The sequence below is a fragment of the Callospermophilus lateralis genome, unplaced genomic scaffold, assembly GCF_048772815.1.
Source record: "Callospermophilus lateralis isolate mCalLat2 unplaced genomic scaffold, mCalLat2.hap1 Scaffold_43, whole genome shotgun sequence".
NCBI classification, from domain to species: Eukaryota; Metazoa; Chordata; class Mammalia; order Rodentia; family Sciuridae; genus Callospermophilus; species Callospermophilus lateralis.
The window spans coordinates 5,349,700-5,493,878 of record NW_027514380.1 but is presented as its reverse complement, the minus strand read 5'-3'; the positions used below and the strand labels follow the sequence as shown (position 1 = coordinate 5,493,878).

Sequence of the window (144,179 nt, the reverse complement as noted above, 5' to 3'; positions counted from 1 at the left end):
TGAGTTTCACAAATGAATGGAAGACTTGGGATATGGCTTAGGGTAGAGCATATCCTGGATTAGATAGGAATATTATCAATCAATCAATCAATCAATAAAATAAAATAAAATAAAAACTGATTTTAATTCAGTGTTTGCAGTCCCTCCTTTAGAAAGACATGGTATCTAAGTGGAATAATGGAGAATAATCCTTGTTCTTCTTTAACTGTATTTTTCAATCTTTACAAAATGGTCATATGTAAAACTTTGAACATTTTAAATATTACATATGTAACAAAAAATGCTAAAAAATGTATTAAGTAATAAATTCATAAAAATTTAATCTACAGTCACCTTGAAAATTTCTTCCTGATTTATTAGATAAACTGAGAATTAATTTTCTTATTCTTAATGATAACAGAGGGCTGGGGTTGTTTTTCAGTGTTAGAGAATTTTTCTAACATGGTTGAGGCACTGTTTTTGATACTCAGCACCACATATAAATAAATAAATAAAATAAAGGTCTATCAACAATTAATAATAATATTTTTTAAATGATAACAGAATAAGTTTCAAGGGCAGATATGCAAAGTACTTAAAAATATTGAAATTGTGAATTCAATTACAAAACCTGAGGGCAAATTCAGAAAATATTCTTATTTCATAAACTGAATTTTACAGAAAGTCTGTAGAAGAATAACTTGGTGCATATGAAGTGTGTTGTGCATACAAAAGAAAAAACATACATGCAGGTTTCCACTGAAGTTTCACAGCATTGGGGGAACATTGAACCAACAAACAAAGACTGAATCCAGAATGTAGCTTGTTTTGGCAAAAAAAAAAGTGTTTCTGTTGTTGTTTTCTTTTGCCATGCTGAAATTTGTCCTCAGGCTTCATATATGCTATACACGTACTCTACCACTGAGCCTCACCCCCTTACCTTGAAAATATAGTTTTATTGGAATGCTATCAGGCATTCAATTATTATATGTGGCAGAACATATAATAATTTTTAGGCTATGACCACAGAGAACTTCTGGTCCACAAACCCTAAAGTCTTCATGATGTGGTCCTCTAAAAAATATTTTGCAAATTCCCTTGGTATTAATTTTAATATCACCAAATATTTTGACTTGTTGGTGTAACAGGGATCCCTATGTGCAATTTAACAGCAGCATTCAGGTTGATTTGAGAGTCAAATATTTGAGCATTTATCCAATGGTTATGAAAATTAAAATCTAATTATAAACTGAAGAAAAAATCTATAGTACTACTACTGACATACACCATTTAAAAATCAAAGATATCACGAATAGCCCAGAAATGCTCAGGAACCATCCCAGATTAAAAGAAGAAGAAGAGGAAGAAGAAGAATAAGAATAAGAATAAGAATAAGAATAAGAAGAAGAAGAAGAAGAAGAAGAAGAAGAAGGAGGAGGAGGAGGAGGAGGAGGAGGAGGAGAAACAAGACCAGTGGACAAAGTGAATAATTGATATTAAAATTTCTCAAAATTGGATTTAATTTTGTTCAAAAACAATTGTTAAAATAACTGTCAAATTTTGAATAAGATTTGTAGAGTAGATATTCACAATATAGTTTACATATTTTCAACATTGCACCATAGTTACAGAGATAATTTCTCATTTTTAGACAATGTGAGGTTGTTTTATTTACAAATAAAAAGACATTGTGTGCAACTTGCAAATGGATCAGAGATACAAAACTGTTATGTACCTAGACTTATCTAGAAATGAAGAAAAATATTTGGGGAATGTTTTTTATGAATTCCTTTAACTACGGTCTTAAATCTTCTAGAAATCTGAGATTATCAAAAAAGAATATTTCTGAAAGAAAAATAAATTTTTAAAATATTAACAAGTAACAGCAAACACAATAAAATAAACCATGAATCTGTATAGGTATAATAAATTAACAAATTTAGTGGTGAATCATACACATTTATATTTAGATTAATATTTATAGTCTCAAACTATCTTCATGCAAATAATAATTACAAAGTAAAATTCTGCAAGTACCACAATAATTACCAATATTAACATCAGCAGTAATGAGGATATTATAGGTCACATGATGTGATTCAAAGTGAAAATCATAGAATTGATTTCTCTGGTACTCTTGCCAAAAACATATAATCTAGATCCAATCATAAAGAAACCAGAGAATCCATTTTAAGCCCTTTCTACAACCTTTCCCGGTGAAAAATTCAAGGTCATGAAGGTTAAGAAAAGACTAATGAATATTTAAATCTGAAGGCATCTATAAAATAAAACAATTAATTTTATTTCATGTCTCTGAATAATTTTTTTTATGAAGAACAATATTAGGCTACTAGAAATACATGAAAATAATCTGAGGATTAAGTGGTTGAAGGCATTATGATAGAATGTACAAGTGTTGATTTGAGAAACAGCATTTGCTTAATGTATTTTTTGTTTTTGCTTTTTCTCTTTATACAATCTTGGAAAATAGTAGTGAAGTTGCGGGTTCTAATGCAAAGTACATTTTTCCACTGAAGCATTTTAAAATGAATTGCTAACATATGCCATCTTTCATGATAGGTTTAGTATTTTCTACAAGTCAGAACATGCTATATAACAATATAACCTTCATAATGAAACTGATATAATTAACAACTATGCTGTTACTTGTTAATATTTGAAAAATATATTCATAATGAATGAATGTTGAATTGTAGTTATCTAGCATGTTCTGACTTGTATAAAATACTAAAATTATCATAAATGATAGCATATGTTAGCAATTCAATTTAAATTGTTTCAGCAGACAAAAGTACTTTATATTACAACCTGTAAAGTTACTATTATTTCTCAAGATTATATAAAAAAAGAGAAAAGGAAAAAAATAAAGACAAAACACTAAGCAAATATTCTTATTAGAAAAATTATTAAGTCGGTGCCTCAAATTAAAATTATAAAAATTAGAGATGGCAGTATAATAATTGCAATACATTAATCCATTAGTGAATATAGTAACCAGCATGCAAAAATAATGTTGCCTAATTCTATGGACCCATATTCAGTGATATAATTTAAATAATCCATCATTAATATGATATTTAGATCTACCAAATTAGTGTTGACTTGGTTGCTGAATTGAGCTTAAATGCTAACATTTAGATAGTCTGAAAACACATCTCAATAAAAACTGGTTTGCACTTGCACTTCAAATTTTCTTACACATATAAATAATTTTCATATTTAGATAATTTCATCATATGTATGTTACACACATCCATTACAATAAAGTTTTTACATCGTACATTTCATAAATAATTTTAATATTATATTAACAGTCTAAAAAACACAATAATAGCTTTCATATTTTTTTTCTTAAAATCTCTGTATATCCTTATGATGTTTCCAAAAGTAGATCTTGTCTTGTCTTATTAATGATTCCTAAGGCAGAAGCTCCCATGGTCTTGATTCAAATTCTGCAGCAAATGAAGAGAAAAAGAATTATATTTTTTCTTAAAGATTTTATAAGTATAAATCAGTGAAGAAGTTTAGAATTTTTCATTGTTCATAAGAAGAAAAATAGATATGTCTACAATACAAAATCACTATGAAATGAAGTATGCCCATATTTTCATACACAGTTGTCATTATGACTGAGTATCAGCGCTTTGGGTTTTCCACCCCTTATGCATAAATTTGACAACCATATGCTTGGGTATTCTGGCAAGCACTGGGATGACAACATGGAGATGATAATGGACACCTCTCAACAGTTATATACCATAGCTTTAAAAGCAGATAATCAGGCAATTTCCATACAGAGTCATTGGCATTGTGAAAAGGATAAAGCAGGATAATACTGGAACACTTAGAAGGGACTTCTGTCCCAAATTTATGTCAGTGTTTGAAGTCCCTCAGTGGAAGTGAAACATGAGTTAACACCTGAAGTAAAAAGAGAAATTGTGACAGAAAGGGAAAAGGTGCATGCAGACACTGAAATGAGAAAGAACACTTGTGGAATCACAGTGGTCCAGTGTCACTAGAATCTAGAGCAAAGTGACAGTAAAGAAAATGAGATGAGATAGGCTGAGTAACCTGATGAAAATCAAGTTAATTTGGATATTTTAATTTTTTGCTAAGAAATTTCATACTTTTCTGGAGGCAAATGCAAACTAATAACAGAGTCATGACAGGGTATTTTAAATGTGTGACTGTTACTAAGTCAGTCTGGGCTTTGGCCATAAACCATAGAAAAAGGGTGATGCTATTTTTTCCCCACAAAAGAATGTCAGTGTATAGGCTGACAGTTTCATAGTGGGGAAGAAGTGGGAAAAAAGCAGTTTCACACTTAAGTTCTTTAATTTGTTGATTTTCAGAATTGGGAAAAATACATAGCTCTTTAATTGTAATTGATTTTAGAAGTTACGACCAGCAGTTTTTAAGCATTTGGCTCAGTATAGATGTGAACTTGATGAGAAATGTGGAAAATACTTCCAACTCTTATATAAATATCACCATGTAGAGTGTTCTTTGTATAAAACTCTTCTCTTACTAATTCCCCTAATAGGGTCTAAAATATATTACTGAACATAGTAAGTATGTTGTAGTGATAACAATAAGGTGGTTTCTAATGCCTTTACACATTTGATATGAAAACAAATGATACTGACTGAAAGAATTCCCATTCCTGACTTTATGTTCTATTTTTAAAGAAAATTATTTTAAACAAAAATTTTTACTGGTGCATTTAACTATATATGATAGAGGAATTAATTATGACATATTCACAGATGCACATAAAATAAATTGATCATTCTTTCTCTCTAGTATTTTTTCCTCTCCTTCTCCCTTAACCATTGAAGGCATTCTGCGATGATTACGGAGACATATCTTTGTATCGTGATGAGAGAGTTTAAAAAACACTCTTCTATTCAGGCTACCATGATATGGAAAACTAATGTTCCACAAGTAAATGTAGAACTATTACCTTAAGTTTTAAATAAACTAGCTTATGCACAAGTAAAAAAGAAACATCACTTTCTCTCAGAAATACTTTGGAAAAAGTGTTGTCCCCCAAATACCCTTTGCATTGTGTCTACATTCATACACAATTTATCATTGTTTTGTAAATGATAAATTATCTCACTTTTTCTGGTAAAAACTAATAAGAACAACTTATACTTGCATCATACACAACAACTAACTTTCATTCTTTTTTTGTACATAGTCTTCCAATTTCATGACTCTGAAGCACTTCAAACCCGATTCTCTCATTTTTTCAGAAAGATATTTATGTAAGCTAGAAACTCAAAAAATATATATCAGCTATTAAATTAAATTGTAATTTATGTATTATAATTATATCTTTCTGTCACAACTATTTAACTTCAGCATTGTTTTATAAAGCTTAGATTTGTTCTCCTGTGATTTTTTAGGTCAAAATTCCAAATAAAAGAATAAGGTTGAGGCCACATTTAACATTGATATTCATGGCTTTACTATGTGTTAAGATGTTAATCAAAACACCATTGAAGCAGGGTGTGATTGCTCATGCCTTAAATCACAGAGGCTTAAGAGGCTGACAGGACAGTCTTGAGTTCAAAGCTAGCCTCAGCAACCGTGAGGCCTAAGCAACTCAGTGAGAACCTGTCTCTGAGTAAAACATGAATAGGTTTGGGGATGTGGCTCCGTGGTAAAGTGCCCCTGAGTACAATCCCTGGTACAAAGAAAGAAACAACCCCCCCAAAAAAAACCATGGAATCTCTAAACCAAGGTACAATGAAAGCAAGATGGTATCTTTTATTTGTTCATTTTCAAGCAGATATTTCATTATTGTAATAATACCCATGATAAAAAAAAATTGCCAAATATTATAGAAATATCTTCAAATGGGTTCAAAATAGCTGAACATTGTTTTTTCTTATCAGCTCTTAAAAAAAAATTGCTCATCATTTTTGGACTAATATTTGACTCGCTCAAATGAAGTCTTAGTATGAAGGAAATCACCTGGTTGTACTGACGGGCTCCTGTTACACAATGAAACTCTAACCTAACCTAACCTTAACCCTAACCCAACCCAAGTCAGGGAGTTGGGGACACCACTCAGTATGGAATAGTGAAATGAATCTGATCAAATATTTTTGTGAATCCATATGAAAATATGACTGTGAACTTCAAAATCTACAAATAATTATAAGATCAGTAGAGCAGAAGAAAGAGAACACAGGGAGGAAGAAGGGGAGAAAAAGTGGAAGTACTGGTCACTGAATTAGAACACATTATATTTCATGCTTGTTTAATTATGTCAAAATTAGCCTCAATATTATTTATGTCTAAATGCACTTTCAAAATTTTCACCAAATAAAAGAATAATTTAAATTTTCCATAAGAGTAAGTGGAGGGATTGTTGCTCAGTGGTAGAGTACTTGCCTACGCATATGAGGCACTGGGTTCAATCCTCAGCACCACATAAAATAAAGAAAATAAAAGTATTGTTCCTCTATAACTAAATAAAATATTTAAAACAGACAGTAGGTAGAAATTCTCCGTATGTGGGCACAACACTGAAAAGAATCAGAACAGAGACAGTGCATGCAATTGTGGGTTTGTTATTTCTCTAAAGAAGTGTACATATTTCTAGGTGGCTTCAAACTTCCAATTAAAGCAATGTTGGTGGAAGAGGGACAGAAATCAGTGATGTATGAATTTGCAAGTAACAATGCTGCCTTCTTGAAAGAATCGTCTTGGAAGATTCTTGAGGATGCCATTAGAAACATTGGTATTTTAATGATAAAGCATTTATTACCATCATATGTATATTCAACCTATTACCTGGAAAAATTAAGCATTTGACCCTGAGACAATTCAGAGCAACAGCCACTGGTACAGAACAAGATAGGTGAGTGGGTGATCAAGATAGATTAAAGCTGCTGCCTAGATAGTTGGCCCATGAATTTGTTACCAGGGCTTAAGGAGACTGCCCATTCATTCTGTCATTCACAGGCCCCAACACTAATCATCAGAATATTTTTAACCACTTTGCAGGTTATACTTCACATCATCACAAGTATGACAATGTAGAGAGGAAAAACTATATAGAACATTTTGTCTATAGATACCATGTAAGGATAATATTAAAAAATTAAAATAAAAATCAGTTAATCTGTCAGGTGTCAGAATGTGCCCAGAGTGTAGTAATAGCAACACTGGACACTTAAGGTTGAAGTTACAATATTTCAAAAATTGTGAAACTTGTTCATGTTGCCATGTAGAAGCAGTTTGTCACAATATAACTATGTGAATCACAAAACTTCAAAAATACTTAACTAAAAGTCTAATAAAACAGATTACATACACTGGAATGCCAAGGAAACAAAGCTTGATAGTTTATCTTCAGAGGTAAAATGCAAAGGTGGGTGAAAGATCAACTTTCTGGACTAATATTTCAAGAGTACCTTCATTTCCTAGCATTACTTCCACAAATTATAGGGTCTAGTTAGCTTTTGCATGCTACCAATCTCATCAATCTGTCTCAAAGTTATACAGTAGACACAAATTAAGGAGACTAAGTTGCTCTTTCAGTATAGATTTTGACATACTTGTAGAATTTGGATTGTTCTATATGGAAATGCCTATATTCTTTCAGTTGCATTTCTTAGAATTTTCAGTTCAGATTCCAGATGCCTAATTCCGAGTTCCATCTGACTTCTTATTGAAGTAAAATTAGGATTTCTGAACTGCTCTGAAATTTCCGGAGCTGATCCTTGTGTCTAAAGAAAATAAAAAGAATATATTTTAAAAATAATTAGAAACAAAATAATTATTATGTAGTTATTTTATTTAGTTCTGAGTCAAAAATTCAGAAAGCAATTTTAAATGTGTAGGAAAAAAATATTAGACTGTAAACTTCTGTCATCAGTATCAATTAAATTAAATATGAACCAATATTAATTGAGCTCTTCTTCTCCCCCTTTCCCTCCTCATGCCTGCCCTCCTCCTCCTTCTTTCTACTGTGAATGGAACCCAGGGCATTGCACAGGCTAGACTATCTATCTACCATTAATCTGTGATCAAAGTAATGAATCATTCTCATGTTAGCACTCAGATCATCCAACAATTTAAAGAATAATAGAATCAATTCAAAATATGAAAGTTGAAAAATTTAACATAACAATTCAAAAGTATGTTATATTTCTGCATCACATTTTTTTCTTCTCATAGTCTTATTTATGCCCACTATTATCAAATATCCAACAGTTATCTGATGAAAATTATTACTCAGATCAAATTAGATGAAAGAATGATGTAAATTGAGGTATTTGAAAGGGATTCAAATGTCTTCCTTCTCTTACAAATCTACACAACATCTTTCCTCAAGAGATATAGAATACACCTATAGTGTATGTATGTATGTATATATATATATATATATATATATATCCAAAATGCAGTTTACAATGAAATGAATGAAAGCAAATTGCAGATAAATAAGATAGACAGTAAAATAAAAAATACTTGTTTTTGCTTTTCCTCTAAATCCCATTTTGCTTGATGTTCAATGTCACATTCCCACAATACTCCTTGGCCTCATTCTACTCGAGTGCTCCGTGTGTGCCTTGGAAAGTTTACTACATTTACTTCCAACTTCTTTTGATTCCTTCCTATTTTTTTCAAATGTATCTTGTATACTTTTTATAAAAAACAAGTTCTGCATAAAACATTCATAGATTGTTCTCAAACGTAAATGCTTTGAAGATGCATTGTTCATCTTTGTAGTAAGATCATCCATCTGCATGAATAAAAGAAAAATGAAAAAGCACAATATGAAAATAAGATACTGAAAATATTCGACACAAACTCAAACAACAAGTTTTACATAAATTCAATTGCAACAAAACATAATCTATACCAGCATTATGAAGAGTAGATTCAGTTCCTATAATAAGGTATATTAGCTTTTCAGTTGGTAAGGATTACAGATCTATAAATACCTATTTTGGCTACATAATAAATGTTGAGGAAATCTATATAGAAGATGATTTTTCCCATACTGAAATCACTATTGGATTAAGTGAATTTAATTTTATATTTGGTCACTGAAATATAGTTAGAATAAAAGTCTTAACAGGCCAATCTACTATAAAAAATATTGGTTGATTTCAAATAGTAATTTTGTTAAAACAACTATTAGGCATTAATATTTTCCATTCATTCTAGAATAGGTGTGGATATCAGATATCACTCTCACCTTGGGAGAATTTATATCTCAACAAGATAATCACCATGCAAAAACTGTTGGTTACAGAAAAGTCAGAGAAAGTTCATGAAAAATAACATATATATATATCATATTGATCTCTGCATATACATGATCAAGAGAATAAAAACAGACAAGTCAGAAAATACAGCATGAATAAGACAGAGATATGGTACAATTGGCACAATTCATGAAGACCACAAAGAGACAGGTTAATAAAAGCATGTCCAAATCTTAACTTGTAACTAGATGCCCCCAGCCATGTAGTACTGGGGTTGTCAAGAGGTGGAAGCATTTTATGGTTTAGCAAATGATAATTGGCTAAGTGACAAAGTCATAAAACAAAGTTTTACTAGACAACAGAAAGAAATAAAATAGTAATTCTCGCTACAAAACAGAGGATCCCTGAAAACAGTATTCTAAATCAATGAAATTGTTAAAAAACAAAAGACCTACTGTTGTATAAATTCACTTGTATGAAATATTCATTACAGATTAATTTTAGAGTTAGAAGTATAAGCCAACTTCCAAACAAGGTTTCCAAAAAGCAAAAGTTAATGTCAAGAATCAGCAAATGGTGGCTGGTATTTCAGTGGTAGAGTGCTTCCTTAGCATGTGTGCTGTTCTTGGTTTGATCCTCAGCACCACACCTGAACAAATAAAGATAATGTGTCCATCTGCAACTAAAAATATTTTTTAAAGCATCAATATGGGGCTGGGGCTGGGGCTGTAGCTCAGTGGTAGAGCGCTTGCCTTCCATGTGTGAGGCATTGAGTTTGATGCTCACCACCACATAAAAATAAAGATATTGTTTTTTTATAAAACGATCAATAAATTAGTATTAAACTAAAAAACTTTTTCACAGCAAAGGAAATCATCAAGAATTATAAACAGAGAGCCTTCAAAATGTTAGAAAATCTTTGTCATGTGCACCTCAGAATATTAATCACCAGGATGAACAAATAATTCAAATTATTTAACACCAAAAGAACACCAACCAATAATCCAATCAATAAATGGGCAAAGGAACTCAAAAGGCACTTCCCAGAAGAACATATGCAAATGGTCAGAAAATATATGAAAAAAAATTCAATATCTCTAGCAATTATAGAAATGCAAATGCCATTCTGAGATTCCATCTCACTCACTCGGGTCAGAATGGGAACTGAAAAGAATAAAATAATGATAAATGTTGGTGGCAGTGTGGGGAAAATGTTCACTTACTCATTGCTGATGGGACTGCAAATTGGTGCAATCACTCTGGAAAGCAGTATGGAGAGTCCTCAGAAATCTTGGAATATAACCACCATTTGACCCACTTATCCCACTCCTTGGTTTACACACAAAATCCTTAAAATCATCATACTACAGTGACACAGCCACAACAATGTCTAAAGTGGCTCAAATCACAATATTGAAGCTATGAAACCAACAGAGGTACCCTTCAATAGATGAACAGATTAAAAAAAAATGTGTCATGTACACACAATGGGATATTAATCAGGTGTGAGAAAGAATGAAATTATGGCATTTTCCAGTAAATGGATGGAATTAGAGATTATCATCCTAAGTGAAATAAGCCAATCCCACAAATCCAAAGGCTGGAAGTTCTCTTTCATAAGTGGATGCTAACACACAGTAAGGAATGGGGGAGGAAAGAATAGAAGTTCATTGAATTAGACAAAAGTAACGGGAGTAAAAATGGAAACAAAAGACAGTAGAATAAATCTGACACAACTTTCCTATGTTCACATGTGAATACATGACAGGTGTAACTCCACATTATTTACAAATATAAAAATGTCAAGTTATAATCTATGAAATTAAATATTCAAATACAGTCTACTGTCATATACATCTAAAAAGAACAATGGAATATTACTCAGCACTAAAAAAATAAGATCATGGAATTTGCAGGGAAATGAATGGCATTAGAGCAGATTATGCTAAGTGAAGTTAGCCAATCCCCAGAAAAACAAATTCCGAATGTCATCTCTGATATAAGGGGGTGACTCAAAATGGGGAAGAGAGAAAGAGCATGGGAAGAAGGTTACCTCTACAGAGGGAATTTGGGTGGGAGGGAAAAGGAGGGAGAAAGGGAATTTCATGGATGGTGGAAGGAGACCTTCATTGTTATACAAAATACATTTATGAAGATGTGAGAAAAAAATAATAGTGTTACCTTAGATTAGGTAGAGAGAAGTGATGAGAAGGGAGGGGAAGGATGGGGAGATAGAAAGGATAGTAGAATAAAATGGACATTATTATTACCATGTATATATGTGAATGCATGACCAATGTGATTCTGCAACCTGTATACTCAGAAAAATGAGATATTGTATCCCATGTGATTCAAATGAATAATATGTCAAGGTCATTTTACTGTCATGTGTAACAAATTAAAACAAATTTAAAAATCACATAAAAATAAAATAGAGGCTTGCCTAAAGCTAAATATATATATAAACAAATAAAAAGTACTATTTTTTTTAAATTTGTAAATTACTAAAATAATATATTGGTAGTTTTCTAGGACTTTGGATGTGTAGGAATTAGAAAACTGACAGCTAAGAGGTTCCAGGCTTCTTTTCAAGAACATGAAAATTTTCTAAATTTGACTGTGTAAATGGTTACATAACTTGGTTAATGTACTAAGAGACACTGAATTTTACATGCTATATGGGTGAATTAGATGTTAGGTGCATTACATAAATCATAAAAATGCCTTTTAAGAGATGTACTGAAAAAGAACTAAGCTAACATTATTCATTGTCTACTTTGGATACCAGTCCAGATATAATACAAATATTTATTTGCTTCATAATGTATCTAAAATAAAAGAAAAAAATAAAGAAATAGCCTAAGTTTTTCAATAATTAAACTAAAACCTAAAACATATCTGTATTTTGAGAAAAGCATAAAAAAAGGTTTGCACACATTTTTAAAGTCAATTAGAAATTACTTGCAGATTTTGAATAGATGCACAAAAATGAAATTAAAACAACAAAGTTTCTTGAAACATTCTATTAAATACTACCTCTAATTTAGTTTTCCTTGTTGTACCATGTCAGTAAAGACAGCACTAAAAGCTGCTGGGTTATTAAAAAAAAAGGCTCTGTTTTCCTCAGACTGGATATTTTAATGAAAGATGCTGGTTTTGTAAGAGAAAAATTCTAAAAGAAAATTATAAGTGTAAGAAATAAGTGCAGTATAAATATCCCCAGATATAATAAAATCAATTATAATGAAAATATAAAGAAAGCTGCTCATTGAAATTAGTATCCCAGAATAATTTTTATTACTTAAGCAGGTGTTGATTTACAAATGACATGTTCAATTTTCTACATACTTGACTTGTCATTTGTCTTAGTTTCTTCATTAAATCCTGTCTTTATATTTTAAATTTACGTGAAAATGTGCTAAATCTTCTAGAGACGCCTCTGATACACGTTGTAGTTTCAGGGTACCAGCTAACTGTTTTTCAAGATATCTCACCACTACCTGATATTTCTGTCAATGATTTTGCTACTCAGCTCACTTTAAAAATTTATTATTATTATTATTATTATTATTATTATTATTATTATTATTATTATATAATGATGTTTACTCTAAAAAAATCACTACATAAAACAGTAAGCTGATGTTTATTTCTGAATTCCCTTAAGAAAATAGAAGATTGTGTACTCCTGCATAGTCACTATCACATTCCTTACACAACAGGGTGAGCCCTGTATCTCTACATACTGCCCTTGATAAAGTTGCAATGTTTAACAAACTACTGAATTCTAAAACAAAAATGCTTACACAGGTCTCATTGGTAGTGGTAAATTCTACAAAGGTTATTATCCCTCTCTTATTAGAGACTCAAATTAATACCCCACATCCTCACATCTTAAAAGTTTTGCTAAAATAATTCCAATATATTTTCACAAAGAATAAAGGAGATACTAGTAACCTGGTCTCCACCTCACTGCCTGTCCACATGTCCTGGAATTCTCACTGGTCCTCACACCACTACTGCTTTACATAAACACTGCCACCCTCATTAGTCTCGATATGGGGGTTCAGTGCCAAATTAATGAATTTCAGATGGCTACAATTATCTTTGTACTTAAAGTCACTATATAATAGGAATTGGGCCATGAAATGAAGAAAACTGTTAGCAAATTATCATGAATATATGCATCAAATTACAGATGAAATAAACTGTGGTTTTGCTGCAATTCATTACATTAGTCCCAATTTATGATAATGACAAATAGATGCTTTTAAAGAGGTGGACAAGACATGAATGAAAACAAAAAATATCAGAACAGTTATTTTCAGATTTATGTTAAACTTAAATGAGTAAAAATAAATTTACCAACTAGAAATATACAAAAATATACTGAACAAACTCTATTACAAAATACAGAATCTACATTTCAGTTCATCTGGAAAATCTGGAATGAACTGTTAAAGTAATTATTTTATTTGAGTCTAAGTATGAGCATTTCCATTATTTGTTTCATTGTGATCTTCAAGAATAGAAATGAGAAGACACTAAAATTGTTATTCAGTGATGGGATGTAGCTCATTGGTAGAACATGTGTTTAGCATGTGCAAACTTTGGGTTTAATTAATAGCACCAAAATTAGATATTGTTTCAGCATTATTGAGACCATATTACTAATGTCAGCATATAAACCTACAAAAACATCTGTAACTCAGCCTCTTAAATCTTTCTAAGAAAAAAATTCTTAAATTGAAGGGTGTGTCAGGCCCAAGTTTTAAAAATTTCCTCCTTTTTAAATATTAAAATCTATTTTAACTAAGTCTTTTGTGTTTAGTTGGCACATGAGTACCTATAGTTATTTTAAAATATGTTCACAGTGTGTAAGAATCAGAGCAGGGAAATTGGATTACTTAGCTCTTCAAACACAGATTGGTTGTCCTGCAAATGAGGTCTAAGTTATCTTTGCTGGACAACAGGTTGTAGTTCTGTGTTGATACAGAAACACATTCATAATACCTACATTTTTATATCCATCAAGATTCAACATTTAGCCATAAGCAGATATCACTTTGAGTATTCCTTTGAAGACTCTTTTTACAGATATTTTGCTTGATACTTACTTCTTCTGCTTTCTCTTTTGCATATTGATCCAGTTGTTCTTTTAAATGATTAGTTTCATTGATTAATTCCAAATATTTGTTTTCCAGCATGAGACAATATCTGTCATTCTGAGCTTAAAGTTTTTTATAACATCATAAAATTGTGTTTGGACATTAATAATTCCACCTATTTTATTTTCACCTTTGTTCTGATAGTCAAGCAATTGGTCTTCATGCAATGTAGTTTCTCTTTGTAGTTTAGATACCTTCTCTTTAGAAGCCTCCTGATTTCTGAGGTGTTCATTCCTTTATCTTTGTTCATTTTGATACCTGTGTTCCATCTCCTTAAGTTGGCACTGTCTTTGTTTTAGGTGTCTGTTTACCTGATCTGTAACAAAAGTCATTACTCTTGTCTGATGCAGCTCATTTTCTACATCACTTGTTTTTACTTCAGACTTTGGAACCTGTTGGGAAGAAATCTCACTACTAACGTTTAGGTTAGATACATCAATATTCTTTTTTTTCCTGTGAACTAAAGATTATCTCTGCCTCTATGGAAAGCAAGTTCTAGATTTCTTTTTGGTGTTGGACTGTCACCTTGATGGTGTGGAGCAGGACCAGGTGTGGGAGGGTGAGATTTGACTTCTGTTTCTGGTCTTTCTGTGCTTTGTTTTTCACTCTCCAGTGTGAAATTTTGCAATGTACTCTCAACTTTCCAAATACCCAACTGTTAATTGTCCTGGAATATTTCCATAAGTGTTTCCTCATTCAATTTTTGTGTCCATGGAAGGCAGGTATTCTTTTCTCTTAAAATTTTAGTATTCTCAAAGCACTTCTTTTCCTGGTTCTGATATTTTACTGTGTCAATTCCCAGTCTCTTCAGAGAGACCTCATCCTTCTTCTTGTGATATTTATGCAATAGCTTGTTCTCTGTCCCATCACTAGTATAAGCCAACATAAAACCAAGGATACATTTAGCTAGCACTCAATAAAATTATGTTTCATAATTTTCATTAAAATTAAAGAAAAACCTGTATATTTATATGGTGAAATGGCTTCAATAAATAGATACCCACTGAGGAAAAATTAGATGTAAACTTCTGAGCTTATAAAAATATAAATTCCCAAGAGTTCAAAAGTTAGTTCAAGAAAATGGATCTATAAGAGTAAAAGAAAATTACAACTTAAAAAATGTAAGAACTGCCAGGTTCAGGGGCTCATGCTTGTAATACCAGTGTCTCAGGAGACTGATTCAGGAGTATCACAAGTTCAAAGCCAGTCTTCAGCAATTCAGTGAGACCCTGACTCATTCATATATAAATAAATAAATAAATGGCTGGGGATGCATCTCAGTGGTTGAGCACCCTGGTTCAGTTCCTGGTTATAAAAAAAATTAAGGATTGAAAAAATCTGCATTATACCAGAATGAATGAATAGATTAAGTGATTAGTTAGTTTACCAATGTAAAAAAAATTAACCTTGCAGAACAGAAGTGACAGAGAAAAAACCACACATATAGTTATCTAATAATAGACAAGCACACTATAAAATATGCATTAGAGAAAGAATAGGTTCCTTAACCAATTATGTTGGGAAAACTGAAAATCGATATGTCATAGGAGAAATTTAACCCCTATTTGTCAAAAACAAAGTGGATCAAGGACCTAGACATTAGATAAAAGACCCTAGACCTATCACAATACTAGACAGGCCCAGGGCTCCATCTTGTCAGTGTAGGAACTGAATTCCTCAAAAATACCCTTAAAGCACAAGAAGTAAAATAAAGAATCAATTAATGGGGTGGTATCTTTATAGCAAAGGAAACCATCAAGAATATGAGTAGACAGCCTATAGAATGGGAGAAAATATTTGTCACTGACATGTCAGATAGAGCATTAATCTCCAGAATACATAAACAACTTGAAAAATAACTCACACACACAAAAATAACTCAATCAATAAATCAACAAAAAACTGAGCAAGCACTTCAAAGAAAAATATGTACAAAAGTTAACAAGTATATGAAAAAAATGTTGAACATCTTTAGCAATTAGAAAAATGAAAGTTAAAACTACACTGAGATATAATGAATGCAAGTATCAATAAATGTTGGTGAGAATGTGGGGAAAAGATTCACTCATACATCACACCAAGCAATTTTTCTGGACCGCAGTATATAGATTTCTCACAAAACCTGAAATGGAACGACCCTTTGACCCAGTTATTCTGCTCCTCAGAGTATACTCCAATGATACTATAGTTACACAGCCACATAAATATTTATAGAAGCTCTTCACAAAAGTTAAGCTGTGGAACCAACCTAGGTGCCTTTCAACACATGGATGGATAAAGAAAATGTGTCATATATACACAATGGATTCAGCCATGAAGAATGAAATTATGGCATTTGCTGGTAAATGAATGGAACTGGACACTGTCATGCCAAGTGAAATAATCTAGTCCTCCAAATCCAAAGTCTGAATATTCTCCTTAACATGTGGTTGCTAACACACATAAGGGTGGAGGAAAAAAAATAGAAGTTTGTTGGTTAGACAAAAGTGAATAAAGGGTTGAGAGGGGAGGGGAATATAGTAGAATGAATCTTACATTACATTATTATGTTCACATATGAATACATGACCAGAAAAAAACTCTACATAGAAGAAGTTATATGCTATGTATGTGTAATACACAAAAAGAACTCTATTGTAATGTATACCTAAAAACAATAAATAAAAATTAGAATTCACTATTTCTCATGTTGATCCATTTTAGGATCATATGATCTACCTTTTAAACAGTTAAAAATTCCAAATATTTTATTATGTACGTATCTGTTGGGATGGCTTCAGTTACAAATAGAAGAACATTAATCTTTAAGAAGAATAAGTTTACAAGCTGACACCTCATATATTCAACCAGACCATAGTAAGAACCTTAGCTCTACATCTACTGAGACATACAAAAGTTCTCCAAGGTCTTTTCCTAAAAATATTTCTAGCATATTCTGTTTTCTAACATTTTGTAGATGGGAATGAGAATTGCATCTACTGATAAATGATAAATGTAGAAACAGCATTAAACACATGATTAAACACATCAGGCAAATTGCATGATTTTCCTCCAAGTCTTTTGCATCTGCTTCTAGTGCTCATCCACAAAGCAAGTTATTTCTGTTCTATGAATGGATAAACATCAAAGAAGGCCTGTGTTTCAAAATATCAATGAAAAATAATTTAAAATGTATAAGGCTCTACTCAGAAAATCCTGAGATTTCTACTCAGTAGCATTTGTTCCATCACAGTGAAGATTGAAAAATGAGTCCATATAAAATAAGGGAAATAAACAGATCTTATGTATTAGAAACAAATACTTACCAGTAATTTATTTCTAAGAACATATTATGGTATGCCACTGTTTCCAAAGGTGTTTTGTACTGAAGTAGTAGATTACTTGTAGCAAAGGGTTTGTTTCTTTTCTCAAAAGTGAGAAAACGATTTACAAAACCAGGGTATTTGCTGGTCCCACTTTTCCTCCTTACTTAACAGTGGGAGTAGTAATGCACATTAATAGAACAAGAGAGCAAAGTCACTTCCCCATACTAGAAGATCTAATATTAGAAGCAAGGGTTTTGAGATCATAGAAAAATCATCTATTCCTGTGGAAAATATTAAAAGTCTTTTCTCTTTATAAGGCTACTCTGAAAGTCTTCATGGGACTGCTGTGGAGAAATACAGTTGAATTAAGAACATTACATAACTCAATGGGAAAAAATGTACTCCTCACCTCCAAAATATGTACATTATGGTTATAAATATATGGATTTAAAACCCTCTATACTTTCCAATGATTAATAGATTTACTGTTTAACTATGTTACACACACACACACACACACACACAAACACACACACACACACACACAAACACACACACACACACACACACACACACACACACACTCACTCATTTGAAAACAGAAGAAAATAATTCAGGAAGCATTTCCATTCATCACATGTCTATCTCTTTTTGTTTGCAAAGATGTGTTACTGAAATTTCATATTGTAAATTCTGGCATTATGGTCTCATGGAAATTTTCTGTAGGTTTCATTTTATTCTGCTAATATCTACACATTTATTTCAGAAAAGTTATGGTTGTATATCAGCAGGTGACAGAAGTCTAAAAGCTTAATTTAAGAGTGGGACCTTCAAGATTAAAAAATACTTCTAAATGGTAGATTTAATCTTTAAGAGTAAATGTCTTACATTTCAATTGCACAAATGACAGATAAATTTGGGTGAGTGAAAACATTTCCTAAATGCAGACAGAAATGTAATTGTGAAACACTTTAAAAAAATGTTTTAACTAGTTGCATAGCTATTTATTTTTTAAGATAAAACACCTAAATTTGTATTTATGTCAGTGATTAAACTAAACTTCTTCATTCAAAAACAAATGCTGAATAACTACCAGATGCTAAGTTTTGCTGTAATTAGTTTTGTCATAAATATCATCATTTAATTTTAGAGTCAGATAACATTGTGGGTTTTTTTTCCTGGTTTGTCAGATCTTTTTTATTTTTATTTTTTATTGCCAAATAATGAACATTGTGTTTTAAATCAAAATAATAGTTCACAGCCCACATACCCATGCTTTGAAAACAGCAGACTGCATATAAATGGAGGTCTACAAGTCTGTGTTTTTTGACATTGAGGGAGATATCTGAAGTGTGTCAAAGTACACACACATGATGACTGCATGTTGGTGAAATTGCCAAAAAGCACATTCCTCAGACCACATTGCCATCATTTAGTGAAAAATGGCCACATACAATAAGTTAAAGGGATTTTATAAATAAGTTAAATGAAATAGAGTAAAAATTTGAAACTTTATTGAACGTGTATTTACCTGATTAAAATGATTTCTTGCAGTCTCCAATTCTGTATCTATTGTACAAACAGAGATTTCAGCTTGCTTTCTCACTTGATCCTCTTTGTTATATTCTGTTTCTTTTTCTTTTAATGGGTTCTTATTTTTTTCATGTAACATATCATCATTTTTTCCTCTTCACCTCATCTTCTTTTAAGGTATATCTGAAGTTAATATGGATGCCTTTTAATTGATTTTTCCCTAAAACAAAAGTTGTCTTTTTATGTTCTGGCTCTTTGTATGCTGATTTAGTATGTTAATAAAAATTCTATATTCTCTGAAGCTTTTCTAATTTAACATTTTTAATTTCTCCTTTAATGTTGTGTAAAATATACATAATTGAAAGTCAATAATAAATGATTGTTTTGTTATTTGATAAGTTTCTGTTACTAGCAAATATTTTAGATACCACAGAAAAAGGAATTTAGAAATGATTTGGTAAATTGACAAGTTTAAGGTAATTTTTTGCACAATCATAGATCCTCCCCAGTTAAAAAAATAATTTCATGTCAAATAAATTTTAAAGACTTATTGTTTATATACAAACTTATGAATTCAGTAGTAATATCATTTATCTTTGTAAAATATATCAGGTATACCTACAACTGGCATACAGTGTAACAGCATATTCAGAAATTTTTTTTCAATATATTTCTTTTGGGGCTGTGGCTGTAGCACAGTGATAGAGTGTTTGCTTATCATGGGTAAGGTGCTGGGTTCGATTTTTAGCACCACATGTAAATAAAATAAAGATATATAAAAAATGTATCTTTTGTATTACTATAACCACGAACTGGGATAAATAATCTAATACCTGTTATTATACTTTTTATGTTTCTTTTATGGTAACACTCTCAGCTTACATTTTTGATTATTATGAAATTTTCAAAAACCTCAAAATCCACTTTTGAACAAGATGGGACCTATTATTTAATTCAATAATGAAGAATAATATTCTTCAACAGATGAATGGATAAAAAAATATGATGTGTGTGTGTGTGCACGCACACACATACACATAATGGAATAGAAGCCATAAAACAATAAATGTATGTAAACATATAGTCTACTGTCATGTATACCTCAAAAACATAAAAAGCATATGTCCTTTCAATATAGAAATATGAACAAATTTATGAATGAGAATGCATTTGAAAACAAAAATCTGTTTTCATTTTGTTTTTTTAATGAATGTTAATATTAGAAGTGTAGCCGAGGGTAGAGCTCAGCACTAGCACATCACACTAGTAACACAAAACCCTGAGTCTGATCCCAAAAATCAGTCTAAAAACTATAAATGTATAATAACATGTTGCAGGGCAGTGAAAAATGCAACATTGGTGGAATACAAACTTTCTTGAGAGCAATTAATAAATCCTGAAATTTTTTTAAAGTTTCCCAACTGTAACCAAATAACTCTATATTGAATTTTTTTTAAGAGTAAACAGAAATGCAGAAAGTTATTTTTTTTTTCTTTTCTTCTCACCCTCATCTTTGGTATCAGGGATTGAACCACAGAAGCTAAATCACTTAGCTACATCCCAAGGCATTTTTTCATTTTTTAATTTGGAGACAGGGTCTCACTAACTTGCTTAGAGCATTGCTGCTACATTGATGAGGATTATTTTGAACTTTTTATCCTCCTATCTTTGCCACCCAAGTTGCTAGAATTATAGGCAAATGCCATGGTATCTGAGTAGGAAATGATTTTTTTTATAAATAATATTTCTTGAAACATTAATTGTAATAAAAAGTTAAAAATATAAACAAATAACAATCCCAAATAATGGTTGTTAAACAAATAGATTACTAGCAGATGGGGATCCATAGAGCCATTATAATTGTTATGGAGAAAAATATGAACTTAGTTTTTAGAAGTAATCACATTTAATAATATGCTATCATATTTGTAAGAATTTTAAAATTTATTCAAGTTTTGTCCCTTGCAAAGTGCTAACAGATGAGTCAGTAGTTAAAAAAATTCTCCTTCTTATTTTACTGGATTGAAGGAAAAGATTCCACCCCTTCTTTCAATCTAGGATATAATACCTCAAATTGTGGAGTTGTTGTTTCATTCTATATTTTCTTGCTTAAACTCTGATAACCTCATTTTTAGCTCACGAATCTCATTTTCCAGTTGTTCATTTTTTTTAACACGTAGTGAATACTGTGTGCAGTGACTTTTTTTGCTTTTTATTATTCTTTGAAGTGATAGAACTGTTTTCTGGGTTTTTGACAGGCTAACAGAATCTGTCAGAAAAAAGAAGATAGAAATAAAATATGTTACTAATTTAAATATATGAATGCCGTATATTTCACATGCATTATTTATACACTAAAGCAATGAGTGCATAAAACATGTGGCACAATATGCTGAACTCTGAACATATAGCAGATGAGATTAAACCGCTATTGTTCTTTAGCTTAAAGTCTAATGAAGAAGACAGACACAAAAAAAGACCATTATAATTTAAGATAGATGATATTAGAAAAGAGGTTTGTGATCTAATACATAAATCTGGTCTATAAAAAAGATTCCCTGAGGAAAATGAACATACACTGAGAAATGAACAGCAAGCAGGTAGAATGTGAAGAACATTATTCTTTCCAACATAAAAATTCAAGTTTTCCAACTCCCCTGTGGTCTATGCTTGTCTTCTACAGAATCTAAGAGGGATACTCCCAATATAACCTGCTGCTAGACTTTGGTCTTAAGAGAGACAACTTTCTTGCTTTTTCTTTATTCCCTGTTTACTAGGTTCATTTCTCCCAGTATTAGAAAATATCAGCACTCATGTTATAAATCAATATTCTATCCAAAGCACTCTGTAGAATATGTTGTTCTTACCATGGACATGTTCATCTTTTTTCTCTTTTGCTTTATGATGTTTCTCTCCAGATGAGTGAGAAACGCACATCTGTTGGTGATCTTCAGAAAATACCTGCAAAATAAAGGACCCCAATGAGCTCCATGAAGACTTCACTATCACTCTTTTAGACATCACCCAAGTTTTGTCTTGAAAGCAGCTAACTAACATGTATATAACTACAGACTGAGCTGTCATACTTTCCATAGGGTGTCTTAGCATTGTGCTCCCGGTGAAGCTAAACACTTATCTTCCAATGGCTTGTGATTTGGTAAAAGCCAGGTGGATGTCATAGAAAAGGCATTTCTTGACAACATGCTAACAAAGGAGTACAGACCCCAAAGGACGGGAGGGATGATATTCATTGTAACTCATCCAACTTTGCATTCACCATCAAATGTGAGAAGGCTTTCAAGTCTTATTTTAAAGAATTTTGAGGAGTATGTTTCATATTAAATAGTATTACACTTTTTAAACAATGAAACAACAAAGTTTTTGTTTGAAAATATGAGACTTAGGTGTTCATTTGGGGATTTGACACTGGGATATGGCTACTGCCCAGGATACACCCCAAAGGGAAAGTTGTAAACCCAAGTACCTACATATGCCAGCCAAGTAAAATAAATCTAGATGTGTGCTAAATCTCACACCAGGAATGTTGGCAATGTGAGAAAAAAGATGAGACAGCATCTCTAAAATCCTTCATTCCCCCATTAATGCACACAAATACATTTATTTAATATACTAAGACATTTTGATAAAATTATTCAACATATTGACTGAATTTTCTGCAAGAATGAAAAACAAAATAAAGAGGTCACCAGAGAAAAAATTGTTTAATACATGTAAGAAGACAGAAATTGTGTCAACATACTTTATAAACAACCAGAGATATAAAAAATTGTGTGTATATCTTTAATAAGAATTATAATGCATTCTGCTGTCATTTATTTTTTAAAAAATCAATACAAAATAAACAAAAAATAATGAATAAACATTAACCAGGATGTAATATATATATATTTCAACTTGTAGCCAATAACTACTGATTTTCACTAGAATTTTGAGCCTTTGACAACATCACCCTTTCACATGAATGCAGTCAGTGTCCATTTTCATTCATAACCCAGGTGGTTATTTGTCAGTCTCAAATTTAGTCTCAACTTTTTATTTTTGAAAGTGTTTATGCAAGTGGAAGCACAAGCAACATTTAGAATTGTTTTGCCTCCATTATATAGTGAATTTAGCTATAAGTTGTAAGGACTACTAATGCTATTTTCAGATTCTAACCACTTCAGAGTGGTTTTAGATATAATGAGTAATATATAATGCCTGGATTCCAAAAGACTAATTAAAATGTGTTTTCATTTGGCCTCCTTTACTTTCTTCAAGAAAGAAAAACAAGAGAAAACAGGAAGAAATGCTTTATATGTTGACATACCTGAGACTGGGTACATTGAGCAGCATCAAAACTTTTCTGATCTTCCTCTGAAGTCATGTCAAAATGGGTCTCTGCTGATAAATGAATACTTTTACTCACATTCCTTAGAACTGCATTAGAAAGAGTGAACATCAATCCAAAGAGAAAAGGGTAATTGTAACACCAAAACAACTTAATATTCCCAAATATGATTTCCGATTAAGTTTAATATTTGGAGAAAAATTACTGGTTTTAACTTTCCATGGTTTTTCTTTTTTTTCTTTTTCTTTCTTTGTGTATACACCTTGGCAGTGGACCCACAAACTTATGCATTCTTGTCAAATACTCTACCACTTAGTTCTATCCCATGGCCAATTTAATTGGCAACTGGAGTCCTCTGACTGGGCTGAATACAGCCATCCTTAAAGGCTTGGATTTCCAAGTAGTTGTGAATAAAGATGTGCCCATTTGCACCCAACAAACATTGATTTCTCAGGGAGTATTTTTTCTTGATCCAAATGCTTAACACACATCTTATAGTGACATGATAGGATACAAGGTTTAGTGCAAACCATATTGCCAAGATTTGTCTACTCAAGATCAATGAAATTTGCTCAGAAACAAGCTTGAAAATCCACATGAAAAGAAGGGCTGTTTCTGGGAAAATATTGGTATAGAGTAAGCTGCATTCTAAGCTGCACTATTTCATGGAGACCAAAGAGTTGGTGAAGAGCTTCTCAGCAAAGTGAGTGAAAGAGGGATTTTATTCAAATACCTAAAAATTCTGAACACTGAAAATGTCCAGAGATTCAGTAATCTGTGTACCATAAACAAAAAAGCCTACAACCTGCATGCAAATATCAGCACAGATCTGCCTCAGACAAAGGGGGAGAGAGAAGAGGAAGTTGCATTCTATGATGTACCATGATGTGCCCTGCTAAGGAGAAACCTCAGGTTAAAAATATTGCTTAAACTGATCTGACCAAATGGTGCACTATGCACTGGTGCTTAAAAAGCATGCTCTTCTCTCAATGGGTGATGGGAGTGCTGAAGCTGTAGCCATCCTCGGAAAGAGTGCAAAAGTGGTTTCTTTGATTCAGTTCTTCTGAACAACACACACACACACACACACACAACACACACACACACACACACACATGAGGATCCTGGAAGTGCCTATGAAGGGTCCTAGGTTGTGCCTGATAGAAGGTAGAAAAAACTACTGCAGGCTAGACTATACCTGTGAGACTCTAGTGAGAAGAGCAAAGGCGAAACTATGTGTGTGGAAGCTAATGTGACCAGCTGAAGTTTCAGAGAAAATGACCTAAGAAGGCAGAGAAAATGTGCTCCCAAGGATGGTGTTTTTTCTGGCTACTCACCCCTCAAAGAAACAGGTGAGAGGTGAGTAGCCAGAGAGTAGGAGATGGTGAGAACATGAAATGCTGTAGGCCCACACAGAGAAAAGTATGAAATAGGTCAGGATTTGTCTCAGAAAAAAGAGATAGGTGAGGCCTAATGCCAGAAGACAGTTGAGGCAGAGGAAAGGTATAAAGATACAGAATGAGGCTTGGCTCATGTCAGGAAATATTTCTAAAAAATTTCACAAGGTTGACCTTTCACATTCTAAAGAGATGCTTATGGTGACATTTGCATGGTAGCTAGTTCATTACAAAGTTTGGAAATAGGGAGTATGTAACAGTATGATATGGAGGGGAAACAATTCAGAATTGAGGTGATATTTCCAGAAACACAGATGAGAGGTCATTTTCTGTGACTACTGATGATATTGTGAGGAAAATCCTCCCACCTATTTGGGAAAACCACCTTACACGTGGGAACACTGGAAGCATTTCAAGTGTTTTGACATTGTGTTCTCTGGAGTGTTGTAATGCAAAACTTACCCAATTTGACTGTCTTTTTTTTGCCTTGCCTAATCCTTTCCATGGAAGGGCCTCTTTTATTGTGATGGGATCAGTGCTCTTAGAAAGAAGATAGTACATAAAATGAAGATAGTATTTTTCATTGACTACAAAGTTAATAATTTAGAATAAATATAGAAATTTAATTACCTTTATGAAATCATATGAACCCCTAGAGGCTGAAAAACAAAAGGGGTATATACTTAAGCAAAGATGAAGAGGACAAAACGACACATACAGCAGAGATGCCTTCGCATACAGTTGAGGTCCATGGTTCAGCTGTGCTAAAAATTATGTATCTCCTGGGTTTCTGTGCTAGCTGGTGTGCCTGAAAACAATCATGTGACTAAAATCTGCCAAAGGAATTTTGTGAATAGGTTTTTTGAGACATGCTGTTCATTTCACAAACCTGAGATTATTTGTCCAATGACCATAAATAAAACAGACAAGGGAACATACACCAATGCAAAGATACAGATTACAGATTGTTGGAGAATCCAACAATCCTCTAGTGGAGAAGCAAAGAAGGTCCCTAAGAGATTCAATGGGAAAGGTAAAGTTAAAAAAAAAAAAAGCCATAGAACCTGTCTTACTGAAATACTATTAAAAAGATTTAATCTTTATAATTTTAAGTATGTATATATTTACTGCATTTTTCCTTTCATTTTTGTTTAGTAAGGCCAAAGCTGTGGTCAGATTCCAGGGAAATGTTAGGTTCATTTCTCAACAAAGATATCTGAAGGAGTGAGCTGAAATACATACTTTGACATAGAAAGCTATGACACCAACTGTTTGTTTCTTATATTTAGGTGGAATGCTGGTTCCTCTTGTGCATTCTCTATTTCTGTATTCTCTGGTTTAAATGGATTAGATTTTCATGATTCCCTAGTGTGAGAACAGATAGTTTCCACATCTAAGAAATAAGGTTTGATTGGTTTAAACTTTTGAGACATAAAAATTTAAAGGAAAATTTGAAATGGAAGAGCACAGCTTTATCTGATAAAAATAATATATTATTACACACATAAACACACACATATATGACAAATATTTTCAGTATTCAAAGACTAAACCCTATAAAGATTTCTGTTTACAAATGAATTTGTTTGAGTGTGACTTGCCAGTGTTTTAAGTGTATTCATAAAAGGCCAGGACTATCAAAAATTTATAATTAGCTTTTGAAGGATGAGGATGTAGCTCAGTATTGAAGTTAATTTTTAGAATGCCCACAGTCAAAATTTTATTTTCAGGCAAATAGGAAAGAAATACAGATGGTAAGTGAAATAAATTTCCTGCCTTTTGAAGCATTTTAATACTGAACTAAATGCAAAATCACATTATTTCCAGTGAATGGAATTTCACAATGAGAAAGTTTCCTAAATTTTGTCCAAATATTCAATTTTATATGTTATTTATATTCAATATGTAGAGGAAGGTAATGGGAAAATTCTATTATCTGAATTGTTAAAATGTCCTCAAAACTGTATGGACCTGTATTTCAACGCTTTGTTTAGTTCCATCAAGTTGCCCATAATGTGGACATACTATTAAACACTTATTTAAGGCATTGTATTTCATAATGCTAAACACTATGCATTTTATTCTTTTGCATAATTTTTCAAATATGGGGACCTAATTCACTTTTCAGAACATAGATTCATGGCCATATATTAAGCTACATGCAGTTTTATTTGCAATGTTTCTAGTATTGTTTTCAATATGCATACATTCTTTTAAATATCTCGTCTTGATGCCACTGAAAATATTTTTTCTGGCCTTTCTCTATTTACAACCTTTTTGCAAGCAGATATTAGATTTCCAAATGTCTTATAAAATGTGTTCCTTCTGATTGGGAAGCGAGCAGTATGAGGAACCTGAGCTATTCACTTTCTGCTGAGTAAGGGAAACCAGTCTTCTTTCTTGATTTGCTATTTCTAGCAGGAGGTAAAACTAAGCAGTAAAAACCTCCAACTTAAAATTGCATTTTAGAAATGCTTTATTTTAGCAATATTCTAATGATGCAGTTCTTTAAACAACACAGATAAGAACAGGTCAATCCCAGAGACATTTAGTACCATGTTTTCCATATCCACGTTAACTCTGGGCTTTTATTATTCCAGGGCCAGGGAATGTGGGTTTCTTTGTTTCTGTTGCTATGCTTGAAGATTAGTGAAAGGGACTAGGGGATGAACTACTTTCTAAAAACAAGCCGTTAAGAATAGCATGTTTATGGCTCGTTAAATGGTGCTGATGAAGTTTAAACCATCCTGGAAATAAGGGACCTTGGACTGTGGTTATTAATTCAAGGAGTAGGGATAGGGGGTCACATCTGATTAAACACTAGCACCTTTTACATATTAACAAGGTGAACAAGGCATTTCTCATTGATGAGGAAAAATCAGTTCACATATATTTCTCAGGACTTTCCAGGAACACAAACTCAGACAGCTTGTTGCGCTACACATTCCAGCCTCCCTTGGAAGCCGGTTCCTGCATTTTCTGCCTTTAGATTGGAACCCCAAAGCAGAATTGGGATGTGGATTAAAGCATATGGATTTGAATGCAATAAGTGTCTTTCTCCCTGCCTCAACCTCAGAGTGACATATTATAAGAGCCACACTGAAAGTGGATGCAACATTTTATCCTCTACATTTCTGTTTGAGTAATTTTTTTTAAAAGAAAGTCACCAAACTGTACTTTGTGATACAGTTGACTTCAAAGAAGTACTTGAATGGAGCTTTGTTTACCTTTAAATTTTCAGAGGTTAGTCAACTAACTGCTTCAGAGTCATCAGTTAAAAAATTAATGATGTGGGGTTGGGATTGTGCCTCAGCAGTAGAGTGCTTGCTTAGCCTGGGCCAGCTCTGAGTTTGATCCTCAGCATCACATAAAATAAAGGCATTTTGTTGTGTCCATCAACACCTAAACACACCCACAAACAAAAACAACACAAAACAAAACAACTAATGCTGTTCAAGTCAACAACAGTAATATAATGGGACTGATGGTGCTGTTTCTGATGCTGACATGGCCTTCAGTGTGGGACACACTATGACTGCTGGGTGCAGATGTCCTGTTTTCCCCATACCCTAGGATAACTTGTTTCTCCTCCACTTTTCTCTGCTTTCCTGTGGAACGTTCTTTTGTACAATGCCCTACAGCTTAATAATTTACTCTTAACTAGGAATGTCATTTGCATATTATATTTTTCTCCTTTCTCACCTGATGATAAAAGTAGTGAAATTTGCAGCCAAGGTGAGCATAAATCTCAGACTAAAAGCATTTGGTAAAATATAGGTGCAAATCAATTATGTAGTTTCCATTTTGGTGTTTCTTAAGTAAACAGAAAAGGAAAAAATTATTAACAAAATACTTGTCTAGAAAACTGGGGACTAGCCCATTGGTTTGCTATTCAATCAGGTCATCCTTCTACATCCTATGCCCAAGATATTACATATTGATTTAGTGTTTAAGAACAGATCTCCATTTTTCCCCAAATTTGATTCTCATTACTACTATAATATTCATGTAGTCATTTCAATATTTCCTCATTTATTATATAAAAATTTGTTGGACACTGACTGCTTTAGGAAACTGTGTCTGCTATAGAGTGTGAGGGATGAATCTAAAATTCTTCATTTGCTTTATCAAAGTTCTATGAGAAGTTATAAAATTACACAAAACAAGAGAAGGACATGGATAGTGAGAGAGGAGCTAGGGAAAGTATTAGTCAACTTTTCATTATTGTGACAAAAAATCTGAAATAATCAACCTCAAAGAAGAAAAGCTATTTTGGCTCACAGGTTCAGAGGTTTCACTCCATGGTCACTTGACCCTATTGCTTTGGGACTCTGGCAGAACACTGCAAAATAGCAGGGAGTGTGTGGTGGCACAAGGCTATTTAACTCATGGTGGCTTGGGAGCAAAGAGAGAAAGGACAGCACTGAGGTTGCAATATCTCCTTCAATAAACCATCCCAAATAATCTAACTTCTTGTCACTAAACTGTATCTCTAAAAGGTTCTATGACTTCCTAACAGTGCCAGCTGAGGACGAAGCCTCTTAACATTTAGGCCTTTGGACAATATTCCAGATGCAAACTATAGCCAGTGCTCATGGCAACACAAAATATGAGAGCAGTAATTGAGAGGTCCCTTAGTGTGGGGATAGAAGGTATTAAATTGTGGGACACAGTGAGTTGTTTCCTTTTTGGGAATCTCACACACAATGAGTGGTTTCAGAACATGAGGCTTACCCAAAGTGCTCCATCCCAGGGTGAATCCCTGTGTTAGCTTGGCTGCATTTCCTCTTCCTGGTGACCTCTCATTCATATCCCTGTTTTCATTTGGTTTTATAACTCTGCCACTGCTTTCCATATTTTCTGGAAGCATTTAACAGATGTTACTATCAAGATCTTTTCCTTCGTGCCATCATTATTTCTTTCCTTCCTTCCTTGTGTCTCTTGGACTTACCAAGGTGTTCTCTCCTGAAGTTTCTGAGATGCCTGATATTTAGAGTTTTTCTTGCTCCCATGAAAATAGCCTTTTCCTTCTCCCAATAGTTTGGAAATGGATTCAGGTTCACTGGTTTCAAAGTAGAACATGGTCTTTGATGGAGTCTTTCCATTAGCTTGATGATCTTCAAGAGGAGATATTATTCTAGCTTCTTGGGTTAAAAATTGGTTCCAGAAAGACTAAGTTGTGAGCCTTATCCCTGAAAGGACTGCAGTTGTCATGATATGTATATGCACTCTTAAGTTCAGCATGCAGGAGCTGTTGGCCACAGGAATCTCCTACTATAAAAAAATGCCAGTATAATAATGAGCACGATTTCTAAAACAGTCACAGTGCATCGTTTAATAGTAGTGGATCTGCCTTGTCTTGTTTTTATTAGTAACAAAAATAATGATTCAAACACGGAATTTTGCATTTTTATTTTGACAGTAATTTAATACAATGTTGTTTTTAACTAAACTGATAGTTATTTTCTTCTCAATTTGTATTTACACTGCTGTTTGTACTGCAAATAACATCCAAATTATTTTTTTTTGCAGATAAATACTCTTAGATGCAGATTCCCTTTTCAGTTTCATTTCTTTAAATTCCACTAGCAATGCTATTCATTATTCCTTTTACCATTGTATATTTTCAGGCAGGGTCTCCTGGCTTGGCATGTGCTTCTCCTACCTCCAAGGCCCTTCTACCATTTCCAAACCAAGGATGAGGTCGTGAGGGTGGCAGTGCTGTCTAGTTTCTCTCTGACTGCCTCTCTGGCAGCTCTACTGTCTAATTTCAGCACTCCCTGAAGACTTGTCTCCAAGCTTGTATTTCATTCTAAAATATTCTCTATTTAATTTGTCATCCACTTTCATAAGGTTTTAATAGCATTAATGTATTGTCTGAGAACTTCAAATTCACATTCTCTGTGGTGCTGGTCTTTGAAAACCCGCCATTTCAAGCCTGCCCACTATTCCTTTAGCTAGTTTGATCATCTTTTCCATCTCTTCTGCTTCTTTTCTGCCTTCTCCTTTGACATTCAGGGTTCCTGTGCAGTGTCATTCTCTAGTAATCCTGTATCAACACATTCTTTTCCCATCAGTTGTATTGAACTGGCTCCATTATGTTTATTAATGTTTATGTTTATGTTTATTAATGTTCTTATTCTTTGAAAAACGCCAGGAAGGAAGGAATCAGCATTGAATGAATTGCTGGGAATGTGGGATTGGTAGATGCAGAGGTGGTGAGTGCCCAGTAGTTTGTGATTCTATCATTCTTATATTGGCACATCCTCTGTGTTTCAAGCCAGGTGTTAAGAATAAAATGAATGCCTATAATCCCAGTGGCTCAAGCGTAAGGCAGGAGGATAATAAATTTACAGCTGCCTCAGCAACTTGGCACAGCCCTGTCTGAAAATAAAATATAAAGGGGGCTGGAGATGTGGCTCACTTGTTAAATACACCTAGGTTCAATCCCTAATACAAAAGAAAAAAAGAAGAAAGAATAGATAAATGAGTGAAATGTGTAATTGACTGCTTTTAAATTTTAAGTTATTGACTGTTACAGAGAAAAAATAGGTGTTATATAATAGTGTCCATATATGTTAATATTTGTAAGCCAGTTGCTGTTATTTCATAAAAATAAGAAATGTGTATTTGAAAAGTTTGGTTGTCAGGTTGGGGTCCCCGCCTCATTCTTTTTGTTAAAGTATTGCTGAAGTTTGAGCATAGTTATGTGTGGAACAAGGTGCACAATATCTTTGCTGGATTGTGAGTAACTCAGCAGCAGAGAATATGCTCCACCAATTTGAAGCGTTGAATTCAATACCCAGCAACTACAGAAAAGGGGAAATAAACAACAGCAACAGTAAGAGTGAACAATTTGTAACATTCAAATAAATACCAAGGGTCAATTTTGACATCTACAATTCTAATAATCACAAAATGAGAAGTGATGCTGTCATAAATTAAAGCAGCAACAACAAACAACCGTGAATTAGATTTAACATTAATGTAAACACTAATGTCAGCTGCAATACCCACGGTACTAATAACTGCAAAAACATGAATGGTGGGAGCAAAAAATTACATTATCTAAATAGTTTTAAAATATGGCAAAAATACAGTTTATTTAAGAAGGAAGAAAATAGAAAAGGAAGGCAAAAAAAGTTAAAATATTCCAAAAGTTAAAAAGATAAAGAAGAAGAGAGGTAAAAAGTGAATGCCATAATGAAGTGGTGGTGGTGGGGGGGAGGGAAGAGTTTAAAATGAAACAAAATACTCTGACAGATTGATAGAAAACAAGAGAATTTAACTATTAGAGGGAGAAGCTAAAAAATTAACCAAAAATCAGAATAAAAGAAAAAACCCTGAAAAACCCAGAAACCTTCAAAAAACAAAACAAAATAGTAAAAGGACAATAAAAAGAGAAAAATGATAAGAAAGGCAAAAATCTCTTTACATATGCAATGTGTGAATCAATCAAAATATACAATTAAAACAAAAAGTTATTAATGAAAACTGAAATAATTGTTTCTATTGACATGGCTAAAAGTGTGGACCAGGACTAATATCTACTATTTATGTCACACTGTCCTTCTTTCCATTTTTGTCTTGAGATCTGTACCCCTTAGAGAGAAAAAGGGCTGTGGGTGATTCAACCCTTACTCTTGTGTTGCTCAAGAGACTGCTAGCTGGATTGACATAGGTTCCAAGTTGGTTTAAATGGCTCTTAGCTTCTCTACTCATCTGGAGTGGAAAGTATTGTCTCCTAGAGTTTGGTTGGCACAGACTAGTGCCTTCTTTATTAACATCTTCTGTTGTGATGTTGGTTAAATGAGAAGCATTTGAAAATTGTCAGACCATCAATGCACATATATACATATGACATTCACAAGTCTGCACTTTTTGGCTCTTTTCAGAATATCACCCCTCAGTAGCATCCTGTGTTCATGTCACCCTGCATAAACCTGGCTCCCTGGATCTCTGGCAATGGTTCACCTTTACCCAATTGGAGACACATCTGGGGACAGGAGGGCTGGAGGGAAAAGAGGCCAGGGTGCTCATTCCCTGATCTCTGTGGTATTCCTTGGAGACAGCCCTGGCAGAGACTGAGTTCTGAGCCCATGGCTGAAGTGGCAGCAGTTCTTCCATGACAGCATCAGGCCAAGGTCCAGGAACATGTCTCTCTATGTCACATACACCTGGATGTGCGGCCACCTTCCACGTGTTCCTGGTCCATCAATGAACTCCTAATCTTTATCCACATTTGTTGATAATCAGTTTCAATGTGTATTTATTTCTGAGTTCTTTGACCTTTCCTTTACTCTACCTGCCTCATTTTTTATGCAAATACTACACTGTTTTGTTACTATGGCTCTCAGGTATAATTTGAATTCAGATATTGTGGTGCATCTAATATTGCTCTTATTGCTCAAAATTGCTATAGTTATTCTTGGTCTTTATTGCTTACATATGAATTTTAGATTTTTTGTTTCTAGTTCTATGAAGAATGTCATTGGTATTTTGTTGGAGATTGCAGTGGATTGTAGATTGCTTTGGGTGGAATGGCCATTTTAACAATACTGATTCTCGAGATTCATGAACATAATAGGTGTTTTTAACTTCTAGTGTGTTATTCAATCTCTTTCCTCAGTATTTTGAAATTTGCATTGTTGAAACTTTTTTTTAAAGAGAGAGAGAGTGAGAGAGAGAGAGAATGTTTTAATATTTTTTTTTTTTTTTTTTTTTTTTTTTTTTTTTTTTTTTTTTTTAGTTTTGGGAGGACACAACTTCTTTATTTGTATGTGGTGTAAAGGGTGAAACCCATCGCCATGTGCATGCCAGGAGAGTGCGCAACCGCTTGAGCCACATCCCCAGCCCCAGAAACTTTTCACATTCTTATATTTATTCCTCAGTATTTCAGATGCTTCCTATTTTCCTTCTCCTTCTCCTTCTTTTACTCTTCCCTTTTTTCTCCTCCTTATTGTTTTTGAATGAGATTGTTTTCCTGATTTCTTTCTCAGATAATTTATTATTTTTACATACAAAAGTGACTGATTTTTAAATGCCTGCAAAAATTGAACCTTACTTCATTGAATTTATCAGTTTTACATTTGATGGTTTCCCCCCATATTTCTAGGAATTCAATCATTTCATCAACAAACAGGGCTAATTTGATTTGCTGCTTTCTCTTATTCCTGATCTTATACGAAGCGCTTTAAGCTTTTCTCAGTTTAGCATAATATACAGCCTTCACTGTATTGAGGCATGATCCCAGTTTGTGTAATTTATTAAGGGTTTTCATCATAAAGAGATGTTGAATTTTATCAGAGGATTTGTTTCATCAATTGAGATAATCATGTGATTTTTATCTTTGATTTTACATAGTACTGTATTACATTTATTTATTTGTGTTAGTTGATCCATTCCTGCATCATTGGAATGAAACAAACTTGGTTATGGCATATACTATCTTTTTAATGCACTATTAAATTAAATCTGAAACTACTTTATCAAAGATTTTTATATCTACATTTATCAGAGATATTGGTCTGTAGCTTTCTTGTTCTGTTGTGTCCTTTATAGGTTTTGTTAGCAAGGTAAAACTGGCTTCATAGAATGAGTTTGAAAGCTTTCTTTCCCTGTTTTATGAAGTAGTTTTTGTAGCATTGGTGTTAGTTCTTTAAAAAATTGGTAAAATTTAGCAATGATTCCATCTTATCCTACAATCATTCTTTCTTCTTCTTCTTCTTCTTCTTCTTCTTCTTCTTCTTCTTCTTCTTCTTCTTCTTCTTCTTCTTCTTCTTCTTAACAAAAAATTTTATTACTGCTTCAATCTTAATACCAGTCATTAATTTATTTGGGTAATTTATATCCTCTTGGTTCCATTTTGGCAAGTCATATGTATCCAGAAATTTTTCCATTTCTTCTAGGTTTTCTAATTTATTAGGCATAGTACCACCCCCCCACCCCCCAACCCCCCAAAAAGAAAAACCCTTCATACTGATCCTTTGAATTTCACTGTACCTGTTGTTAAGACTCATTTTTGGGGGGTCTAATTTTTTATTTTGGCCATCTTTCTTTTTGTCAGTTTGGTTAAGGGTTTGTCAATATTATCATTTCAGCCAACCATTTCATTGAGACTTTCTATTATTCTCTTAGTCTCTAATTCATTTTTTACTTTTCTGATCTTTACTGATTTTTTTCTTCCATGGATTTTGGGTTTGCTTTGTTCTTCTTTTTGTAATATTTTGTAATATTATGATTAATCATGATGTTATTTTTAAAATTTTTTTATATAGGCATTCATTCCTATAAACATGCATTTTAGTACTATATTTTCCTTTTCTGGTAGTTGTGGTTCCATATCTTTTGATACAAGGGATTTTAAAATTTCCCTTCTGATTTCTTCTATGACCCACTGTCACTTAGTAGTGTGTTTCTCAATCTTCATGTGTTTGTGTAATTTCTACATTATTTCTAGTTTCTTTTCATTGTGATCAGATAAAATACAAAAAAAAAATTGCATTAAAAAAAATTGGTACGACTTGCTCCATGGCCTAATGTATGGTCTATTTTGGAAAATATTTTTTGTATATGCTGAAGAAAATAATGTATATTTTGCAATTGTTGCATGGAATATTTTGTAGATGTTTGTTAAATCTATTCAATCTATAGCACAATGTAATTCTAATGTTTCTTTGCTGATTTTTAAAAAATCTGGGATGATGTATTTATTGTGGCCTATTTTTTTTTATTTCTCTCTAATTATGTTGGTTTTAAAAATTGGTTGCTCCAAACATTGCTTATGTATTTATAGTAATTATGCCTTTGTGATGAATTGTTCATTTGATCATTACATAGGGATCTTTTTTCTCTTCTAATTTTGTTTTAAAGTCTGTTTTGTCAATTATAAATGTAGCCACTCCCTTTTTTGCTTTAGGATTCCCTTTGTTTGGAATATCATTTTCCACTCTTTCACTCTTTGTGTGTGTATATCTTTGTACATGAGGTAAGTTTCTTATAGACAAAATATTGTTAGGTCTTATTTTTTAATACATCTGGCAAATCTGTATCTTTTATATGAAAAATTAAAAACATATACATTCAGGATGATTATGAAAAGTGTATATTTTTTTCTGTAATTTTGTTATTTTTTCTTCTGGTGGTTTTGACTAGTCTTTGTTTTTTTTTTTTCCTCCTAGAAGTTTGATTTTCTGTTATATTGATAATGTAAGATACTTTACTATTTATCATTTGCATGTCAACTCCTCTAGTGGGATTTAATTTTTTATATTTACTAATTATTTTATCTTTCTCTTCTTGGTATATTTTTCCCTTTTGTATTATCTTGGCTTTTCATTACTTTGACAAAATATCTGAGAAAATCTCTCATTTTGTTTCTTGGTTACAGAGGTATTATTCTGTGTTTGGCGAGCTCCATTTCTTTGTGTCTAAGGTAGAGGCAGAACATCATGGAAGAGGTGCTTGGCAGAAAAAATCTGCTCACCTCCAGGCAGCTGGGAAGCAGAGAGAGTGACATTAAGGGGATGGTGATAAGATATAATCCCCAAGGACCCACCCCCAAAGACGCACTCCCTTCAACTAGATTCTGCTTCTTACAGTTTCTACCACCTCCCAGTAGTTCATTCATATTATGAAGCCATCAATGGATGAATCCACTTATTAAGTCAAAGTCCTCTTGATTCAATTATTTTCTAACAGTGCCACCTCTAAATACTACTGCATTGAAGATCAAGTCATCAGAGTATGCACTTTTTAGGAGACATTCTGGATCCAAACCATAATGAGTGTCTTCAGTGATGCTGGTCTAGTGGTCATGCCTTTATTTATTCTTAATTCAAGGTCCTTACCTTTCCTTTTTTCTTAAAGACTAACATTACTAGACATATCAGTCTTTTATGGCATTCCACCCCTTACCCAGACTACATTTTTCTTTGCAAAGATCACCAGTCAGAATGGATTATAGTTAATCATCAAAAGAACTTTATTACCTTAATTATTCCTTTAATAGACGTATTGCCAAATCAAGTCACATTCTGAAGTATTGGTGGTTGAGACCACATATGAATTTGGAGGCACATAACTCAACTATAATAGGTAGGTATGGGAAGTTTGGTTTTCTATAGTAAGCATCAGGGACCTTAGTGTCACCATAGTGTTTGTAGCAGGGATGCTCATAGGGCCTGTGAATGAAGGTGGGGTGGCATGACTGCAGAAACTCTGCCTTTGTTTCTCCAGCAAGGTACAATAAGTGACTTCATGCATGAGTCAGTAAAGAGCCAAAGGAAAACCACGGTCTCTGAGACTTGTCAAGTAATTGGTTGATTGACAAAAATGAATTATATTATTAGTAGTCAGACATAATGTGGATTTAAACCCAAAGTGGATGTGCAGAATAGTATGAATTTTCAGTCCACGTGATATAACTTAGAAGACAGAACTAGTGTGATGTCACTCGTTGAAAGTGAAATACTGAATGAATTCATCCTTGTGTCCAACCTGATGTCTACAGTGATATTGAGAGAGTAATCAATATTTTAAATATGTAACCAGTTTAAAAACATGGCTAGAAGCTTAATTACACATCAATTCCCTTCTCTTTACATTAGGCCATCCCTATGAATATCAGTCATCCCAAAAGGATTTGTTGAAGCCACAATGTGTCTTGTCAACACTGTGAATAAAATAGGGTAATTTTGCATTTTCCTATCAGTTGGCCAAAACAGAATCCAAGGTTAGCCTTGGTCCAGGTCTATGAAAAATGAGAGAAGCAAGAATGATGCGATAGGTTTCTTTGAAGTAAAATGTGCTGTCCTCAATTCTGAGATTTTGCCCTTCTTAAAATTTGCATTAAGTTTTACTTAGTTTTAAGAAATTGAAGTCATAAAATCAGTTTGAAGTTTTTAAAATATATTTTTATTAGTTGTTGATGCATCTTTATTTTATTTATTTATATGCAGTGCTGAGAATCAAACCCAGTGTCTCACATATGCCAGGCAAGTGTGGTACCACTGAGCCCCAGCCCCAGCCCTGAGTTTGAAGTTTGAACTTTTCATTTTATTTTAAATATTTTTACATCTTTATTTTAAATATTTTTACATCAAAACAACAACAACAAAATACATCCTACCTTGATTTGGAAATATCAAGTGTTTTCTTTACTTAGAACCCTCAAAAATGTATAAAGTTTAACATTATTCTTCTAATGCAGCATCTCCTGGGCCCCAGGTCAGCTGCAGGAGCTGTGCAGTCAATCACAGGCAGCTTGGGTGAGAAAGAAAGTGTTGGAACCTGTGTGTGCATATCAGGCATAAGGGGTGTCCTTGTCTTCCTTGTTGTTAGTGAGAAGCTAGTAGGGCACCTCCCTGGCCTGTCCCACTCCAGATCTCTGTGGATCCTGGGGTTGGCAGTGAAGAGAAACATTTTCCATGCAGAAGGTCTGAAGGGTGGTCTCTGTCAATTACTCCTCTAAGCACAGTGTGATGAAACAATCTGTGGGTATCCCTCTGCAGGACTTGTAGATGATATTTTCTAGTTATAATTTAAAAGCCCATAATGGCCCTTTGGCTTAAAAACATTCCTGCCCAAAACCTATAGACTATGATGGGAACCAGCTTCATCTGCGAATTGACTAGTGAAACCTATGATAAACTAGTCACAACTGCAAGAAATGAGGACTGTTGAAATGCATTTATTATCCTGCCAGTGGCAAAGAACTTGCCCTAAGGGGCATAGCAGAGTCATTAGAAGCAGAGGCTTTTGTTAGTTGTATTAAATACTGAGCAGACCTTTTGTAATGTGCTGTGGGTTATATAATATATACTGTTAAAAACCTGTTTAAAAAACATATATTTTTAGTTGTAGATGGACACAATATCTTTATCTTATTTATTTTTATGTGATGCTGAGGATCGATCCAATTGCCTCACACATGTGAGGCAAGCACTCTATCATTGAGCTATCACCCCAGCCCCTGCCCTGTTAACCTTCTTTATCTGCAGTCCTCATCAATGGATTCAACTAACCTCAAATCAAAAATATTAACAGAGAAAAATTTGTCTGTATTGAACACATAAAGACTTTTTTCTCCTTGCTATTTTTTCTTTTAACAATACTGTATAACAACTATTTAGCTGTGCTCCTAGCCCATGAGAGACATGAGGGGGTAGAGCACAAGGCCTCCCAGAACACACTGGGAACACTCCTTATGTGCACTGTGACTGTGACACTTGGGCTTTGGAACATCCTGATTTGGGGTTACTTGAGGCAATAATTGAAACTAAATTCTGACCTCTGCCCTTTTTCTCAGGTGGTATGCTCAGGGTGCACTGAAATATACCTGGAAGAGGGGGCCTGTCACTGATTCACTGATAGTGATCAAGGGGCTGAGGTGACAATGATGGTCCACTGGGATCACTAAGCAGACACAGTTTCCATCATTTTGCATGAATTAAGTAAATTACCATGTCCTTGGAATTTAGGTGTGGAAATAAGAGGCTTGCCCTGAATCACACAGTGGGTGTTGGGGGAGGTGCTCAAACCTGCCAGGATGGCCTCTTCTCCAGAATCACTATGAATTTATGCACCATTTGGGAGTGTGGCCAGGACTCCTTATCTTAAAAATATGCTCAGGGCACTCTTGGCAGGGTCTACCATTTCCCTTCTTACTCTAAGTGCAAAATAACACTTATTCCTCTTTGCTCACCCAAGGAGCAGCTTCTGGGTCAGGTAGCTGTCAGTTGTTCTCCACCTTCCATAGGATAATCCAGAATTCCCTGTGGAAAGGACAAGCCTCCTGGTTGTGGAGGCACGTACACTCTAAAGTTGAGAAATGCCTGATTTTCTATTTAGCAAAGCATAAGAAATCTCTAGTTGTTCTTGTGAACAAAGTATTAATGAACAAAGATAAGTAGACAATTCAAGAGCACTTTTGATCACTTTAACATCTTAACATGAAGAACCCCTCATGCAAAGGGGGACTCTGAGAGGCCTTACTCTTGTCTTTGTGCAATGTTGAATGTGTCATACACATGCAGGGATGTGCCAGCACTGCAGATATCTTGAGTGCATCTGATGACAGAGAACAGAAGAAAGAAACTGATGTTTCACTGGTATGTGGGATGGAAATATCTTTTCTGGTAAAGAAAAAAGAAATATTTTTCAAGAAACCTGAAATCTATGGCACCACTAAAAGAGAAGGGAGAGTGCAGGGCAGATAATTTTTTAGTAAGAAAATATGCCTTACATCTGCATAATTTGGATTATGAATATTTTTGGTTAGAGAACCTGAGCACATAATACATTATTGGAAGAGAATTCTAAGAAAATCATCTTCATTACACATAAAAGTTTAGTAATGAGTTACTAATATTATTTCAGTGAATATTTTGTTGAAATATTTAATAAAATGGAAACAAGAGTTGAATCCCATTGACATTATTAAGTATACATTAATGAAGCGGGTTAAGATATATTTATATTGACTGCATTTTCCCATTATAATTTTTTTTTTATATTTTAATAAGGTTAACAAGATAAAGACATCAGAACTTTCAACTTGCTCACACTCATGGTCACTACCACGACTCAGTCAGTCATGGAAATTTAATATTATTTTGATTAATGACCATAACAACTTTATTTAGGTTACAGTGGGCCACGATGTGGTGATGGGCTTAGAGAAGGCAGTGGAACAGGAGATGGCATTGGTATAGGAGAAGGCAATCAATATCTTAATAATATTTAGTTATTCTAGTCATTTTATAATCAAATAACTTCCCTTTCATTTAGATCTTTTTTGATTTATTCCATCACAATTTTAAAGTTGTCCTCATATATATCCCTGCTCCTCCACCAGTGGTTGCCTGCCCCTACTGCCCCCACTCTCTGCAGGAAAGAGTTCCTGTCACATGCCTTCCTCTACACACACTTAGCTCACTGGATATCATCTGCCCCAAAACAAATGGGGACATGCTGCACTTGCAATTACCAGCTTCCTTGAATCCCTATCCCCTATCCCAGAAGTGTCATATGTCATTGTCATGAAAAGACATGAGGCTGGTGGGGTTGGCAATTCACTTTCTGAGTAGACCAGGGTGGAGGCATCTACTGCACCAAAGGGCATGCTGAGACTGTACCATGAGCAAAGCCATGGGGAGAGCATGTGAGGGTATATTCACTAATCCTCATCTGGGGACACATCCTAGGCACTCACAGCATATGAGAGTTGCTGGCCCAAGAGACCAGGAATGAGCTTGGCACATGGTCTCTGCCCACCAATGCCAGATGACCGGCCCACATTTCCTCCTTCAGGATGCTACCCCAGGAATGAAATATGGTCCCTGGTTCTGACCTGAGAATGTTCCATTGGGCTTCACCAGGGTGGGACCCAAGCCACACCTATGGGAGGTGTAGAGGGAACCAAGTTCAGTAAGTGCCTGCTGGGGGATCCTGTTCATGTTCACAGCACTCCTGGGAACTAGGCTTAGCATCCCCATCCTAAGAAGAAAAAATAAGGCTCTTAAAGTTTTTCAAAGGCTGCTTCAGTCTTAAAGTTCTCCAACAGTAGGGGACAAATCCTGCTCTGGTCTGCCAGTATGTGACATCTGGGTCAAGTACAGTGCTTAAGGCAGCCTGTCTTTGAGCCATTCCAGGGCTGCTCTGCATCTCTATGCCACCGCTAAGCCACCCTTGTCCCTGGACCCATCCCCTCCTTCCCTCCTGCTCTGTTATGTACTACTGCCCTGCCCTCCTCCTTGCCCTGAAGATGCTATCTCCCTTGATTCCCACAGAGCTGCCTGCACAGCTGTCTCTCCTTAGCACTGTCCTGTCCCCTGTCAGTCCCCTCTCTTGAACACCACTCATTTTGGCAGGTGACTGAGGAATGAATGAAAGGTCTGAGGTAGCAGAATACAGAGTCATGCCCAGAGATCATGGCAGTGGTAGAGGAAGAAGTGAGGCTCAGCCCCACTGGACCCAGCAGGTACTTCCCTCTTCCCCTTCCCTGCTAGAGGCTGAATCCAGATCCAAATGATGCTTCAGCTTGATTGGCTCTTTCTCCCTTCCAGCAGGAAGGGTCCTCCATGACATTTACTCATATAGTTAATTGATACCCAAGTAATTTTTCATGAAGACCTCATTATATGCCAAGTAGACACCCTAAGCCATTTATGTCTGTGCCTCAGAAACAAGATCAGCAAGTTAAAAATGGGCTCTTAGTCACACTGTTCCTTGCTGGCATTGAAAGGGAATTTCTGGGAGATGGGACAGAGCACTATTGGGAAGAGATGGTGTCTTCCTAAGGCCTTGGGGTGAATAAAACTTTATGAGTCCCTGGAGCTTCTACACTTCTACAGAAGGCCCCAGCTTCAGTTTCCCCACCTGGTGTTTTCCCTCTGACAACAGTGCCTTGAATTTCCACTGAGAAACCCCATTTTCATATGTGGGTGGAGGCTGACTTTGCCCCTGGCTCTGGCCACCCTGAGCCACAGTGACATGCTCAGGGAAAGACCTGTTACAGGCTGGGCCAGCGAAGGTGCACTACCTGGGGTTTCTCCTGAACCATTAAGCTAGAAGACTCCATGCATGGGGTCACTAGATACAGGAGTGAGGAAATCTGGGTCTGCTTCTGAGCCCCAACATGGCAGGGCTGATGGAGAGCCAGGAGGCAGCCAGGCCGTGCAGTGTCGGCTCACCTTGGACCCAGTATTGCTTCAGGTGGTTTCTTTCACAATGACCTGTAAGTTCTGATTACACACAAGGCAACCTGGCTAGTACACCTGCATGCTCTTGCTCCAGGATTTGCCCACTTGAGAGGCTGTGAGGAGTCCCTGGGGAGGATGACAGCTAGTCAAAATCCAGGCCTAGAGCATGGTATGCTTGAGGATGGTTACAATCCTCCCTCAGGGGTCTGCTGCTCATGCTGGGAACATGGACAGAAGAAACTAACAGAAGCTGATAAGCAGTGAAGCTGGAGGAGGGTCCCCAGCACCTTGCAACCAAGGCAGACAGCCCAGGCCAGTGGTGCCATTGTTTGGATCTTGAGTGTCCCTGCGAGACCCATGTATTAGGCTTGGTCCCCAGACCAAGGCCCTATCCAGAAGTGGTGGAACATGTAGAAGGTGGGTCTAGTGGGCAATATTAGATTGCTAGGGGTGTGCTCTCCTGGTTTCTTTCTGTTTTCTTTTTGGCTGCGATGAAGTGAGCAGGTTTATTCCTGCCATGATGTGCTGCCCTGCCACAGGTCCAAAAGTATTAGGAACAGGTGACAATGAACTGAAACCTCTGGAAACATGAACAGTTCCTCTATTTAAGGTGATTATCTCAAGTATTTTATCACAATAACAGAAAGCTGGATAGCAGAGTGGGCACAACCCACATAATACTGTGGGGCCAGAGGAGAATCCAGCAGGTCCTCAAGGCAGATAGGCTTCAACATGGTGACATTCATCAAGGCAGTTCATATCCAGACTGTTGACAGTCACCTGAAGTCTTATGCAAGTTACAACAAAAAAATAATAATAATAAAGGCTTCACTCCTAGGTTTCCAGCTGGAAGATCAGGACTGGCTCTGAGGCAGGCGCAGGTTGGGCTGGTTCTTTTACCTCTCAGTATTAAACAAGGGAATTGTCTGTATGGTATGTGGGAAGGAGGGGATGCCAACCAGAAGCAGATAGAAGAACTTCCCAGGCTGGAGTGAAGGGAATTCCTTGATGGTAAATTGTTTGCTGGTGTGAAGATGACCATGACAGATGCATGCCTGAGGAAGAATGGCTCCATGTTGCTTATCTTTTGCTGTGTAACAAGTTATCCCAGAACAAATATTTACTATCACACAGTTTCTGGGGGACAGGAATCTGGAAGGAGAATGGTGGAGGATTCTGGCTGTAGGTGACATGAATTTGCTTGAAGCCAAGAGGACAGCCTGGGCACCATCTTCCCAAGTCTGGGGGCTGGAGGAACACTTCCAAAATGGTGTCCTTGCATGGCTACTGGCAGGAGGCTTGCACTCCTAGCCAAGTGGGCCATTCACAGAGTGGATTATAATGGGGCAGGGGACCTCCCTCAAAGCAAATGCCAAAAGGAGAAGGCAGAGAGGAAGAGAAAAAGGGGGATAGACAGAAAGGGAGAGGTAGAAAAAGACAGAAAGAAGGAAAGAGAAAGAGGGAGAGAAAAACAGGAATAAAAAGAAATGGAGAGAGAGAGAGAGAGAGAGAGAGAGAGAGAGAGAGTGCAAAGCAGAGAGGAATATAAAAGGAGGGCAGAGAGGGAGAGAGAGAGTGGGAGAAATGGAAACAGGCAGAGAGTGAAAGAGGTGATAAAGAGAAGTGGGGAGGGGAGACCACATCCAAGACAAGAGGCACCGTGTTTTCTCTAACCTAAACTGAATCCAGGGAGAGAGAAATGGCTTCTGCCATATTCTGTTTGTCATACAGACCCATCCTGTGCCATGCAGCACTACAAGGACACCAGTTCCAGGAGGGCAGATCACTGGGCCATCTTGGAGGCCAGCTGCCACAGGCTCTAGGAAAAATTAAGCACGTATATGGCCTGATGTTTTCAGTACCAAAAAGAGATTCATATTTCATTTCATTCCATGGTAGGGTTTGGGGATAAGTAATGGGCACTTGGAAAATACCCTTCTCCTAAATGAGGTAATTATTAAGTCCAAAAAAATCAAGAGATTGTACAGAGATGCAATTACAACACATTATTCAGTGGTAACCAGTGTATGCAAAGAAACATCTTGTACTCACTGAACCCTTATTAATGAGAATGGGAGGAAGCAGGATCAGTGTGCTCTGTGTGCACACATGTGTGCATATGTGCATCTGGGCTCCATTAGAGAACTTTGATTCCCCACAGTGGGATGTAAATGGGTAATTTCTAAGTCTGAAAAGAAAAGGAAAGAGCAGCAGTAACAGTGCTATTCATAAGTTAACACCGAAAGAACCAGACTAAATATCAGGAGGATGGAAAAAGCGGGGGGCCATGCAAGAGGCTCTGGGTTCCATCCCAAGCCCCACAGAACTATCTGATCATCTAGACTGTGCACATTTATGGCTTTGTTTAGGGAAGCACAAACACACACACACACACACACACACACACAAAATTTAAATCACCAAAATCAAAACCCAAAGCAACCAAGCTGCCTCTTCCTGGGGCTGGGACCCCAGTGTCCTCCTATTCCTCCTCCTCCCCCTCCATAGGGCCCTAGGTCTTTCCGCTCTTTTCTGGCTGTGACCTTGTGCATCTGGCCTGCCAACACCTCTGGTTGCCCTCTGCAGGGCCTCACCACTTTTTTGCACTGGCCACTGGTGTCAGAGGCTGAGGGTCTTGGTTGCCTGGCTGGGGTGAAGCAGAGCATGCTGCCACTCACTGGCATGCCACTGCAGCCACCTCTGCTGTCAATAGTAATTGGCAAAACTGTACAAGTGGCTTGGCCAGGGGAGTGCAATGGGGACCACTGGGCTGCTTGGGATGCTGATGGGGCAGGAGGGACAGGCCCATGAGCCCCCACCCTACGCAGGACCCTAGTGTCACCCCAAGTTCCTCACCTCTCTGAGGGACCAGAGACTGGGCTGCCTTGGGCAAGAGAGGGCTGTCTGCAGCTTGGGAACTGTGACTTGAGGGAAGGGTGCAGACACCCCCTCTTTCCCCAAAATGCATAGCTTATTCTGGAGACACTGGAGTAGCTCTGCTGGGAAACAGGTCTTGGGCCATATTTTTCTGGAGTTCCCACCAATCCGGGAGTCCATATCACTCTCCTCCCACTTTGGGACCTCTCCTATATTGCCTGCCAGTCATGAGCCACAACAATGCAGCAGGATGAGCCTGGACCTCTGAAAGCAGCCACCTGTGGGCAGCTTAAGTCTCTCCTGATGATCACCTTTCCTGCACTGGTACACATGACTTGGGGTGCCCCAGGGTCCTGCAAATGTTCTTGAGAGCAGATGTAAGACTAGAGGAGACAGAACTTGGGAATGTGCTGGCTGATTCTGAGCCAGATGCTGGAAACACCCTACGTACCCAACAGCTTGGTAATGCCCTCCCACCTCCCACAGAAAGTCCTCCTCAGGCACAGACTTTCAGATATCAGGGTGTGAGTGACAGGAATGCCTAGAACTTCAGTGTTGACATGTTGATATGAAGACCAGGGTCCTAGGATCCTCCCCAAATGAGTAACTCTGCCTGGCTTTACCGGAGACTTCCTTCAACTCTCTTTTGAGGACTCCCAGCACAGATAGTCTGTCCTTCCAACTAGTGTTGCCTGTGCCTTCTGCCATCTGTAGAAAGTTCAGCAAGGTTACCTTTCACCAGAGTGAAAGAAGGCTTGTGGGTTGCAGGTGAAGTTTGGGACAGACCCAGATGTGACTCAGTACCAAGTGTGACTCTCGCTTCAAGAAGCCCCCCTGATCCTGGTTCAGATGGGTTTAGCTTAGCCCTGGGGCCTTGTGACTCATGGGCAGGCGCAGCTAATACCCAGATGGCTCCTTCTACAGTTAGTGGGGAAGTAGGTAAATGGGTGGTGGGTGTCTGACAGGCAGCAGCCAAGCGTGGCAGGAGCACTTGCAACTGGCACTGTCAGTGCAGTAGCATCTATGACCAGGGGCCCACTAGAGCAGCAGGAGGGAGACCCAACACCAAAATCATCTCTCGCAATATCTAGGAGGACTGAGAGGCCAGTGGGCCCAGGAAGAGAATGACGAGCCTGCAGCACCCTCACCCATTACAGCATGTGGCTTTTCCTTGAAGTGTGGGTTCAGGACTTGGTGGGCTCTTCAACAACTCAAGGTATATACATGATCTTGCCTATTTTTGGTGGTCAAATTACTTTTCAGGTGGCTGAACCCTCACCTGTAAGAATGGGGAGCCACTCTCTGGTAAGCTGAGAAGAGGACAGAGGCCTACCCAGCAGGTCTGGGATAGCACAACCCAGAGTTTTCTCAAGATGAGTGCCTCAGAAAATCTCTTATATTTTTTTTTCTCATTATGCCACTGAGAAAGAATGGAAGAGGAAAGGCCCCTTAGGGCTGAAGACACACTCAAATTTGATAGCACATGTGCATAAGACTCCAGCAACATCCTGGATGGGGAGAGAGCAAAGCTTTTGCTTGTGGATGCTCATAAGGCCACTCATCCATCCACATCTGCCACAGAAGCCTGGTCGTGGTGGTATGCAGACTGCTGATGCCACCTGGAGGGCATTCTGCATGCCAGCAACCAGGCCAAGGCAGGACAGAGGCCCACTCCTTTAATAGTGTGTGTAGCCAGTTTCCTAGATGGCTGCCAGTAACCTCTATCAGTAACCTCATCAGACTGCTGATTCACTGACCCTTGAGCACCAATTTAGGTGCTGGGTACCTGGCATAGCCACACTCTGTAGTTTCTGATGCCAACATAAGCCTTCCTCAGAACTCACCCCTAGTGTTCCTGAAAGGGCCTCTGGCTGAGGGCTGCTCCTTCTGGGCTCCTGACTGGGGACTTGTGGAGTACTATGCCATTAGATCTGACATCAAATTATTCTCCAGACTACCTGGTACCCAGATGCAGGAGGTTTGAGTGAGAGAGAAACTGAGTGTTGGGCTCAGTGGCTTCTGAGGCACAGGCAGGAAATCTCAGGTAGAATTTCTGGAAACTCTGCATCCTCCTGTCTACCCTCCTCCCTCCAGGGCCCAATATGTTCACACCAGGTTACTCAGCAAGAGGCTCATGGACATGCCCTCATTCCAGGGCCATCTTATCCTCAAACTACTGCTGTGTGACCCCAGCAGAGCTAACAAGTGGTGAGAATTAGAGGAGCATGTGCTGAACTCCACCTGGCATAAGAGCTCTGGGATCCAGAACCTGTAGCAGCATCGGATTAGGCACTTGGCTGCTTCCAGTCTCATCTTGTGGCCCATGGAGATGTATAGAGACTTGTTGCTGTGGCTATGGCTCTTCAGGGACTACAGCATGGAAAGGAAGTCAGAGACAGAAACATATTCTCCTAGGTCCCAGCCAGCCACAGGGACTAGAGGCTCTGATGAGGTCCTTGGTTGTAACAGGGAGTTCTTGGACTCCCAGCCCTTAGGCTCCTTCCTGGTGCCTGTCCTCAGGCAGGGTGGGTGAGTGCTGGCATCAGAGGGTCTAAGGAGCATGTGTGCGAGTACATGCACTGCCTCTAACCTGTCAGAGTAGGGTGAAGGCCCCAGCCAGTCATCATTCCCAGGACAGTTCCAGAACCTCCTGTCAGAGGATGCATCTTCCTCAGCCTGCAGGAGCTGAATCTGGAAATTGGGGAGAAAACTTGCAAAACTCATCTTTTCTTGGTGAAGGACTGAGTCAACCTCTTCCTCTTTAAAACCCAGTAAAAAGCCAGGAAAGGGAAGGGACCTATCCTGGATGATACTGTACCCATGGAAAGTCTTCTGCTCAGACAGCGCTGAGTGTGGCAAAGGACTCCATCTGACCTGAGAAAAGGGTCTTTGAGATGGGCAGCAGCTCACCTGGGACCATAGAACTGGTACGTAGAGGAGTGGCCAGGGCACACAGGGCCACCCTGGCAGAAGGCTGTGAACAGGACTCAGCTACTAGCTTCCTTCTGCTTCCTCTCTACTTGGAATTTGGACATGTGTGGGTCACCTCCACACTTTCCTCTGGAGAGGAGAGGATGGGCCCAATGTGGGTCACATTGGCCTGCATAGACCCTCAGGTCCTCCACTGATATTTATGGAGTGAGTGCTTCACATAGGCACCTGAGTTAGAGGAAAGAACAGATGGGGTCTTTACTCTCAGAATGTGCTGTCCAATAGAAGAGCCAAAGTGTTAATGTCACCTCACCAGTGCATGCTGCAGGGACACAGGAGAGAGATGCCAGGGTGTGAAAGGGTTTGGATCCTGTCACAGGAAGGAGAAGTGGTCCAGAGCCCAGGCTCCCCTGACTTCATGGGTGAGGTTGAGGCAGACCCAGCAGCCTAATTAGCATGGTCAAAACACTTCATCATGTTCTTCCTTTACTTTTATGGCAACTTCCTTCTTCCCCTCCAATTTGCTGCTGCCCTTGGGCCTCTGCAAATATTCCTATGGCCTGGGTGCCCATGTCCAGGAGCAGCCTGCCTAGAATCCAGGTCAGCATAAATTTACCCCTTGGCTTTGGGTCCATGGGGTTGAAGGGCACTAGCCAGGATGACCATCAACATCAGCACCCTCCTGGGCCAAGGTGCCTGCATCTGCAGGAAATGGTACTCCTGTCTGATTATGGACACTGGACAGAATGTCTAACTCAGGGATGGTGGTAACGGTGGAGATCTCTGAGATCAGGCCCTGTGACTTTTTACAGTGGCCAGGTTGGCACTGGACCATGGTCCTGGAGATGGGCTAGTGTAGATGCTGTGGAAAAGAGGAAGGATGGTAGTGAAGGTGGCGTGAAGGGGGGCAGTCACTCTTCTCTGGGTGGGGTATCTGTCCTGTGGTCTCACTGCCAATACTGAAAACAAGTTCAGAAAGGAGCCTCAAAGGCCAGATGGCAACAGATGATCTTGCAGGGTCAGATATGCGTTCTTCTGGTCTTTCCCAGTGCCCATTCTGACCTTATCTTTTGGGAGCAAGATTACCTCAGAGGTAGAACATCCCATTTTTATCCATGAACAGGACCTACAGAGCCATAGGGAATCACAGTTAGGTAAGCTGCTTCCTGCCTCCATTTTCTCTGCCCTATTGCTCAGTTCATGGCCAACAACTAACCTCCTCTCTCTGCCCCACCCATGGCTCCCTTTCTGGGTGCAAGATAACCTTCCCTGAAAATGGTAATAGGGGTTGAATGCAACATCATTTTGTAACAGAGGTTCACTTGATGTTTGACTATATCACTTGGTGCTTTGAAACTTTTATATTTTTTCTTTTCCCTAAACTTCTTTTTCTTGACATTTATTCTCCTTGATCTCTCCTCCCTAATTTATTTTTCTCTGCATCACCACTTTAGAAACCCACTCTTCCCCATGATGGGCAGAATCACTGGCTCTGGGACAGGAGTCTCCTGTGTTTCTCCTTTGCAAGCCAAGCAATAAAAACTTTTCCTTTTCCCCAAGACCTTGTATTTATTATTGGATTGACATTGAGGATGAGGACTGAGCTTCCAGTTACAATTTCAAAGCTTCCAACCTGGGACTTGGTGTGTATGAGGACACCCAACCACCCTTTCCCGAAGCTCTTCTATGGGTGGTGGCTAGCCTCACCCCTGTTTGCCCCTTGCACTTCTAGGCCTCCTTGTAAGTCAACTCTGACTCCTCCACTACCTGCATGGGCTGCTGAAGGCTCAAAGACAAGACCCAAGAAGGCACTAGCATGAAGGCAGCATCCTGTGGACTCTGGGAGGGGCGGGGGAAACCAGGTCTCTTGGAAGCTGTAAAAGTGAGGTGTCAACACTGGCTTTATAAATAGACCTCCAAATATCTATAAAGGTGGAAAAATAGAAAAAAAATAGGGGTTTACCAGGAACAGGGGACACTGAACTTGGAGACACTGAGGTAGGAGGGAAATGCACACTTGTATGGAGCTTAGGGGACAGCAGATGAACTGACTGAAGGCCCTTGTACATGCTGCCAGGAGGTGTGAAGGACAGAGGGCCCAGATGACCCAGGCTTTCTGGAATGTCTGACAACTACCCAGAGTGCTTTTAAAGTTTAGCTCTCTTTCTTAGGGCTTCTCTGGCAAAGAGACTGTTTTCAAACCCAAAAGACCCTACTCCAAAGTGGAAGAGGGTGGCTGGTTATAACCTGTAAAGCATATAGGTAAACCTCTGCCTAGAGCACATGAGGACGGGACTTTTAACTCTTTTTTCATTAGTCTTACTGGCCTGAGCTACTTTGCAGCCTGATCTGTTTCATTCCCCACCAGGGGGCACCATGACATCTGTATTATGCTCCACTTATGTCATGGGCATGGGAAATGAGAAGGAGGCTTTCATTTCTTGCTCACTGGTGTTTGGAGCTTGTGTGGAGAAATTCTAATTAACAGCCACCATGACCCTATGGGGACACAGGGTGCCCCTGGAGTCCCTGTGGAAAGGCATCTGTAGGTTTTAGCAGTCTAGCCTGCTTGGGTTCACTAAGAATTAGTTTCACTTGTCTACCATTAGAGTGGACCCTCCCCACTCTGGGTTATTTGCAGGTAAGTTCCTTACCATATTACTGATTAAATGGCCAAGAGATAAATCCCACCCCCCTAGGCTAACACAGAACAGTCAGTTCTCTTAGATGTGTTCCGTTGCTAATCCAGTCTCAAAAGAGAAGTAGAAATTTTGATTTAGTAGTGATCACCAACAGATTCAGAGGATTCAATAACAAAAATGGGGGTTGAGATAGAGGGTTCTAGAAAAGATATGTGTAGTAGGACCCTTGGACTTCCACCCTCCAGAACTGAGAGCACTAAATCTCTGTTGTTTATAAGGCACCTTCTTTGAGGCATTCTGATATAGCAGCCCAAATGAACTAAGACAAGGGTGCAGGGGGCCACTCCTGGGTTTGTGGGGTGAGAGGGCTTACTAGAAAAAGCATGTCTAAACTGGGTCCTAAGAGAAAAGTAAGACCTGGCCAGGCACAGCATGATATGTGAGGGAGTCAAAGTCGACCTGAGTGGGCTGTGGGTGTGGCGAGTAGGATGTGGGAAGGATGGTAGTTGTGGGAGTCCAATCTATAGGGTCATAAGCAGAGAACAGATCGCAAAGGGTCTTCAAGCTACTGTCAATAAGTGTGAACTTGAATTGCCTTTAGGGCACAACAAAAAACTTTGTTCTTTATAAATTACTTTGTCTATGGTATTCAGTAATAGCAACAGAAAATGGACTAAGATAATCATGCACACTAAAATTATGAAATGGAAGTCATCAAATGCAGTCATAGAAGTTTGAAGATAAACTTTGACAAAGGAAGGGAGAAAGTTCTCTGAATCAGCTAAAGTGGTTACATGAAATTGTAGAAACTGTTAACATGGTTAAAATTAATAATTTTTACATTTAGGAAATTTTTCACTTTTCAAATTTTGTACATAAAGTAATAATTTATTAATACCTCCTAAACTTTGTTACTTTAAATTTGAACATCTAGATTTATAGAAAATGAAATGGCATTGTGTCTATATTTTCCTAGTACGTCTTGCCATGACGTTGTTCCCTGCTGCCTGGAATTCATCTCAAACATCCCACTATGCCTCATGTCATTCACATTTCATGGGATTCCTCTGTCACTCAGCAAGTTTTCTCCTCCATGCTGGGTCCACTTGAAGTTTGGCTTTGATCATCAGTTTGGCTTGTATTTTGTCTCCCCGTGCATAGCTTTGCCATTAGCTTCACATTCACCCTAGAGTGAAGATCATTCATTCCTTCTTGCTATCTCCACGGTGAGTGCAGTGTGTGGCACACATGGATTCACATAACATTGTTCCATAATGGAAGTAGCATGATGCAGGTGTGTTAGTCAGATGTTCCTAACTGGAAAATTCTGAAAGAGGTTCGTTCGCTGGCTCAGCTGGCTCAGCTGCCTCTGGGGTGTGTGAGGCGTGGAGCCCCCAGGCTGGTGAGGACTGCGACAGGATGCGCTGGTGGCCTTGGAGGGTCCCAGCGGGCGTGCGCGGTGAGGAGGGTCGGCTGCTGCCGCCATGTCCAAGGTAGTGTTCCAGGCTGGGCCTCGGGTGGCGGCAGCCTGCGGGAAGGAGAAGCGCTCCCTTAGAAAGTGGCTGTTCTGGAGCAGCCGGTGGGAGGCGGCGGCAGCCGCCTCTCCTCGCCCTCTTCAGCGCCCCTCTTCGCCCTCTTCCGCTTGATAGGGTGAGCAGCTTCCGAGCAGCGTCCTCAAGACGCTGTCCTCGCTCTTGCACCTTTGCTCCGAGGGCGCCGCGGGACAGTGGCGGCCTCCGCAGCAGCTGCTTCCCGCCCAGGGGCCCAATTGCGCCCATGCCGCTGCCCTGCCCGCCTGGCCCGCCTGGCCCGCCTGCGCCCAGAGCCTGTGCCGGGAGTGGGGGGCTCCGCAACCACCCAACACCTGCTCTGAACACCGCTGCAGCGCCTCAGACACACCCAGTTCTTCCCGAGCACCTGCGCTGGGCCAGTACCCGGGAGGGCAGCCGGAGCCCTCCCTGACCCAAGCAGCCCTCAGGATGCGGCACAAAGTAGCCAGGGCGAGGTCACCGAGCAGCTGGCGCACTGGGACCCTCTGGATCCTAGAGTACACCCCTTAACACAGTTGCAATTTCAAGAGTACTGTGTCAAAGAATGCACTTCAGGATGGGGGAATCCCAGCGTGATACCCAGGAGTCTCTGCTGTGGCTTTTGTACCTCGTTCATAAAGAACTCAATCCTGCTGGAAAGCGGGGGGGGGGGGGGGGGGGGGGGGGGCAGCCTCCTCTGAAGCCTCCATCAGAGAATGATGTCATGCCCATGGGACCATCTTCTCCTGTGTGTACCACTTTTGTACAAGAACTTTTTCAAGCCTAGTACAGATCTTTTTTGACATATCCCCATTATCAGAAACAGAGCAACACTTTGGATCCTTTCCTCTGCATTTCTTTGCCAATTCCTCTAAGCCACACAAGACCTATTTCACTGTAGTGTACCAAGGGGAATGTCCTCATTGCATGAGGATTGCTGTGGCTGTACCACTGTTTGGGACCGTTTCCAGACTTCAGGAAGCAATATCTATGGAAACAAAGATCCTCACTGATCAGATTGTGTTGACAGAAATTTACTATGATGGATTCCTCTTTTCCTTATGTGTTACAGATGACCTGGAGACAGTCAATGAAAGTGAAGGCATTTTTGCTTTAAGAGTCCAGAAATATTTCTGCCTGAAGGAATTCTCAGTCAAAGAAGAATTCACCTAAACAACAATCTCAATTACTTGAAGTTTGGCTTGGATCATCAGAGAATGTTTTCCTCTACACAAACAGCAGCAAAGCAGGGGGAATTGGACCTGCCCACCACCAGAGCAGGCAGTGACAAGATTGTCATGCTGGTGTGTAACTGAGCCTGCACTGGGCAGCAGGGAAGGAGATTTGGACTACCTTTTATGCTGCACTTAGAGAAGACGATAGCATGGGACCTTCTGCAGAAGAAAATTTTGGAGAAGTTGAAGTATTTCCTGAGGCCTACTGTTTGCATTCAAGTGTGTTCGTTCAGTTTGCATGTGGTCAGTTTTGTGGGAATTACATACTTGCTGCACCAGGAGAAACAGCCCCTGTGCCACCCAACAGTAGAAAGGGCATTAAAATCTTGTGGACCAGGTGGCACTGCTCATGAGAAGTTAGTGGTAGGATGGGACAAGGAGACAAAAGTTTCTTATTTGTACACACTGAAGATGATTATATACCAGATGCAGAAAGTGTCTGCCTGCAGAAGGAGGGGCATCATCAACCTCAGACCTGCACTTTTTCCCAGTGTTTCCAACTGTAAGCCAAAGAGGAACGATTGGCCCCAGATGATGCCTGGTGTTGCCCATACTGCAAGCAGCTGCAGAAGGGGAGCATCACGCGGAGCCTGTGCACTCTGCCTGATGTGCTATACACCTCAAGAGATTTCGACAGGAAGGTGACAGGAATGTGAAACTTCAGAACATGATAAAGTTCCCCTTGACTGGCCTGGACATGACTCTTCATGTGGTCAAGAGAAGCCAGAGCAGCTGGAGTTTGCTATCCCATTGGTCCCCATGGAGGAAGCCCTATGGACTCAGGAGGGACCCTTAGGACTACATCTATTACCTGTATGCTTTGTGCAATCACCATGCAAGGGGGGCACTACCCAGCGTACTGGAGGAACTCCATGGCTGGCCTCTGATATTGCTTTAATGACAGTGATGTGCAGCAGCTGTCGGAGGACGAAGTGTGCCCGCAGACAGCCTATATAATCTTCTACCAAAGGTAGATAGCCATCCCGTCATGGTGGGCTAACAGCTCAGTAGCCAGCTTCACAAGTTCTTCCCTGTTCCAGCACTGGGTGAGCTAGCTTCCAGGGAGCAAGCAAGCCAGTGTGACTTCAGCGGCCTCCTCCAGATGAACCTCCCTGGCCTCACTCTTTGATTCCATTGAAATTACCAGGGAAAGGAGTGAAGATGATGGTGGCTTTTCAACGCGGCCATTTGTGAGGAGTGTCCAGAGCCACAGCTTGTCTTCCAGATCATCTGTGACCAGCCCCTTGACTGTTAATGAAAATTGCATGAGAACTTTTTGGTCCCAGTCTGTGAAGCTGCAGATGTGCTCCATTTCTCCTTCCCACCTCTCAGGGTGAAGCCAGATTTAAAGATAGGTAGTCAGTGTAGTTAGGTAAATCAGGTCTAATATTGAGTAAAATTGAAAATGAAGACCATGTAGAGAATGAAGCCTAGGAAAGCAGAGCAGCACTTGGGAAATTGAATTGTTAATGTTCTCAAGGCCCAGAGCCCATCCCAAGGAAATGTGAATGAAGCAGCTCCCAGCAAACAGGGAGATGCTAATACAAAAGTCCTTCCTGGTCAGATTACTCCTTTGGCCGACCTACTCCCCACCCTTTGGGCCTTCCCACCTAAATTCCATCACTGAATGATAAGAGAACAAAGGACAGGAATGCTGACAGAATTGCGGGAAAGCTGAATGAAGACCTTAGTTATAAAAGAGGGAAGACACCCCCCACCCCCACGCCCCCCCTCGTCCACGGATTCCACCTCTTGGGTCCCCTTCTTCCTCTGGGAGAAGTCTTTTCTGCTGTCCTTATTTAAGCTTCTACTTTCCACTCTAAACTTGCCTCAGCGTGCTTCTCTGGTGTTATACTTCAGCATTGGGGAAGCAAGGACTCATCACCAGTAATCAGCGGTAACAAGGGGACTCTCCAGTTCACAGCTTTGCCACCACCTTAGAGAAGATCCGGGAAGCAGTGGATGAAGCCATCCTGGGGAACTTTGTGAGACCCTGTCTCAAAGTAAAAATAGAAAAGACTTGGGGGCTTATCTCAGAGGTAGGACACTTTCTTAGCACATGTGAGGCCCCAACTCAATTCTCAGAACTGAAAAAATAAAATAGATAGACATAAAACTCTGATCTCATAATCCCATGCTTGATCCTGAGATGAGTGTGGCTGTCAGTGATCCCTTAATGTGACAAGAAGGACCTTCTACTGTCACCATATCTCTGGGTCTTCTGTTACAAAGCTTAAAATAGTCTATCCTGTTATCTCCATAAATCATCAATGTCCCTGAATCTCAAAAATTTTTGCCATACTGTGTAGTTTTAATTTGGGTAAATTGAGAATAATGTGGACAACCAGTCATCTTCAGTCTCACCTGGCAACTCACTCATTTGGTTATGTTTTGGGAGTAACATAGACTCTTTTATGTAACAATAGGAAGAACTTACTGTGTTTGCAGTCATTCCTTTTGTCTACAAAGTCCTAGCCACATAAGGATTTTACCTAGTCCACAGGGTAATTCAAAAGTTATAGATCCTACTTTTCCCCCTTTGGACATATGATGCAATGGGGGAACTACTCATCAGATTATGAAAAATCCTCTTTGTTTTTAAAGTTTTTAAAATCTGTTTTTTTTTAAAGAGAGAGAGAGGGAGAGAGAGAGAGAGAGAGAGAGAGAGAGAGAGAGAATTTTAATATTTATTTTTTAGTTATTGGCAGGCACAACATCTTTGTTTGTATGTGGTGCTGAGGATTGAATCCGGGCTGCACGCATGCCAGGCGAGCGCGCTACCGCTTGAGCCACATCCCCAGCCCTAAAATCTGTTTTACCTGTTTTTAAAAAAGCAATTACACATTTGTAGCAATATGACATCTTAACAAATGTATACAAGGTGTAACAATAGGATCATAAAGTCTACTCTGAGTATACAACTCTGTCCTTTGCCACACCTGGGCATGGAGAGGCAGTAAGACCTTGTCATCTGGACCCTTGTGGTGGCTTCAGGAGGTACAGGGAAGCATTCCCTGCTGCACCCAGATGACTTCAGAGCCAGCAATCTCTGGCTCCACTCATTTGCCTCCCTTTCTCTGCTTCCCGCATCATGCTGAGAGCACCCAGACTTCACCTAGAAACCACCCTTTCCCTTGTGTTGGTGCTTCACTCCCATGGCCTCTCACCATGTCCTCTACACACAGATCCCACTGCACATCTTGTTTCCTTTTTCCCACAGACTGTAATAAATATCATCAAGCCTCCATTGGGTGACCCAAAAGGATTCCTGCAGCAGCATATCTGGAGAGACTTGGAGCAGTTAACAAAGAAACTGTGAAAGAGTGCCAACGAGACCACCCATGTGGTCCACCTTGTGCTGCACTGCATTCTCAAATAGCAGCACCCATTCCCTGGCCTGAGTAAGCAAGGAATTAGGGCTGGGCATGACTGCCAAAAGGCCAGGCTCCCTTAGCTCCTGGTGAATGGCACGAGACGAGTTAAAGTGAGCGCTCTGCTCTCCTTATGGGAGCTGGAGGGGCTGCTGTGCTCTTCCACACACCACCTGCCTGGGTGGGGACTGCAGCGCTGATACATGGTGCTTGTGCATGCTGCATTAACCTTGTGCCCTGGGAGCACATGGCTCCCCAGGAGGTGACATGTTGTCCTACTTCTGCTTTCCAGAGATGTCACACTTGTACCCTGACCTAATATGTGTATGTCCAAAAATTGTTACATAAACAAAGGAGGCTACAAAACAATGTCTGCGGAGCTAACTCTTCTTCCCTAAACATTTAAATCCATGCCAAAAGCAAAGGTCTGTGAGGGGACTCTGAGTGGCATTAGGAGGGATTTTTGTTTCTTTTTGCTTACCTGCAAAAATCTTTTAAAACAACCATTGTAGAACAACATTATTTAAAAGCATACAGATAATAGAAGTAGCAATAAAATGTCTGTTACCACCATGAGAGAATCTGTTCCCCTTCAGGTGTGTCTTCATCAGAAAACAGCATTAGCATATACTTCCCATCTTAAAACTGATTTTGCTGAACGTCTCTTGTTCTAGTGTGGTTTCAACAACTCCTGGACCCAGGAGCTCTAAACTGCTGCCAGATCCCCAGAACCACCTCTGCCCACAGGCTTAGGGGCAGCAGTGAGGTGGCTCTGGGTAGTTTTTAGCATCTCTGTGCCCCTTGGCTTTTTAGTTCATGTCCTGTCCTTAGCCATTTGTTTAAGAATACCTTCAAGACCACAGCAGTGGGCTGGAGGGTTATCAGTGACTAAAGTATCTTCACAAGGTCAGGAGACTGGTGTTGGAAGTATCTGGTTAACTTAGGAACATATCACCCCAAAAGAAGGACTATATCTATTAACATTATTCAGTGTTTACTTTATAGATACTGCTGTTTGTTGTGTAACAGAAACTTTTTGATTTTCTTTGTAGGGCATTTAAATTTCAATGCAAGATTGTCAACCATAGGACAGAGAAACAATTAGGGAAAACATTTCAAAGCTCTTCTTCTACCTGAACTGGAGGTAAGTGGTGAGTGGTGGCTGCTCCTTATATCTCTGTCCAGGAGAGTGTTCCCTTCATCTCTGAGAACTATTGGCCCACTGTCCTCAAGAGGGATGTCAGAGACCTCATCTGGAGAAACCCCTCCTTCTGGTATCCTCAGGTGTCTCTCTTGTACTGGTTATAAGTCAGGCCAAGATTATCAGGAGTTCTCACAGGGCAGGTGGGAGCTTGCTCTACACTGCTTTTTACAGTGGGATATGAAAGTAAGAGGCAGAAACTCTCCAGAAATACAACAGCAATCTCTCTGGATTCATTATTGCTCTGCTGAGAACATCACAAAGCTGACTATGCACAGAATGACAGGGAAGTAAAGAAGCGAAATGCAGTGAAATAAATACCCTTGAGTCTTGCTCTATTTGGGGAGGCAAAAAACCTATGAACAAGAAACCCCCCAATTACAGTGACAAATAGCAAAAGCAAGAATCCTGTGTGTGCAGGTAGATTCCTAAGGAGCCATCACGGGGCCATGAGTTGCCCAGTTGTTTGTGGCAATGTCTCACTTGCAAAATGCTGTATTGTTTCTTTATCCAGCATCTAGATAAGACCATTCTGACTGTGAGCATGCTCATTAGCCAGGATGAGCACATCAGTTCCATCCATTTGGTGACAATCTTATATGGTGACCCAGCAAGCTTCTTGCCCCAACTGCCCCAGAAAAATGTGGTTCATTGCTCAAAGATTTGGAGCTTCAGGAAAAAGATCACAGTTGAGTACCTCCAGCACATTGTGAAGCAGAAGAACAACAAGTAGATTGTTCCTATGCTCTGGGAATTCCTGCAGGAGGTGTGTCTGCTTCATGGGCTGTCCCCTTTTCCTAGTAGACTTCCCCTGAGGAGGACTGAGAGGCTTTGTGTCTGGGTTCAAAATCATCATTCTTAGAGGCAGAACCCTAACTAGCCCCATCAGCACTGTGATTCTGAATGGAAAGCCTGTAGTGTGTGTCTCAGGAACAGCACAGAGGTCTTAAGACACATATGCTGAAGTCATAGGTATAACATGCACAGGAGTGAGGTTAGTTGTGATCTATAAGGAACTTGAAGGCCAGGACAGATCACACTGGCCACTCAGCTGTGATGCCTTATCTTCATCCCCAGAAGCTGAGCAGGTAGTCACCAGCAAGTGCCTGCTGAACAGTCAATAATGCAAACGAAAACCAAACCTAGAGCCCTCCCTGTGCCCTGCAGGAAGGAAGCAGTGTGCTTTGTGATGGGGTGGCAGGATGTGGAGTCACAACACCCAGGCCCAGAAAGCGTCTCCAGCTTTTACCCACTTTAGCTCTCCTGGGCCAGATTAGAGGTTCTCACCACCTCCCTCATGGACTATTACCACAGCTGACAGGAAGAAAAATAATTTGGAAATGTCTAGTGCTCACACTAGAAAGAACATCATGTTAGTGTTATGATCTCTTATCAATACATGGTTTCATTTGACTGAGGATTCTTTATCCTGGCTCTTCAGAACAAAACCCCAAATCACACCCGCTACCACTGCAATAGGCCTGAGTCTTTCATTTAAGCAGCCTCACACCCAACAGTGGACACAAGAGTAAATTTTGAAAAATTTTTCCCCAAATTATTTATTTTTATTAACTCATTAGTTGTACATATAATGGGAATTTGTGTGAAATTTCCATGTATACTTATCTGGCTTGTTTTACTTAACATAACATTCTCTAGTTTTATCTGTTTCGCTTAAAATTTCAGGAGTTAATTTATCTTATATAATTTATCATATTCTATTTTGTATATAAACCACATCTTCTTTACTCATTCATCTGCTGATGAGCTTCTAGGCTGATTCCCTGTCTTATTGTGAAGGGTGCCACATAAACATGGGCCTGCAGTACCTCCTTGATATGCTGATTTCCTTTGGAGTGGGGGTAGTTAGATCACATGGTAGATCTTTTTTAGTTTGAGAAACCTCCATACTATTCTCCATTGTAAGGAATTAATTTCCATTTCTACCAAAAATATATTAGATTTCCTTTTTTCCTTCATCTTTACTATTTTATATTTGGGTTCATCTATTTTTGGTTGTGGGGGACTAGTGACAATTAAACACTTCTTGGGGTTTCTAGCAACCAATACTCTACTACTGAGCTACAGCCCCTATCCCCTACTTTTTTTAAAGACAAGGTCTCACTAAGTTGCCTAGACTAGCCTACAACTTGCTGAGGCTGGCCTTGAACTTGTGATCTTCCTGCCTAAGGCTCCTGAGTAGCTGCGATTACACATCTATGTTATTATTATTTTTTTTTAATAAGAGTCATTCTAACTGTAGGGACATGAAATCTCATTATAGTTTTGATTTGCATTTCCTTGATGGCTATTGACATTGAGCATTTTTTTCATATGTTTGATAACCACTTATATTTCTTTTTTTGAAAAGTATCTATTCAGATCATTTGCTCATATTTAAATTGAAATACTTTGATTTTTTTATTGTTAATTTTTTTGAGTTATATATTCTGGGTATTTACCTGCTGACAGGTGAAGAGTTGGCAGCTATTTCTCCCAATCTGTAGGATTTCCCTTCGCTCTGTTGGTTGTTTTCTTTGCTATGCAGAAACTTTTTAATTTGATATAATCCCATTTGTCATTTTGCTCTTACTTCCTTTGGTTTGGGGTCTTATCCAGAAAATTGTTGCCTGAGTCAATATCTTGGAGTGTTTTCCCCATTTTTCTGCTGATAGCTTCAGAAGTCAAGACTCACATCTGGGTCTTTGGTCATTTAGATTTGATTCATGTGTAAAATGAGATATGGGGCCTAGCTCAGTCCTTGAGGCAACTTTTCATTGGAAGAGGGCTAGGACTTGGTCCTCCTCATCCAAATTCCTCATGTGCAGGGCATGAAGATATATGGAGATAGCTCCACTTGAGGAAAGGATGAGATTACCCCTTTCCCATTTGCAAGCTTCAGGGTATAATCATGTAAAACAACCCACTAATCAAATTAAACTACATAGAAAGTCCCCAGCCTGCCCTAAGTCTATACAACCCATATTGTTTCTCAGTTAAATAGAGGAAATGTTACTGAGCTCTCTTTTCTTTTCCAGGAGGCAGAACTGAGACTGGTGTAATCCTGCCTGAGATTTTGGCCCTGCAAAGGGATCTAGTGAAACAATTCCAGAATATTCCATAAGATGAATACTGTTCCATCAGGAGTTTTATTAGCAGTCACAGTTCAGGTATGGCTGCTATCTGCTCCAACAAAAGATCAGGACCATCCATGTTTGGTGGTTCAAAAGAATCATTCAGGCTGGGGCATGAGGGTGGGGCTCAGGTCCTAAGGTAGAACCTGAGGCAAAGAATGCCAAATCCCAGAGACATGACATGAGACACTGCTGTGGTTGGAAAGCACTCCTCATCTCCAGCTTCTTATGCAGCCTCAAACTTGAAACTCAGGCATGCTCCTGAATGTGGGAAGGTGCAGGGTCATGTTCTCGGGAGCACACCTTTTGGTTTTACCCTGGTCAAGGTAGTGGTGGGCAATGTTTTCATGGGGATCTTACCAAGTGTTTTGTTCAACAAATGGGCTAAGGTAGCTATTCCCAACAGGATCATCATTTTCCTGTCCACATGGAATGTGCTGAGGTGATTACTGGAGACCAATGATAAGTAATCTCCTCCACATGACTTTTCCAGCACCCTGCTAATAAAACTGTGTGTATGACTGTGCAACCTGTTGCTGGAGGTGCTACATGAACCAACCACAAAAGTTACCATCTGTCATCTTGAATCTATAAATATGGAATCATAAAGGAGATGAGAGCACTGGAAACATAACAGCCAGGGCCATGTTCTGTGAAGATGGCTGCCCTTGGCTGCTCTCCTCCTTGCCTTCCTCCAGGGTATGACCCAAATGCCTGGTGCAACATCCCTCTTCTTAGGAATGACCTTGTCTTCTAAAGATGAAATCAAGTTACCTAAAGGCTACTTCAACTCTGACTTGGATCTGGACACAGATTTTGAGGTCATGCTTTCCCAGTGTCAGGGCCTGGGTCTCTGCTCAACTTCATTATTCAGCTACTTAATGAATCTACACAATGAAATCATTCACACGGTGGAGAAGTTCTCCAAGGAAAACAATGGGTACTGCATGAACCTAGAACCCCTGCCACCAAGCTGGGCTGCAGAATCCAACCAGCAATAGCTCCTGTCCTCCAAACCCTCTTTCAGCCTTTCTCAACAAAGCTCCATGTTTACAAATGGTTTTCACTTACTCACACTATGAGGGTAGAAGCAGGGCATATGCCTAAAAGCCCTAAGCCCCACATACCTTCCCTGGACAACAACAACTGTATATTATGTCCCTCAGCTATTCCGTGGATGCCTCAGAGGTCACTGACTTGAATGTTGTCAGTTACAAAGTGGAGCAGGACTTGACTCCACTGATTCTCTCCAACTGCCAGTATCAATTGGAGCAAGGCAGGGAGACCTTACACGAATTTGACCATGAGAAGATCAAGCAGCAGATCAGTAGCTGCTTCCTCCAGGGCAAGCCCTGGCTGCCCCTCAAGGTAGGATGGGCTCTCAGCTAAGGATTTGCTTATGTCAGTTATGATCAACCCTTATGAGTTTCAGGGGAAACAGAAGTGACACCAGGGTATTGTCTGTGATATCTCCTCCCTACTGGTGATCTGTAGTCACTTCACGTTCTGTAGGCTGGGAGGTGTCCCAGCTCTCTTCCACATCACCATCACAATCTGCACCTGTTCCCCAGAGTAGCCTCAAGTCTCAGTGAACTGAGTTTCCACAACCAAGAAAACCTTTCACTGATGCTGTCCCTTCAGTTGCATATGCAGTTCATTCCCAGGAACCACCATACAGACCTTCTCCATTCCCTAATCTTCTAACAGTCATGGCCATGGCTTCAGTACAGGGAATACAGCTTTCAGTCCAGCTGCCCAGTGCCAGCAGCACCACTTCATCTTATTTTCCTGTCAGAATGCCAGGATGTAGGAAGCATCTGTGCAGGCACCCCTGGAAAGGAGAAGTCAGGAACCCCCACCCTCAGCCAGTCCACAGCATGCAGACAGTGTTATATGCCCTCTACCACACTCCTCCCTCTGGCATAGAGGCCCTGTAACCTGGCCCCAGCCTGACCTTCCAGCTGTCTACATCTCCTTCCTTCCTTATTGCATCAAAATCTTTGACCTGCATTCTGACTCCCTGAGCACAACGTCACTTCTACACTGTTCCTTCCCATGGCTTCACTCATCATTCCAGGTCCAATCAGGTGTTATACTCAGATGTATTTTTTTTCCTCATTGCCCACAATCAGACTGTCAGTTGTTTCAGTGCAAAATCATTTTTAATTCGTCCTGAGAGTGTCTACCTTGTGCAGAGTCTCTGCTCAGTGTTGCTGGATAGATCACAAATATGCATATTCCATTCCTTCTCCTTCAGTTCTCTTCTGCTTTTGTGGTCCTCAGATACACTATTCTACAGGTCATTATCTGCAAGGCCACTGTAGCCAGGCTGGATTTCTTGTGTTACTGTGTCCAAAGAGTGGGGGTGGAAAAGAGTCATCAGGAGAAAACAAAGCTATATGCCTTTCCCAGGAATAAACTGTCTGGCTTGGTACTTCCACTGAGTCACTGGAAAGAATATATATACATATATCTGTCTTCAGATGAAAGCCTCCACTATGGTTTTAATTTCAAAAATTTTTTTTTTCTTTCCCACCTTAGAGAATACCCATGCTGATATGCAGACATGACAGGAACTTTGAACATCTCTTTATGGACATAAAGAACAAATTTCGCAGGTGATCATGATAAACCCTCACTTGCAGGATGGTTCCATCCACATACATAAGGACAGTCCAGTCCCATTCTGGTGTCTCCTGTGAGCACCAGGCTTTCTGGATCCCTAAGGAATTTAGGGAGCCCAGAGCTCAGAGAGGAAAGTGGGTTGGCTGATCACCAAACTTTCTTGATCAGAACAGACCAACTCCTTGGGGGTTGTTTTCTTATTGATGATATCATGACTAGGTACCAAGATCCAGCAGCAGATCAGCAACTGCTTCAGTTTCTTGTAATCCAATGATGAGATGCTGCAAATGGAAAAGTTCTTCTTTTTGTTGGATCCTCTTTTTAGATCCTCAATGTGGTGTAGGGCATCACAGGGTGAGGCAGAATGTACCAGTTCAGGTTTCTCTGCCTCTTTTTTGTTAAAAGCAGATTCCCATTTGTTACAGTTCTACTCCTATTACCTAATTTAATCTAATTACCTCCCAAATCCCATACAAGGGTTAAATTTCTATCTTTTCAATAACTCACAATGGGGATTAAATTTCAACATGAATTTTGGTGAGACATATGAGCCATAACCATGACTCTACAAATTATTTCCCTATACATTATAAAAACATAACTAAAATCTTCATTAAATAGTGCTACTAGGGCTCAAGTTAATGCCTGGGGTAATGTTTCAAAATCTGAAAGTTCGAAACAGGATTTGAATGTAATAAAATAACAGGAAGAAGTTCACCAATCTACTATCACATGTTCTTCTGTAGATTTAGGAAAATATCTGATATGAACTAATAACAGAGCTTCTGGGCAGAGGCATATGGGGTGAAACATGTTCCTCCAAGGTGAATCCACTGTTACAAACTGCTGTGACATCTATACAGTTTATATTTATTCACATGGAAGAAATGCTATTAAATAATAAAACTTTTGAATGATGTAGGCCTTTGGGGCACTTGTGTAAGAGGCAACTCCCTGATGTTAATGGGAAGCACATAATTCCAAGCTGCAGATAATTGGCTGCAGAAGAAAGAAAATCATGAAACCTTATAAGTTACATGAAGCTCATGGAATTTAGCTTTGAATGAGGGAGGGATGATGGCAATTTTTAAAATAGCATGGCACGTCCAGATTTCTGTTTCAGAGAGATCATTATGACAACAGTGTTGTAGGGGAGGAAAGACTTCAGGTTTTATATCCTGATTGGGACCTGATTTGTGTTTAGGTCAGAAGATGGGACCTATCAGCAGTGTCAGTTTGGGGAGAGAGAACACAATTTCAAAAATATTAAACTTGTCATTCAACAAATAGTTTGTGAATATTTAATAGGAGCAAACAACCATCCTGTGCCTTAAGAGGAAAAATCCAAAGCACTTGGGGCTTGAATGGGTGTATTTGTTGAGGAGAGTTCATAGCAATCTGCTAGCAGGAGGGAAGAAAGGGGGAAGCTTCTTTTGCCTCTGCAGCTTTACAAAGCCAATTCAAGAATATGGATTTTGAATTTGGTCACAAATGAAGAGTCAATTTTGAGAGGCAGACATAGAAGAAAAAGGATGAAACTGGCCCAGAAAACAAAATTGTCTAAGGCCTGGGTGCTCCTGGTCAGAGCCTGTGAAGTCCGCTTATCTAACTCAGAACTGGTGTCCACTGGTGGTAATGGAAGATTCAGTTTATGTCAAGGAATATGCTGGGAAAACCTTTACAAACAAGATAAATCCTTTGAGTTTTATTAAAAATGAGATGAAGAATATGTACTATAGGGAGAATCTAGTCTTATGATTCTACCAAAGAATTTTAATAATTAATTGATTTATTTTTAATGAGAGCATGGATTACTAAAAACATCCATATCTACATTGCCTAATGCTTTCAAATTTCAATCTTAATGGTGACTATATATTTCTTTATTCCTACGATTATATATTCCACCATCCCCCTGTTGAAAATATATTTAATCCTAGCACTCACTTTGTACTTTGCCCGATCTCCTAACATCTATTTTGATATCTATTTTCCTATGTAGTTTCCCAAGTCCATTCTTGTGACTGACTCTTGCTGTGTGCTGATATTCACATTCACTCTCTAACAGAAACCTTACTGTAAAAGGACTATTTGTCCAAATCCTAAATTCACTCTTTATCCTAAACCTACCCTGCAATCCTAACTACTATCTCTATTTCAATGAATGTTCTCTTCTACATTCAATAATCTGAGGTAACAGATCCTATGCCTTGGTATACTGGTTTATATGATATATCTGTGCAGAACTTAACTAAAAACTATGTATTCATATCAAGGGCTCAATGCCTTTCTGTGCTTCAGATCTTACCTAGTTTTCTGTTTTTGTACTTACATTTCACCTATACAGTCTGATAAAGATCCCAGTTTCTCAATGCCAGTATTCTCATCCAGCAGAATGACTCCTAGTCCAAATTGAACATGATATTAACCCTAAGCATACTCTGTTTCCTCAATCTAATTTCTTGTAAGAGCAAGTACAGAGTTGATCTTGCAATACAGGTATGTAGGGGATCCTTCACCTGTTGAGAACCTCAAAGGTAGATGTAGAAATGATCCTTGGAGAAGATGTAGGCAGCTATGTAGGACCTGAGAGGCCTGAAGTTATCTTCCATGGCAAACAACCCGGTCAGGATGAAGGGATGTATCTGAATCAGCCTCTCTATTCTCAATGAAGACAATATGGACCAAACCAGGCCTGTGGGGATAGCTAATGCTGGGCGCTTATGGTATGAATACCTTTATAACTTGTGAAAACATCACAGGAGGATGGGGCAGCCTCCATCTCAAGGGACTCTTGAAAACCACTGTTAAAACAAAGTGGTTTCCAAGGCAGTGACCTCATTTATTTTCTTGAATGAATTGACCTCATTTCACTTTCTTGGTGATGGAACTCTCTTCTTGGGATCCAGGTAGTGAGGCACCCAGAGCCAGTCCCAGTCCTTGTGGGCTCACTTGTTTGGATTTACCAATGTCAGAGTCATTCTTTCTTGGCACCTACTGATGTGGGGATGGCCAAATACCAGGAAAGCTCTGAAGAGGGGCCTTTCCTGAGAAGGAAGGTACTGGCTCATTGCTGGCTCCTGACAGCTTCACAGAGTTGGCCAAGGAGACCAGAGCTGATACAAGACAGGCCACTCTTTGGGAACATAATGTCACCCACTAGTCAGAGAACACTTTGGATAGATGCAGACTAACTCCAGAGTGGTGTATGTGTGTCTTTGTGGTTGTGTGTTTGAATTTGTGATTTTGTCTCATGTTCTGAGAATATGGAGAAAATACAGTTTGTTTGGTTTGGAGTGGACTGTTTACTAATGAGTCCTTTTGCTAAAGGTGAGTGTTTCTATGTCAATGGATCTCACTGTGTGTGTGGTCAAAGACAATAAAAAAAATGCATCATTGGATGTTCCTGTCTAATGGAAAGCTTCCCAGCACTCCTCCTGGTGAATATATGAATGTATTGCTGTTTGCCTTGCAGATAAGCAACACCTACTATGTTCCTAAGTTTCTATATTCTTCCTGAATTTTGGCCACTCTCCAGAAGGGGCTGTGGTTTTGTGTCCAAGATATGTACCATCTCCAAACTCTGTGACATATTTATATACTGGATTGCTGAATGGAATGCCAAGCATCTCATAAAACTCAGAAATCATTGTGACTGGTAAGGCTCTCAGTGGAGAAACCCTGCTTGGCTACATAGCAACCCAAGTAGCATGATCAGGAGCTGTCAGTGCGATAGTGTTCATCATGTGGAAACATCTGTCCCCAGGCTTTTTTCTTACCTATTGATCTGTTCCCCTGAATGTCAGGAAGGTCTTTGCCTCAGGCCACTGCTTTATGAAGCCTTAAGAAAATAATTTCAAAATGGAAATTAAGGGACTTCCCCTGTGGCTCCTTGGTAAGGTGCTCTGTAAGGGGATGTGTCTGAATCAGCCTCTTGCCCATGTTTTAGGCTGTGGCTTAGATTCTGAGCATCCCATAAAACTAAATAAAAATGCCATGTGTCCATCAATAATTAAAATGACAAAATTAAAAGAGTAATTTTGGATGAAGTCTCTCACTTTCCTCTGGTAAGACTCCTGACTTCCTTGAAGTGAGAACAGGGATCCTTTGGGTCAAATAGGTTGTTCCAAGCCCTGCAGTAGCTTGCATAGAGGTGGTTGGTTTTTTCTATGACTCTAGTACACATAAAGAATCTACCCCCAGCAGTCAGTAGGCATCTAATTTGAGAAGCAAAGCAGTATTACCTGCAGGCTCATTTTATCTATCCTGGTTCTCGAGAGGGGTGTCTAGGTCACCATGGCTTTAGGCAAATGAGGGGCATGGGAGCTTACTTTGGACACCATCTAGGACTGCTTTCCATATGGAAACCTCCAGCCAGAATGTTATGATGATTGACTATATGAAAGAAGATGAGGGACTTGTGAGAGCATTTTTGTTGAAATTGTTATCATTTGTGTGGTGGTTGGAAGAGATGACTGGGCCAACCTCAGCTTGATGTCTGGTGTGATTCCCATTAGAGATTGAGTTCTGGAACTGACCTTAGAGAAGTATTGCCATGAATTGTGTTGGGATTTGAGGAGGCCAAGCATGAGATGTGCCCTTGGAAACTGAGATTTAGGCCCAGGGTGGCTTTCCTCCACAGCACTGGGAATCACATGATTTAATTGTGAAAGACTTGTCAGCCATAGTTGTGAACCAAAACACACAGGGACCTCACATTATAGACCCCAACGTGCCTGGCTTCATGTAAACTTTTGGCTGCTTTTTGGGAAGACTTGCCTTTGTGACTTCTTCAGAGCTTTCATTGATAGGAGATTAATCACCACTTACTGTTTTCTAAATGAATCAAAACCTACAGTGCCACCTACTTTATCCTTGAATGATGGCTAGACCAATATCATGAAACTTTTGAAATTCTCATGACCAGGAAGCACTGGGGAATCTTTGAATGTCCTGTTGCTCATCATGACTGAGCCAGACAGTCCCTTATTTAACTGGAATTCATGAAAATGGTGTAGAACAAAGATGCCAGTGAGTTGGAGCCTGCTGGGAACTGGTCCTGGAGCAATGGAGTGCAGCTGTGTGATAAAACATCTGTGGTGGGGACATGTGGATCTGCCATTGGCTTCCAAATGACATTTGACTCACATGGGGAAGACAGCAAACATTTATATGTAAAGGCATCTTGTTGTGGGGAGAGGTTTCAGGGCAATTCCCTGAATCAGTTTTTTCCCTGAAGTGGGAAAGATGTATGGGATAGCAGCCCAGTTGGTGTTTTCTCCTATAGACACTGACTCACCACATTTGACAGAACTCCCTCCAGCACTGTGTCCCAGTTTTTTGTAGAGACAAATGAGTCAAGGCACTGAAGATAGCAGGAAACAGTTTTATTTGGCTTCAGCCAGGTTCAGAGGGCACAGCTTTTGTTGTAATCAATCAATCCTCTGAACCCCATGTTCAGAGAGTTTCAGAGTATTATACCTAGTCTGTAAGGGAAGGGGCTCAGAAGTTCACATAAAAGCAACATTTTCTTTCACTGTTCTGGGCAAATTAACCCTTCAATGACAACACCTGAGAAGGTGAGAGCTTCTTCATTTCTTTCTTCCTCCCCTTGCCAGCTGTTACCTTGGAGCCAATTTGTAACTTATCTTAAAAATGTAGACATCCCTGTGAAGGCCAGTTCAAGGCCAGAGGCCTTGTTTGCACATTTCTTCAAAGTACTCTACTGGATACATTTGGGAAAAACTAGTAAGGGGTTGTCCAGCATCCAGAGTGCTGGTATCTTCTCAGCCAGTTGTCAAGTAAACAGGGTGACACAAAAATAGGAAGTTATCTACATTGAACTCTTTTGCAGAGACACTTTGGCTGACAGTCCCCAATTCAGCCATGGTTAAGAGGGCTTTTCTTTGGAGAAAGGGGGTGTCACTACATTGGGTCCTTTTTTTTCCTTCAGGGAGAAGCTTTTCTGCTGTCATTTAATAAAGCTTCAACTCTCCACTCTAAACTTGCCCTGGCATGCTTCTCTGGTGTTATACTTCAGCATTCAGGGAAGCAAGGCCTCATTACCAGTAAACAGTGGTAACAATAACAGTCAGAGGACAGAGATAATACCAAAAATATAGTTGACATTTAGAATTGAACATAAAAATAATCTTTAGTGATAAGAATTCCTTAATTTGGTACTTTAAAAATAATAACAACCTATTGCCAGGGGGAAAATTTGTGACATATGCAGTCAAGGGGAGAAACAAAGAATGTCCATGTGTTTCTACCCCTTTCAATTCTTTATTCATTCAAATTACTCAATACAACTTTACAGGTTCTTAATGAAGAAAACAACAATTCTTAATAATAGGCACTGCAATGGAGAGAATCAAATAACAGCAAGCAATTCTAGATTAAATAATTCACAGAAAACAATTTTAGATTAATTTTGAGCATTACGAAACATGATAGGCTAGTGACATGACATTTCCTCTTTATGCCAAGTTCAAAAGTCTCAAGCCTTAGGCTTTATGACCTGCAGATCCACATTCACTCAGACAGCAGTGATCAGGTACTGAACCAAAACAGGCTTTTTCTGGTATGGAGTGGATGACCAGTTGAGGAGAGGGTCAGAGGGAGAAGTTGCAGCTCTCACAAAGTCTAGACTAGGTGGTAAAGTTTGAGAACAGTGAGGATCAAAGAGAGAATCAGGAGAATGATGGCAAGTTATGAGATGTCAGTGCAGGTTCTCATCAGCCTCTCCAGCTTGAGTGCATACTTGTTTAGGCTGGCTGAATCCCTGTTTATTAGCTCTATTATTAAACTGAATTTTGTTTTTTTTTACCACCCCTGGCAATTCTTATCAGGTGCCACCAGATTTCTCCTTGATATTTTTTACCCTGGGGTCAGAAACATCTGGTCTGGTGGTCTCCATCTTGATATTCTCACCTTTCACTCTTATCAGGAGAGAAAAGCCTGCCAGAGGCTTTACTCAGTTTATCAGGGTGAGGGGAAGTAATTTGTCTGAGGCCATATTAGAGAGCTCTGTGGGTGTGCCTAGTGATTAATGACCTCTAATAATGGAGTGAGAAACTGATGTGACTCCATTTATGAGAAATCAGCCTCTATCTCAGAGCAAAGACTGTCCAAAGGGGGGAGTTACCCTTGTCCTTGGAAAAACCCAGAGTGCTCCTAGGCACATACCCAACCTGCTGAGTTGTGTCTGTAAATAACTGGATTGATCTTCCATGCTAGGTGACCCTGACTCAGTTACACTAGGTTAGGACCCATAGTCACCCCATAGCAACCACAATCAGTGTGAGACAGGGAAAATACCTGAAATGCCAGGTGACCTTCCCAGTAGTTTGGTGATTGGTAAAATGATTAGGCAACCCTGCAAGTTTATTATATTCACTCTTGCAACCCCTCATAGCCTAAACCAATCAGTTCAAATGTATCCACCACTTGAACTAACAAATCACCCTTACCTGACTTGTTCCTGCCAATGAATGTGCTATTCAATATTAAGAGTTGTTTTTTTTTTTACTTTCCTGTGATGTGAAATGATTGGCTGTGTGATGTTGTGATGCATACAGTATCCCCCAAAATCTCATTAATCCTCACTGAACTAAGGGTCGGGACTCACTCTTGGGACCTCTGCATCTGAAATTGTTGTGAGACCAGGGTTGAGGTTACAATCAACACTGTTGTGTGATTGCATCAGTTTTGGATCCTGGAGGTTTATTGGGGTCCCATGAATCTGGCATTACAGGAGTTGCTTAGGCTCAGACCTAAGGCCATTCTCATACAACCCCTTTCACCTTGACAACTCTTCTGCAGATAAACAGAAGCCATACACATAACTCCTGTCTTCATAAACTTGATCTCTTGAGTCCAGTGTCATTTCAAGTTCTGGGTCCAAAAAAGACATATTTATTTTCCCTGATGTATTCAATAAAGCACAAGGAAGTCTTAGAAATAGCTTGGAAGTATAAAAATGTTATACTGCAAAACTTCATGAACTTTCATATTGCTTGGTGTGTGTAACTGACCAATATGTGAAAGTCCTTGGGGATAGGTGAAAAATATATTATGAATATAATAGGGATAACTCTTGAGATTTTTTTTTTTTTGCTTACTGTATACACATCCAGAGGCCAAATGAGGATTTTTATTAGAGGTTATGTCTCAAAGAAGAGATAATGATCACAAAGGAATAAATTAACCTAGAGATTATGAAATAAATCTAATATATATTTGATTAAAATTGAGGACACATATGGGCATGGCAAATAGTTTGCTGAATCATTTCAATTACAGTTCTTTAGTTAGTATAATGTTTTGTTTACTATCTGCATTAGAGACATCATTGCAATTCAGGAAAACAGTGTTAATTCTAGCACTGAATTTATCAAATTTTTTTTACTTTGATATATTACTTATTGCCATAGGATCTCTTGTTCTTCAATGTATATATTTATAAATTTACACATTCTAGAAGGTTTTAGGAAGATAAAATAAAATATGTATTAAAAGAGTAGTTTAAAAAGGTCTTTAAAATTAAAGTAAAATTGCTATGATTATTACACAGTATTTCCTTTTTAAGAATGTATTAGCCAGCAAAATGTATGTAACAATAACATAATAACAAAATATGGTAAAAAACAAATAAATACAAATTAATAAATCTTATATGATTTATTTTATAATAATATTGGAAAAATATACTCAGAGGTAAAAATAAACATTTAAATAATGATACATGTACATGTACATTTTTATTAAGGTATAGTGAAATATATCTATTCTTGTAATATCCTTTTGTTCATGAAAGCATCATAAATATTATTATCAAATATTATTGTATCTGTAAAAAAATTAAAAATCCAAATTTTACATATCTCAGTAAATAAATAGCTTTTAGTGACTGAATTTTTTTTTATCTGTTTTGTGAAACACAAATACTCAGTAAAATATGCTCTGAAGCAAACCTCAATTTGAGGAGTACTTAGAGTGGTTTTACCATGAGATTAAATTAAAATGCTTTTGATACCCAAACAAATACTCTGAAGTTTTTACTCTTAACAAAATACATAAGAAAGAGTACAGCAATTCTATCTCTGAGTAATGCAAGCATAAGAGAAAGATGATAAGAATATTAAGTAAGCCTCAAAAATCTGAGGATCATGAAATAAATAAATTCTTGGCAAGAAAATATCTTGAATCAATTTTGATGTAAAGTTAAAAATAATAAGCATTCTAATTTACCAAATCTTAATGATTTACTATGTTAGAGAAAAGAAATCTTGATTCCAAGCAAAGACTTGAGAAATGGGTGTGCCAACAAAGTTTAACCTCAGAAAATTTTATACATCCCCTGTGTCTGTCCATGTGTCTCTCACTTGTCTTTCCATTGTGACACCAAAAACAAAAACAATGAAGAATAAATTTTGGAGTAATTATACTTAGGTGTTAAAACAGTTAAAGAAAAATTTTAGCTCTATATTCTCTTGGTTTTATTCTCACCATTGGATTTCTCCCCACTGAAATTAAGGTTTCATCACATGAGAAGAACATCACATAATCTTTTACCCTTCCCCCTTTCACTAAGGTCATTATGTGGCTGTAGAGTTTAAGAGTGGTGAGGATAATGCCAATGATGAGACATGATGAGATGTCATTGCAAGTCCTCATTAGCCCCTGGAGCTCAAGTGCATTTTTGATTGAGCTGGCTGAACATCTGTTCATTTGTTCTATTATTTATACTAAATTTTGAGGCTTTTTTACCCCCTTTTCAATCCTTATTAGTAACCTCCAGATATTTCCATGACATCATTTACTCTAGGGCCAAAAACATCTGGTCTGGTGGTCTGCACCCTGGCCTTCTCACCCTTCCCTCTTACTAGGTGAGGACAACTTGCCAGAGGCCTCACTCTGTTTCTCAGGCTGAGGGGAAGTGATTTGTTTATGTCTGAAGGCAATACTGCAGGGCTTCTTTAGGCATGCCTAAAGAAGTGAGACTGCAGGTGTCAAACTGAAGTTTTTAAAATGGAGATGTTTAGGCCATGTCTAAGGCCATCCTCACAATAGTGTAGTGAATTTGTTCAAAATTAAGGTTTTTGTTTTGTTTTATTTTTGTTTGTTTGTTTCTTTAATGTATTTGTCCTCAATTGAGTTTTTCTTTTCTTTTTTCTTTTTATTTTTTTTAATACCATGTATTTAACTCAGGGGCACAGAGACACAATCCCAGCCCATTAATTTTTTTGTATTTATTTAGAGAGAAGGTTACAGTTAGTTGCTTAGTGCCTTGATTTTGCTGAGGGTGGCTTTGAACTCATGATACCCATGTATAATTTTTCTTAGCCACAGAGGTTATGACCTGTGCCACCAAGTTTGCTTTCAATTGAGTTTTTAAATATGTAAGACAAGTATATTAAAATGACATTGAGAAGCACTCCTAATATTGAAGCAAACTCCTATGTCCTGGTTTGGCAGGAAATAAAAGTGGAACTGGAGTTTAATTTAAATTACAAGCAAGTTCAATTGCAAAGGCTTAATTAGAACACAGTTAATTGGAAGGTCACAGGCCATGGCACTATTGTACTTTTTTAAAATATTTTTTCTTAGTTGTAGATGAACACAATATTATTATTATTATTATTATTATTATTATTATTATTATTATGGATTCAGTATTGAACCCACTTCCTCATGCATACTAGCCAAGCACTCTACCACTGAGCCACAACCCTGGACCCTTCCCTGGTATTTTTTTTTAATATTTACTTATTTTTTGTAAATTTATCTGTGGTGCTGAGAATTAAACTAAAGGCCTCATATGTAGTAGGGGAGCACTGTCCCACTGAGCCATACCTTCAGCTCTTTCCTGGTCCTTTTTTTTATAGAGAGAGCTAGGAGGGAGAGAGAGAGAGAGAGAGAGAGAGAGAGAGAGAGAGAGAGAGAGAGAATTTTTTTTAATATTTATTTTTTAGTTTTCGGCGGACACATCTTTTTTTGTATGTGGTGCTCAGAATCAAACCCGGGCCACTCGCATGCCAGGTGAGCGTGCTACCACTTGAGCCACATCCCCAGCCCCTCCTGGTACTTTTTAAATACCTCTTTTGGATACATTTTAATTAGTAGCCTTTACCCTTTTCCAATATCTATTTGGATTAAATCAATAACCTAGAAATCAGTGAAGCTGAGATCCTAGTTTTATCTCAAACTCTGATTTTACTTCCTCTTTCTTCCCCAGACTCAGACACCTTATCACAGTGTCTGAGTTAAGATTCACCCTTGAGGAATATACTGTGTGTTGTCCACATTCCAAACCCAATATTTACCTATTCCTTAGTTTTAGAAAAGTCTTACACAATTTGCCAAGAGGTACCAAAATCTCTTGGAGTATTCAGAAAAATCAGTATCTGAGTCTTGCCTTTTAGGGAGCAGTTTGAATTATAAGTATGCAGCCTTTAAGGCAAGTAGACAAAAGGAAACTTTTCATCAATACCTTGAATCTAAAATGCGCTTCATTTGATTCCTTTTATTAGATACTGTGAATAAACCTACAATGAAAATGGAAATAAAGTAATATTTTAAACAAAAATTTCTAATTTCTTTAGATATATATCCAGAATTATAATTACTTGGTTATAGGACATTTTTTAACCAAGAATTATTATTTATTTTTATTTACTTAGGCACTTTACCACTGTGTTACACACCCCTTTTTTTTAATGAGACAGTGTATCATTGAGTCACTTAAACTATTGCCAAGTTTCTGAGGCTGGTCTTGTACTTAATTTCCTCCTGTTTCATCCTCCAAAGCCACCAGGAGTACAGACATTAACAATAATACTCTGCTTCAAAATATTACTATTAGTGGATTATATGGCATTTGTATTTTGAGCTTTTAACTATGATAGTTTTTTTCAAAACTATCTTTATTAACTTTATATTTTAATCAAAATTTTTATCTATACATATACACATATACTCTGGAGTCCCTACTATCTTTCAAATATTTGTTTGGTTTGGTGTGGTTTGGTGCTAGGAATTAAACTCCGGGAGTGCTAACCACTGAGTTATGTCCCCAGTCCTTTTTTTTTTTTTTTTTTTTTGAGACAGGTGATATATCACTAATATCTCACTAAGTTGCTTATTTTATTAACTTAATATTTTAACTAAATTTTTTATCTATACATATACACATATACTCTGGAGTCCCTACTATGTTTCAGATATTTGTTTGGTTTGGTGCTAGGAATTAAACTCCAGGGGTGCTAACCACTGAATTATGTCCCCAGTCCTTTTTTTTTTTTTTGAGACAGGTGATATATCACTAATGTCTCACTAAGTTGCTTATTGCCTTGCTATGTTGTTAAGGCTGTCTTTCAAATTATAATCCTCCTGACTCACCTCTCCAGCTGCTAGTAGATTTGCCACCACACCTTGCTCTTTCAGATTTTTATAATAACCTTTTCAACAACACTGCTCAGACTACAGAAAATCTGTTTGACTGATGCAATTTATCCATGTGGAAAGTTTATATGAAGTAGCCAATGTAGGACTATTTTGTAAAGATTTGTTGGAATAAACAGGGATCATTGGTTTTTAACCTCTTTTCTGAATTACTGTTTGGTATTATAGCTCATAAAAGTGCTGGGAAAGGATGTAAGTTCATTTGTTTGAAATCTAGAGATTTACATAAACTCAGTCAACTTCTGTTCCAGAGTTTGGAACTTCAGGACATAGTAACATAAACAAAATATGTTAACGTTGAGACATTCAGGACACACACACACACACACACACACACACACACACACACACAGACACACACACAAACACACACACACAAGTTTTTATAGGAGCAATTGGTAGTTCAGGCATTATTACTAGTGTGTCAGGGTTGGGGCAGGATTCAGGAAGTGCTAAAATCTCACTCAAGCTAAGAGTAGATTACTGGACTCCTCCATATTTCCCCTAAAATAAAAGCTAGAGTGAACTTCATCTGTCAGCAACAGCAGTTGGGAAAATATGCTCGCAGATGGATTTCTTTTTAGATAAATTGACAGCTTTGATATTTGGGTATTTCTGTGTCTTGATCACAGCTGATTAAACAATTGAAAAGCCATTTATGGATCCTAGATATCACCACAATTTTTTTGTATCACTTCTCCCATATTTCCTTTTCTTTCTTTCTTTCTTTCTTTCTTTCTTTCTTTCTTTCTTTCTTTCTTTCTTTCTTTCTTTCTTTCTTTCCTTCTTTATTTCTTTCTTTATGTGGTGCTAGAGATTGAATCTAGGGCCTTGTGCATACAAGGCAGGCACTCTAAAAACTGAGCTAAATCCTCAGCCCATCTCTCACATTTCTGTTTACTATAGTGATGATGGTAATTGAGGATTTTGTCTCAAATATGGTACATTGCTCAAGACAGGATTGATATTCAGTGTATCTAAATCTCTCTACTCATTATAATTTTGTCAAAGAGACACTCATAGTAGTTTTTTTCTTAAATGTATCTATAGATGGAGAGAGTGTCTAATTTTAATATTCTGCTTTATTTTCAACATCATTCCCTCTTAACATTTGCCTTTTATAGTGTTGCTAAGGTTATAACTTACTACCTTGCACATTCTGCACACACACTCTTACCGTGAACTTTGTCACTAGGTCGCAATTCTAACTTTAGGTTGGATAGATTCATTCATTCAATCTAATGTTATTTTTCATATTGTTGGTTTTACATATGCCTTTGTATTGCTCTTAACAATACTATTGATATACATATGGTTTCAGATTTGATTCATGTTATGATTTATTCTTCTGTAGTATTGCAATTAATTAAATGTGTAACAAAAAATAACTAATTATTTGTTTATTTTATTAAAGATTTTGAAGTATTTTACATATTTTATTTCCAAGATGAAAATTTTTTTGGTCCTTTCTTTTCTTTTCTTTTCTTTGGTACTGGGAATTAAACTCAGGGGAATTTAGCCATTGAGCCATATCCCCAGACCTATTTTGTATAACATTTAGAGATGGTGTCTCACTGAATTGCTTAGGACCTCACTTTTGCTGATGCTGGCTTTGAGCTCATAATACACCTGACTCAGCCTCTCATGGTGCTGAAATAATAATTGTGCACCACCACATCCAGCTCTATTCTTGTATTTAAAAAAAAACATGCTAAAATTTTGATGGCAAAATATTACATATTAAATTGAGTCAAAATAATTGTCTTTTAATGATTAATTTTATTTACACACATAGTATTTTATGTGTTTTTCTAAATTTTTATCTAGTTTGTAATAAGTTCTGCATATTTTCTTTGAAAGCCATTATACATGTAATGTATTTAACAGATGTAACTTCAGTATAATACTTTTATGTGGTATTTTGTACTCTAATTAAATAAAAAATATTTCTGGTCTCTAGAAACCAATTTTTTTCAAACTTTATTATTTTTATTTTTTGAATGTACCTTCTCTTTCTTCCTAGGCCCCAGATTTCCACTGTGCTGACAAGTATAGCTCTAGCCTTATGCTATCCTGTAACTGTACACTGCCATGGTACACACATACTATAATTTCCACAGGTCTATGCTGCTTGGTAAGGAGTACTTCATATATACATAAACAGTTTTCATGAAGAAATAACAGCAATTTCTACTCCATCTTTACTTCATGAGAATTTGTTTTGTGTCCTCATCAATACTCTGTATTCTTTTGGTTGTTGTTGTTTCTTACTAGAATTTTAAACCAGGGGCACACAGAGACTGGGTCACACATAGTTGCTTAGGGCTTTGCTAAGTTTCTGAGGCTGGTTTTGAACTCAGAATTATCTTGCCTTAGCCTCCCAATCCAATGGGATTAGAGGTACGTGCCGTGGAAACTTGTTCTACTTTATTTTTATATTGAAATATATATTACTTCTGAAAATAATTTATTCTTGATATTAAGAAAGTATAGATTATATTTTTCCCACAAATAACCCCTTTTTTTGAAGAAGATGTCATTTTTTAATTTTTTTTTTGAAAAGAAGTCAGTAGTACCAGATGTATACTTTATTGTTTTCTAAATGGAAAGTTGTTAATTATTATTATTATTATTATTATTATTATTATTATTATTATTATTAAGCTAGGTATTAGTTTAAAAAGTTTATCTGTTCATATTATTATAAGGTATATAATATTTTCCATAACCTCATAGAATACTTCAGTGTGTATCAAAATGACCTGTTGGGGATTGGGAGGGGAGGGTTCATGGAGTTAGAAATGATGGTGGAGGGCTGCAATTGTGGCTTAGTGGTAGAGTGCTCAACCTAGCATGGGTGGGACTTGGGCTCAATTCTCAGCACCACATAAAATTAAAGGCATTCTGTTGTGTCCATCTACAAAAAAAGATTCTCTCTCTCTCTCTCTCTCTCTCTCTCTCTCTCTCTCTCTTTCTCAAAAAAAAAACTTTATTAAAAAATAAATGATGGTGGAATATGATGTATATTATTATATAAAGTACATGTATAAAGAAGTGAATTCATGTAAATATACTTTGTATAAAACCAGAGAAATGAAAAATTGTGTTCTATATGTGTAATAAGAATTGTAATGAATTCTGCTGTCATATATAATTAAAAAGTAATTAAAATTTAAAAAATAAATGATGGTATTATGTTCTAATTGGAAATAAATACTACTCCTTTTAAAAATTGGGAAAAAAAAGTCTATTGGTCAGTGATAAACTTTATAAAGTATAAAATGTATCCTGAATATTTGGTAATACATAAACCCAGATTTAGGTATGTATAGTGTTTCAGAAAAATTAAAAGAAAAATTACTGTAGAGTTCATTTCTTGCAACATATACTCATAATTATATGAGATGCACTTTATACATATACATATATACTACCATTATATATAATTAATAAATGATTACCACATTTATTTTAAATTAATTTGTCTTTTGAAAGCACCAATATATGACACTCTTTGCATATATATATATACTTGGTGTGTCTTCAAATTTTTTACTTCATGTATTATGTACTTTTCTTTACTCTCCTTTTTATAGAATTTCTTTTTTCAAATTACTGAGATTAGTGAATTTTAGACACTTCAGTTTAACAGTGCAGTCTGTAAATTTTCTTTTTAACCTCAGATAAAATACATCCCACTTTTTATAGACTTATTTTTATGTAAATGACTTCTAAAAACCTGCATATATAACATCCTAACCTGACCTTATTCTGGACTATTGATATCTGAGTGGAGGGGATCTCAAAGTGATCCATGGAAAAGGCAGGATCTGGATGGGTCAGGATGTGAGATTGGTGGATGCTGAGTATGTAGTAGTGAGTATTCATGAAAAAGTATTGGTGGAATAGCTTTAGGTAGAGAAAAAAAGTGTTGTGAAGGAAAGAGGGAAAGAATGTCCAGCTCACGAGTTCATATTTAAAAATCCTAGTTGTTATGAACTCCCATTTTTACCCCAAATACAGATTGCAGAATCACAACTAATGTATGAAATATGATATGTCAAGACCTTTGTAATGTTTTGAACAACCAATAAAAAAAGAAAAAAAATGAAATGTCTAGTGGTGGATCAATAGTAGCATGAGGATAAGGGGTAGTTTCTTTGGAGGCAGAAATAAGGTAGAAGCAAAAGAAGAAGGTAACTCTGTCACAGTCCCCAAAAGAAAGAGTCAGATGAATGGATTATGTGTTTATTTCTTCCTACCTTGGAGTGGAATTCATAATTCACAGAGTATGTTTAAGTAAGTAGTATAAAACCATTTTCAAGTAGCTTTACAAATTTGTGTGGCAGCAATCAACATTTGACAATTCCAGTCGCATAAAATTTTTGTACTTTTTCATATGTTTTATTTATTCATTCATTCATTCATTCATTCAATTTTTTTTTCATTCACTTTTGCTTTACTGTTATTGTGTATATACTCCTGGTGAGTATACATGATACAAACACACACACACAATCATATATATATATATATATATATATATATATATATATATATATATATATATATATATATATATAATGTTTATTTCTATAACATTATATTCTAAAACATTAAAGTAAGTCAGCCTAAGAAACTTGGTGAGGCTGTAAGAAAATCAGTAAGACCCTTTTTCTTCATAGAATAATTTAATAAAGGCTGAGAGTGTTTCTTAGCAAAAAAGCATATCTGATTTCAATTTGTAATATGAGAGAGAGAGAGAGAGAGAGAGAGAGAGAGAGAGAGAGAGATATCTTGCAGAAATAAAAAAAATAATCAGTAACACTCTTTGTATCAAGGATGTAAATAATTTAATAGTAATTTTGAGCTAGTTGGAAAACACATCTAGGTTATTAACTGCTGCTTTGGAAATTTAGTCTGCTCTCCAACATATAAAAGTTAGAGAGGAATTCTTTATTAAGCTTTTGATAAGAAAAAAAAGGAGTTTTGACTCAGCTTTTAGTTGACCCACACTGGGTCAACTTTAGTGGGTGATTAAGGTTCTGCCAAGATGATAGAGCCTTGAGTTATTTGGAATAATGTGATTTTGTCTAGTCTTCAAAAACAAAGGTTAAGGTGTAATATAAATCAGGCTTGGCCAAGGAAAAACATTTAAATGAAAAGTAAATGTATGAATAAACACATAAAACAATATTTAAGAAAAAGTTAACATTCAGAATAGTCCAAAGTGATCAGATTTTGGGGTAAAATATGCAGAACATTAGAGGTCAGTTAAACAACAAGAAAGCTATAAAAATTGGACTTCGTTTAAGAGTGAAAATAAAAAGAAAATCTATAGACTTCACTAGTTAAAGGACGAAAATTTATGAGCCTCAATAATTTGAATTATACATGTGAGTCAATTTTTTTGAGGGAAGGAATATGGGGACATTGCTAATGAGTTTAAATCTCAAACTGTTTTTTAATGAGACAAAGAACAGAAAAGATAAAAAAAAGAAATTATGATATCATTTTCACAAATAAATAAATAGACATATTTATTCACAAATTGCTTTAACCTTATAAACAGTTTTAAATGTCAATGCACTTTTCTCTGGGATAGATCCTAGTATTGGAAGAAAACTTTGCCTTAAAATAACCACATTCACAGACCCTTAAATAATAATAATAATAATAATAATAATAATAATAAGTGACGTGGGGAGGATTTCAGTGTTTTGAAGCATACTTGTAATATAAGTTACTTGAAAAGCCATCATGGGAGAATTTTATATAGATTATTTATAAAATGTGTTTATGGGTTCTGTAGTGAAGGTGCACAAGTCAAATACACATTCTTTATTTTTTCTTGAATATTTTTTGTTTTAGATGAACACAATATCATTAGTAGTTTGTTTGTTGGTTGGTCTTTTAATGTGGTGCTGGCTGTTCAACCCAGTACCTTTCGCATTCTTGGGAATCCCTCTTCCACTGATTCATAACCCTAGTCCCCAAAGTCCTTTACTCAGTTTATTTTTTTTTGGCAGGAGTGTATGTGTGTAGTTCAGGGGATTGAATCCATGGCCTTATTTAAGGAAAACAAACAGTCTACTGACTAAGCTGTATCCTCGGCCCTGATCTGTAGTCTTTTAACAATGACAATGGAGCACTCTGTCATTCAGATGAATTCTACACCCACTTGGCTCAGGCTGGAGGCAGTGCCTGAAGCCTTGACCAATCAGTCTCTTAGGTGAGAACTGTCCAATCCTCATGCAGCTGGTGATAAGGGGGCGGTTTTCCACAATCTTCTGTTCCCTTGGCGTCTGGAGCCCGCCATTTTTTCAATCTTTTTGTAGGCTTCAGTCGTGGATCCAGAGCCCAGGTGTCTGTGCTATGCAGAATCTGAAAACAAATCACAGGGAGAACGCTGAGAACCCTGAAAGCCAGGAAATGGTAAGTGTGCCTTGTAATCTTGAGACTGGATATGAAGGTGGCTTAAAGCTGACAGGTGTGGCAATGGTGGAAATTGGCAGTCATAGCTAGGGACTCCTCGTGGTCATCTCCAGAATCTTGTGACCTGAGGGTCTCTGTGGGGCAGCTTATCCTTCACCTGCCTCTGACTATTCTAGTGAGGCTTAGATCAGTAGTTGAAAACCTGGGCATTTTGTTCCATAATTGTATGGTGTTTTCAGCTTCTTTCTAAAGCCCTTTGAGGGCTTCAAAGTCCCATGAGTCCAGCAAATCTTCAGATTGTGTAGTGAAGACTGAGATAAATATCAAGTGAGAACCCCAAATCCATTTGTTGTACTCACGCATGAGATAGGCTATTGATTTTAGGTCTTGTTACTCATGAGGGTTTGTTTGTTTAATTTTGTGTGAATGTGTGTGTGTGTGTGTGTGTGTGTGTGTGTGTGTGTGTGTGTTATTTTCTTTTTGGTACCAGAAATTCAACCTAGAGGGGTTCATTCACTGATTCACATTCCCACCCCCTTTTTTATATTTTTATTTAGAGACAGGGTCCCTTTGAGTTTCTTAGGGCCTCACAAATTTGATGATGCTGGCTTTTAACTCATTCTCCTTATGAGTCCTGAGATTTTTAAATGTAGGGGAAGCAGTATCTCAAATAAGAACAAAAATCTGAAATCCAGAACTTCAGCTTAGCTCTCCATAGGTCTAAGAATAAACCCCTATTTTTCTAGCTCTCTGTTCACAGATCCAAAACTTGGGTTTTCTGTTCACAGAGAAAAACTATATAAAATAGAATAGATAGTAGAATGACCTTGTAATGTGGATAATGGGCCTCACTCAACAACACCTAGAGGCTAACTGGAAGATATGTTAATGAGCACCATTAAGGCCTATTTAAAATGTAAAAAACCTTGAAGCCCACTTGTGAGAACACCTTCTACAAAGTCCTTTGTCCCAGGGGTGATTCCTGATTGAATTTGAAGAAAAAAGGATGGGTCACTCAAAGAATGAAAGTGAACCCATATGGTAGTCTGGATGCCTTTTCCAAAGCCTATTCTAAATGCATTTTGTTCTGTGTTCTGTCTAAACCATTGGTAAACTGCTGAGATGGCACACCAAAATGAGTTGGTTTTTTTTTTTTTTCTGATATCATTCCTCATACCACATGGTGGGAGTCCTAATTTTCAGATTTTTTTCTTTACAATTTATGAGACAAGCACCTAGATTCAAATGGCAAACTAAGAAATTTTGGCTTTTATCAAAACTCCACTTTCAGCATTATCAATCATTATTTTCCCAAGTTTTATTTCAAATGGATGCATCATTTATGTTTTTCCACAAAAACTGAAGGACATTTTTAAAAGGCTTTAATTTATCATTCTGAGATTTTCACATGAGAAGAAAGTAGAATAAAATTAGGTGACATTAAAAAGAATGAATCTCTCCTAAATGAGGTTTATGTGTCCCAAATAAGAAATTTTAAAAACTGTAATGGGAACTTAGTTTTAAGTTTTAGAATATCTGAAACAAGGTTCAAAGAGATTTAAGAATTTTTGGAGTATTTAGAAAACACTACTATCTAAATCTTGCCTTCTAGGGACCAGTTTTAATTTTAAGTGTATAGCTTCTGAAGGGATGAACTAATTGGATGCTTTGAAAGTGGAAGGCATTTTCTGATATAATTTTTATCTAAAGGTATTTCTACTTCATTTGTTTCATTTTATTAGATACTGTGAATAAAGATACAATAAAAATAGACATGTGACAATATATTTAGCAAAAGGATTTCAATTCATTTACATAGATACTCAGAGTTATTATTAGTGGATTGTATAATTTTTTTAACAAGAATTATTATTTATATCTTTACATTTACTTAAATACTGGAGATTAACCCCAGGACACTTTCCCAGTGTGCTGCATACCCAGTCTCCAACACTTTTATTTATTTATTTATTTTTGAGAGAGGGTTTTACTGAGTTTCTTAGAACCTTGCCAGGTTCTTGAGGCTGGTCTTTACCTTGAGAATAAACCCCTAGTTTTCTAAATCTTATCCTCCTAAGCCACTGGGAGTACAGGCATGTACAACCTTGCACTGCTACCCCAAATTACTAGTGGATTATGTGGCATTTTTATTTTGGGCTTTTAAAGATCCTTAGCACTTTTATAAAATATATATTTATTAAATTTATATTGTCACCAATATTTTTACATATTTATGTGCCCAGAATTCCCTATTAATTATGAGATATTTGCTTGATTTTATTTGGTTTTGTGCTGAGTATTGAGTCCAGGGGTGCATACCACTGAGACACATCCACATTCCTTTTTATGTTATATTTTGAGACAGGCTATCACTAAGTTGATTGGAGCCTTGTTATGTTAATGAGGCTGTCTTTGATCTAACAATTTTCCTGCATCATTTTTCATAGCTTCTTGAATTTCAGGCATATGCCACCATACATGACAATTTTAGATTTTTATGATAGTCATTCCAACAGCACTGCATAGGCTGCAGAATATCTATTTGATTAATGCATTAAATCCCTGAGGCAATTTTATATGAAGTAGCCAGTGTAGGAGTGTTGTGTAAAGATTAGCAAGGATTGTGGAATGTGATAGACATTATTATCTAAAGTACATATATGAAAACAGGAATTGATGTGAACATACTTTATATACAAACAGAGGAATGAAAAATCGTTCTATATTTGTAATAAGAATCATGATGCAATATGCTTCATGTATTTAAAAAATAAAACCAAAAATTAATTTATTTATATGTATTGCTGAGAATAAAACTCAGTGCTTTGCAAATGCTGGCAAAGTAGTCTACCACTGAGACACAACTCCAGTACATGTACCCAGCTTTTTGTGCCCTCTTTGTATTAATCAGAAAGAACTTTAAAAATTAAAATTGCATTTATATTTCTTTTCCTAGTACATTATGTATTACTTACTAAACTTATTCTTAGTATTTTTTAAAAATAATCTAATGGATGATTGTTATTTTTTTCCAGAGATTATTTTATCACTTATTTAGGGCTTGGTGAAGGGTTTTCTTTTTTTTATCAGAATATGGATATCTTCTATTTTCAAATGTGTCTATGCTAAGTGTGTTGAAAATAATGATTCTAAAAGTTCAAACAATCCACATATTTCCAAGACTATAGAAGAAAGCGAAAGACAATATTCACAACCAAGAAACCATTTCCCATGGAAGCATAGTATCAGTGTCCAACTTGGAGTGTAATCCAGATCTTTCAGTGATAAAGTTGTTTAAAAACCACAACCATAGGTTTTTGGGATCCTCTAAAGTACCCTGAATGGCTTTAAGTCATTTACTCGCCTCCAAAATAAAATTTCTGCTACCTACTTAAAAAATAAAGCACTATGAATGAGAAAGGTGAATGAGACTTAAGTTCTGTGAAGTTACTAAGGTTGACTTTTAATTATAGTTTATAAATAGTCAAATAAGAAGGGCCTTAAAGTAGTCTCATCTTTTCCAACACATGATAGGGAATATTGAGATGAACTGACATGAAATAATGAAAATGCATTTCAGAGAAGTGATATCACAGAAATTTTCAGGGTAGAATCTTAGAAATGTGGAAAAAATATATTCATATACATATGCATTTCTATAGAAAAAAATAAGTAATAAGTACATGAGTATGAGGGTAAATTCAGTGTGCCTCATGCATTGTAGGTTGAAGGTAATGATAAAGTATTAACTGAGGAGATCCAGAACTATGTAATTGTGGGAGATATTAATAGCAATTTAGAAAAAGAAAATATAGTTAAATCACTTTAGATTTGCCTCTGTCCTCTCTTCTTCTTATGAATTTGATTCTGTCAAAAGAGATTATGTGGGTATGATTCTCTCTGAATTTATGTTTTCTTTTGTTTTTAGGATTTTGTCAGCTATGTCATTTAAAGCTCTGTCCTAAACTCACTTGGGGGGCTCTTTTACAACCTGTTCTGGACTGCAGAGCAGAGACCCATCTCACTCATTCTGTGCAATGAATTGATTTTTGTCAATCTTTGCCAGCAATGGTTGGAAGAACAAGCATATTGGAGGGTCTTTCATATCCTATAATATGGTTGTCAGACCCTGTGGAGTTAAAGGTTTCTACTTGCTATGTTAGAAACATATTCCCTATGAGAAGGGCATATATATATATATATATATATATATATATATATATATATATATATATATATATATATATATATTTGTTTTGGAAGCCCAATGAACACAGAAGAGAAGCATTTATGGTCACAAACAAAGGAATGCCAAAAGCCACTAGATGTGAGAAAATAAAAAAAATAAAATCTTCTCTTAGAACTTTTAGAGGTAAAGAGTTTATTTCTATTTTCTGTAAGAAAACTAAAATTTCTCTTTGACCTGACAATATTTTGATGTTTTAAACTTGCTTGGAATTTTTACCTGTGTTTTGAATTCACCTATGCATGGCTATCCCTTACAACCCCCTCTAAAACCTTACTGGTGCCTCATAAATTCTGACTCCTGCTGACCAAATCACAATTCTCTCTAAATCTCAGTGGCTGCTCATATATTCTAATGTCTGGAGCTGAATTTATTCCCTACATTGAAATTTTAACCATGTAGATCCTTAACCTGTTTTCTACCTTTCTATTATGATTATCAAAATCTTGTTAGCTGTACATACCCTAGACACCCACCCCCTTTGTAACTTTTTGTGCTGTAAATTTTTTTTTCCCTAAAGATCAGGGGGATGATCTCTAGCATGGGATCTTGTAAGAGACAGTCCTGGTCAGCTTTTGTGTACACAATACAATCTTGATTTAAAATTGGAGCTGGTGGTCTTTTCTGTGTGTTTTGGTCCAACATTAACGTTTTTTTTTTTTTTTTTTTGACTTCACTGTGAATAAAAATCAAAGAGCACAACAAAACTCCTGTAAATGAGCCAGGTGCATAATAATAGTCATTCTTTACTGAAAGCATAGTCTTCAAAATAGAAGTGATTTAAGCTTAAAAATTAAAACATAGCTCAAATATCAAGGGAGTTAAGGAGTTACAAATTTTTTCTTTCAGAATATAGGTGGTAAAATAAGACAAAAGAGAAAATGTGAAGCATAAATATAATAAGTAATATTCAAAAATTATCAACAAAATATTTATTACAAAAAAATCATATCTACAGAAATGGTTCAAAAGAAGCAGTCTTTTTTGTCAGGAATAAATATTTGGACAGGAATGGAAGTTTGGTTCTCTTTTTAAGTAGTTTTATTCATAGTGAATAATCTTTACACTATTTCTGCATTTTACTGGTTGGAATTAATTATAATTCATATATCTGCAAAAAAGGTAGTGAATACAGAAAAATATTATTGCTCATGTTTAAGTCACCTACATTATTTGATCTTTCCCTTTTTAAACCAAAAACCTGCATAAACCCATCTCTTAATAAATATCTCTATCTCTGTATATTAGGAGCAACTGAATTAAAAAATTTGCTATGAAAACTTATCTCTTCATGTACTTAAAGACTATGAATTTGCTGCTTTGCATTTAGGTATAATTTTCTATGGTGTTCTCTAGTTATTTATGTCTCTGTGCCAAGTTTTATACCAAGCTCTTTGTATGTGCCTTAATTACCCTGTGTAGCAATGTAGGATCCATGTCTTATTTGTGACACTTTGTTTTCAGAACTGTGTCTAAAGGGAAATATGTACAAGATGATTATCCAGAAAAAAAATCTATCTAATATTGTATTTTAGTTTATATTTATTTATATATTTATGTATACATATTATTTTTATTATTTAGAAACACACTTTGGCCTGAAACTACAGTAATACTAGTGTATTTTAGCTTGAATTCGTTGTGAGAAACAAACTAAAAAGACTTTTCTCTTTGTTTACTGGTGATTTCTGCAAACTCAGGAACCTAGTGAATAATAGCAGAAATAAATAAGTAACTCTGTAGTTTGAACCAGAACCATCAAACTAGATGATGTTTTGCTTCTGCTTTCTATCTTGACCATTAGAAACATACCTTTAAATTTACATGGAACACTGTTGGAATTCTGTTCTGTTAGTTTATATAAAAATCAATGAAAATGAAAAATAATGCAGGAAAGATAAATAATTAATTTCAAAAAATTCATTTATTAAAATAAATAATGTTTTTTCATATTACCAAAAATTCTGAAAAGTTAGAAAAGTTAAAAGCTTTAGAAATAGCCTAAGGCAATTTCTCTTTTTGCTCAGGACAGTAGACTATATCTCCAACTCATTCTTCTCTAGAATTGGACTGTGTGAAAATATGAAAAGAAAGTGCTAAGATGCCCCACATGGCTTATAAGTTTTAAAATCCTGAAAGGAGCTAAAATCTGCCATTTTTCTACTTTACAATATACAAAATCTTGAATTTGTATACTTAACAAACATTTGCAGAAGTGTAATTCAAAATGACCTAAAAAAAATGAAAAAAATCATTGAAAGACTGAACATGAGGGACTTATAATATTGAAGCCCTTATATTAAATGTCTATTTATCATTGTCAAAATTTTCCATGTTTATGTTATCAATATATAAATCAAAATTTTTATGCATTTAATAACAAATATATTAGTTCCTATTTTACTCAGTCTTTTAATAAATTAGAAGTAATTAATATTAATAATTTAATGCTCATACTTTTTAAAGTATGAAATATATACTTTAAAGCTATGTCTCTAACAAGTGAAAAATCCAGCCTAATTTCTTTTTAAGATTGAGAGCCATCTCATCACAAAGGCATGAAAAGTTAATTTCTGCTTCATTGTAAATTACTGTGTTTTGTAAACTTGCTTGAAAGGCCTACCAATGCCTTGAACTCACCCATGTCTGGTTTTCCCTGATGAGATAACAACCCTCCCTGAAACTTTAGTGATGACTCATAAATTCTGGCTTTCCCTGACCATATAAAACTCACTCTGAAACTTTAGTGGTGCATCATAAATTCTGATGTTGTGATCTAAACTTACTCTTTAAGTGCTGAACCATTTATACCATTAACCTACCACCTGCCTTTGTATTATCCTTGAAAAAATCCTGTTATCTGTGTAAAGTTCTCAAGACACCTCCCTTTTTCAAATTTTTGTGCTATAAAACTGCAGTCCTAAAGAACTGGAGTGCTGTCTGCTTTTCCCATGGGTTTCAGGAGAGACTGTTATGCTCAAATTCAGGACCTCCAAAAGACCAACAGAGCCGAAGACCGATGTAAGCAGCAAAGAAGTGTTTATTGTGAGCTTACTCAGTCCTCCACACACAAAGCAACTTGTGGCTTAGAGGCCCTGAGTCCAGGGTTTGCAGCAGTTTTGTACACTCTTTGTGGAAGGCAGGTACCCCACATACATCATAGCATCTCTTGGCAAATCATTTCACACCTTGGGGAAATCGTAAACAACTCTAAAACATGATTAGCACATTCACTGGTGGGAACAAGTTGGGTAAGGGTGATTGGTTAGTAAAAAATGGGGATTCATTTGAACTCATTGGCTTAGGCCATGAGGGGATTATCTGCTGAATTATATGGTTTCCCAAAATATTATCAACCACTATAAACCCCTTGGAGAGTCATATGTCATCCCAGGTATTTTCCCTGTCTCATGCTGCTTTATGGCTACTAGGGGGTTGCTCTGGTTCCCCACCTAGACTGAATGAGTCAGGGACACCAGGAAAAGCAGATCTCTCCTGTTATTTGTAGAGAAACAACTCAGCAGGGTGGGTATGTGACTAGGAATTCTCTGTAGGTCTTTCCAAGGACAAGGGTCATGCCCCCTTTCTTGGACAATCTTTCCTCTGAAGTAGAGGCTGGTTTCTCACTCTGTACCTTATGTTTTTTATGCATATTTTAGCTGTAGCTGGACACAATACCTTTATTTCACTTATTTATTTTTATGTGGTACTGAGGATTGAACCCAGGGTATTGAACATAAGAGGTGAGCACTCTACTGCTGAGCCAAAATTCCAGCCCATTATGTGTTGTTTTTATTGGGCATTTTTACTTTAGGGGGTTTCTTTCCAGTTCAATTTGTCACCTAAAAAGAACAGAGATCCAAAAAAATTAATAAAATTTGATAGTTATTGTCATTATTTTATATTAATTCCTGAATAATATACAAGCATATATAATCTATAAACTGAAATGACTTTATATGTAAGTTTAAATAAAAATATTCTGTTGGTTGGGTAAGTTCCCACTTATGGAAAAAAACCTTGCCTTAAAATAACAGCAGCCTGAGACTCTGGGGTACATTTCTCAGATTAAAAAAAAAAAAATTCTAGCCCTTATTCATGCCTGGTTTTTATAATATTGCCTGTCACTCAAAAAAAGTCTCACTTCTCTCAGATTCAATGTTCATGATTTGAAGCCCATTCCAATCAAGAGCATTTTGTGGAAACTGTCCAATCCTGTGTGTCATCAGGGAGGAAGAGCTTTCAATTCCTGAGTCATCCATTTTTGCCATTTGTAGTGTCACACTTCAGAGTCACAGGTTGTTCTGCTGTGCAGGAACTGAGGATCCCAAGTAGCCCTACGCCTGTGAACCAGGAAATGGTGAGTGTGCATTGTTCTAGCAAGGGAGGCTGGGGGAGAAAGACTATTGGAACCACAAGACTAGCTGTGTTGAAAACAGGAGCTAGCAGACTGGTCCTCTGGGCAGTCTCTGTAGTCTGCAGGCTTAAGTTCTCCACTGGCCCACTATGTCCTCAGTCCTATTAGCCAACCATGTGGGGAACATGTCAGTGGCAGATATCCTTTGTTGCCTTCCTTACGCTCAAAGGGCATCCTCAGCATCTGCATAAAATACTATGTGGCAGGTGTGATCCTGCGGCTCAAATTCTGGAGATTGACAGGTGAAATAATTATCAAAATCAAATCTCTAAAGGCAATTTTCCTGCAGGAGAGGAGCTGTCATTTTGGGGTAACTAATTTCCTCTTGAGCTAGCTAATTTTCATTTTGACATTCTTTTATTTTTACTTTCCTCATTATTATTATTTTGTTAAAGTTAGGTGAGGTCAGGGATACTGTACCACTTAGCCACATCCTTGGTAGTGAAGCCAGATTTACAGATAGGTAGTTAGTGTAGTTAGGTAAATTGCATCTAATATCAGTAAAATCAAGAATGAACACCAGATTGAGAATCAGGAAAAGGGGAATTGAAAATGTCCCCAAGGCCCTTAGCCCATCCCAAGGAAATTTTAATGAAGCAGCCCTCAGCAAACATAGAGATGCTAATCCAAAAGCACTACCTGCCCAGATTACTCCTTCAGCCCACCTGTCCTGCACACTTTTGGCCTTCCCACCTATATTTCATCACTGCAAGATAACAGAACAAAGAACAGCAATGTGACAGGAATGCGGGATAGCTGAAGGAAGACTTTAGCTATAAAAAAGCTAAAAGACCTTAGCTAAAAAAACAAAGAAAACAAAAAACAAAAAACCCTTCCATGATTCTACCTCTTGAGTCCCCTTTTTCCTCTGGGGAGAAGTATTTTCTGCTGTCCTTTAATAAAGCTTCTACTTTCCACTGTAAACTTGCCTTGGTGTAATTCTCTGGTGTTATACCTCAGCATTGGTGAAGCAAGGACTATTCACCAGTAAATAGCTCTAACAGGTTTAAATTTATTTTGAGTAAGGTCCTATCTAAGTTTCTGAGATTATTTTTGTTATGGTTTGATTTATCTAGACTTTGCTATTGCAATAAAGCAAACAGTTTTTACATACATATATGTTCATATGGGGATGTTATTTATATTTTGATTCTTTGATGATTATTGTAATATTATAATTTCACAATATATATTAATAGTAGGTCATGATCAGTTCTTTTCCTGCTCTTATAATTGAAAAGGTTTTTGGCTAAAATTACATATAACTTTGAAGATGAATTTTAAAAATTTATGCTTTGGTTTTTTACTTCATTTAAAGTAAAGCTTGCTGATTTTTTTTATCATTGCATTATTGTTGTATTTAATAGTCAAGTTTATTTGACATAACCATAAAACATGGAATATAATTTGCTCCCCTTCATTATCCAGTAGTTCCCCTTTCCCTATTCTCCTACTTTCTTCTATTGTATATTTATTGATAGTTTTTTTAAATTATTGCTTTATAGAATACACATAAAAGTAGACTTCACTTTGATATATTCATATTTTTACATAGCAATTTTGGTGAGATATATTGTGGGTGGAAGGAAAATTATCACCTTTATAATGATGAGTCTCGTCATCTATGCATGGGGTATAATTCAGTCTTTTATGTGCTTTTTGTGATTTTTATTTTCTCATAAGTTCTATATACTTTGTTTCTAAAAATGTACACATGTGAAATACCATTTGCATAAGGCACTTATGTAAAATTTATACATAGTGTTTTATGCTCTTTTTTAAACTGGATATATTATGAAATGTGATGGGCCTTAGTGACCTTTTTTCCTACAGATAATTATTTTATCTCTTCTAAGATGTATATTGTATTGAGCCATGCCCTTGGGCTTCAAGTGTTTGGGTGACTACCATTGTGTACTTATATGTTATCAGGATCACATAGGCTCTAATTTCAGTAAGTCTGTGTGATAGGGAGTGTCATGTATATTTGATAGCAAAATAGTTTCCACAAATAGATGCTAATTTAAACTCATTTTGAGTTAATGATTATTAATTTGATTTAAATGTTCATCAATATTACTTAATTTTTCCCATGATAGGTTTTTATTTTGTATGTCTTAAATTTCTAAACATTTAGTGTTTTATAGTTAATAAACATATCTCATGTATAAATTTGCAGTTCAAACTTCTGTCCTTTATATCTTTTTGGCTTACAAGATGAGAAAATGGATCCAAAAATGCAGCTAGGGATTGATTTCAAGAAAAAGAAAAAGGTTTAAATTATTTTTTCAAACTGACTTTTTCCTTTCTTCATCATTTATTATAGGTTTCTTGTGTGATTGTAAGGGTAGGTTATTTAAAGTGGATTCTAGGGCTTATCTTTGTTAATTACTACTAGAAAAATGAATAAGAAATTTCTCTACACTATGGCTGCAGAAAAATAAACACATTTCTTCAAAATCATATGGTAATACAATTGTTAAATAATATATTTTCTAAACATCCACTCCTTAAAATTATTTTATGTAATATTTTTGGCAGCAAATCATGAATTCTATTATCTGGATTTTGAGGTTTAATATAAAATCATATGGAATAAAATTTGCCAATCCTAGAAATATTCATACATAATTTGTTGTTTACTTAATGACTTGTTGTGGAGATAGCAACTAATGAACATATTTATTTTCAGAAATATTTACTTTTTTCTTTTCAGTTTCTAATAAGCCTTTTAGATTTATTTCCTTACTGAGTCACACAGGGCCACTGATGTTTTTTTTGTTGTTGTTGTTTTGTTTTTTATTTTGTCATCTCCAGGCATTTACCCTTCTAAGAAATCTGTCTTGTGAGCTCTGTTTCTGAATAGTTTCTTAACATGAAAGGGAAAAAAAAGTATTTATGTTGCTCCTGAAATGAATTCTCAATGCACTCTCTGCAAAAGGGAGAGAAAATAATATTTCCCCATACTGACATCCCAGTGTCAGGAGCTAACAATACATTGATGGTCTTTGAAGAAATTTCATACAGTTCTGTCTCTGGGTAGTTTTCTGTAAGGCATTTAATGGAAATTTAGTATCCAGGTACCCATATTTTTTTCATCTGTACTATGGGAATACTTTTAGATCACACAGATGAATAATGCTCTTCATAGAGGCTATGAATACCTGTATGCTCTGTAGTGCACAGCTGACAAAGCCCCTGGAAGACACTGTGCAGATTCTAATTGGTTAACAATTATCTGCCACTCACATGAATTTTCTTTCAAAAGCTTGCAATAGCCTTTTCACTTTAGGCATCCATGTCATCCACATTCTCAAGTATAAAAGTTTGAATCTTTCTTTTCTGAATTCCAGGTTCCATTTCTCTTATGGTTCAATGTGGTGCAAATATGTTTATTTTTGTCTTTCTTTTACACTGTGTTTCTAATAAAAATGTTCTCTGCTTAAAGCCTATATTTCCCATGTCCAACTATGTTTAGAAATTTGACATAGAAAATTGCATTTGATAATTCATAAAGGAAAGTTGAGAATACTTCTTGCTCATGTTTCCCTTCCTTAGTAACTGAACGTGGACTATGCTTGGCCCTGTAAAGGAAGCACCATAGCCAATCAGATATATAATAAAAATGTTGATTGATTGTATATTCTCTTCTAAGAATACTCTATTCAGATACTTGACCCATTTCTTGATTGAATGATGATGATGATGATGATGATGATGATGATGATATTGATTTGCTTAGTGTTTTGAGTTCTTTATGTACCCTAGATTTCTTTATGTACCCCTCACACATCAGTGTTTTATCTGATGTGTGAGGGGTAAAAAATTTCTTCTAGGATGTAGACTTTCTCTTCACCTCACAGATTGTTTCTTTTGTTGAGAATAAACTATTGGTTTGATTCCATCCCATTTTTTGATTATTTGTTTCAATTCTTCTGCCACAGGTGTCTTATTAAGGAAATTCGGGCCTAATCCCACATGATGAAGACTAGAGTCTGTGTTTTATTCTATTAGATGCAGACTCTCTGATTTAATTCCTAGGTTCTTAATACACTTTGAGTTGAGTTTTGTGCATGGTGAGAGATAGCGGTTTGTTGAACAGGCTCTCTTTTCTCCAGTGCATGTTTTTGGCACCTTTGTCTAATATATTATAATCATAATTTTGTGGGTTAGTCTCTGTTTCCTCTATTCTGTACCATTCATCTTCCAGTTTTTTTTTTATTTTTTGTCAATGCCATGCTGTTTTGTTACTATTGCTCTTTAGTATAGTTTAAGGTTTGCTATAGTGATGCCACCTGCTTCACTCTTCCTGCTAAGGATTGCTTTAGCTATTCTTGATCTCTTATTTTTCCAGATAAATTTCATGGTTGCTTTTTCTATTTATATGAAGAATGCCATTGGGATTTTGATCAGAATTGCAGTAAATCTGTATAGTGCTTTTGGTAGCATTGTCATTTTGATAATATTAATTCTGCCTATTTATGTGTAAAGTAGATCTTTCCATCTTCTAAGGTCTTTTTTGATTTTTTTTGTTTAGGGTTCTGTAGTTTTTCTTGTTTAGATCTTTCACTTCTTTCATTAAGTTGCTTCACAAATATCTTATTTTTTTGAAGTTATTGTAATTGGGATAGTTATCTCCATTTCTTTCTCAGAAGATTTTTCACTAATATACAGAAATGCCTTTGATTTATGGGTGTTAATTTCATATCTGCTACTTTGCTAAATTTATTTACTAGTTCTAGATGTTTTCTGGTGGAGCTTTTTGAGTTTTCTAGGTATAAATCATATCTGGCATTTGCAGGTAAATGGATAGCTTTGGAGAAGATAATGTTAAGTGATGCTAGCAAGTTCCAAAAAAGCATGCCAAATGTTTTGTCTGATATAAAGAGTCTTGCTCATAATGGGGTTGGTAGGGGGAGCATGAGAAAATAGATGGTTTCTAGATACAGAAGAAAGGTGGGAAAAAAGAAAGGGGAAAGGGGATTAGCAAGGATGGTGGAATGTAATAGAGTTCATCATCAAAAATACTTGTATGAAGACACAAATTGGTATCACCATACTTTATATAAAACCAGGGATATGAAAAATTGTACTCTATACATGGAATAAGAATTGTAATGCTTCTGTTGTCATTTAAAAAATATGAAAAAAATTGTTTATAAATTAAGAACATTAAATATGTGCATGTAGTTTTTTATTATATCAAAGGAGAAATATTGGTTAAAAAAATGTATATTTCACCTGTAGCACAAAAAGAAGTGGTCATGTCCTTCATCTTCCTAAACTCAGGACAAGCATAACTCTCATATATGATTTTGTGAACTGAGATTTTCTGGAGTCTTGATATAGTTTTGAGGGTTCTGTTGGAAAAATTTCAAAATTTCTCTTACACCATTGGTATTGGATTCCTAGAGATCTCACTAAATATTCAGAACAGTCAGCTGCATCAGAGAAATAACAAAATTCTACACTTTAGTAAATCTCTGATTAGTGGTTGTACAATTAATATTTGAGGATTCCCTTTCTTAATTACCATAATTTTCTCATCTGAACTATATGTATAATTTATATCATGATATAAAAAATTACAAAATAAATATATGTGTGGTAATGTCTGAGTTTTATATTGTGTTTCAGAAATGTGGATTGTATATACTTTTTTGAACTTAATTCTTTTTTTCTGCAGAAGCAGGTAATGGTATCTTTGTGTTCCAAAACACCATCTACATGATAGTCTACAAACTTTCATTTCAACTTCAATTACATTACAGACTGTGCAAATGTTCATGTGGTCAATGTGTTATTTATTTATCTATTCTTATTTCAGGTACTGTTAACATTCAGGGATATAGCCATTGATTTTACTGAAGAAGAGTGGGAATGCCTTCAGCCTGCTCAGAAAAACTTATATAAAGATGTGATGTTAGAGAACTATAGAAACTTTGCCTTCCTGGGTAAGTTTAATTTCCTTTAAAAATTTTTAATTAATAATTATTATTTAATTTACTTCTATTGTATCTTCTGGAAACTTCTGTATAAGAATGAGTTTCAGATTTGTATTTCAATTAAAAAGAGCATTTTTAGTACAGATATTTTACTCTTTAATATATATTATTTTACTCTTTAATTTCTCCCTTTCATGGTGTGCTATATGTCCTTCACTTTAGATAAGTAGTAACTAGTGTAATTTAGTGATGTAAACTATTGTAGACTACACATAGCAGGGGACACAGTTGAGGTGTTCCAATGGAGAAAACCAAACTAAAAAAATATTAAGAGAGTAGTTATTCAGTAGAAAAAATTTTCAGAATCTTAGGTCTATTTCTTTTGATTGCAATCATTGAACACATAGTGCCCTACATTTATCACGTGTTCAAATTCTTTGTAGTCCTCTGTTTTCTAATTTAGTGATTTCCCAGTTTATACAGATTAACCACCCAAACTTAACTTTTGTTGTGAGGGCCAGCATGATCTGTTAAAAATCTTCTTGTGAGAAAATCTGTAAAGAAGCAAACATAAGAGAGACACACACACATTGAAAAGAAAAAAAAAATTAAAAAAACTGGCCACTCCTTCATGACTGAATATAGTATACCCCCAAATTGCATAGCTTCTATTACCATGACTACATTCTAACCCAGTATTATTTTAACCCCACGTGCTAGCTAACCAAGATAAGGCAGAGTTAATACAAACATAGACCCCTTCACCCTAAGTATATTACCACAGAAACTAGATAGTGCACTTTTTACTTGTCTTAATAGCTTCAGTGAGAAACTGCTGGGCATTACTATTGTGGGACTCAGGGTGCCAGTTACCATCACCCCCACACTTTCCTGTTTATTTCCAAGGTCAGAATACCTACAGACCCTCTCCTTTTTTTTTAAGGCCTTTTGAATAAATAATATTACTTAGCTCCTTAATGCTGGTGGGGGGCAAAAAATTGGGCAGGCATAAACAACAGCAAGTACAAACATCAGTAAACATCCACCTATGAATATATTTTGATCCAGATGAAATTGTGTAAACATGAAGTTAGCCAATCCAAGAAGTCTAAACATCCATCATCTTGTTGGACCTTATTAATGATATCTTTAAGTTAATCTAATTCTTTTGAAATAAAATTACTATTATCAATTAAATTGAAGAAACACGTTATTAAATTTCTCATATCCTTTATGATGTTGCAATAACACGCAATCAATTGCAGCATGATTGTCAAGTATGGCTTGACAATGTTTTTGTTCTTCATTAAGCTTATTAACAGCCATGGAGGCATGACTAATACTTTTTATGATAGCATAGGCGAGTTTCATAGTAGTTTTGTAAGCCCATAGAGCTAATCCAGGGAAACCCACTAAGGAGAATGATAAAGCAACAAATTCTGCCTTAGAGAGAAGATTTTCATGGTTTTTTATGAAGAGGAATAAACATTTTATGAATAAATTGTGCAGGATGGTGACCTATTAAATACTATGTGGATGGTAAGGACACAGTTATTCTGCTAAGACAACAATAAATACCATGAGACATTTTTGCAGGTATGTAACAATTTCATCCAAGTGAGTCAAGGTATTGTAATGGATTATAGAAGTCTAGGATCTGACAGTACTTAATTTCCCACAGCTGGTGTACAAAAACAGAGCAACATTGTTATTAAGATGAAAGCATTTACTGAGTTTTGTGTGAGTTTTCCAATCAAAGCAGTAACAAAAATATTTAGAGTACATTGTAACCTCATTTTAGCCAACATCTGTTGAGCTCAGGCTGTTAATGGTTTTATATCCCCCCAAGTAACTGAAATTATAGTATCTTGGGTTTCTCTTTAATGTTTCTACTCTTTTGAGGAGAATGATTATTCTCTTGTTTGGAGGGACTCTTCTCTTTCAGAATTAAATGAAACTTAGGAATCAGCTTGTGAAGTCCCTGATGCACATTTATAATTGCTATATCCATGATTCAAGCTAGAGTCCAAACAGGACATGTTGGCATAAGTCTAGCAGTCTATACTTTTCCCCATGTGATCAAAGGCATAGGACCATGTCATGCTGGGTCAGGTGGAAACTTATATATTACCTATTTTTTTTGGTAATGGCTGTTTGAGAATAAAATGTCTATTCAATTCAGATGACCAATTTTGAGTATTTAACTTTATGTTGTATGCTGAGAACATTAATTGTAAATAAAACAATATATAATGCATATTAATATGAGAGAGGCTAGATCTTTGTTTCTGTTTTAAAAGGCAAATATTTCGATACAATTTTCACACTCAACAAAAGTTTGTCCAAAAGGATTATGAGAAATTTCATGATTTAAAACTGTATCTTATTCATTAAAAATTGTGCAAAATGATGAGATGTAAAGGCAATGGAATTATCCATCTTTAAACAAATAGGGCCTCTAGGAGCAGATTATGCTTGGTTTCTTTTCATGCTCTCTGCTGGAACTGACTTGGCAGTTTCTTTTTTAGATTCAATTCTGTTAGTAATTTTTTTTTGTTTAGTGTTTTGCAATTTTGCATTGATAATCATAAATATTTTGAAGTGAAAAATTTATTATACTTCTACTTTGTAAGTTGTTTTCTATATTTCTTATTATTTTCTATTTTGATTAATGATTTACTTTTTAGATCATTGCTTTCCATTGTGGCATGCTTGGATTCTTTTCATACTTCTCTCTCTCTCTCTCTCTCATATATATATATATATATATATATATATATATATATATATATATATATCCCACTTCTCGTTATATATCCTTTAGGTTTTTGATTTTTACAGTATTTCACAAGTTGCTTAGACTTCTTTTAAACTTGGTCCTGCTCTTGATAAGCCTCTCACATATTGGTAGAATAGGAATGCACCTCTCATTTTTCCTAAAGAATTATTCACATACACAATTTGTGCTTATTTATATTAATATTTTTGTCTCAATTTCACTCTCTAAACTTTCATTAAATAGTTATTTAGTAATTCATAACTGCCAGTATCCTAATTTTCAGCTTTTAATGTTTTTTTTTTCTTTTTTGTCACTTGGATTAAGCCATCCTTCTTTTTGTTTATATTTGTGGTATTATTTTTATTTGTTCATTAAAGGAGCCAACAGTAGATTATATAGTCCATTTTGGGAAAAAAAAAAGTATAAAAACTTTTAAATAAATAAAAATAGGCAAGAACAGGGCACCATCCTTGAAATACTTGCTAATTGTAAGGCCATGAAAAAGTACTTCATGTTTAAGGGAAGTCATAGGAAATTAGAAACAGCATGAGTCAAACAATTTTAAAAAGACTGTGTTGCAGTTCAGTGATATAGAATTTGGGGGGTTAATCTCAAGCAACACACATGAAAAAATTAAAAGTTGGATGACCTAAAGATCCAGAAATGCCACTGCTAAATATGTATCCATGAACAATTAAATCAGAAAATTAAAGAGATACCTCTGCTTTTGTGTTTAGTGCACACATTTTTCTCAATATTAAAGCTAGGGACTAAATGTATGTGCCCATCAATGATCAAATGTGTAAAAATATTGTACTTATATACTATTATTATTTAGTTGTAAAAATATTTTGTCTCTTAAGTTGTTAAAAGAAATATATGCAGGTCTTTGCATTAAGTGAAATGTGGCAGGCAGAGATTAAATTGCAGGAGCATTTGATTCATATGTGGAAGTCATAAATTTAGTGAGTAAAATTTTGCTCACCAGGTACTGTGTTTTGTGTAAGGTTGATATTTAGTCAAAGTCGCATATTTTTATTTTATTGAGCATCAGAGGGTAAAGAGTTTTGTTTTACCACATGGTGAGTGTATTATGTTCTTCATAAACACTAATAGAAGGAATACAATACCTTGTAAGAACAAAACTGGTAGGTATATGAAACAATGATTGTGTTAATTCATTATATTTAGTCATATTAACTTTTATATATAGTATAAAATACCATGCTATATTTAGGAAATAAACAAAGGTGTATTTGTCAATGAAAGAAATCATCATAACACACAAATTTAAAAATATAAAAATTAATTTATTATACTTGATTGGAATGTGTTGACTTCATCCAAGTATTATGGCCGTAGGCTATGCAATGTTTCTATAGTCTTTTAAAATGTTTTTATGAAAATATTATAAACATATATGTGTATATTTCTTAGTAAATTTTTTGTTCATATTTCTTTTTAAGTGTCCATAGGTAAAACCCTTGTTGAATATTTGTGGTATTATCACTCAAAATATACTAGCTATTTTCATGACTGTATATCATGGTAGACCAAAACCAATTTTGGACACTCTTTGAAAAAGCCACAAATATTTGTATATGTTTTACATTTCTCTTATTCTACTGAGAGTGAAGGTAGCTGGCTGATATTTCCTAAATACACATTGCTATCTTATGGGATAAAAGGCTGTGAATGATAAAAGTAACATACTTACCTTCACTTTATTATATTACGTTTCTTAATGATGTACTCCTCTTGGATACTGTGGTCTCTACAAGAATTTGGGTAATATTCTCAAGGTCATTTTGTCTGTACATTTTTATTTAACTGATAAATTTTTTGATTTATGGTGACTTGGACTTACTAATCTGCTACACTCCTGATGAACGTATTTTACCTTTATTTCATGATATGTATGCAAAATATGTTTATCAGTGTCTAGTAGGTATTGGGTTTTTTTAAATTTTTGTTTATTTCAGCCATGAATTCTCATAATACCCAAGAAGAGTCACCAGAGAAGGGCATAAAACATATATTTCACAAAGAGATAAGTGGGAAATATAGAAGTTGTGATCTTGACTATTTACAACAAAACAAAATATGGAAAACTACAAGTAAAAGTGAAAACCAGAAATCATATAAAAAATCAGGCCTTGTTCACCACCAGAGAATTTATGCTGGAGAGAAGCCCTACAAATGTAAAGATTGTGGCAAAGCTTTCAGTCGAAAATCACACCTTACTCGCCATAGAAGAACTCACACTGGAGAGAAGCCCTACAAATGTAAAGATTGTGACAAAGCTTTCAGTCGAAAATCACACCTTATTTGCCACAGCAGAACTCACACTGGAGAGAAGCCCTACAAATGTAAAGATTGTGGCAAAGCTTTCAATCAAAAGTTAGGCCTTACTTACCACAGCAAAACTCACACTGGAGAAAAGCCCTACAATTGTGAAGAATGTGGCAGAGCTTTCAGTCAAAATGTAAGCCTTATTTGTCACAGAAGAACTCACACTGGAGAGAAGCCCTACAAATGTAAAGATTGTGGCAAAGCTTTCAGTCAAAAATCACACCTTATTCGCCACAGCAGAAGTCACACTGGAGAGAAGCCCTACAAGTGTAAAGAATGTGTCAAAGCTTTCAGTCAAAAATCACACCTTATTCACCACAGCAGAACTCACACTGGAGAGAATCCTTATAAATGTAAAGATTGTGGCAAAGCTTTTAATCAAAAGTTAGGCCTTACTTACCACAGCAGAACTCACACTGGAGAAAAGCCCTACAATTGTGAAGAATGTGGCAGAGCTTTCAGTCAAAAAGTAAGCCTTATTTGTCACAGAAGAACTCACACTGGAGAGAAGCCCTACAAATGTAAAGATTGTGGCAAAGCTTTCAGTCAAAAATCACACCTTATTCGCCACAGCAGAAGTCACACTGGAGAGAAGCCCTACAAGTGTAAAGAATGTGTCAAAGCTTTCAGTCAAAAATCACACCTTATTCACCACAGCAAAACTCACACTGGAGAGAATCCTTATAAATGTAAAGAATGTGGCAAAGCTTTCAGTCAAAAAGTAGGCCTTATTTGCCACAATAGAACTCACACTGGACAGAAGACCTACAAATGTAAAGAATGTGGCAAAGCTTTCAGTCAAAAATCACACCTTATTCACCACAGCGGAAGTCACACTGGAGAGAAGCCCTACAAGTGTAAAGAATGTGTCAAAGCTTTCATTCAAAAATCACACCTTATTCACCACAGCAGAACTCACACTGGAGAGAAGCCCTACAAATGTAAAGAATGTGGCAAAGCTTTCAGTCAAAAATCACACCTTATTTGCCACAGCAGAACTCACACTGGAGAGAAACCTCACAAAAGCAAAGTATGTGACAAACTTTTTACTCAAATATAAACCCTTATTTGCCACAGAAATATTTACACTCGATAGAATACCTACAAATGTAAAGAATGTAGGAAAGCTTTTAGCAATAAAATAGGCCTTATTCACCATAGAAGAACACACACTGGGGAATGGCACTACAAATGTGAATAATGTGGCAAAACTTTTAATAAAAAATAAAACTTTATTCACCACAGCAGAAGACACCCTGGTGAATGTGAAATGTGAATAAAGAATCATTGAGCTATGTTTCATAGTCTTTTTTTCTATGGACCAATTAATAAGGTAAACTGAGAAGGTTGTATGTAAAGATTAAGTCTCTTATCATAAAAAGTTGTCTTATCAGCTACCATAGGAAAAAGTCTTCTTATACATGGAATCCAAACAAAAATCATATTGAATATCATTCACAATTAATATTAATTAATACTTTTATAGAAACATTAAACCTCATTAACAACAGAATGTATACAGAAAAGAACCCATACAAATAGACTAATTTCTAAAGTTTCTCTCCAGTGTATTTTCTCTGATGTCTAATAATGTATGATATATAATTTAAAATTCTTCTACATTCTCTGTATTTCCATGTCTACTTTCCAGAATAAATAGCCTAGTGGTGAAAAAGAATTGATTTCATATTAAAAGCTTTGATACATTGTTTTCATTTGTAGGGGTCCTTTTCTGTATAAATTCTGTTGTTAATGAGGTTTAGTTTTTCAAAAATTATTAATTAATATTAATTGTGAATGATATTCAATATGATTCTGGTACATTGTACCAGAGTCTTCTCAACTCCTGTGACATCCACTTCATCTGCATTACACAAGAGATGGCATTATGGTGAGAGCTCATTTGAGAGGGAGAGAGAACATAATGAGACAGGAAGTCAGAGAGATTCAGAAACAAGACTTGCTCTTTTTGTAACAACTGCTTTAATAGGAACTCTCTTGTGTCCCATGAAATTTACGTGAACTCTTTCCAATATCATCCCCCCCCCCCAATGATCTAACCACAATCTACTAGATGTCACTTTTTTAACATTCCACTATTTTCCAACTCTCTCCCTTTGGAAACTAAGTTCCCAACACATGAACATTTGGGGGACATACACAAATCATAATGAAAGTAATATGAGATTGCTTCTTCTATTTTATGAAGCAATCAAAAGACTACCAACAAAGAAAAGCCCAGGATTGGATGGGTATACAGTGGACTTTTACAAAACCTTTAAAGAAGAATTAATACCAATACTTTTCAAGTTATTTCAAGAAATAGAAAAAAAGGGAGCTATTCCAAATTCATTCTGTGAGGCCAACATCACCCTGATTCCGAAACCAGACAAAGTCACTTCAAAGAAAGAAAACTACAGACCAATATCTCTAATGAACCTAAATGAAAAATCCTCAATAAAATTCTGGTGAATCAGATATAAAAAACTCATCAAAAAAATTGTGCACCATGATCAAGTAGGATTCATTCCTGGGATGCAAGGATGGTTCAATATACAAAAATCAATAAATGTTCTTCACTGCATAAATAGACTTAAAGATAAGAAGCATATGATCATCTCGATAGATGCAGAAAAAGCAATCAACAAAGTACAGCATCCTTTTATGTTTAAAACACTAAAAAAATTAGGAATAACAGGAACTTACCTTAACATTGTAAAAGCTATCTATGCTAAGCCTCAGGATACCATCATTCTAAATGGAGAATAATTGAAGGCATTCCCTCTAAAATCTGGAACAAGACAGGGATGCCCTCTATCACCACTTCCATTCAATATAGTTCTCAAAATACTGGCCAGAGCAACTATACAGATGAAAGAAATTAAAGGCAAAAAATAGAAAAAGAAGACCTTAAATTATCACTATTTGTGGATGATATGATTCTATACCTAGAAGACCCAAAAGGGTTTACATAGAAACTACTAGAACTAATAAATGAATTCAGCAAAGTGGCAGGATATAAAATCAACACGCACAAATCAAAGGCATTCCTGTATATCAGCAACAAAACTTCTGAAATGGAAATGAGGAAAAACACTCCATTTACAATATCCTCAAAAAAATAAAATAAAATACTTTGGAATCAACCTAACAAAAGAGGTGAAAGATTTATACAATGAAAACTACAGAACCCTAAAGAGAGAAATAGAAGAAGATATTAGAAGATGGAAAAATATACCCTGTTCATGGATAGGCAGAACTAACATCATCAAAATGGCAATATTACCAAAAGTTCTCTATAGGTTTAATGCAATGCCAATCAAAATCCCAATGGCATTTCTTGTAGAAATACATTAAGCAATTATGAAATTCATATGGAGAAATAAAAGACCCAGAATAGCAAAGAAACTCTAAGCAGGAAGTGTGAATCAGGCGGTATAGTGATACCAGATTTCAAACTATACTACAGACCAATAGTAACAAAAACAGCATGGTACTGGTACCAAAAAAGGCGGGTGGACCAATGTTACAGAATAGAAGACACAGAGACTAATCCACAAAGTTACAACTATCTTATATTTGATAAAGGGGCTAAAGGCATGCAATGGAGGAATGATAGCATCTTCAACAAATGGTTTTGGGAAAACTGGAAATCCATATGCAACAAAATGAAACTGAATCCCCTTCTCTCGCCATGCACAAAAGTTAACTCAACATGGATCAAGGAACTTGCTATCAAATCAGAGACTGCATCTGATAGAAGAAAAAGTTGGCTCTGATCTACATATTGTGTGGTCGAGCTCCAAATTCCTTAATAGGACACCCATAGCACAAGAGTTAGCAACAAGAATCAACAAATGGGAATTACTTAGACTAAAAAGTTTTTTCTCAGCAAGAGAAACAATAAGAGAGGTAAATAGGGAGCCTACATCCTAGGAAAAAATTTTTACTCCTCACACGTCAGATAGAGCCCTAATATCCAGAGTATACAAAGAACTCAAAAAATTAGACAATAAGATAACAAATAACCCAATCAACAATTGGGCCCAGGACCTGAACAGACACTTCTCAGAGGAGGACATACAATCATTCAACAAATAAATGAAAAAATGCTCACCATCTCTAGCAGTCAGATAAACGCAAATCAAAACCACTCTAAGATACCATCTCACTCCAGTAAGATTGGCAGCCATTATGATGTCAAACAACAACAAGTGCTGGTGAGGATGTGGGGAAAAGAGTACACTTGTACATTGTAAATTGGTGTAACACTTGTACATTGTTAATTGGACTGTAAATTGGTGTGGCCAATTTGGAAAACAGTATGGAGATTCCTTGGAAAGCTGGGAATGGAACCACCATTTTACCCAGGTATTCCCCTTCTTAGACTATTCCATAAAGACCTTAAAAGAGTGTATTATAGAGATACTGCTACAACGATGTTCATAGCAGCAGAATTCATAATAGCTAGACTGTGGAACCAACCCAGATGCCCTTCAATAGATAAATGGATAAAAAAATGTGGCATTTATACACAATGGAGTGTTACTCTGCATGAAAAAATGACAAAATCAAGGAATTTGCAGGGAAATGAATGGCACTAGAGCAGATTATGCTAAGTGAAGCTAGTCAAACCCTAAAAAACAAATGCCAAATGTCATCTTTGATATAAGGAGAGCAACTAAGAACAGAATAGGAAGGAAAAGCATGAGAAGAAGATCACCATTAAACAGGGACAAGAGGGGGAAGGGAAAGAGAGAGAAGGGAAATTGCATGGTAAAAAAATGAGACCCTCATTGTTATACAAAAATTACATATAAGAGGAAGTGAGGGGAAAGGGGAAAGAAAACAAGAGAGAGAAATGAAAAACAGTAGATGGGGAAGAGAGAAAACATGGGAGGGGAACGGAGGGGAGGGGGGATAGTAGAGGATAGGAAAGGCAGCAGAATACAACATACACTAGTATGGCACTATGTAAAAAAGTGGATGTGTAACTGATGTGAATCTGCAATATGTATATGAAGTAAAAATGGGAGTTCATAATCCATTTGAATCAAATGTATGAAATATGATATGTCAAGAGCTTTGTAATGTTTTGAACAACTAATAAAAATAAATAAATTTAAAAAATAAAAACAAATAAATCAAAAAAAAAGTAATATGAGAGACAATTGTAAAAGTGAGACATAGAATGTTATTTCTTAGTAGTCATAAAGATTCTAGATACTAAAATAAAATGCTTTAAAATATAGAAATTATTTTAGGTTGAGATTGTATTTTAAAACAATTGGAAATTTAATTAAACTACTTTTTGAAGAGTGAATGAATTTGAATGTGACCAAATTAATGGGTTAGGTATAATAAAATAAAGAAAAAGTCTGTGCAAAAATTCAACAGATGTTTAGTAAACCATGCCTAGGTATATAAAAAGAATGGTGGGATTTCTGAATATGGTATATCAAGCCAAAAGTTTACTGACTAAAATTTGGTGGCCCTCAAAACCAGAGCAAATATTCGTATGCAACATGCAGTGGACATCAGTCTCAAGATCATTCTACTTAAAATATCTGCTTCCAAAGAGTACATGATTCTTAGTAATTCTTGGGAGTATTATCTTTCAATTTCAATTTTTACCTTTGTCTACAGTTACTGCACCATATCTTGGCCAGATCAATATTTTCTTGAACATCTTCATATATTAATCTCTACATTATCTCACATATGCTTGTTTCTAGGTTGTCATGGATCCCTTCCAGTGAATTCTGAGTTGTGCAAAAGGTTTAAAAAGCATAGAAATGTGCTTATGAAAAATAAGCCATGTTGTAGGTGGGAAGTAAAAGGAGAAAAGATGCAGAAGTCCTCATCTAATCTTGTATATGCTGATACTACACAAGGTTATTCCAATGATGTGTGGTTTGTGGTAGAGAAGCAACTTTTTTAATACACTATGACACAAAGTTCATTAAGTATGGTTGTTACAGACTTTTTGGGAAACCCAAATTTTTCTTAGTAATTTTCACATTGAAAAACTACTGTTACCTTTAAACAAAACAATTCATTACAATAAATCTGACACAGTTCTTTAATATTGCAGAACAGAAAACTGGTGGCATTATTCACTGAATGCCAATATTTTCCAATAACATCGCAGACTACAATAAATGTACCTTATATAGTTTAACATCTATAGGGGTACTTAATAAAATGAATAGATAATTAAAGTAAAGATTGAAATGAGACCCAGAAATAACTAAGTGTAGTAAAAATTATTATTACCTTATTTTAAATACTAGTGCAAACTTTTGCTTTTTTCCCCAAAAGTTAATTTTTTAAACTTTGTGTATGATATTTCACTTTATTTATCTAATATTGATAAATTGTACTGTTTTTTTCATATGCACTCTCTGATGCATCTCAAATATATTTGCATATCCCAAGACCTTAGAAGATTTCTATACACTTTATTCACTATAGAAACAGTGAAGTAAGTGGATAATACAATACAATATAAAGTTAGATGTTTGAGCTTGGGTCACAGTTCCCTGAGAGTTTGCATGCAGAAGATGTAAAGTACTGAATTCAAATTCATCATAAAAAGCAGATGTTCAGATGAGGTGAAGTTAGAAATTGTTTTAATCAGTCTTTGTCACCAAAATAAATTGACCATAGAAGTAGTAGAGGAATAACAATTACTTCTGAAATCTATATTGCCCTTTTCAATGCTAAGGAAGTAAAATAGGCTCAATCTATATACTTCCCTTGGAACCAGAACTCATAGCTGGTGCTGTGATCCAAATGAATGTGCCCCCAGGAAACTGAACAGTGCCCAAACCCACTAACGTGGCCATCTGGGAGTTTTCTGTTATGTCAAGGGCAGAGATTCCATAGGCCTTGCTGAGAATTCAGACCAACACTGAGAACTGAATTGGAACTCAACAGATACAATATTGAGTCAGAAATGTTTAAACAGATAGAAGTGTGGGTAGGAATTATCTCCTTGCAAGCCAGAAAAAAACTAACTGGGGTTAATCTGAGCAAGAGGTGATTAGGCAGAGATCAAAGCAGGAGTGGGAAGCTCTGTTTTTGCCCAGGATTGGCAGTCCAGGCAGCCAGCAAGACAGGAAGGACACCTCACTAAGGAGCACTGCCTTGACGCATAGGGATGAGGACAAGGATCTTCTGAATAAAGCACAACATAAGCTCTTTCCAGTGATTTGTCCCTCCATTAAAAAGGGAAAAATTAACAGGCCCAGTGTGGCTTTTGCCAGCAACAGAACAGACCATGTCTAGTGTGGAAGAGTATTTCTAACTTAAAGAAATAGAGTACTATTAGGAAAGAGTAACTGTGCTGCAAACTTTAGGGAGAACCAAACAACCAAAATAAATAAATATAATATATTTATTCTCAAGGGAAAGCACCATGGTCCGAGAGGACAGTGATATCTATCTGCTTCAATTTAACCACTCAGCATCCTGAAGAAGCCAATAAATTTTTACCCATCTTTGCTCTTTGTTCAATGTCAGTGGATAATTTTGGTAATGGGAACAAATTGCTGCATCTTGGGTTAGGTTAACTTGCCAACACCATCGATCTGCCATAGGTTGCTCTTCCTCATGTGCTTGAGCTCCAAGATGCAGGTGGTTGCAACAGGAGCTGAGATGATGTCCCAACCACTAAAGGCCTCATCACCAAAATGGAATCCAGCCACCCAAATCTGTTGACACACAGAGACATGCTACATGTGCAAGATGCAGAAAAGCTGAAGGGAAGTAGTGATGTGGAATGAGCATGCAAACTTACATCCACAAAGTAAGAATGGATTCAGTTTTGAGTTTTTCATCTCTGTACCACCTTTGATTAAGGAGACAGACCAGCACAGAGCAAGAGATACTAGTCACTTCTAATATAGGTCTGCTCACACATAATATGCACCCAGACACCTGATATAATCAACAACCAAAGCAGGAGGGCAATAAGTAAATCTGTCAAGGGACACCAAGGCCCCCTCTGCCACCATTCCAGTCTTTCACACCATGAGTGCATTTATGGTGAAAGCCACAAGTTGTCTTTTGCCTCCCCAGTCATGGGGCTTGGTTGACAGATCAGTTTGACAAGAACACATACAAACTGGGGTCATGAAATACTATTACTCTCAATGCTTACACAGGGGTCTGACTCTTTCTTACTGAAAATACTAAAGTCATTTTATTGTATTTCTACCAGATTTTGAATTTTAACCTAACAAGTAATCAAAATTATGAATATGATATGTATCATAAATATATTAAATTCAAATTAAAGATGGTGTGTGTGTATGTGGGTGTGTGCAATTTGTTTGCTTTCTTAAAAAGCAAGATATAGCAAAACTGACATTGGGGATTAGGACACATCATGTTCTCTAAGTCATACTAAAATAGTAAGTGCCCTGACCACACAAGAGCCTCCTCACAACAGGGAGTGCTGCAGGCTGGCCTCTGAGGGGAGCTCCTTGGTCCTTGAAGACATGTTGAGGAAGGAACTCTGGTCACCAAGCAAAAAAGATGGGCAGAGCAAGAAGATGTGGTGATGACCCAGGGAGGTGTTGCAGTTTCTGGGAGCCACCAGGAAGTACCAGTATGGGGTTGCTGGAGCATCAAAAAGTGTCTGAAAGGAATAGAATCCCGAGATGTAAGATAATGCCTCAGCAGGATCCTGATTACTCTGGAAGCTTTAGAGAAGGGTCTGCCTCAGCTTCTCTCCTAGTGCCTGATAGTTATTTGGCTGGGGCATTGGGGTCTAGGGCCCACATGGTACCCTCCCTTTATGCTTCTCTGAATCTGTGTTCAATTTTCTCTTCTGATACAGTCCCCAAGTCATATTGGATTAGGGGCCCAGCCTGCTCCAGTATTATTTAATGTAAATCAGCTCTACCTGCAATGACTCTTATTTCCCATGCAGGTCACAGTCTGAAGAACCATGGGTGGAAACTAAGGAGCAGGAGAGGTCACCACCTAAGCCAGGCATTTCCTTACCTGGGATATCAAATTCCCTTTTTTCCTTTGTTCAAAAATAGAAAATTAGAGAAACCCATCCCTGGGACTATAGTAAACTTATTACTTTTTTTTAAACTCCCTCTTGCATTAATCTGTTAATGAATACCTAATGCTTTCTTCCAGAGACTTGAATGAGCAAAAATTGATTATCTATTTCCACACAAGATAAAACTCATATTTTTAATCCCTGGTGAAAACTGCCAAGGTAACAAGTTAGGAAGTCATAGTCACATAGTTAGCTGACAGTGATGTTAGTGTTGGAACCTGGATTTCCCAACCAGGACTTTGATGCAATACAGAAGGTAGTAGATTTGGAAAGGCAGGCAAAATTCCCTGGAGAGCCAAGCTCTTCCTCTCGCTAGCAAAATATCTGACTTGAAAATGATGAAGGAGAGCCCCAGGCCTGGGGAAAGGGCCCAGGAGAAGATCTCAAGGTCAAACAATGTCAGGGGCTATCAGTCCCATCACACAGGCAGGGGCAGTATGGCACCCTTCTTGCATTGGAGACAGTGAGACCCATGGAACTGGTACTGCCTGGTCAAGGTCTAGGTGACCAGGGTTTCCATGTGTGCTTCTTCTTAGCTGAGTTTGCCTCAACATGCCGTGGAAAAACAAGTTTATTGCCAGATAAGTGCCATCCCAGAACTTTCACATATGTACTTCTCATTTGGCTTAGGAACCTGCCATATTTTCTTTTCTTTCTTCCTTTATTTATTTGTATGTTTTGAATACACAACAGTGTAATGCATTACAATTTTTATTGCACATATAGAGCTCAATTTTTTCATATCTCTGTATATAAATTATGTTCATACCAATTCATGCCTTTCTGCATGTACTTTTTTGTATTACAATTCTTATTACACATATATGCTACAGTTGTTCATATCTCTGCTTGTATATAAAGGATGTTGACACCCAATTTGAATCTTCATACAGGTACTTTGGATAATAATGTACATCATATTCCACCATTCTTGGTAATCTCCTGCCGTCTTTCCCTTCCACCCCTTTGCCTATCTGGAATTCATCTAATCATTTGTTTTAATTAAAGAGAAAAATGCAAGCCCTCCCCTGGGAGGTGAAGGCCTATGCAAATGCACACACTTCCTGACATTAAGATGGCACCATCTCTCCTCAGTGTCTTGAAGACAAGAGTTTTATGGTTGCTGGGAGTTGGGAAAAAACAGTAAGGCATGAGCAAGTAAAAGATTTCTGGACAACAGTGCACAGTTCCCCAGGTTCCAGGCCAAAGCATAGAACATAATAAGTAATGAAGCCAAGACTCACGTACATACATCTCCATCCCTGCTCTGTTGGCTGTGGGTGGTGAAAATGTGGATGTTGGAGAAGAAAAGTAGATAATAATAGCAATAACAATTTATCATGTATTTGTTAGGATGTTTTTAAAATTCAGATTAACAGATGTTTCCACTATAACTTCATATTTCAGGAGCTGGTTGGAGGTGAAGAAGGTCACAGATAATGCCCCTGGGGCCTCTGAGGGGATGTTAATAGATGTCCTCTTCAGCTCAGCCTCCACAAAATAAAATTTATAGTCCAATAATTAATTTCTAGTTACAGGGCAGAAATGACTAAAATACAGAATATCCAGGACACCACTAATTATGGGAAAGCCCCTAACCCCATTATTTGGTTTGCCTTTGACCCTTGGTCTTCAAAAAAAGAAAGAATAATTTCTCAGCTAACTGTTTTCAGAAATTTCTAGAAACTATGCCAACTTGTACAGAGACAGATTCACCTCTCATGTAGGTAAGAGTTCAGGCATCTTTCTCCTATTTTCATGTGCACATTCATTCTCAAATAAGTAAAGCAAACAACTTTATTAAGAAACAGCCTTAAGGAACTAGAATTTTGTTTTATTTCATTTGCTCTTGAATAATATGTAGAATGTGTAGATCTTAGGTGTATTTTCTACAATGTGAGCCAATTTTCACCTCAAGCACATAGCTCTGCCTGGAAAATTACCTTAAAACATTTATTCCAAAGTGAAAATTTTGTGACATCATGATTTGTTGTAAATTTCCCATGGAATTAATTCTTCTTACAACTTTACCTTCTCTCCACATCCTAACTCTGGGCTATAGAAAAAAAGGTGGCTTATCTGTTACTGGTGAGTCCCACTGATTCTGCTGGTGCCACAAATTTCATATTCACCCAAGGAGAAACATCTGTGCAAACAGTGACACCAAAGACATGTTATGCTTAATACATGCTAGGAATTGTTCTAAATCTTCTGCAGACATAGCTCAGTAAATCCACAAAGCAATCCTGTCTGCCAGGTATTATTGTTATTATATTTCAGTAATCTACTGGAATTTGTAGAACTATTAAGGATCTGAGTAGGGATTTGAGCCCAGGGAGTCAAGCCCTAGATCTGTCCATAGCTACTTTTGTATGTCTACCATATGAGCTGTGACTCAGCCTGTCCATATTGTTTCCTCCTGTTCCTGAAGCTAGAGACACAACTGGAATTGGCAGGCAGGTAACTCAGCAGAACCAAGTAGATTTTGTTAAGAAGATTGCCTGACTGAAGGTCCATAGAGCATTGCTCTTTCCTCTGAGATAGCTCCTCATGAGCAAGATGTGAGCGTGGAATTTCCCAGGGCTGTGTTTCTCAACTCATTGAGAAAAGCTGCCCTGATAGATGCCACCACAGACCAAGATAAGTTATGGAAAAGAGAGAGAGAAAAAAAGACCTGGTGGTCCAGGGGCCTAGCTCAGTCTGAACGTCCCACTAGAGGGCAACAAACTCCTTTTGTGTGCATGAACTTTTTTGATATGGTAATGTGGTACTTGCCACTTTAAGAGACGTGACAAAGAAAAATGCAGAGTAAATGCAGGCAAGAGAAAGAACAAGTTCTCACATTTAAACATATACAAAATGACATAGACAGATCCTCACATTATAGCCATATAGATGAGGCACTAAAAGACCTGACATATTTGCTAACAGTAACCTCAAAGCTTGTCCAGACAGAAATTTCCAAACTTCAGCTTTAAATCAGGGAAAGAATAGATGAGAAAACCTGTTGAGTAGACAGACTTACCATTCTACTCCATGGACCACTGCCAAAAACCTTTGTGTTAGATAAGGTGTGCTGCTACAATATCCAAAGTCATCTTCCTTAACATAGTCCACAGATCAAAACAACCTCAGATGAGATCGGGTGTGTTCAGGGCTGGGGATGTGGCTCTAGCGGTAGCGTGCTCGCTTGGCATGTGTGCGGCCGGGTTCGATCCTCAGCACCACATACAAACAAAGATGTTGTGTCCCTGAAAAACTAACTAAATAAATAAATGAAAAAAGAAACCACCTCAGAGCATAGAGACCATGGGCTATCCTTCTAAAATACATGGGCCGTAGACACATTTAGGGACTCCAATTACTATCACATTTAGTCTTTGTTTACCTGGTCTTACAATGAATGCTTAATCTTGGGCAGTACATGACAAAGAACACAGTAATCAGAGAAGCAGCATTTGGATTTTAGCTGAGAGCATAAATTCTCCTAAACCGGTTTCCAATCAGTTTTTCTAATTCTTTTGTCAGGGCTGTCTGATCAACACAGGTCTTAAAAATGTGAAGTCATATATATATATATATATATATATATATATATATATATATATATATATATATATATATAAATGTTAAATGGGAATAGCAGCTACTGGTATTTTTGCATTTGAAATCTATCTACAACCTTATTTATATACACATGAAGTATGCAGTTTATATGACAGAGAAGCTCCTGTTTTACAAATTATAAAATCTTTTTCTATGTATGCAGAAAACTTGTAGTTGCTAAAGAATGCATGCAGTTAGTGTGATATGAATGTTCTCACATTCTAAGGCATATATACAGCCCTTTCATAATGTTTACTTAACAAACATTCCATTCTATGACCCTGCATCAAGTCCACCCTGTGCAGACATTCATGAGTCTGAGACACACCTGAGTACCTGCAGCATCACAGAACCAAACCCTAGCCAGGTCTCATTTCTTACCAGGGAGTCAAGTTTTCAGTTCCAGCTCATACTCTCCCCTTTCAACTTTATTCAAGGTGTGTGAAATTTCTGAAGCATTAAAATGGAGTCCCAGATCCAGAAGGATGTTTTTTTTTTTTTTTTTCAAAAACAGATCTCTCCCCCTTTGGTAGTATTTTTCTTCACTCCTGCTGATTTGAACTGGTATTAAAATCAGTAGCAGATTCTTAGTTTATATAGAGCTTTTAAAAAAGGGATCTGAGGGCATGAAATAAAGGGAAAATTACTGGAGAAAAGTCACAAACATCTTGTGCCTCAATAGAACTTCTCTGTTAATTTTTGATGCTCACCCATGCAGAACATTGTAACATACTGGTTTGGTGTAAATTTCCATGTTCTTGTTCAGTAAAACAAGAAAGGAAGCTCTTAAAAATAAGATTAATCTGAAGAACTGTACCCTAAGATGAAAAATTGAATGACATTTTGGAATGATTAAATTAGATCAATTTTAGAAATAATTCTGTATTGTAGCACATTATTTTATACACACCCACAAATCACACCCTAATCAGATCACAGAAATGGGCAAATAATGAAAAGCATTTGAAAGGAAATATAAGAGACTGAGAATAAATTAACATTTATTGGACATAAACATGTAATAAGAATTTATCTGTAATAGAAGTTTTACTTACATTAACTGATGTAATCATAATTAACTCTCTCATACTAGGTACTATAATATTCAGTGATATGGGTAATATAAATAATATTAACTATCACCTATGAAAGAGTTTTTATATGACAAGCAATAGGTTTAGATTTTTTATATCCTTTTATAATTTCATCTAAACAGAGAACTGATGAGTGGTCTCTATTATAACACTCACTTTCCAATACTCTTAGCTAAGAAGTGGCAGAGTAACAGAGACAACACTTCAAACCAACTTCATGAAGTGATTTCATTCTAGGTACATTGCAAAATGCTCAGAAGATATTTCAGTGTGCAGTAAATATTAGTTAAAAGCAATGTTTGCTTGGAGTTAAGAGGAATCAACCTGGCTAAGCTAACAGCAAACATAGCAAACTAGATAAACAGAATAAACTGGTGTGCCAAGAAAATAAGTTTAGCACATCCAAGTACTTGGAGGATGATAGGGTTGACAGAACAAATCAAGAGAGAAAGAATATCAGTTTAAGAAATAGTTGTCCTTTATGTTGGAAAATTCACATAGAACCCTACCTCACACCCAACACAAACCACATTGAGAACAGTGCCTTAGGCTCTCTCTCAAGTCCAATACTTAATCTTCTGTTCTCTTTACGTATTTTGGTGTATACTAATTGTACATGTTAGTGGGATGTTTTTATATTTTTGTACATGTGCACAATATGGTTTATCACACCTATAATTCTTTTCATTTTATTATATGGCTAACATTTTCAAGGTCATAATATCAAAATCAGATATAGTAAAATATGGGATGTGTGTGTGTTTGTGTGTTTATATATATGTATATATTTATATGTGTATATATATGTATATATATATATATATATATATATATATATATATATAGAGAGAGAGAGAGAGAGAGAGAGAGAGAGATCAAATTTTATTCAACAATAAAGAAGAATGAAATTATGCCATTTGCAAGGGAATGGATGAAACTTGACAACATTCTATCAAGCAAAATAAGCCAAACTCTGAAGGTCAATGGTCAAATGTTTTCCCTCTATGTGTAAGCTAGAAAGAAAAAAATAATAAAAGAAGGGTGGATGGAGTGGTCTCATGAAAACTAAAAATAAAAGGGAGATGAATGGCAGAAAGGGACCAAAGAGAGTTGGGGGAAGGGAAAAGGGACATACTGGGGAATTATATTGGCCAAATTATAATGTTATATAGTGTGCACAGATAAAAATGTAACAACAAATCTCACCATTATGTAGATCTATAATGCACCAATTAAAAAAAAGTTGGGAAAAAAGATGCAGTCAAGATGAATGACAATCACAGGAAGGCCAAAACTTAGGGGTCATAAGGAGACACAGAGAAAGATCTCTGCTGAACCTCTACTGTGCAGAGTAGAAGATACATCCCAAGAGATCTGCCAAGCCTCCTTGGCATTTATGAGTCACTTCTCAATGTGTTGTTCTGTAGCTGTGGCAATAAGTGTGGCTTGCAAATGAGGCAATGTGGTCGAGTGGCTTAAAATACCAAGTCCAAGACTGAACAATGTCTCCTTACCCTATGTTTTCTCTCTTCTCTGTCTCATCAGTGCTCAATGATACATCCAGAATGTGCACGTGAAGGAGTTTCAGGGTGTTCTCTAGCCCTGGCTTTCCTGTGGCTTGGTCAGCCCTTGAGTGTGGCAGGCTCTTCTTCATTTACTTTCACAGAAAAATCAAACACAGTGAATGTAACTTTCTACAGAATTTGTTCAAAGATGAGAAAATACCTCCAGAATACTTAAAAAACTTGCTGAATCTCATATGGGACCCAGATAGTTTTCTTATAATTAAAAAAAAATTAATATTCTCAACTTTGTTTTTGGTAAGGAATACAGTGTTTTATTTTCATTTCAATATTTGTATAATTCTCAAATGATGATGCCTAGAATAATTTGATATAAAACACAGATTATAAAATCTTTGGCATATTAAATGTAAAGACTTCCACTAATGAGAGGTTTCTTTTAAAGAAAGAGTGAGACAGAGGGAGAGAGAGAGAGAATTTTTTAATATTTATTTTTTTTAGTACTTGGCGGACACAGCATCTTTGTTTGTACGTGGTGCTGAGGATTGAACCCGGGCTGCACGCATGCCAGGTGAGCATGCTACCACTTGAGCCACATCCCCAGCCCCAGAGAGTTTTAATTATGAATAATTTTACGTTGACTTTTTTAAAATTCCATAATCAGTTTGGCACTATACAAAAATGTTAAAACATGGAAAAGTTTTGAACAATCCTAAAACAGAAGGTTCTGAGTTTTCTGGATCTTGTTCTAGCAAGGGTTACAGAAACACCACAAATTTTGTTTCATTGATTCTTTTTTTTTTTTCTTTGCATTCATTTCCTAACTTCAATTGTGTTGCATTCTGCTCATAGTATTAACATTTTCCCTTCTTTTTTCTTGATTTACGGAAATTTTTCTCCTGATTTTATGGTATGTTCAGGGAGGAATTTAGTTTGTTGAGTTGAGTATATTCTTTGCATCAAGCTTAAGCATTTAGTACCAGAAAGCTTCCTCTTAGCCCTAAATTTGATAAGCTGTTTTTTCCTTATTATTCAGTGCTATAATTTTTACTTACTTCTTCCAGACCTCCTCTTTTACACATGGATTTTAAAAAGTTTATAATTTAATTTTCACATATTTGGAGATTTCCTGTTTTCTTCTGTTGATGATTTCTCCTTTGATTTCTTGAGAGTTAGAAAACACATTATGTTATGAGTTCCTTTTTTTAGGTGTGTCAAGCTTTGTTTTATGGTCCAGAATGTGGACTCCCTTGGGGAATATCATGGGTACTTCAGAAAAGTGGGCATTGGACTCTTATTAGGGAGAGTGTCAACTGGATCCTGTTGCCTAATTGTGCTGTTCACTACTTCCGTGTCCTTTTTGATTTTCTGTCTAGCTGTTCTGTGAGTACCTGACAGAGTAAATTGACACCCCCACTTCAGTTATGGATCTCCTGTCTCCTTTTTCTCTTCACCAGTTCTTGTTTTATGCATTCTAGGGTGCTGGTGCTTGGTGCATACATATAAAGTATAATTACATCTTCCTGGCAGATTGGCATTGCTCTCTCTCTCTCTCACAATTTTTTTTTTGATTTGATGTTTGCCATATACTAAAGTACCACTCCAGCTGCTGCTTCTGTGTCTCCTCCTCTTCCATTCCCCCACCAGCCTCTTCTTCTTTATTATAATAATAGATGACATATATTTTTTCCATCAGTTTACTTTCAACATTTTGAGGCTATGGAATTCAAATTGGGTTTCGTTTAAGTCTTTTTCTGTGTTGTTCTAATTGCATAGTCTCTCTTTTCTTTCTTTTCTTCTCTACACTCTGCTCTTGAGCTGATCCAGGTTTCTTTATTACTCTTTTTTTAGTTTCACGACTCTCACTGGTTCTATCCTGCTACTTCTGGTATTTGACAGTTTTCATATTTTCTTTTTTTTACAGCTATTCCTAATTGTTGAATGTTTTTTAGGTGGCTGTTCCTAATTTCTTTCAGATAAGGTGGACATCTGGTATATCTTGGTGTTGACATCAGTTGTTCATTTTTTTAAAATTTAGGCTGTGAATTGGGGAGTTCCTGATATGATTGTGATTTTTATTTTGTCTTCTATATAATTTCCATATATACGTGACTCTTGGTCCTATTCAAATCTTTTCTTGTAGTCGGCACTCAGCCTCATGTGGCATAGCATATGGTCTTTGTCTATTTTGTGAACTTTTGGTTCAAAGACAGCTTAATTCTGAGAGCCTTTATGCTATCTTTTGGTTCTGCTTTATTTTTTAGATTCCACGGGTCCTCATTGGTCTTTGCTGGTAAAGGAGGTTTCTCCTACCATACTGGTAGATATCTTCTTGAAGGGAGGGGTGTATTGTGATCCCCTTGCCAGTGTCTCTCAGGGGTTCAAGTGTCACTAGGTAGAAGAGAACTCTCAGGCTGAGAGAGACCAAGGGGCTTCCAAGACTGTACTGTTTCCTGCATTCCCCAGTCAAGCAACACCACTTTTGCACTGTGCAAGTCTGCTATTGCTTCTATGACAAATGACCACACAGTGTGTTCAAACAATACAACTTCCTCTTACTTTTCTGGAGGTGAGAAGACTGAAATCGGTCTCACTGGGCTAATAAAATATCACACGCACCGAGATGTGTCTTCTACCACTACCACCCATTAACTGGGCACATTAGTCCATTTTTCATCACTATAACATTATGCCTGAAGCCAACTACATATGAAGAAAAAAAGTTTGGGGGCTCTTTTAAATATGATCAATTGATCTTTGATAAGGAAGCAAAGGCAATGCAACGGGGAGAAGAGATTCATCTTTTCACCAAATGGTGTGGGCACATCTAGACTTCCACATGCAAATAAATAATAGAAAAAATCTAAACACACACCTTGCTCTCTTCGAGAACATTAAATCAAGACAATGTAGACCTAAATATGAACTTGAAACTCCTAGAAGATAACATAGGAGAAAATTCTAGATGGCTTTTGGGTGTGGTGACAATGTTTTGGATTCAACACCCAAGAATGACCAATAAAATACACAACTGGTGAGTTGGATTTCATTAAAATTAAACCTGCCCTTTGGAAAAAATTACCAATAAAATATGAATAGAGGCCATGGACTGGGTGGAAGTATTTGCAAAAATATAGTTTATTGAGACTTGTTATCAAAATATTTAAAGAACTCTTAAAATCAACAATAAGAAAAGACACAACCTGGTTTAAAATGAAGAGTGTAGCAGATAGCCAATGAGCATTTGAATGGATATTCCATGTCCCATGGCAACAGGGAATCTCAAGGCACAGCACCATCAAGAAGCACTGAACACCAATTGGAACAGCCTAGATCCACAGCACCTGTAAGAGCAGATGCTGGCGAGAAGGTGGAGTGGTGGGAACACTCAGCCACTCCTGGTTGGATAGCCAAATGTGCAATCACTTTGGAAGACAGGTTGATGGCTTTTTATGCAAAAGACTATGCTCTAACCACAAAATCCAGCTGTTTTGCACATCAGTATTTATGTACATTGGTTGAACACTTGTGTTTTCACAAAACCTACACACAGTTGTTTGCAGAAACATTATCCATAGTTACTAAGGTTTGGAAGCAACAAAAAGTCTTCCAGTAGATGATAAATAAGTGGTGTTGTATCCAGAAAATAGAATATTATTCAATGTAAAAGAGATATGAATTAATGTGTCACCAAGTCATGAACAGACATGTGGAAAACTTCAATGCTTATTACTAAGTGAACGTTGTCAATCAGAAATGGAGCCACACTCTAACCATAGCCACTTAGTGAAACCCTGTCTCCAAACAAAAATAAAAAGGAACTGTGGATAAAGCTCAGTGGTAGAGTACTCCAGGTTCAGTCTCCAGAACCACAAAAGAAATAAAACAATATATTTGAAAAACCCAACACAGGATCACTGCCAGTATTGGGGATGAATATGGCCCACATCTTGACAGTACAGATGTCAAAATACTTGTACATCATGCTAGAGCTGCACTTCACCTTGAATCCAGGTCTGTGCTCAGAGATCTTTTCCTACCACCCTATTTAAAATAACAGGATCCTCCACAGTATCCTTATTCTGCTTTATTTCTTTATAGCACTTATTACAACAAAAACTTCCATCCCACGTACCCTGAATTATGTGTTTATCGATATTTCCTTTCTCTAATATTGGTTCATCCAGAGCATGAACCATGACCTTGTGCCTGGTAGCTGTTCGAAATCTGTTTACTGAGTGAACACACAGGTGTATGGATTTAGTCATGTTACTGCTGCTGCTGCTGCTGCTGCTGCTGCTGCTCCTGCTGCTGCTGGTAATGATGGTAATGATGATGATGGTGGTGGTGGTAATTATGAGGAAGATGAATGTGACATGACAATGACATGATGGTGATGATGATGGTGATGAGTATTTACAAGAGGTGTATCTAAGGTAGATCACATCACTGTCTCTGTTCAAAGTTCAGTCATAAGGCTGGTGCTTTGCCTCCTAAACATCTACTGGGGATGTGGCTTAGACTTGCCCTGAGGTGTTGATATTGCATTTTGAGTTGGAGCCAGCAATCTTTTCAGAACACAAGCCTCATCATCAACAGACACAACTGGTCATGTGTGGAAGGCCTCACCTGGCAGTGAAAAGATCATTCACCTGCCTTCCTTGTCAGAGCAATGGGGTGTTGTATTGTAAAGTGAGGTGTTGTTCCAAATGCATGGAGGCAGGTGTCCTGGCTAAAGCAAAATAAGATGTAGTTCTCATTCTTGCAGAGTTTGAATTGATGCTTTAGTCTTACTGGTTCTCTCTTCCAGGTCACATATGCAGTCTCTCTCCAGGTCACAGCCCCAACACCTTCAAAGAGCTACATGCCTGCCTTCTCAGCCGAGAAACACAGTTCAGAGAAGCAACACAGTTTTTGGGTGGGGTTTTGAGGGACAGGGATAGATGGGGCTTGCCTTGATTCTACTCTCATCTCATTAGCTAATACTCAGACACGTAGCCACCTCCGACTGTCACAGAGGCTGAGTAATGTCACCAAGCTCTGTGTCCAGGGAGAAGAGGGTACATGTTCAGGGGCCGCTATCCAAGGAGTCCCTGCTACAGGGATGTGCTCCTTGAATGGAGCATCTCAGATTTTGCTCAGAGGGCACATTTTCTTCTCTATAATCTTCACATTTAACTCCCCATAGAACTCAAAGGCTAGGGCCTATTTTTCATGCTCATTTTGTAAACATCAGACTGAGGCTCAGAGGCATTATGATATTCCCCAGATCACCAAAATACAAATTGGCAAAACCAGAACAAAAATTAAAGTTTATCCCAAAGGCTAGGTAGCTCTTTAGCACTGTATCATATAACTATATATATTATATAGGTACATAGTTTTATGACTCATAAGTAAGAGTCATATAACTATATAGTCATATAACTATATAACTATGCCATGGCTTGCCTTCATCCCACAGATTTGTGAGGAAGTTCTGACTGAGCATGCACCTAACCTTGAGCACAGCTCACATACCTTGGGATATATTCTTTCTATGCTGTGCTGCTACAAATCTCAACTAAAGGCAGAGCCTAGCTGTGAACTTGAGAGTGGACATTCAGGTCTGGCTGCAATCTCCTTTATAATCAATCAATAATTTACAAAAGATTGTCTGTGGCTAAAGAATTTCATTAGTAATTTCTGGGAAAGGCTCATCTAATAACAATTCTAGGCTGAAATACATATTAAGAAAGCCAAACCTAATCTAAACTGAATTTTGAAAGCACACTATCCTCCTTTACAAAACTCACTCAGTCACACCAGAAACTTTCTATCCCATAAAGAAGATGTTACCGTGGAAAGGCCACCTGGCCTTCTGTGTCCACAAAAGCCCTTCACGGTCAACCTGCCTTTCAGTCCCTTCTTAGTTTTCATAATTTTCTGTATTCAATGAAAAACATAGCATGAATATGCAATAGGAAAGACAAATAATGAAGCCAAAAAAGAAAGATGGGGGCCCTTGAGGGTGGAAAGAGAAAGGACAGCAGGAAAGAGAACAAGTTGCCCTCAACCAAGAGGGCAGATAGCATTTCTCACCTTAATGTAGGCAGACCTGGTTATATGAACAAAAATATGTCTCCTTTCTAAGACTGCCCCCCAGCCTAAGCATCACAAGCCTCAAAATTAACCTCTCCCATTCCTGCATCCTCCTCAAGGGCACGTTTGGCGTCAGAAACTCTGAGCATCAGGCACATCCATGGAGCTAGATGCTGCTATGGTTTCCATCAATCCAGATGCACTCCTGCAAGCCACCAGGACAATCAGGTCCATTTCTGATGCCCATCCCAGAACTCTCAGGAAGGATCCAGTGGTAATGGGTGGGGCACATTTACCTCTATATTGTTAGGAAACTGCAGAGGTTGAGATCCCAGTGGACCTCATCCCATGTATGAACTAGATTTAACAGTTTCAACAGATTGTTTCTAAAATCTCCAGTTCTAATATCTGACTTGACTTACTCTATAAATGAACAGACTTAGTATCTCATTTTGCATGAAAAATCAGACTTCTGGGTCCAGCTCAATTCAAAGCCCATGCCCTGTTGGAAGAGTCATCCTCTGACTATATCTCCTCATCACTACTAACCCAGGGAGTTCCACTTTCTCTGTAGCTGAGGCTAATGCCACTCAAGGTGCAGAAACCATTCTGAGTTAGGAAACTTACAGTCCTCCTGTAGCATAGTACAATCTGATTGAGCACACAACTTCTGTCCTAGGATGCTTCCCCCAATACACTGTCTTGCCTGCACTGGTTGGAAAAGGTTGGGAGACAGGTTTGGGGATAGGTAGTCTATATTTTTTACGATACCTTATAACAGAGACAAATACAAAAGCCTCAACTGTTTTTTTTTTAATTTAGGTAAGCATGATGTTCCCTTGGATCTTACAGAGGCACCATCTGCAGTCTATGGCCTCCAGGATCATTGAAGGGGACAGGGGATATCAGAAGGAGGCATGAAGCTCTTAGCCACCTCAATCTAGAAGTTACACACATCTCTTGCATTGAGAGTTCACTGGTCAGGACTAATCATATGACCTCTAACAACTGCAAAGAAAACCAGGAAATTTAGAAAGTGACATGAGATATTTGAAGAGTACCCATTCCCTGTGCTGTGTACCCCTCAATATTTTGGGTCTTATTGAATCCATTCAAGCAGCCCCTGGGAACAGAAATAAAGTCTGGGGAAGGCCTTTCTTAATCTTTCTACTCAAGATTAAAAGCAAGAAGGCCCAAGTTAGAGAAAGGCTTCAGAGGTCATGATACATCAGCATTGTATCCTCTGAAACTCTTCTCAATAAGCCTGTAGAAGCTTCTCTACTGTATAGCAAGCTTTGCGGCCTCCAAACACATCTAGAGAAAAGTTAATGGAGTCATGGGCCACCCTGAGCTTACTTTGTCCTGTCTCATCCAACAATTAGTATCTCACTTATGCCCTTTTTCTCTCCTCAACCCTATGGGTTCTTCTGCCATCCTATGGGAGAGGGAAGGTGAAGTATGCTCTGCACAGCTCAATGGTGTAGTTTATGAGGGAGTGCAATCTTTTCCAGACCCAAACCATTACCTCCTGGAGGAGCTGGGCTGCTGAGTCCAGACCCTGGGCAACTCCAGGGAGCCTTGCTTCTTCTGCGATGGACACTCCAGCCATGGAGTGAGGGCTGCACATTGCAAGTCCTGGGAAAAAGGGCACTGGAGTTCCCCACACTTGGTGTGAGAGGGGCTTACATGAAAATCACCCAGCAAGAATAATGCCGACTGCCCCACCTCCTACCTCCTCCCAGCTCCAGTCAGCTCTCAGAAGTCTTCATATAAAGTTTTCTATTGCACAGAATCTAGTTATAGTATGATTTGTAATCACTCATGCACACGTCATGCACATACCCATACAGCTGAACAGAAAATCCACCATGTCTGCTCTGCTCAGTGTGTTGGTTCTACACATGGCAAAGCAAAGGCATTAGCACACACAAGACAGGTGTGATTGGCACAGCTGGCAAAGATGCACAGTAGCTCTGTTAGGCGTGCACAGTGTACTTCTCACATCACAAAAAGCAGCCCCAGGTGCCTGTTTTCCATGGTCTCGTTCCACTCTCCAAAAGAACATCACCGCACATGCAATGCCAATCTCAGGATGCAACAGTGCCCAGGAGCCAGGTCTGAATGTCACTGAGTGGTGTATAGTCCCCTCCCTCCATCCTGAGTTGGGCAGGCCAAGAATGCTCATCCCTCACAGAAGCCAGGAAACCATGGGCACATCTCCCTGCAAGGAAGTTGGGAGCTACTCAGGAGATGGGCTGAACAGGAGGGTCAGAAGCATTTCTGCCAAGATACCTTGGTTGTGGGCTAAGCTCTTTCTGCATGACTGTGTGGACACATGGGGTCTTTGGGCTTCATGGTGAGGGCACTCCCCTGCCCTGGCCCACATGTTGCTCATAAAAACCGTGGAGAAAACGTGAACATGTATGTGCACCAGGCTTCTGCAAGAAGATAGGAAAGGTTATGTGACCTTTAACCATATGAGATCCAGTCTGGGTTCAGGAGTCGGGATGGGAATTGAGTGCCCTGGTGCTAGTGGTGCTCCTCATGGCTTGCAGGCATGTCCCCATATTTTCCACACAGAACCCAATGTGACTGTATGCACCTATGACCACACAGGTGCTTCCTTGAAAAAAATCAAGGGCCCCCTATGCATGGTTACCCATGTCTCCATGGTGACTCCCTGCCAGAGACTACACACAAGTTAAGGGGTATTAAGGACAGTGACTCCTGAAATCAGGATAGCCAGCTTCCTGCCTGTCTTCTTGTCTCAGTTAGCTGTGTAACAGTGGGTATCTGCTTAAGGTTCAATTAATTTTAGAATAATTTGAATATTACTTGTATTGGAAATATTTAGAGTTCATAAATCTGCCTGTGATGAGGACAGCACTGAGACCTGGGCTTGCTCACAGTAAAGGCTCTAAACAACTAGTCTTTGCTATTGTGAAGTTTCTTAACTCACCTCTGTCTTGGGTGCTGAGCAGATATCAAACACAATCGCATCTGAGGTCTTACCCTATATGGGGGCCCACGAGATGTCACGTTGGTCCTTAGTGTAATGAGTTCAGGGTTAGTAGCAGATCTGCCAGATAGCAATAATTAAAACATACAAAAAGCAGAAGACAAACAAGTTGTGTGATTGAGATCATTTGAAAATATCAGATTTTCTAAAAATATGCATTCAATGACAGAGAAATGCTTAAAGTATGCTGAGGTTCAGAAGTTAATGAGTTCTTCTTCAAAAAAGCAGTGAAACCCTTTTGAAAAAAAAACATAAATTGTCTGGGCACAGTGGCATATATCTGTAATCCCAGTGGCTCAGGAAGCTGGGGCAGGAGGATAATTAGTTCAAAGCCAGCCTCAGCAAAATTGAGGTCCTAAGCAACTCAGCAAGACCCTGTGTCTAATAAAATAGAAAATAGGGCTGGGGATGTGTCTCAGTGGTCGAGTGTCCCTGAGTTCAATCCCTGGTACAATAAACAAACAAACAAAAAACCCCCCAAAAAACAAAAATAAAAACATGAATGTTATCTACAAATGTGTGTGTTTATGTGTGAATGTATGTGTGTGTGTTCTGCTTTTATGCCTAAAGCAGTCATACATAAATAACCTATAAACCATGGTAGTGTCTTTATTGGGAATCAAGATAAATTTTTTTTCTTTTATAATTTTTCTTAAGTTTCAATGTTTTCTATGATAAACATATGTGCTTTAATAACTATGAGGTCTTCAATAGTAAATCAATGGTAAGTCACCTGACCTGGCCATACTTGGCAATACAAAAATACAACTGGACCTTTAAGCCAACAATCCACACAGCAGCCACCACTTGGAGCTCTTTTGGGACAGCTGTCATGCATGGAAATGTTAAGATAGAAAATATGTGATCTGGATACAATAGGACGTGTTCCATTATTGCTAAGTTGCCACAGATGAAATTATCATGCTCTCAACTATTTATTGTTCCATTTGATTTTAGAGCAGAATATCAGGCCTTATTTATCAGGATCTTATTTACTACTGGCTAGTAAGACACCAAATGACGACAGAGGGGGGGAGTTTGCATTCACCCTTGCCACATGGGCAATGCCTCTGTTTCACTGATGGTGTGATTCATTTCTTTCCTCATCAAGTGCAGCTCTAAGTTTTGTCTCTGTAATGCACAGATGCCAGATGCTTTCCAAGTTTAGTATTTCAAGCTCCATGGTGATAGTCCCCAAATTAATGCAACCATTCTCCAACATGAAGGCCTAAACCTCAGCCCCAACCCAGGCTCCATGGTGGCGCTTTCTCCTGACCTTGCCAGCTGCTGGCTTTATGAACTAACCCTTGGGAAGCTATTTTCAGCATGCTCTACTGAATACTTGTTGACATGACTGTGCATATCAGTGGCAACTGTATGGGAACAGGGTCCTGAAACTCTGAGAATCAGTCCTGGTGATGCTCATCCCATGGCACTTAGTCCCTCCCTGGTCATCAATTTCATCTTTCAAGATGTGGCAGGTGTCAGATACAAAGTCTTTCAAATGCTTTTTCTCCCCAAAATTCATGCATTGACACCTAACCCCAGTGAGGTGGCCTTGGAGGTTGGGCTCTTTATGGAGATAATTAGGTTTAGATGAGGTCAGGAGAGTGGGGCCTTTATAACAGGCTTAGTTCCCACACAAGAAGAGACAGCCGGGAGCTGGCTTTCTCTCTTCCCCAATGTGAGGACAGCAGAAAGGTGGCCATCTGAAACCCAGGAAGAGGGCCCTCACTGGGAATCAAAGAGCCATCACCTTGATCCTGGACCTCCAGCCTCCAGAACTGTGAGGAATAAATGTCTGCTGTTTGACCTACTTGGTATATGGTGTCTCCTCACAGAAGCCTGAGCTGGATAAGTTGCCCACCAGCTCAAAGGTTAGCATTGCCCATGACCTGCTTGGTGCTTGTAAAAGGTGAGCAGAAGGAACATATTGTCTGTGGCAAAAAATATCTGGAATCAGTGGTTTCTCTGCAGATCCATCTCCACCCAGCAGCACTGTTCAGCTATATGCCCAATGACAGTTCATCCTCAGCCTGGGACCTGGAGTGAAGGCAGGCAGAAAAAGCCCCCAGTCCTTTATATTATATAATTCAGATAACTTACATATATTTCCTTTGCACATATTAAATATGACATTTTGAGCAATGGAAATCTTAAATCTTCAAGATGTCTTAAGACAGATGCAGTTAGTTTGGAATGTTAATACTTCCAATTCCCCAGTGAAGGCACGCAGACACATAACTCAGGGATGGCCCTGGACTTTGAAGTGCCCTGGCCATTAGTACCAGCCCAGTTAGTTTCCATAGTGGCCCTGTGTGGCAGGATTTTTCAGTACCCTCATTTTGCAGAACAAGAAATGAAGACTCAGAGAAATTAAGTCAGCACACAACATCACAAAGCTGATCCATGGCAGAGCTTGAAATCCTAGCCAGATCGTGTAAAAATCTATGACCTAACATCTTTATCCTCTCCTGCTCCTACCATAGAGCTAAAGGCTAATTAGGTTTAGATGAGGTCAAGAAAGTGGGACCTTTATAGCAGGCTTAGTTATAAGCGTGAACATTCTTGGCAATGGCCAACTATCATAGTCCATTCAGGTTGTTAGAAAAAAATAACAGTTTTGTAGGACATGAAGTCTGACATGGAGGGCCTGGAAGACTGGAGTTTAGTGGGGACCCACTTTCTGATTCCTAGGTGTCTTTCTGCTGTGTCCCCACATGCTGGAAGTGGCAAGGAAAATCTCCAGGGTGTCATTTATGAAAGCACTAATCTCAACCACTCGGACATCACCCTTATGTCACAATTACCTCCAAAGGCCTCATCTCGTGACACCATCACACTGGGGAGGGGCAAGATTTCAACATATGACTATGGGGGCCATACATTCAGACCACAGCCTCACACCAGACCTCGATTTTACAATCCATGGAAGGTAAAAGGATACCTGATGCCTGGATCACCCCATGTATAATGATTACCCTGGCAACCAGGTGGAATCCCCTCCTCCAGACTTCAGCTCTGGGGTTTCTGGAATCATTTGTGGACCTGCTGCTGGAAGCAGAGGGATTAAAGGACAGTGGCCAGGGGCTGATGATGGCATTGCTACTTCATTTGTGGCACAGACTTAGGGTGACTCCCTTCCAGGGCTACCAGAGCCAGGCAGCATTGCATTGACCCTTCTGGGCTCCATGTAGCAATGTGATAAAAAAAATAGACTGCAGAGCTGGAGATGGACCCTGGTGCTCTTATTCCCACCTATGAGAATCAGGCAGATAACTAAACCTGCATCCTTGTCTGTAAATGGGGTGCCCACAGTATCTACCCCAAATGCTTAAGAGTAAAAAACTAGACATGAGAACCAGCTTTTCCTTGTGTTCACAGACCCATTATGAACCTCAGATGTTCCTCTGGACAAATGGCCCATTTCTTCTTTGTCTTTCCAGTTACACACTCAAAATGGGGTAGCTGCCATCATGTCAATTTTTAACCAGCATTAATAAACAGGTACATGGAGATGCTGGTCCACTCAGCAAAGTCCACGTGAAAGGATGGAACTGATGAGAATTAGTTGGCATCTTGTCCTCTCTCCCTCTTTCCCACTCAACACAGCCACTCAACACTCCCTGCCCTCCAGTCCTGTTGCTTGGTTCTATGCACTTTGTGCTGCCTGTATTTCTGTCCCACCAGAGTCTCCAAGAATCTCTGCCTCCCACTAAGCCTCAATGGTCTCCCCACCCTTAAATCATTTTTTCTTGATCCTCGTACTTGTCTCTGAAACTAACCCATTAGGATGTCATCAAAGTGTGCTTGGATGGGAATGGGGTTTAGAAAGCATCAGTCACGTAGTGAAATTAAAGAGTGGCCCTCCATTGTGGGGCAAACTCCAGGCATGGTTTGGACACTGGGCTGCAGTGAAGGAGCTGATTAGTTATGCTGTCATTTGTGGCTAATTCCATGCACAATTCACACAGCAGGTGGGACTCTCAGACCACAGATTTAGAAGTGTGCCCGGCACCCAGCTATATTCATTTGCCACAAAAACTTTCCCCCCTCCTCACTAAAATGTGAAATCCCTCTTCTTATTGGGCTAACAAATTTTTTTTTGAAGTGGTGAAATATATCTATCACAGAGAGAAGAGGGAACACAGGCTCCCTCACCCGAAATTCAACACCAAGTGAAAACCAGAACATTTATGCCAAGATGAGGACCCATGGATCACATCTCCTCATCTGCCTCCCAGCAGCAGCCATGACCATTAATTATTTTTTAAAAAATTATTTGCTTTGCAGGACCATGGGTGGGGTGGAGAAGTGAGGGGAAATAAGTACTGAAGGAGAATAAAATGGAGCAAGGTAGATCACTGTCATGCATTGCTGTGTATGTCACAATAAACCCACTACTACGTATAACCATAATGCACTCATCAACACATGGAAGTCCTTTCCTTTTCTTCAGTTGCTTATGCCCATGACATACATATACACAGACGTATATATGCATACACAGTTTGGTCTTATGTGGATCAGATTTTGTTCTTAAAATTAAGAACAAAAGACTCACCCAAGCTAAGCGGTACAAGCTCAATTGCTTTCTTTTTGCAATTGTGCTGTGCCACTTAATACATCTACCCGCTCTCCTGTCAAAGCCACTATAACCTTTTATACAGTGAACTTGTTATCAGCTTCCTGATACATGGTTCTTGCTCTACACCAGCAAGTGCTTCTCCAGGTTATACCAGGAGTGGAAGACCAAGGAGTTCAAGTAGTGGTTCATGCATAAATATTTTCCTCCATTAAGTCATTCCAAGCTGTTTTCTTATGAGGCTGTACCATAAGGACATACCAGTAGATGAGACATCCTTTCATTTCTTCACATTGCAAAATTTTAAACTCTGAAACAATGGTTACAGGACCTCACAGTGACAAGGAACTGGAGAAGTGCTCCATCTCTTTGTGAGGCTGTTTCACAACTCACACAACTTTGGAGAAGGTCTTTGGCCTATGTAAGGAGAGCCCTCTGGAGCTGGTGATGTTTAACTCAGAGTTCTATACAAATACAACCATCCAGGGTGTTTTCTCAGTACTGTTTTTAATACAACTCTTCTTGATTTATCGTGTGTTGGAGAACACTGAACCTTATCTAAAATTGATCTAGGATTTCTTATTTTCTCATTTGTCATCTGTCTCACCCTGCAGGTCCATGCTGTCATCACACAGTAAGGTCACCATCAGCCACAGGAGTTACTAAGCATTTGAAATGGATCTAGTTCAAATTGAGAGGGGAGCATGTGTAAAGACATACACTGGATCTCTGAGATTTAGTAAAAAAAGAGAAAAAAATTTAAATATATTATTAGTCATTTTTTAAAAAATTTTAAGTTGTTGATAGACCTTATTTACTTATTATTTATTTATATGTGGTGCTGAGAATCAAACTCAGTGCCTCACATATACCAGGCAAGTGTGCTATTGCTGAGCCACTGCCCCAGTCCTTATTAGTCAATTTTATGGTAACACATATAGAAATGAAAATGGTTTATATAAATGGGCCAAATAAAATACATTACTAAAACTAGTTTCTGTTCTGCTTTTAATGTGTAACAAACTACACATGTGGCTCCCGAGCTCAGTGCTATGAAGACTGAGAGCTCCAGTAGGCCTCTACAGCCTCTCCCCCTTACTAATCTTACTCTCACCTCCTACAGCACATTCTGCACTTGAAAGACACTTGCTAAGAACATCAGCCCCAAAACACTTAAATGTGAAACAGTTTCCTACAACTAGAATTGGGCAAAGTTTTACCTTGGATGTCTCCATTCAGGTTAAAAATTAAACCATATGTGTTTGGATTTGAGATGGATTTGTAATGCAGGGGAGGGGGCTTTTCCAGCTCACTGTCTGCTATCTCTGGAAAAGATAAATACAAACTAAAAATAAGAGCCTTAGTGCTCCATGTCAAAAATAAGGGAAGAGATTTACCTCCTTTAACTCTCAAAGCATTTATGCTAGAAAACTTGGGGATTTAAAATATTTCCTCCTGTCTCTAAAATGTACATACACCTTCTGAAAACTCAGTGGGCTCCTCGTCATCTTTATGACTTGGGAATGTCTTTCTTAAGGTTCTGGGAGCCACCTCTTTATAAATAGACTTTGAAAGATAATGCTAAGCCTCCCCATTTCTGTAGGAAAGACAGCTTAGCTGCCTCAAGTGCATCTCTTTAAAATGCAAAGCCATCCTCTGTGACAAAGATATCAATCAGTAAGCTGCTTCTGTAGATAAAGCCAAGCCTGCAACAGAGATGTCACCTGTCCCCCAACACCTGGTGAACTCAGGATGAACTATGGACAACAGATGGCAGGCACCATTTTGCCCTCTCACTTGGGGACCAGGTATCTAGTGCACATTTGCAGAGCACTTAGTCTCTCCTGCTATCCAGGGATCTGTCTTTGCAATGCCCTTATGTGTTGCCTGCATGGCACATCCCCCATGACTGAGCACATATTAAATAATACAAATGCATTCTACAGCCTTTATTGTGAGCTTATTGGCTTAAGAAAACTTGGTTTTTAATTCTATTCCAATGCTTCTCTCAAAACTTTAAACACTCTGTGTGGCTAACTTGTTAAATGTCACCATAAGGGAACAAGAATGAGGGAGAAGGATAAGTCAAGAATAACTTTGAAAAAAACAAATTCTTAAAAAAATTATCCTGTTATCTGCAATTCCCACTCGAAGTTTGCAGCCAAACTAGGATGCTTAGCTCAGCAGCAGTGGCTGCTATCAGGGAAGATGGTAACAGTTCACTCTCAAAGGGAAATCTCAAGGAAGATTCAAATACCTTAATGACCCTTTCTGGATTCTACCAAAGGGCTCTTTGTCCCGCCACCACACAGTCTGCCCTGCTTACCAGGTGGCCTGTCGACCGGCCCCTAGCCCATTACTACTCCTGTGCAGGGGGCCCACCAGGCCCCACCCCACCCTTCATGCCCTCTCATTGCGAGCACAGCCTCTGACGTGAGCTAAGCAGGCCTCAGCTGAGTGGTGCCCTTATTGTTCTGGCTACAGACGCCATGCCCAGGCAGCACCAGGCCCTCAGGGGACCCAGCATGACTCCAGAAAGACAGGGGCAGGACGTCTGCACTCCCAAGCCTGAGCCCTAGGAGTGGGGAAGGTGGACACCAAAGGACACACACGAATGCACGTGGGTCGCTGACGCTTGGGGACTGTGTGGACCCATGTGGACCCGCGGGCAGCGTTGTGGGCCAAACTGGGTTAAGCATGAGTAGTGTGACCACCGGGAACCTGGAAGCCCACTGTGATCATCAGGCATTCCTGGTGGGGAATAGGCCAATTACTGAGGCACTCCGCACTCCCAGGGGCCGCCAGGTACACACAGGCTCAGGTGCACTGGACCTCGAATACTATGCATCTCTGCCCGAGGGCTCTAAGGTCAAGTCCACCTCCTGGGCTGCTTCAGGGGCATGGCTCCCACTCAGCCCAGAGCCCAGCTGCAGAGCCTGAGGGTTCCCAAGTAGAGGCTGGGTGAGAGTATTGATGGTGAGAGGAGGTGGACACAAGTTGACCCCCATGCAATGGGAACAGTGAGGCAGCCTAGCTTTTCATCAGCTGAATTCATAGGGCTCCCAATGTGAGGATGATCACCAGGTCCTCCTCTCCATTGACTCTGAGACTCTCCAAGTGCAAAACAGGGAAACATCTGATTCACAAACCGGAGATCACACTGTGGGAGCACGCAGCACTGTCCAAGTGTTTCAATGAAAATGGTGCTGAGTTCTAAAGTCTTCCTCCTGCTCTCAGGCCTGACTGACTCCTGTGCACTTACTCATCAGGCCTCAAGCTCCCCAGCTCCAGCAGCACATCCCTTAGTGCATTCTCCATCATGCACTGGAAAATACTTGATGAGGAATAGATTGTTCAGTATTTTCCAGCACATGATGGAGATCCAAGAATATGGAATTTTTATGTTTAAATCTCTGTTTCTCTGCTCCTTAAGTGACAGGCAGGCTTGAGTGCAAGGCAGACCCCTACACAATTCACTTCATGCTGAGTGTGGACAGACCCAGCATGGTATAGCCAGGAGCCTCACAAGCAAATAGAGGGTGCTTTGAGCAACCAGAACCATGAATTCACTTTGAGAGAAGGAGACATATGAAGGTACAGAATATGACAAGGTGACTTGGAGAGAAGGAGGCTTGGGTAACACAGAGGTCAGAACACAGCAATTTCACCTCTGCTCTCCTTCATCCCTCTGCCAGTCTGTGAGGTGATAAGTGAGCATTAAACATGAGGATCACAGTGTCAGGCAAAGTGCAAATTGTGATAATTGCCTTCTACAATAAATGGACTCATGTAACTTCAACTTTGATTCATTAAAAACTAATAATTGAAGGCTTTTATGCCTAGTTAATTTTCAGTTCACTAGAACATGCTGTTCTCCAAGCATTTCAGTTGGTTAAATTTAACTGAAAAGTTCACATAATTGTCTCCTCCATTTTTACATTTATGAAAAAATATAGCTGGTGTCCTTCAAACTCAAACGTGGAGGAGCAGAATCAACATTTCACTAGAAGACTGAATATACTCCAGGGTTCACTTACCAGTATCCTCCCATCCCCAAAATAGAGCAGCACAATTACCACAGCACCTGTCTCTCAATGTTTCTACCTGTGGAGGGGTGTCATCCCTGATGAGCATGAGTCATGATTGGGGCCAGTGAAGCTCTACACCAATCCATGTTGGTTCAGTCACTTGAATTCCCAGCCAGACACTTGACAGGATGGTTTATCCCCAGCCTGGTTGCCAGCCAGTCATCTAGAGATTGTGTCATGCACAGAAGGGATGGGGCAAGACATAAATTTTGGGAATGTGTACTTATTTTTCAAATATTCTTCAAGGAAGGGGGCAATAGAAGATTTGCAGGGTTGATAGTTATTAAGCTTCCTTTACACTCCAGAAATTGAAATAATTTGATGTGTATGGAAATGCCCATTTTTTGGTGACTTTAAGACAAGGTGACAAGCATAAATTATTTGCCTGCCATATCTATTCACTTCTGCAGTCCAGCTGGGCAAAATAACCGGGAGGTGACAAGCAACTTGAAGGTTGAAGTGGGAACTGCTTTATTTCAGGGAAACTCAGTGGGAACTGAGCGGGCACTGAAGGTAACGAGAGCTGGAGGAGAGCAGAGGTATGTATACCTAAGTGATGACACACAGCTTGACTCAATTAGCATCATCTAGATACAGCAATCAGCCAATAAGGAATCTCTATCATCTTAATGGCTCGATGGTGTTGCTTCACAAACTACTCTTCCTGGCAAACTGCCAGGCGCCATCTTGACTTGGTTGCGGCCCTCAACAATTCACAATATCTCCTGAACCAAAGATGTTAAATCCACATTTAATAATAAAATTAAACAAATATTAGGGCTGGAGGCTGATCTCAGTTAGAGAATATGGCATTAAGGTCCAATCTCCAGGACCACAAAAAAATTACCATCTTTATTTTCGACTTATTCCTCAAAACCCCAAGAGACTTAGAATCCAATACAAAATATTGACCGAGAATCTACTCTGTGCTAAAAAGAGCTGAGTTTAATTGCAAGGAAACATGTGCAGCAACAAGCAGTGTCACCTAGTGCCACGACCTGGGGGGATGAAAGCATCAGAGGACCAAGGGAATCCCATGTCAGAGCTCTTAGTGTGGAGGAGTAGAAGAATCCAACAGCAGAAAATGGAGAGAGCGCAATGGTGATTTGTATCTCCAAAGACCTCATCCGTCCATTCACCACGTCAGCAGCAGCTTCTGGGCTCCACTCAACATAAACAGAGACCCTGTCATTCATCCCTGAGTGGGAGTGAGAAGCTTGGGAAACTAGGTTTGTAATATAGATATAGATATAGATATAGATATAGATATAGATATAGATATAGATATAGATATAGATATAGATATAGATATAGATATAGATAGTGAGGACACCTTCATTCTCGCCCCAGCTGAGAAGTCCTTGCTTGTAGGTAGATTCTGGACCCTGCAGTAATTGAAGTGTCTCAACCCAGGCTCTGCCTATACACTGCAGGTATTTAGAGAGATGCCCCTCCCAAAGATTGGGTTTTACATTTCTCTCCAGAATTTACATCGAACCTGAGAAGCTTCTCCCAAGTTTGCAAAGAGTAAGTTTCTGCCACTCATTGAAGAAGGGGCTCAGGAGAGAAGTAAAGAAAATGGTTCATCCACACCTGAGATTGTAGACTGTGCCCGAGAGCTGACTAAGCATGGTTCACAAACTCAGGATTAGAACCTCAGTTAAGGATTCTGGTGGCATTTTCCTTTGAGTGAGAGTGGTCATAGGGCAGATTGCCTAGCGAAATGTGGATACCTACCCTGAGCAAATCCCTTTTGTGAGTCTCAGTATAAAACTGGACAAGAAAAGTAGAGCTGACTTCCTGGTCATTTTGTGTGAAATATGTGTGATAATATATGTAAATGCCTAGAGTCACAGAAAATATGCAGGAAGAGCTGTGAGTGCAGTTATCACTTTCACTACCAATGTGTCATCATCTCTCCATGGGATTTAGAAGAACTGGTGTTCAAGTGTGTTGGTTTCCTATTGCTACTGTCAAAAATAGCTACTGACTTGCTGGCTTAAAACAAAATAAACTTACTATTTTATAGTCCTAGAGGACTGAGTCTGAAATAGGCTTGCTGGGAAGTACAGACTGAATGTGTGTTTCCTCCCCCAAATGTATAGGTTAAAATCTTGACCCCAGTGTAATGTTCCAGGTGGCAGTGACCTTGGGATGTAATTGGCCATGAATGAGACAAACACTATACAATCGAAGCTTGCCCACACCCCTTTCTGCCATGTGGGGACCAGAGGAACTGAAAGCCACCTCACAGACCCACAGCATGACCTCCCTCCTTCCCCAGGATGAGAAGCGAGCTCCTTTTGTTAACATGTCCCCTCTCTGTGGCCCTGAGGCTAGAAGCCTGAACCTAGTCATTGGTGAGGCTGTGTTCCTTCCAGGGGCTGTGGGACAAGAGTGTTTCTTGCCCTGGCAGCTCCTAAGGCATGGCTGCCTTCCTTGGTTCCTGGCCATTCCTCTTACTCTCACCTTAAAACCAGGATCTCAGCAGCCACCAACTCTCCCTCCCCTTTGTCACATTGCTCTGCCTCTGATGCTCCCATTTGTAGGGACCTCGTGATTATCCTGGGCCATGCAGCTAATGCAGGGTGATACTGTCTGAATAGTCTTGCTTAGCCACATCAGCAAAGCCCCTTCCATAGTGTGAGGCAGTATTTACTGGGTTTCAGAGCCAGAATGTGGACACCTCAGGACACCCTCATCTGTCTACCACAGAACAGCAGACATAAAATTAACCAAGACCAGGAAAGAACTGCAAATGATGTTCATTGTGGCTCCTTCACCCTGACTCTTCAATCAGCCCACATCCTGGTGACTCTCCAAGATGTGCACCATGAGAGGCTCCAATCTCTCACTACTTGGGGCTTTGTGCCAAGGCACCATGGGAAGACACTTATTGTTTGTCACACCAGTCCAGCTCTCATTTTTAAACAAATAAATATCCATCTGGCACCTGGGGGAGCAATGCACAAAGTTGGTAACAATGCTCTCCCTTTTGGGTTGGTGGAATAAAACAGCAGGAGAGGAGTAACAAAGATCAGCTTCTGGGGGTGGAGGAAATTGCTGGCCAACTACATGGCCCAAAAGACCCCTTGGTAATGCCCTGCACTGCCTATGCTGGGGTGGGCTGGTTGTTGGAAGAAAATAATATCATGGGGGTGGAGGGGTTTCTAAAATTCTGAACAGACCAATAGGAGTAAGAAAATTGGGTTAGTAATCAAAAATTTCTCAAGAAATACAATCTTAGAACCAAAGGGCTCCACTGGTAACTGCAGATATGTTCATAAGAATTAACATGATACTTCTCAAATGCTTTCAAAAAATCAAAGAGGCAACTCTTACAGATTGTTTTTTATGAGGCCACCCCTTGGTTGAAAACACATTTGACCTATCAGGTAATGTGATAAGCCACATTAACAATGAGGGTGAACCTCACTCAATTGCCTCAAAAAAGGCAGGAAATATGTTTGACAAAAATGAACACATTTCATGAAAATAAAACAAAACTCTTAGCAAAATATATATTGCTGGGCGAGGTGGCACATGCCTTTAATCCCAGTGGCTCAGGAGGCTGAGGCAAGAGGATTGCAAGTTCAAAGACAGCCTCAATAAAAGTGAGACTCTGTTTCTAAATAAAACACAAAATAGGGCTGGGTAGATGGCTCAGTGTTTGAATGCCCCTGAGGTCAATCTCTGGTACCCCCCCACAAAACAGTATGTATAGAAGGAATTTACATGAACATAATGAGACTTTTAGAGGAAAATTCCAAGCAAACACACTTACTTGTGGAGAACAAAGTTTTTCCCTAAGTTCCAGAATAAGGCAAGAATACCTGTTCTCAATACCCATCCTTACCAGCCAAGGAGATTGTAAAAGAAAAAAAAAAACATCCAAATTGGATAGAAAGAACTAAAGCAGTCTCTCTTGACAAATGACATGTTCTTATGTATTGAAGATTCTAGATGTGCCATTCAAAAAATTTGTTATGACTAATAAATTTAGTAAAGTTGGATAGCAGACTTTTATTATCATTATCAGTGCCAAACAAGACTTTAAATCAATTAAAATATTTCATTTAGGATAAAGTTACTTTCACATTTGCTACAATTACAGTAAATATGTTTCTTTGTATAAAGGGACAGTCTTTGGAACTTAAAATATCCCCGACTGCAAGATTACATATTTAAAACTCTGTTTGTTGCTCATATAAGAGTGGATTACTCAAATTAAATGTTATACTCTCTCTAATAAGATAAAATGGAAATAATTCACTCATAAGATTCATAAACCATCTTTGTTTATAAAATTCTATCCTAAGAATTATAATTTCGGGCTGGGGATGTGGCTCAAGTGGTAGCGCGCTCGCCTGGCATGCGTGCAGCCTGGGTTCGATCCTCAGCACCACATACAAAACAAAGATGTTGTGTCCGCCGATAACTGAAAAATAAATATTAAAAAATTCTCTCTCTCTCTCTCCCTCTCTCACTCTCTCTTAAAAAAAAGAATTATAATTTCATTAAGCTTCAATTGGAGCAAATGTCTAATCACTTAAGTAAAAGCACTTACGTAAACTAAAAATGAGAGCTACATTATTTTTGAAGGCAGATAAAAAGTATTGTCAGGTTTCTTGTTGTGCTTCTTGATGTTCAGTAGCAGACTCTTTTGAAGGTGGAATCAACCCTGAAGGGAAATAACTTCTACTTTCAGAATGCAGGGGAGGGAGGAAATCCAGCCCTTTAGGGGGGATAATGAGGAAAACCCCATGGTCCCATTGAGAATGGAAGGGGGTGGTGGGACCATTGGAAAATATTCTTGAGGTGCTCCATACATGTTTTCTGAAGGAGGTGGAAGAAAAAAAGTTTTTCTCTTGAACTTACTCCTTTGATCAACTGGAAACAATGGACCTCTGATTGGAGGGAAAGGTAAGAAAGCAAATCGAGAGTCAGTTGCTTGGTTTTCAGCACAGAGAGATGAATCAGTTACATTGGAATCACCAAGATCAATTTTGGTATCATTTCTATTGGTTTTAATTTCTGAAGATGAGGCCCATCCAATTTATCCAGAGGCAGTATAGTGGAACTTCTGAGTTCTGCTGATCTGGATGGTCTATGACCATAATTAGAATAATGTCCATCTTGCCTTTGTAGAGGAAGATGTAGATCAGAATATGGTTGGCCTGGTGGAAGGGTCATTATCCTATGGCCCTGTTCTCATGGAGGTGCCAAGGGCCCAGCACCAGAAGGTGTGGTCTGCTTTCACTTATCCTATCACAGTTTGATTCTCTTCTTGAACTGCTGGTCGGATTGTCCAGAGGATTCTCTGGGCCCCTTGAGCCTCTTTCTCCTCCCATTGGCACCAAAAGTGAGAGTATGAATGGACCCTTCTTTTCCACATGAGAAGGTCTTATTTCACATGAAAGTAGAACCAATTGTGAGGAATCATTTGGGGAATTCTGTCTCTCAAAGGCTGTGTTTGAAATATCAAGCACAGAAGGATCTTTTTCTACAAGTTTAAATTTGAAATCCATTTCAGTTTATTTTTGTCTATTGTGAGCATTTTGTTTCCTTAAATCACTGAGGTATGTTTCAGCACTCCGAGCTGCCAACTCATTATCATGAGCTTTTTTCTCATAGTAAATAAAGTGACCCTGATAAGAACAAATGGTTCTTTCCAATTCTTCAAGATCGTTGGCTTGCTTTTTATAAGTTTCCAGTGGTTTAGTTATATGGCTGATCTTTTTTTCCACATTGAAACATTTCCCTTCTTACACTACCTGGTAATTTTCCCCTTATTAAAAAATTTGGAGTTTCATTACATTTTCTTGATATACTTGCATCATGACTTTAAGTGTATGCTAAAGATTCTGATTCTCACTTTCAAAGTGTATTTTCTGATTGCAAAGATGCTTGTTCTGTCTTAAGATCTTTAATATATTTTATTAGGTCTTCCTTTGTTTTATCTACTTCAGATAAAAAAGTAAGAATTTTATTTCTTTCTATTTCTAAGCTTTTAAAAGAGGCCTTTAACTTAGCATCATATACCAGTTCTTTCAAAGCTCCTTTTGGATGATCTTCTAAGTCAGCACAAATGTCTGATTCACTTTTCATTTCCAATTCCAAGTTACCACCATCAGTTAGGACTTCTCCAAGCACAGGAGCCCAATCTTTTATCTGCAGCAAGTGTTCAGTCAGAGACATAATGTGATTTTCTTTATTTCTTAGAACTTGTTCTGCATGTATTTAAAGTGTTCAAATGTCATTTTCTGCTTATTAAGGCCATTCACTTTTTCTATTCATACTTCAACTTCTTGTAAAAGCTATTTCTGACTTTCCTGAAGATGGGAATTTTCATTCAAAGCCTCTTTTATTGCTACCATAACTCCTTCTTTATTTATTTGACATATCCTCAAGGTTGTTTTACTTTCAGGTATTTATTATTTGAGGAATTTTGATTCATCTACTAGGGACTTAATTCTTTTTTATATATATATCCCCCTATCAATTAATCCTGTTGAGAATGTTTAGTTTTCTCTTTTTGTAGCTCTTTTTCCAGAAAGAGTATTTATCCTCATGTTTAGATACAGATCTATCCAGGTTTTCATATATTGCCTCCAAGTATTCTGCTTTTATTCTATACTCTTTCTCCAAAATGGCAACCTTTAAAGATGACTCCAAGCCATCTTACTCTTTTTAACATGGCTAACTTTTTCAAGTAGTTCACACTTTTTTTCAATTCATCCAGAAAGTTTTAGAGAAAGCTTTTTTTTTCTCTTCTAGTGTAACACCTGCTTCTCATAGATTGATAACTTCTCCTCAAAAATAAGAGAAGAATAAAAAATCCAATAGCTGTACATCTCATCAACTCCCACGGACAGCCATAAAGATTAGAATATTTTTCCATGTCTTCAGACAATGCAGACCACAATCCTACTTACTTCTTCCTCAAGTATGACTGAGGGGCAGCTGTTGCTCCTCCATCATAATAAGGCTACTTTGGCTATTTCCTCCACAACCAAACCATACCCAGCCATGCCAAAACAGGCTGTGAAATCTCAGGCCTTGTTCAGGAACAAGCCTGCACCAGGCAGTGAAGCAGACCATTGTTAACCAGCAGGTAGGGGTGCCTTCAGACATGGGCATAGGGAGCCCCAGTCATGGGCTCCCAGAGGCCTAGCACACTCATGCTGACTGTCAGAGACATCTTGGCCCCTTCCCTATGCTGTGAATCCTGAACCAGTGCAGGTTCAAGCCTGTCCCAATCAAGCCATAGAGAAGTCCTCTCCAGGTCACACACTAATTGGATTGGTTTAGGCGAGGCCAAGGCAGAACTTATTATGTGCCATTCTATAGAGTCATAATATTAAGTTATTATACATTTATAATCAGCAAGTTGGCCACTATAAATATATAGCAAAGAAAAAAATAAGTGAGATCCTTTCTCAAACAAAACAAAATTAAATTTTTCATGGGATTCTCACATAGACACAGGGGACACCAGGGTATTCAATAGGAAGCAGTGTTTATTTGTGTGCATCCAGCCTCAGTGGACTCATATCCAAAGGCTATGAGTGTAGGGAATGATCCCTAATATATTCTGGTTAGTTTCCTTTTATATACTAGGCTTTGTCTTCATATAAGGTAACACACATTCCTGTTTGGCATTATATTTCTATACTACAAAGTAGCAAGAATGTTCAAAACTGGTTTCTGGAGGGCTCACAATGATACAAATGGCATCTTGTTCTCTTTCATTTGTTCTGAGAAATCTCTACAACAAAATGTAGCCCAGTGGTAAAGCACCCCTGGCTTCTATTCCCAGTACCAAACCAAGCAAATATCAGATGCACTTCATTTAGAGCAGAGAATTTAGCATTATAATGAGTTAGGTTGAGCAAAATTTACCCTGGGTCACTTAGAAAAGGAGCTATGTATCTTTGGCTTGTTTAAGCTGGTTCTTCCAGGTCTTTTCTAAAGAGCTATTTCTGAAACAAAGAAACAATTTCAAGTGCTGTTAGTGGTGAGCAGCTCTCTTCCTGCAATTACAGGTGTTCCTAAGTTCCTGCCTGGCAGATCACTACTTTGCAGACTTTTAATGGTGGGGAGAAAAGTCAGAAGGGAGACAGAGCTTGAATTCTTGGGGTATCCCTTTTCTCTTACTATTCTAATCAATGTCATGGCATCATCTCCAGTATTTGAGATGCAGAGAGTTTAAATGGCCTCCAAATCTAGATATT

General features: G+C 37.6%; 1 protein-coding gene and 1 pseudogene across 1 annotated transcript; both read left to right on the top strand.

The window, feature by feature from the left end:
* The first annotated feature begins 52,620 nt into the window (after positions 1 to 52,620).
* Positions 52,621 to 62,607, top strand: LOC143389067 (ubiquitin carboxyl-terminal hydrolase 31-like; annotated as a pseudogene).
* A 154-nt stretch (positions 62,608 to 62,761) lies between these two features.
* LOC143389066 (uncharacterized) lies at positions 62,762 to 103,930 on the top strand. Its single transcript, XM_076842386.1, has 3 exons — positions 62,762 to 62,974; positions 102,689 to 102,918; positions 102,988 to 103,930. Exons 1-3 carry the CDS (start codon positions 62,762 to 62,764, stop codon positions 103,928 to 103,930), a joined length of 1,386 nt encoding a protein of 461 aa, XP_076698501.1.
* Positions 103,931 to 144,179: the final 40,249 nt, after the last annotated feature.

Coding starts and splice junctions, on each gene's coding strand:
- LOC143389066 (XM_076842386.1), top strand. CDS start 62,762: ATGTCCCTCAGCTATTCCGTGGATGCCTCAGAGGTCACTGACTTGAAT. Junction 62,975..102,688: donor AGCCCTGGCTGCCCCTCAAG/GTAGGATGGGCT, acceptor GTTCACCACCAG/AGAATTTATGCTGGAGAGAA. Junction 102,919..102,987: donor GGCAAAGCTTTCAATCAAAA/GTTAGGCCTTAC, acceptor AGAATGTGGCAG/AGCTTTCAGTCAAAATGTAA.